At 40.0% G+C, this 103,446-nt stretch overlaps 5 protein-coding genes across 13 annotated transcripts; 3 read left to right on the forward strand and 2 right to left on the reverse strand.

The window, feature by feature from the left end:
- The first annotated feature begins 783 nt into the window (after positions 1–783).
- On the forward strand, positions 784–16,375 carry arvcfa (ARVCF delta catenin family member a). 2 transcript variants are annotated; one of them, XM_063888771.1, is made up of 16 exons: positions 784–984; positions 4,338–4,514; positions 5,406–5,980; positions 7,699–8,177; positions 8,267–8,450; positions 8,556–8,673; positions 8,981–9,149; positions 10,064–10,081; positions 10,206–10,277; positions 11,175–11,302; positions 12,507–12,657; positions 12,734–12,926; positions 13,938–14,049; positions 14,479–14,566; positions 15,271–15,347; positions 15,469–16,375. In XM_063888771.1, exons 1-16 carry the CDS (start codon positions 964–966, stop codon positions 15,559–15,561), a joined length of 2,655 nt encoding a protein of 884 aa, XP_063744841.1. In that variant the 5' UTR covers positions 784–963; the 3' UTR covers positions 15,562–16,375. The 2 variants fall into 2 exon arrangements, with proteins under 2 accessions (XP_063744841.1, XP_063744842.1); XM_063888772.1 differs by lacking the exon at positions 10,206–10,277.
- A 1,943-nt stretch (positions 16,376–18,318) lies between these two features.
- LOC134867952 (bone morphogenetic protein 10-like) lies at positions 18,319–20,772 on the forward strand. The gene is made up of 2 exons (XM_063888773.1): positions 18,319–18,768; positions 19,075–20,772. Exons 1-2 carry the CDS (start codon positions 18,435–18,437, stop codon positions 20,127–20,129), a joined length of 1,389 nt encoding a protein of 462 aa, XP_063744843.1. The 5' UTR covers positions 18,319–18,434; the 3' UTR covers positions 20,130–20,772.
- Positions 20,773–23,134: 2,362 nt separating this feature from the next.
- smad4a (SMAD family member 4a) lies at positions 23,135–29,751 on the forward strand. 3 transcript variants are annotated; one of them, XM_063890206.1, is made up of 11 exons: positions 23,135–23,236; positions 24,259–24,612; positions 24,708–24,882; positions 25,179–25,202; positions 25,294–25,473; positions 25,750–25,857; positions 26,094–26,144; positions 26,231–26,414; positions 26,539–26,707; positions 27,198–27,336; positions 27,790–29,751. In XM_063890206.1, exons 2-11 carry the CDS (start codon positions 24,373–24,375, stop codon positions 27,999–28,001), a joined length of 1,482 nt encoding a protein of 493 aa, XP_063746276.1. In that variant the 5' UTR covers positions 23,135–23,236; positions 24,259–24,372; the 3' UTR covers positions 28,002–29,751. The 3 variants fall into 3 exon arrangements, with proteins under 3 accessions (XP_063746276.1, XP_063746274.1, XP_063746275.1); XM_063890204.1 differs by having other exon boundaries at positions 23,140–23,443; XM_063890205.1 differs by having other exon boundaries at positions 23,140–23,433.
- A 70-nt stretch (positions 29,752–29,821) lies between these two features.
- On the reverse strand, positions 29,822–46,096 carry rfx3 (regulatory factor X, 3 (influences HLA class II expression)). Of its 3 annotated transcripts, none has more exons than XM_063890203.1 (17): positions 45,983–46,096; positions 41,240–41,352; positions 40,562–40,650; positions 39,520–39,775; positions 38,169–38,243; positions 37,731–37,912; positions 37,464–37,583; positions 37,254–37,378; positions 37,041–37,156; positions 36,277–36,392; positions 36,002–36,156; positions 35,810–35,907; positions 35,505–35,654; positions 35,184–35,392; positions 34,949–35,102; positions 34,689–34,731; positions 29,822–34,604 (listed from the first exon to the last, which is right to left on the reverse strand). In XM_063890203.1, exons 2-17 carry the CDS (start codon positions 41,345–41,347, stop codon positions 34,303–34,305), a joined length of 2,298 nt encoding a protein of 765 aa, XP_063746273.1. In that variant the 5' UTR covers positions 41,348–41,352; positions 45,983–46,096; the 3' UTR covers positions 29,822–34,302. The 3 variants fall into 3 exon arrangements, with proteins under 3 accessions (XP_063746273.1, XP_063746272.1, XP_063746271.1); XM_063890202.1 differs by having other exon boundaries at positions 36,002–36,153; positions 39,520–39,778; XM_063890201.1 differs by having other exon boundaries at positions 39,520–39,778.
- Positions 46,097–47,830: 1,734 nt separating this feature from the next.
- Positions 47,831–63,384, reverse strand: glis3 (GLIS family zinc finger 3). Of its 4 annotated transcripts, XM_063890198.1 has the most exons (12): positions 63,352–63,384; positions 63,170–63,256; positions 62,228–62,694; positions 61,457–61,631; positions 60,245–61,370; positions 54,768–54,929; positions 54,539–54,649; positions 53,276–53,405; positions 53,098–53,167; positions 49,887–50,044; positions 49,228–49,401; positions 47,831–49,103 (listed from the first exon to the last, which is right to left on the reverse strand). In XM_063890198.1, the coding sequence occupies exons 3-12, from the start codon at positions 62,598–62,600 to the stop codon at positions 48,982–48,984; spliced, it is 2,601 nt and encodes an 866-aa protein (XP_063746268.1). In that variant the 5' UTR covers positions 62,601–62,694; positions 63,170–63,256; positions 63,352–63,384; the 3' UTR covers positions 47,831–48,981. The 4 variants fall into 4 exon arrangements, 2 of the variants coding, with proteins under 2 accessions (XP_063746268.1, XP_063746269.1); XR_010166327.1 differs by lacking the exons at positions 47,831–49,103; positions 63,352–63,384 and having other exon boundaries at positions 49,262–49,401; positions 49,887–50,019; positions 63,170–63,339; XR_010166328.1 differs by lacking the exons at positions 47,831–49,103; positions 63,352–63,384 and having other exon boundaries at positions 49,342–49,422; positions 49,887–50,019; positions 63,170–63,339.
- Positions 63,385–103,446: the final 40,062 nt, after the last annotated feature.

Here is a 103,446-nt window from a genome sequence, read left to right on the forward strand (position 1 = left end):
CCTGATTATCTCAGACCATTTTAGCCAATCTTAGACTCCCATTTTTTAGAAATGATGTTATGAGAAAAAAAGAGAAGGGAGCTCCCAAAAAAAAAAACACCACTACAAATGATTCAGATTTTTCAATGACGACATCTAAAAAACATGTGGAGCATTTATCTATGAATCCCTATTATATAGTTTTCTTTTCAAGCCTATATCAAATAACAATGCAATAAGAAGGAGTTTCATTGGCAGACAGGAATAGGTCATTAAAAGGTTTTGATTTGTTTGTTGCAGTTTGCAGAACAAAACAGGTTCAGTGTGGACTGTGTCTCTGCCTGGTGCAGCCTGCAGCGTTTATGCACCTTCCCATCCCTCGCCCTTTATTATGCTGCACATGGGTGACACAGGACCAAACTAGTGCGGGCTGCTCCAGCTGCATCTGCTTGTGAGCCCACAGGGAGCGGTATGTGTGTATGTGCGTCCATGTGTGTGTGCTCTGCCTGCGCACCAAGGCTGCCAGAAAATATGGGTAGCGCACAGGGATTGCAGGGCTCTGCACTTACCTAAGCCATTCACAGGCTCAGCATCACATAGTTGATTCAGCACCTTGCTAATAGCGCACACATTAACTGCAGCACAGATCAGAGGAAGAGTGCAGTAATGAGAGGGAGCCCGCCGTTTATTACTTCTGAGTGTGTGTGTGTGTGTGTGTGGATGTCTGTGTTGAGCAAATGTGTGCATGGTGCGTCGAGTGTGCGTTTTTGAGAGAAAGAGAGAACAGAGGCAGAGGGAGGGAGAGAAAAAGGGGAGAGTGAGGACGTGTGTTGGTGAAAGCTGGGAGGAAGGATGGCTGCTCATGTTTGAACTGCCTCATATGCTCAAAGGAAGAGTCAAGGCAAAAATTCAGCAGAGAAACACACGTCTCACTGGGGGACGCATCTTGCTCATCATTCGTGGGGAAGCAGAGAAGATTTGGCAATGCCCGCTGAAGTAAAAGAGGTAAGTGTGTGGTGGAATGGCTCTATTTGTTCTGTACCCTCCCTCTTTTTTTGCCTGTCAGTTTTTTCTCTCCTTCCTGCAGAGAACTGTAGCCGTCCACAGCTTTGCATTCTGCCTCTGTCATGATGAATGAAGGAGGCATCAATCGCTTTACCTCCTTTCCTCTCACTGCTGTTCGGTGCAGTCTCCTTGTGTGCATGGGGACATGATGCTAACACCTTCATCAAGTGTGTGTGTGTGTTTGAGTGCACGCGCATGGCCGTAAATGTGTGCAAATGCATAGGCAAGCTTATAAGGGGGGATAATGTTTGATTGCATTATAAGGGCAGGTTATCCCTCAAGGGGGGGAATGCTGCACACACTGGTAAGTGAATTGCCATGATGTACCACAGACACATCAAATTTGACCATGCCGCATTTAACTATTTGAGGCTGAGAGGGAGGAAAAGAGGCTTCGAATAGAAACTTTGAGAATGAATATCCTTCCTTTTGTTTTTCGGGACTGTCATTTTCCATCAATGTTATTCTCCAAACAGACCCACTTGATTTATTGCATAACGGACACTGGGGTCTCTGCAGGAAACAAGTCCTAAATAATAAGGATTCTTTTAGTGAATGGGTCATTTCAGTGCCATTTTCATTCAGAATGTACAGCAACACAAAATCTACATGAGCATCACTGATTCAACAGATAGTGGAGGGCATGAGTTGTGACAAACTTGTGACTAATGTCTTCTGACATCAGTGGGCTGATGTCATGTTTTATTATCCACTGGAAGCATTACTCTTTCAATCCCACAGTTTGAAAAAGACAAACTGCCTGCTAAAGCTGATTTATTCTAAGTTTGATCACTGCAAAATGACTGCCCTTACTGATTCAATTACATCATTTTTAAAATGATGTATTCTTTCTGAAATAGATGTGGGACTAATTTGAATCATGGCTCGTCTGTTGTGCCCTTGAGCTGGTCACCTAAAAACTCACTCAGTATTAGATCAGACTCCATGTCCCCCCCAAAAATAAATCCCTGGCTGCAGCTGGCCCCAAAACTGAGTTGATGGGGACAAGATGCTAATCATGCCCTTCTGTCTCCTGAGTTCCTTCACCTGACATCTACATAGCAGACTTCCCCCCACCCCCTTTTTTGAAGTCAAATTCAGATTTGTCATCTCGACCTATTTGGCTCTGCGAGCACGCTTAGTTAGTGATGGTGCAGTGAGTTATTTAAATGAGATTTGACTCACAGCGGCCTGGCCTTCCCTGGAGCTCGAATCAGACAGGGACAGCACATGGGCCCCCGTCCAGCCTATTATCATCCTCCAAATATGCCATCAAGCCTGTGGAGAACAGTAGTACCCTGTCCATCTCTTGGCCTGGCGTTCACTTAGTGTAGCCGAACAATATCCAATCAAACCCCCTTCAGAGGTGTTTTAGCCAAAAGCATTTCCCTGCTGCCAATTTCTCCTGTGTGACCCTTTCATCTCCTCGCCCCTCTGACACATTTTGCTCATGGAGATGAGGGGGCTCTTGTATTTGGTGTTTGAAAAGCGAATCAAGCCCTCTCCCTCCACATGCAGTCAGCTGATCTCTGCAGCCTCATTTAATGCAGTGAGTTGAGTTCTCAGCCCTTGTTCGGTTTAATGCCGCAGCCTCAGAAAAGAGAGAGTTTGGTGTTTTTAAAAAGTTGTTTGAGTGCATTATTCAGCGTATAATGTCTGGGCTGCTGAGTGATGCATTTCAGGTGAGATCATAAGCATTTGTCTCATATTTAATCAAATGAAAATAGATTTAGAGGGTAAAGCAACACATGGTGTAATGGGTTATCAATGATATAGTGGAATTGATTTCCTGTGTTAAAAAATAAACAATTTAAAATCAATTATATTCCAATATGTTGATTGGTTTTTATTGTTTGTCCAAGTTTTAAGAGGATTGCAGCTGCTGCAATCAAAAGGCTTTCGGGACTGAAAAAGGTGTATCAGATAATCGAATATTGATTGAGATCATTAGAGCAACGAGGTACATTTTTTTAGAAGCGCCTAAATGAATGTGAAGCTGTATTAAAATCAGCATAAAATGTGTTTACAGTCAATTACTGCCTCCAGTTCTTTCTCAGACCAAGATACTGAATAATTTATCCACTCCGGTTGATGAAAACCATTCTGTTGAGAACAAAAAGAGAATTTAGAGTTTTCCTTGAAATAAGCAAGTGGAAATTAGAGAAGCACAAATATGTTGTGCCAGAGCAGCAGCTGGGTTATTGATTCAAGAGTCAGTGTTGGTAAATTTGGTCTTATAACAACCAACTTAATGCTCCCATCCTGTTCTATCACAATCCTGCTGTACATAGCTGAGTGGCACTTGAACAAGCTTACATAACACAAAGGGCAATGTCAACATCTGTTAAGAGAGATTTAAGCATGAAAATATGTCTATGAAATAGCCTGTTGTGTTTTTTTTTGATAGGTATGATGGATATTGGCCAAACAAATAACAATGCAGATATGGAGTGTTTTGTTATATCTCATGTACGATGTTCTCATCAGTTGGGTTGACCTACTAAACTGTAACTCAGACGCCTGGTGCAGATGCGCACTTCACAAATACATGGCTTTATCCCCTCCTGATTTATTGCCAACCACTCCACTGTTTGAGTTTTTTTACCTCTTCTCTCTTTTTGTTACACAGTGAAAGCCTCCCTGTCTGTCAGTATTTGTAGACTTCATATCAAAGGAAATGAACTGCTCCGTGATATCATTATAAAGCTATACAACTCTATCCATTTAAAATTGTGACTTGATATAACAATTGGGGAACAAATCACTCATGAGTATACCAATGGGCTGCATAAATCTGAATATGAGGATTTTTGTACTTTTTGTACTGTTATTCTAAAATCCTTCAGAAAAACGAAAATTACCCAATAGAGATAGCCTGCACAAAAGTGTATGACATTTGAAAAATCCTATAACCACTTAATTCTCTCATCTTTTATTATATCAGTATTTCTTACTTGCTGTCTACACATGATCCCTGGCTCTGCTGCAGCTTGAGTGTTATTGTCCAGTAGATAGATTGCTCAATTAAATCACAGCTCACAGAGAGAATGCCTCAAATTTTACAGCGTCATTTAAAAATAAGTGGCATTCTTCAGCAGGATTTTAACATATTTTTTCAAATTACACAAATGATATGGTTACGGAGGGGGAGTGCTGACTGAGCTCACAATGTTTCATTACTGTGTGCGAGAGATTTAATGACACGGTGTGCTGTCATAGCGTTGTCTACTCCATAATAATTTCCCCGTAGTGTATAATATATTAACACACAAATGTATATCTTTATGCATTAGGAGCAGAGTTCAGAGGGGCCTCCTCCACTATCTTTGTCCCAGGAGGCGAAAGAGGCGACTGTGGATAACCCGTCAGCCAATGAGGAGCTGGACACGCCCACTTCCATTGCCTCCGTGGTGACATCGACCAATGAGAGCTCGACGGAGACCGACACCCCGCAGCAAACAGACACTGAGGTGCAAGGCTTTATGTTTAGCTACTTTTTTTCCCAGTCACCTACTGTAGTTTGTTATAAAAGAGTTTTGATTGATTGTTGAGTTAAGTCTTTTAAGGCAATGATAAAAAACTTTTGTTAAGTAATAATTCTCAGCTTATTAGAGCCATTTATAACTACTGCGACTACATTTATATTCTTGAAGCTTTTAACTATTATCTTTTAACTTATTACCAAAGTTTCTTTTAAGAAATATGAAAATATATGCGTCATAAAGAAATGTATTTAAAAAAAATCAATAGACACTTATTTTCACCCAAGCCATGTGTCAGGTCTTAGACTGTTCTGCTGTACTGAGTTTCAGGTAAAAACACCAAAACTTGTACTGCAATTAGTTTATATTTAAGTGAGTTGCTAGACATTTATATGTTTGTGGTTAACACAAGAGGCTTTGCACATGCTCTGCCAGAAAACAACTAAATGCAGTTTTATAACCTTACACAATATCATTTACTTTATTTACCCTGCTGCTAAACAGTGGCTGGACCTCAAATTGTTTCATCAGAGTCAAATCCCGACTCATTTCCAAGTGAGGATTTCAGTATTGTTTGGCAGGAAAGAAGATTTCATTGTTTACCGGTGGCTCAAAAAGCCAGGGTAGTGTTGAATTGATGTTGATTGACTGCTGTGAGAAATGCGCTGAGGTGGGTTGTACAGTAAAAACACTCACAGTAGGTGAGACATGTTCCAAGTAAATTTAGACCAGATAATTCCTGCTCTGACTGTAAACAAGAGAGAGAGAGAGAGAGAGAGAAAAACACTGAAAAGACCTTTCAGACTAATGGGATTTTAAAGACTAACCTGTCATTATATTTTCGTAGAGATAATGGTTGTGGTGCATCAATCCTTGCAGGAGTCCAAAGCTGTGGAACAAGAGGGCGAACAGGCTCCAAATGAGACCCAACAATCCCCAGAGACACAGCAGGAGGACCTCCAGACACCAGACACACCTGATCTTATTTTGACTCCAGATGTTCCGGATGACTCTCCTGCTGAGCAACCACCTCCTGAAGCACCCGCCGAGTCTGTTATATCACAGCCGCCGGTGGTGGTGCAGCAGCCTGAGGAGCCTCAGCCGGTGATCCCTGACAGGCAGAGCAGAGTGTACACCCTACCTGACACCTACAGAGGCATCGGGGGGGAATTATGTCCAGGGTATGGGAGCCTGTCCCGTGCCACCCTCCACGGCTACTGGCCCGCCAAGAACTTTCAGCCCGGGGCTCACTGCACGCTGCCCTTCCTCCGGGAGAGCTACTCTCCGGCAGGTCTCAGCAGCCAGGTGGAGGAGGAGGGCCTCAGCGAACGGGGAGAAAACCCTCTGGACATGAAGGCTGAGCACCCGGCTTCCAGTTACCCAACACTGGCGGGGATCCACCAGTTCAGGCCGATCACCACCATGGAGCTCCTCAGGGAGCCCTCCAGAACCAGGTAAGAGGACAGTACATTAGATCAAACTGGACTGATCCCAGAGGGCACACTATGTGAATGAGTTAAAGTGTACTTCTTGTTTCCATGGTACCCAGATGTAAGGTCAAATATAGATCAGTCTCTAGGCTATGTGTATTTAGCCGTTATGAAAGGGCCATGGGAAAAATAAATCTGAAAAATGTGTGTGTTGCTTTCTCACTACACTAAAAAGGCTGTCAGGTTATTTAAGGTCATTCTTTGATTCCTTTAAACACATATTGTGCAGAAAGCAGACCGGGAAGGGAAATACATTTCAGTCTGTCTCTGAAATATCAATAAGGTCCCTTTTCTAATGAGATCACCTTTAACACTGGCTACTATACAGCCAATAGAAAGTCAATTTACCATTGATATAAATAGCATCAATAACTTTACAGCGGTAGAAAAAGGATCGTTTTTTAAATGCCTTGACACCCATTTAACTCTGTGATGCGCTTCTGTACCTGCAGTTTGACAGGACACCTTACATTATAGATAGATTTCAAACAAAATAACTTTTTAATGTCAGTGATTTTATATTCTGTTTAAGAGTTGAAGAAGAATATGCATAATCTATAAAAAAAAATATAATGATGTAAGAATGTTTTTCCATGTGTGGTTGCCAAATAATACGCTTGAATAACCATTGTTTTCCATAAACTGCATTTTAGAGGTTGGGATAACCACAAATGAAACAACATTTTTAAGATAGCCAAAGAGAGTATGGAAGTAGTGTGTATATATATATATATATATATATATATATATATATATATATATATATATATATATATATATATACTGCCACAGTACAGCAGCAACAAGTAACAATGTACAAATCGACACTCCGGAAATGTTATCAAAGATGACCTGCTGTGAAAATTACATATCACACTTGTAGCTACAGAGACACCTGGTAGTCACCTCTAGCCTGTGAATCAGTCCGGACAATAGAAAGACATATGGACAGCAGTTAAGCAGCTGCCGGTATCAATCAGGAATGGCAGCCTCCTGCAAAGTCAATAAATAAGGAGGTTTCACCTGCTATTGCCCGCCAGAAGCTTTTCCTTATCCCATATAAAGTGACAGAGCTGTTCACAAAAGATACAAGCAACTCAATTATGCTGTGAAAGTCCCTGAAGCCGAGTCTATTACCAGACACCATTAAACCTGTTTTACTCTACCTGGTAATTATGTACGTTGAAATAAATAGTTTGACATTTTGGGAAATATGCTTATTCACTTTCTTGCTGATAATTAGACGATCCATACCACTCTCATATTTTTCTGTGAAATACAAGGCTACATCCAGGAGAGGCGGAGGGAACATCCAGCATGGCTCAATCGAAAGGTCACAACAGACACCCTAACTCTTAAACACCTTAGCCTTATTCTTTTACACAAACAAGACATACAAAAAGAATGTTTGTTTTTTTTAACAATTAGTGACCTTTAGAGGTACATCTTTGATTTTTAAATGCCTTTTTTTAAACCCAAGTCTGGCTGCCCCCTCCTATGTTTTTCAGTTGCAAACTCAAGTGTTCAGATGGTAGTATCATTCTTCTTTTCTCAGTCTGATCAAGAATAGAAATGTGTATTTTCTAAAATGTTGATTATTACTCATGAAATCCTAAAATTTCAAGATTGTTGTGTATTTTTTATCCTGATTCTGACATGCATGGCTTTCTGGGTCTCCTCAGAGGCGGTTATGATGATGCCTTCATGGCCCAGCTGGAGGGGAACCTGAATCCTTTCTTCCAGGCCATGTGCCGGGCTCAGACCCTGCAGTTCCCCCACAAACGCAGCAGCATGGTGAGCCTGGACAGCCTCCGCAGAGACCCGCGCTGGAGAGACCCCAATCTGCATGAGGTGATCTCCATGCTCGGCCACCCGATGGACCCGGTCAAATCCAATGCTGCCGCCTATTTGCAGCACCTGTGTTACGAGAACGACCGCATCAAGCAGGAGGTGCGCCAGCTTAACGGGGTGCCATGCTTGGTGGAATTACTGGACCACCCCAAGCCTGAAGTCCACCGCAAGGCCTGTGGAGCTTTGCGCAACATATCCTACGGAAAAGACCACAATAACAAAGTGGCCATAAAGAACTGCGATGGCATCCAAGCTTTAGTCAGGCTAATGAGGAGGACGAGCAGCATGGAGGTCAAAGAGTTGGTCACAGGTACAGATCAATACCTTGCTTTCCCTCAAGTTATATCCTGCTATCCTTCATTTTTATCTCTACACTGTTTGTTGTCTTTCCTTCTACAGGTACACTGTGGAACCTCTCCTCTCATGAGCCGCTGAAGATGATGGTAATCAACAACGGGCTTCAAACACTGACGGATGAGATCATCATCCCGCACTCAGGCTGGAGGAGAGACGCAACCGACCCCTCCAAACTGCTGAGTGCTGAGTGGACCACCGTCTTCAAGAACACCTCTGGATGTCTAAGGTAACCTGTGCTTCTGTCATGGAACAAATCACAATGGCTGCCCCAAAAGCTGACTTGTGATTGACTGAGTTGTCGCAGCTTTGCTGACACGGTTGTTTTCCACAGGAACGTCAGCTCTGACGGGGCGGAGGCTCGACAGAGGTTGAGGGAGTGTGAGGGGCTTGTGGAGGCGCTCCTTCATGCCCTTCAGTCGGCTGTTGTCAACAAGGACACTGACAATAAGGTGAAGTTATTACACTGACTTACATTTACACACTGAATAAAACAGTTCAACCTTACAATATATTTTAAGCAGAATTACTTGTTTTTGAGCCCATTAAAGATTTTGTAACTAAATTGTATGTTATAATAGTGAGTTTAGGTTAAACCTAAGGTATCTCTGACATTTCTACAGAATTTCAAATCTGATAATAATATATAATCCATATATTTTAATGTGGAAGGGGAAATAAAGAATACGTCAGTGTAAACACCAGTGCAACTTTCCCTGCAGTATAACTTTCTGATTGAAATCTTCTGCCTCCTTTCAGTCGGTGGAGAACTGTGTGTGCATCCTACGAAACCTGTCCTATCATGTTCACAAAGAGATACCCGGAGCCGAGCGTCTTCAGGAGCCCCACGGCAATCATCTGATGAAATCAGTGGGGCACCAGAAGAAGAAGAATGAGCCCGACTGTTTTGGAGGGAAAAAACCCAAAGGTTATAGGCCTAAAGACTGTCCATACGTGATGAACTCACAAAAATCATCCTCACTTTTTAGTTAAACCTGTGTGTGGGGACATTAACTGTTTAACGGTGTTTCTGTAGATAAGATAACAATTAATACCCCACATTAAGGTTAATATGCTCTATTTGAGATTTGAGTCTGATAAGGGCTTAATATAGCAGTCGCAGTGCAGACTACTGAAACAGATGCACTGATGTCTCAAGCACAGAAACACTTTATTATTTTATTCTTTGTTTTTCCCTTCTTCATCTCCTTCCACAAGAATCTACATACATTTTTTAGTTTGAAACATTTTTTTTGTCTCTGTTTGAAAATGTTTACTTTCAGTGTGTCTTTGCTCCGAGCATCAGTTTAACCTTTTGTACCCTTTTTTTTATGCCAAAGAGAGCTTGAATATTTCATAACCCCGCACATACAGGAGGAGCTGGTGATATATTTTGCCCTGCAGGAGAAGTGCCAGGTTCCAAAATTGAAAAAGCCTGTTTATACTGGGTTACATCAGTTATTTGATTTTTACACCATGCAACCAATATAAAGAGCATGAAGGTTACAAAACTGTGGACATGCTTTAGTATTGATGCATAACCTGTGCAAGTGACACTTTCAGTCACAGCTGGGATACAGTAATAGGCTGCAGCAGTCTGTGCTGTAGGACACAGTTTAATGGAGAAACAATAGTGATTGAGTTAATGTGATTTAAAGTTTTACGGCCTTTTCCCACTGCTAACCTTTCAGCTAATTGCAAAAATCGTCAAATGCCTCTCGGATCAACCTGATACTGTCAGGCCCCTCAGTGTCTCACCGCATATAGGAGCTCCGTTATCTGCTGCTGCATAATCTAATCTTTGACATTGTTCTTCTTTTCTCTCCAAACCTGATCCATCAGAGGAATGGTTCAACCAAGGTCAGTGTGCTCGTTACTGCTCAATATTTCCATGGAATTTATATTGTGACTGTGTATATAATGATATAATGTAAACCAGTGTTTTTGTTGTAATTGTGTGCATGATTATGTCTGTGATGTACAGGTTGGAAAAATGGATTAATGGACAGAAAGTACGGTACATTGGATTTACCAAAACGTACAGAACAAATGAAAGGTACACAAAATGTAATATCAACTTCATATAAAACTTTGCACTTTAAATCTAACACACATTCTTGTTGTGGCATGACTCACACGGTGATATTTGGGAATAAGTAAGCTATACATTAGGCTTATTACTAATAGATTAAAGGTAGATGCATTATGCAGAGCTTCCATCGTATATCATCGTCCCATAGCACTATAATCAAGCTTCAGCACCTGCTTTCTGTGTTATGCTATTTGCTTTATATGCTGGACGCTGGCATGGCCTGGAAGAGAATTCATTTAAATGCAAAGCCACACTCCAGCACCTGCACCACTTGAGGAGAGTTTCATTACTAAAACAGAATGACCCTCCGACTGAAAGACATTTTTATCTGGCAACATCTAAAAGGAGGAACATTTCCTCTGGCAGGCACAGGAATTTGCTCAAGATACTGCAGGACATCTTTATTTGCTGCTGCTAAACTATCTTTATCTTTTGTTTAGCTGGGCCATTTATAGCCCTGATTGCGTTCTGTGAATAGAAACTATTGGGAAAATATTTTTACAATAGTACTGTACTGCTGAATACTGCATGCGGATCTGACTGCTGTTTGAACAGAGATCAAAGCTGAGCTCATGTCTCCCACACTCCAGCCAGTGAATGCAAATCAGTATGATAAGCATGTTACGCTCCAGGGTCAGCTCTATACTACTTGTCAGACATCCAGCATCCACTGGTTCAGGACAAAGAAAAGACCCTCTGCAGGGGTAGTAATGTTCTTACCTAGAGATTCATTACATTTATTAACACGTTTTCTATTGGCTTGCCTACCTATTGACCTTAACTAAGCTAGATTGAGGGGATTGTAGAATAAAGTGGATAATAACACGTTGTTCCTGACTTTCTGTTCTTTTCTCTTTAAAGGACTGGAGCTGCTGTATCAGCCTGAGGTGGTGAGGCTCTACCTCTCTCTTCTTACCTGCAGTCACAACCACAACACCCTGGAGGCAGCCGCAGGGGCCCTGCAGAACCTCGCTGCAGGACAATGGGCTGTGAGTAGATGGAATAGTTACCTGTTATTTGTAGCATTCCTTACACAGAGGTTGTTGCATTTATCCCAAACATAAAAATGGTCTCTTTAAGGCTTGAAATTGGAACATTAACACTTTAACCAATGTAGATCAGAAGTGACAGTGGGTATGCAAGTAAGATTACCATGGCTGCTTTAATAGTGTCCTATATACATGTATGAGCAGATCTAGGATTTGTATCTAGATAAAAAAATGGGTGAGTTGACGTCTTTTTTGGTTTGTGTATTTGCAACAAACCAACCGTGTTAAAACCCCGCCCACCCTCTTACCTGAATCCCCTCCTGCATGATGTTTAAGGAGACTAGGATCATAAATGAACCCTTGCACCGCTGAATTTCGGCCGGTGGAAATTGTGAAACAAGAGCCAGAAACACTTCCGCAAAGGGCGTGGCCAACAGCAGCTCATTTGCATTTAGAGCTACAGACACAGAATCAGCACTTTTGGAAAATGGCTGAAACAGAGGGGTTTATGGCAAGCTATAATTCATGATCTGTTTGGCATTTTGAGTCAAAAAACTCAAAGAGACTTGTTTTTCATATATCTGAGACCTATAATATATTGTTGAAATACAGTATAATACGTGACCTTTAAATAAGTAAGAAATAGCAATTCCATTTGAGGGTGAATTTTCCTCTTTACGTCAGTCTGCAATGTACGGTTCATACAAGACTAGACAAGACTGAATGTTTTTTTCTTGACTGGTTGGGTTTTGTGTCTGAGGCTGCACCAGCGTTCAAGTGTGCAGAAGGAGGGGGGGGTGCAGGATTGATCATCTGAATCCAACTAGACTTTCTATATTGACTTTTTCATCAGACTGTATGTTCAAAAACGGCTTTTACTGCTACAGTATGTAACCTAAGTGGATCCATAGGCCTGTCAAGTAATGTGCTTTGCCAAGATATACTGTGCAATAAATGTCACTAAAATTTAAGATCAACCTATAGGCTGCGCTCAAATTAAAGGAGGTGTAAAATGCCTTATATTTTTAGATTAAATTGCATCATACACGACAGCAATTTAGAGAGTGGAACTCATTTGTTGCTGATGATATTTTTATAGTTTACTTTTAGTGGTTTTGTGAAATTGGAGAAATAAGTGAGTAGTTAAGATGGTTTACTTTTTCTTAAGCTTTACTCTAGCTTTATTTTGTATTTGATTTTGTAGTGGTCCAGCTTCATCCGGGCCACAGTGAGGAAAGAGAAGGGGCTTCCTATTCTGGTGGAGCTGCTGCGCTCAGACGCTGACAAAGTGGTGCGGGCGGTCGCTATTGCTCTCCGCAACCTGGCGATGGACCGAAGGAATAAAGACCTCATCGGTACGACTTGTAACTCTTATCTTCACACACCTCAACACATTCACTCTGACTTTATGTTGTGTTTCTGTCATTACAGGGAGCTATGCTTTGAGGGACCTTGTGGGCAATCTGCCTTGTGGGCAGCAGCACCCGGCCAAGAACCTTGAGGGAGATACGGTGGTGTCTATTTTGAACACCATACACGAGATCATCACAGATAGCCCCGAGAACGCCCGAGCGCTCATACAGGGTCACGCAGTACAGAAACTGGTGGCCATCAACAAGTCAAGGTACTCCACTTAATATGGTCAGCTTCACACCTTTTTATATTTCTAAATATGTACTGCATTTCAAATTTCAAAGATAAGATAAAGGTAAGATATAGTTAATTGATCCCAAATTGGGATTTTCTTCCATTACAGCAGCAAGAAAAACAAGGCATTGTACATAATTAAAAAAGAAAAACAGTAGAAAAATATAAACATCTCGAAATAAAACAGAACTAAAAAGTAAAAAATATACAACTTGACCGTAAAGATAAAAATCTATAAACTATTTGACAAATAAAACACTATTGAAAAGCTGATTTACAGCCAACATAACATAAAGTATGTTATTATTTGCATATTATTTTACAACTAATCTAGGCAATCAAAAAGTTGAGCTTGCAACTGTCTGTAAATCTCTCAGATATTGTCCTTTTTTTAATAATAAGTGGGAAAAAATATATAAAAACTGTGTTGGTATTATAGTATTCGTTGCTGCGACTGCTAAATATCTGTTTATACTTCAGACACAGCCTCATTAACTCGTGAAATTATAAGCACCATATCCCAGGGCAATCAGGAATAGATTTTATTCATGGGGACAGTTTTGTCTTAGAGCTGTCCTTGTGTTGTCTAATACATTGTCAAGGTGCTCAACTGAATGGTTAATGTCATACGTTTAAGACATATTTAATATGTAAAGCTTTCCAAAGGAGCTGCACAATTAAAATCAAGTTTGATCAAAAAATAATGATACATCTTGCTAAACTGTCAGGCTGTAATTTAAAATCCAAAGTAAAATGATCAGATATTGTCCTTTGTTCAATATAAGATGGAAAATAATAGTGTTGGTATTATAATATTCGTTGCTGCGACTGCTTATATCTGTTTATACTTCAGACACAGCCTCATTAACTCGTGATATTATAAGCACCATATCCCAGGGCAATCAGGAATAGATTTTATTCATGGGGACAGTGTTGTCTTGGAGCTGTCCTCTGCTGTTTAACACATTGTCTTATTATTTGTTGTCAGCCAATCAGCACGGGAGACCAAGGCTGCTTCCCATGTGCTCCAGACAATATGGGCCTACAAAGACCTGCGACACACGCTGATCAAGGCTGGTTGGAACAAGACCCACTTTAAGGTATTTGTTACATGTTTCTGGATCTAGCACGACAAAACACTTTATACCTGCCAGTAGTAATGTGGGTTGAGAAATATCACTATTATCCACCATGGATGTGTAAAAAATAAACAAGATACATTCAGGTAAGAAATCAATGTTTTGTCAGACATAAGAGTGCTGATTTTTGTGTTTAATCTAAACCCAGAACATGTTTTGCACAGTCGGCTGTTTGCCACTGAGGACATAAGAAACCCTTTATGTGTGGTGTAAAAACAGATCATTACATTAAAGCTTATTGTCTCCTGAAAAATTAAAGTTGTGTGGCTGTCCAACACAGCACAAGTCGTTCAAATCGGAACCATTTTAATACCCCTCTAAAAATGATAACAGTAAAGCATAAAATTCTGGTATTCATCCAGTAACATAATCGTTTTCTATCCTACAAAGCCAACAGCTACCGGAGTGACGAAAAAATCCAAGAGTGGAAAGCAAGGCGCCGATGACATCACCTTGCCTCTCATGGACAAAAACCAAGGTCAGCAAAACATTGCATGCCTTCGCTCAGCAAAGTATTATTAAACATCTGCATGAGAAAAGTGTCCTCTAGCTCAGGGAATAAAAGCGGCTTTTAGACATACTGTGGTTCTTGTCATCTCAGGGACAAAGAAATGGGGTTTTTTAGTACCACATATTCTTCTGAAACACAGCCTTAAACCAATGATGTGCTGCCAGGGTTATCAGTACAGGGACTCGGCTTATTAGCCTGAACATGCCCTCCCACAGGCAGAGCAGGCACACGCCTCAGCAGTCACATTTCATTTAAACGTTGTTCCAAAAGGGCACCATCTTCCTTACGTCAAGAGCGACCTCTAGCTTCCAAGCAAAACACAGATTTTCTATTAAAGCTTCATTATAAATTATGAGCAGAACTTAAATAGCCTTTGGAATGGTAACGTGGGGTTGAATAGGTCTACTTTTAATGAATTATTTCATTAAAAGTGCATGCTTCTCTCACTGGTGTTTTTAATCTTGTAATCGTTTCTCCAATATGAGGCTTTGCTGCTTTTTAATGACCGGCCTGTTGTGAAAATGAATGTTGGTGTAGGTTTTATAGGCTTCTGCAGACACCAGAACAAGAAATAGCATATTATATTTATTTAGCATGGAATTAAATGGTCAAATAAAATTCCACATTTGCTCTATTGTCTCCTGCTAATGTGACTATAACTTCCTTTGCAGATGTATACTCCAGTTTAGAGCCAAACGATAGAGTTGGGGATGCTAAAGGGCCTGTTGTGGAAAGAGACAACCTCCAGGTATGTTAAAAAATCAGTTTTAAACGATTATTGTCTTGTGATTTTAATTGTCAGTGTAATTTTTTTATTCTCGCTGATTCAAATTGACCAACCCCTTCTGTTTGCATATTTCTTTACCTAGGCGCTAAGTGAGAGAAAACACTTCATCAGAGCTGGCAGGCCTGCAGTGGGCCTCATGGATAACAAACCTCCACCGCTGGACTCCTGGGTGTAAACACGACAACACGGCCAGATAAATCCTGCAGAGACACTCTCCATTGGTGAAATACAGATTTGTGCTGTTTGCTCATTCTTGTACAGACAATTAAAATAATTTCCTTAGTTTACAGGAAATAACGTGCCAAACATTTACATGTATATATTATGGAGGTTATCTGGCAAAACATTTAATAGATTTTGTCTTAGGATAATATAGCCTACTGTATTTCTGAAAAGCTCCTGAAGGATTATGTATGACATGAAATAGCCTGAATATGCAAACTGTGGTGAATCATGACTCCAAAGATTATATGACATGTACAATTTGAATTTTATTGCTACACAAAAAGGAAGTAATTTATAAAAAGTCTAGTTTGCTGAGGCCTAAATTAGCATCTGTTGTTGTCCATCCCCATGGGTTATGGGCTGAAAGAGATTCTGATATACAATTATTTAAATATAATTTGGTCAGTGTTTGAGATAATTACTATTAGGGCCATCGTCGGCCTCAAAACATCCAAATCATTTTAAATTAAGTTTATTCTTGACAGATCTGCCATCAGACTCGACTATGCTGTTATTAGCGAATCCTCTCTATTCCATTTGTTTCATGATGGGCAAAAGGGAATTGTAAATGTGTAACAAAAGACTGTTAATATTCCAAATGAAGGTATTTATATTGTAATATTTATTGTAATACCCATGTTATTAATTAAAGGTTATTGATGTGCATTAGCTAATCCCGGTAAGTGATCCTACATTCTATACAACTCTGCTTTGCAGTGGTCCTTTTTGCATCGCTATGTTGAATGAAAAACGAAAATAAATGATGTGCATTATTTCACATTTTTTATTGAAGTCTATTTTTGTTTTGCAGACTGGATTTAATGGCCTCTTCCATTTTATCAGTAGGTACCAAGAGCACCCTCTGGCTGGTTTAACAACCCTGTATTTATGTCCTCTGAACAGGTTTCAATTAATAGATAAAGTCTCTTTATACGTTTCCCTATTCCTTTTCTTTATAAGTAGTAGGTTGTGACTATTCCTCTTGTGGTCAAATAAAAAAACCTGGGCTAAGTTTTTGCTAGCAGTCACTGCACAATGCTGCTGGTACAACATAATAAACACCAAAGTTTAACACAGCTAAACAACAATTGCACACACAACTACAAATGTGTGTCATATTTGGTTGAATGCCAGTTTGCAGAATTTGACAGCTGTAGATGATTTCTGGCACTCATAAAAATGATATGCAAGTTTTCAAACCACTTACCTACCCCAAGAGATCCAGAGAGGACAAATCTGTGCCAGAGTGGAGGTGCGTTGGCCAACAAACAAATGAATTAAATTATTCCAAGGGAACAGTCTGGAAAGCACACTCAACTCCCAGCAGTGACATGTTGAAACAAACAGCATTATGTTGGACATTCTTTAAACATACTGTATTTTGGTGCAACCTACTGCAATACCAGACTGCCTGATTAAATAGAGATTAAAACATGACCTACTGTACAGCATCTATTCCAATATTGTTCAGATTGCTTTGTCTACTCACTAAATGTCCAGTTCTGCAAAACTCACAACATTGCAATATATTAGCATAAACTCAGTATTCAGAATACCTTCCTACAAACTTACTCAGAGTTGACAAATACTTACCCTACAATATATGGATTAAATATGGATTATGCTTCTCAAGCCCTATACATAATGCATGTATTGATTAAGCAGTGACTCAGCAAAGGGTTATCACAAAAACACTTCCTAAGAATAGCAATGCAACATTTGTCTTTGTATTCGGATTTCCTCCCCAAAATTGATTTGTGGCATATGTAAAACCAAATAAACAACATGTTTTGGTCTTCAATAGCCACTTGAATAAATATTTCCTACCTCATGTACACCCATTCAGGCTGTCAAAACATTTATATAACCTCATATCGGCAGTCGCTATGAGGACTGATAACAAACTTTCATCTTGTCGGTTGCACAATGCCACTGAGAGCGCTGAAATGTGTTGTCATGTTTCATTCGGCAGGCTGCAGCAGTAATGTGCACAAGTCTTGGCATTTACTTGTGTACTGTGTTCATATATCTATAGCTTCATGTCAAGTCATGATGTGGATGTCGTGTCGTGTCTTTTTTTAAATATGTTTTTTATTGTGGGTGTAATTTGATGTCAATGATTGCATATGTGAGCTGTCAGATCAACCCTTTTTACAACCCCATGAAAATGTGTAATTCAATTTAAGATGAGCAGGCAGAAGTACAGATACTGAGTCTACACTGGCCTCTTGTGGAGAATGCATAGCATAAATGAACAAATATTGTTAATTGTTAATTGATTTCCTGCGTTAGAATTAAAAGTAGTACCCACAACATAATTTCCATGATTCAGCTGTCCTATTTTGTGAACTTAAAAACGTTATCTTAAATCCATTAATTATCTTTTAAAATATATCATCATGGTTCAAAATTAAACCTGTCAGCATTGTGCAACATTAATCAGTACATAGGTCAACATATCATAAACATATCTAAAATACTTTAAGGTAAGTTTTGTCATTGGTTAATAAGGAAGAAAAAAAATGCATGCATCCAGATATCAGTGGAAATGGATGATAAGGTCCTGGCGGCTGGAGAGAGAGGTGGGCAGAGCAAGGCCAAACATCTCCAAACATGTCAGCACATCACATTGGACAGCACAGCCCTGCCCTCAGAACCAAACCTCAAGATCAACAAGGGCAAAGCTGTTTTGTCTTTGCCCCCAACAGCAACCTGTTGTCATTTACCGAAGGACAGTCTTTCCCAGTTGCAGGTATCCTTTCCAAAGGATCTCTCCTGTCTTCTCATCTGAAACTGGATTTTCAACCTTTCCAACACTCTATCATGACTGTTTTGGTCCTCTCCAACTTTGGATTTATCCACTCTTCGAATGTCTTTCTCCTGATGTTGACTGGTTTGAGCATGAGCAGTCCTATCAGGTCTCCTGAGAACAATCACAGGATATCAGTCAGGATGGGTGATAATCCGCTACTTGATGCACAGGTCCTTCTGAGTCAGTTTCTTTCCACGATGAACCTGACCGAGCTGAGGCCCCAACCAAGGCCTCTGCCTGCCCGCAGGGAGCCTCCGGAGTACATGCTGGATCTGTACAACCGCTTTGCCAACGACCGCACGGCTGTTCCCTCAGCCAACATTGTGCGCAGTTTCAAGAATGAAGGTACAAACTTATTTTTGTTTAACAAAACTTTTGGAACATTTATATTCTGTATGGCACAATTTCTTTTTTTTAATTAATTCATTATTTGTGATCTTTGACATGCTTAAGATTTTATGATTTAAAAATGCTGATTGCTTTGATCAAAATACTATAAATCTAGAAGTGTTTATTTTTTTCATTTCCTTGAAAAGTAATATGATTTAAAAACTAAAAAACTAGAATTTTGTGTATTTACATTTGAATATAAAACAGTTTAACTTGAGTTTTGACGTCAAAAAAACACTTTTTTTGATATTTTCATTTCAGATTCCTCCCCCTACAGTATAACAACAAGGGGGGTACGAATACATCCCCTGCTGTTCAACATCTCAATGCACCACCATGAGCACATAACCATAGCTGAGCTCCGCCTTTTCACTCTGTTCCAGAATGCCCAAAGACCAAATGCTGGCATTGACTGCAAGGTGACCATTTACAAAATACACGAGGGCATTGTTTGGACAAAAGAGGTGGGGAGAGAAGGGAGAAGGAGTGAAAAAGAAGAGGTGGTGGAGATGAACGATTTTGAGGAACTGGTGACAAAGCATATTCATGCCAAAGATAAGAGCTGGGTGTCGTTTGACCTGACTCATACAGTGTCACTCTGGAGGAAGTCGGGGTCTGCTACTCACAGACTGGAGGTACATACTGCTTGTCTTGGGACAGAAGAGGAAGGGGTCACTCAAGAGGTAACGGAGCAGGACGAGAGATTGGTTGAGGTGGATATCGACAGGAGTTTGGAGGGGAAACACAATGCAGTAATGATTGTGTTCTCAGATGATCAAGATGGAGATCGCAAGCAGGATAAACAAGAGCTCAAACAGATGATCGAACATGAGAATGACCTTCCTGATAATGCAGACCGAAGCCAACCAGCTTTCTGGGGGCACGGTAACCACAATGCCGGCCACGCTATTCAGGATGATATGGACAGACAGTCTCTCGTACAGCTGCAGTCCAACCTTATCTTTGACACACCTCCCCGAATCCGTCGCAATGTTAAGAGCGAGCCATGCAAGAGGACCCCACTCTTTGTGGATTTTAAAGACATTGGCTGGGATACGTGGATCATCCAGCCTGTGGGCTATGAGGCGTATGAGTGCAACGGTGTGTGCAACCCCCCTATGACCTCTGAGGTCTCGCCTACCAAACATGCCATAGTGCAGACACTGCTGAGTGTTAAGAGTCCAGAGAGGGTATCGCGTGCCTGCTGTGTACCCACTAGGTTGGAGCCAATTTCACTCCTTTATCACGATAACGGAGTGATCACGTTCAACCACAAGTATGAGGGAATGGTGGTGGCAGAGTGTGGCTGTAGATAGTCTTGGAAACTTTTACACAGAGAGAGAGACTGCACCAATGTTTCAACCATCATCTCGGAAACACATCTATTCATCTATTTATATTCCTTATCATGTGCTTGTTTCCACAGTATGTAAGAACTCATACAGTGGTGTGCTAAAACGCAAGTCTAGACTTATAGTTGTATATTAGGGATGGAAATCTGTGCTACATGATGTACATTTGTAATTGTATAAAGGTTGTTATTATATTAATGTAGAATATAAAGCGTTTTGTCAATGCTGTTTTTTGTATTTTAGAATGCTTTTGGATAATACCACATTACAGTGTAAATCACAGGCCATATTCCTAAAAAATACTACTGTAGGTTATCGGCCCCATCTAACACTGCAAGAGACTAAAGAAGATAAGAAAAGAAAGAAGGCTCTGATAGTGGTTGTCTGAATAGTCTGATAAAAGCTGTTTTGAAGTGAACTTCATGTCATTAGGGGCACGCTATTCAAAAGGTTTAATACTACAGCACTGTTATCAGTTTCAATAACAACCTTCTGAATTGTTTGGAGATATGTGTGTGAGATCCAAGATCCAAAGATTGTTTTTCGAGGTACTGAATCTGACAAAAGTGAAGTTCACGCCCCGGGTTATTAAAGAGTTGGAACAGAATATACTTTCACACGCCATCTTATTGCAATATGTAAATGTGGTATCTTATTATCTGACCTCTTTTCATCAAAGCCCTTTCTCAAAATCTTCTTTTCAATATCTACATTTCGTTCTGGAAGAGATTGCACCCTAATGCACAAGTTGCTCCAGCATATTCAGAATAATTGAAAAATCTACAATTCAGGATAGCCAACGGATAACACTGATTTGCACTACTTATAGGATGCTGTATGTTTTTGTTTTTGTATGAAAAGTCTCTTAAAATCATTGCATTGAATCATAGGGGTTGGCTAAATGCTCAATAAGAACATGGACTATGGTACGTTGTAGCTGCTGAAATTATTTAATGTATGTGACATTTTTCCCTTTACTTGCTTGCCATTATATCTAGCTTTTGACCAGGAGATGACTTTCACAGTGTCTTGGAGTTCTTCTGGGATTCCATTCTGAAAAATGAACAATTTATCTTACCTAACATTGCTATAAACTGCTGTGAAATCTTTCCTCACACTGCAGCCATTCATATTCTGCTTTTGGTTACCACACCAATATTATTGTTATCATAGTTGTAAAGAATAAAATTCTCATTAAGCAAGTTTTGATCTCTTGTAAACCCTGTTTCATTGTCATGTAATCACAGCAGTGTCTACCTAACAACCTTAATCCCCATAACTCTAGCGTCACATGCCTGGCGGGCCTCTCTCTGCCCGCTCCATGCCACAGCGATAAGGAGGTGTCAGAGCCTGGAGTCTTGTAGACCGTCACTCAGGATGAGACGCCACTCCAAGTGGCAGCATTTGTGAGAAGGTGGTGTCAGATTCCTGGTCTCCAACGCCAACATGCTCTATTGACAATCTGGCCATCAGGTTGCTCAGTGCCCTCTGAACCCTCCCAGTTCCTCTTTCTGACAGGGGCATGCTCACTCCCTTATCGAGCCCCAGCAACAGTACAAATGGAAAGAAACACATGTCACATCATCACCTTGCTTCTGCTGTTAACAGTCGGAAGCAGATAACAATGACAGAATAACACAGTTGAACTTTCTGACTTAATGGGATCCTCATTCAGATCACAGATTTACATCGGCCAAGTTTGCAGGGCAGAGATATCGACTGACAGTGACAGATAATACATTTATTTCACAGTGTGGAACTTACAAAACCAGAAAAAGTAGATGCTGAAAAATATTCCTCAAAACATCCAATATTCCAACTTCTCTGTTCACAATGGCTTGTTTTTATTTAGGTCGGGGACCATAGAAAAAGGATTTGGGTGAGGAGAAAAATCTTAATTTAAATTTCTTTTTGAACCAAGACCCTGCCGCACTATTCACTGTGGTTTCATCATATTCTGTGTTCTGTTGTGCTGGCTTCATGTTATTGAAACATCAGCCTGCAATGTTTAAACATTAACAAGCGTCAATATAAAAACTAAAAAGAAGAATGTTACATCACTCCACCTCTAGAATAATTTATAATTAAGCTTTGCAAACTTCATTGTTTATTTTTTTCACCACACAAACATGAAATGGGTTTGTTTTATGAAATACATAAACAGCATTAGGTTTGTTGTTCATTGTTAAACACCTTTCACAGCTCACTCTGCCTTTTTAACCATGCTTGATATATGTAACCTTATTTTATATTATATTTTTTCAGCTGTTAAAGAATAAATAGAAGCTGCTTTTCCAGAATCCTCTCTTTTACTTATGTGTACATGGTCTGGAAATGTATCAACAACAGAGTTGAGCAGGTTTATTTTATAGCAGTTTAATACATCAATCTTATGTGACAAAGCTGTTAAGGTTCATGGGAGGCGAACTTATAAACACTTAGTAAATCTCATAGGGTAATATGGAAAGTGAGAGACACAGGAAGGGAGAATGGTTTTATTACTGTAATGCAACATTCTTTTTTAACCACAAGGGGGAGACTTGAAAGTACAGTAAAATCATCACACCACATCAAGATACACCTTAAGGATGTTTTGAGAACATCGTACACTGGCCATGCATTCATTAATTATGTTTTGCACACAGCAAATATGCACACAGCAAATAATAAATAATAGTATACCCAACCAATGCTTTTTATGGTGACAAGCATCTGGTGAAGATGAAGAAGAGATCTATTTGAATATGTATGAAAAATGACATGTTTGAATGGTAGGCCTTATTTTGTGGGCGATTCATAAAGCTTACAAATTGGAATTAAGTTTAAGTTGGTGTTTTTTCTGACAATATAATAGGCCTCTTTCTTGGTTTTTGGATTATGTTTTCTTATTAGAAATACGAGAGAAAAACAAACAGCAGCGCCACGCCTATCACTGTGCAGGCGTGCATGCGCAGTTTGAGTGTGGTGGGTGGAGGGGGAATTTCTGTTTATTTTCGTGGCCACTAGTTAAACGTGTAGTAATGATATTATAGGTTCACATATTAGTATATTTAAAAACAACGGGTACAGGGGTAAGTGCTTTTCTTTTATGCTGTTGTGACATTTGTTACGACGTATTGGAGCTCGTCCGTCAGAGGAGAAGGGTAGCTAACAGAAGACTTGCCAAACATCATTAATGCAGGCTAGTTATCTTTAGCATATCGTTATTTAAGAGGCTTAAGCCACTCACTTATCATCTTATACCACTGGGACGAACGCTGCATCGCAGGTAAATCTCTGTAAGTCCAGAAATAGGTGTGTTTTGATAAAGTTTATGAGACGAGAGATTTCTGAATAAGCGTTAGCTTGCTGTAGCTAACGGTATTCTACCGCATGACCAGTAATTGCCAGCAGAGACACCCACTATAAGCTAGGCAATGTTAGTTATACTAAGGCTCCCTAACAATGTATATTCATCACATATGTGTATATATTTAAAGATAAAATAGTTGTAATAATAACTGAGCATTATAATTTAAGTGAGGATGGGTTGAAATACAATTGAGGCTTATATTAGGAATGATTCACACCCTGTTTATTAGCTTCCCATCTGGGCTAATGTTAGCTATGTTTGCTTTGAAATGCCCTGTACATATTAATTTGATAAACCCACGAGAAAACGCAGTTTCTGGTGCCCTAAATAGCTAATATCTTTTGTGCATTTTAGACTAAATGTAATGACCATATTTGCAGAGGGCGACCAGGTGGACTTTCTGTGAGCTGTAAAGCAGTGGTTGTCAATTTGTAATGTATGCTTAAAGCAGTTTAGAGTAGTTGTATCAATTGAAGGCATTCAGAAAACCTTATGAATTGATTCGTTGAGGCTTGGAAAGTTGCCATAAATCACTGAAAAAAACATGGCTTAAGTTAGACTGGTGTTATTTGTCATTTTAAAATGAACATTAGATTGAAGGTTGAACATGACAATCCTTTCTCTTCTCACACCTGAAATGACGGCAGGGTGATGCTCAGATTGTACATTGACTTCATGTAATGCAATGTAAAATTCAATTGGCATACCTATCTCCACTAAGACACCGCTTTTCTGTTTTAGGTTGCTAACTCTGGGCAGAATTGGATCACCAGTACATTCACCTTGACAAGTCTACTGTGAAAGACTTAAAGGGCACAACTTAAAGTCTCCCAGAGGTTGCAACTAAGGAGCAAGATGTCAATCACAAACACTCCCACAAGCAATGATGCCTGTCTGAGTATTGTGCATAGCCTGATGTGCCACCGACAAGGAGGGGAGAGTGAGAGCTTTGCTAAGCGAGCTATTGAGAGTCTTGTCAAGAAGCTAAAGGAAAAGAAAGATGAGCTGGATTCCCTCATCACAGCCATCACCACCAATGGAGCTCATCCTAGCAAGTGTGTGACCATTCAGAGAACTTTGGATGGACGCTTACAGGTAAAGTGTCAGATAAACAGATCCAAGATGGGCTAATAAATGCTACTTGAAATTATAAAAAACAACCCATCACTTTCTTTCTTTCTGTGCTTTAGGTGGCAGGGCGCAAAGGTTTTCCCCATGTTGTCTATGCCCGACTCTGGCGATGGCCTGATCTACACAAGAATGAACTAAAACATGTCAAATATTGCCAGTATGCCTTTGACTTGAAATGTGACAATGTTTGTGTCAACCCGTACCACTACGAGAGGGTCGTATCTCCAGGCATCGGTAAGTAAGATTTATAACAGGTTTACTGCATTGAAGGTTTAAGCATATTTGTTAAAAAAAGAATTAGAAACACTGATGGATTGTGAGGGTTGACACAAGTTGGTTTAGTTATAATGTGATCCACTTCAAACCAATGGGAGCTTTAATCCAGTCAAAATACAACCATGACTTGGAATTTTAATGATATCATTTTTTTTTTTCAAACAATTGAAAAGATTACAGTCATGTTCTTATTCTTACTCAGGTCATTGACCTACATAAAATTATACATTTGTTCCTTCTCATGTGTTTTGCAGATTTATCAGGGCTGACCCTTTCAGGTAAGGAGGGGCCAACGTTTTCCTGTGTTGCTTGTTGACGGTGTTTGGAGATGTCCATCAGTCTTACCTCTGCATGTTCGTCTTAACGTAGGTTCACTGACGGTAAAGGATGAGTATGACTTTGAGCAATCAAGCTCTGAAAGCCACCTCCAGCCCCTTTCGAGACCCTGTCCACAGGAGATCTTCAGCAGCCCCTCTCTGCTCCCCCCATCGGAGGGCGGCAGCTCAGCTTCAATCTCTGCTTTCTCCACGCTCAGTGCAGGACCCTCAAGTGAGACACTGCACACTGAGACCTATAGGCTTATTAAACATGTAAAAAATGCACATTGCTGTAAAATGCTGTAAAAGTATTAATTTTGTTTCGTCTACGTTAGGTATTTTTGAAATCACCTTTTATAACAGTTTGCCTTTTGATTAGTTAGAAATGTAATGAAGCAAAGTCACTTTTAATGCAATATAAATTGATTAAAAATCAGATCTACCACACACACTTTAAGTTGGCACGAGTTTGGCGCTACAGCTATTTAATGACGATTTATTTTTACAGATTCCACCCCCAATTGGAACAGAAACAGCAGCTTCGCCCCAGCAGGGCCTCCGCATCAGAACGGGCATCTACAGCATCACCCACCCATGCCTCACACAGGGCATTACTGTGAGTGGCTGGAAAACAAACATTTGAGAAACCTTAAACATACTATCTTTAATGTGATAGAACATCCTAAAATTATTTCCGTATTAAGAGAGTTAGCAGAATTTTTTTTTTTAAATCACGTGGTGTAAATCAAAACTTTCTTCCACAGCAGACACTTTTTTTTTTGATCGAATGACCTGTGCTGCATGATTAGAACAGGTGTGGTTTCAGAATTGCTTGTTTACATGTTTCTGCAGGGCCTGTGTCCAATGAAATTGCATTCCAGCCCCCAATATCCAATCACCCCTGTGAGTATCTAGCTGCAGATGAAGACATTCACATATTTAACATCAATGCAACCGATCTGATCTGTTTGTTTGTTTTGTTGTTCCAGCTCCAGAATACTGGTGCTCCATTGCGTACTTTGAGATGGATGTCCAAGTTGGAGAGACATTCAAGGTGCAATCCACATGTCCGATAGTGACTGTGGACGGCTACGTTGATCCGTCAGGGGGGGACCGCTTCTGCCTGGGCCAGCTGAGCAATGTCCACAGGACGGAGAACATAGAGAGAGCCAGGTATTCCCCAAATAAGAGACATATCATCCTATGGTTCATTCAAGCAAGACATGTTCACTATGTTTCTCTATGTTTGATAAATGATTGACAGCTGACATTGGTTGAATGTCTCTTCTGTCCTCAGGCTCCACATCGGTAAAGGCATGCAGCTGGAGTGCAAAGGTGAAGGAGACGTGTGGGTGCGCTGTCTGAGTGACCACGCGGTGTTTGTGCAGAGCTATTACCTGGATCGAGAGGCGGGAAGGGCCCCCGGGGACGCAGTTCACAAGATCTACCCCAGCGCCCACATCAAGGTGAGGCTGCAGTACGACGGTCATCCAATGAGAAGCAAAGACATTAGAACTAGATGTTATTTAAATGTATCAAATCCCTGGTTGCTTTTGGGACTGACTTCCTGAAAATGTGTTTTTGTCACTTTGGTGTGTATATATTCTGTGCGTTCATGGATGAATGAATGTAAAAATATAGGACGGGCATTAAGATGTACTTGGGTTGTATGTCCTGAGAGAAGAACTAATTATCAAAGTTGAGTTTTGGGTTAAATCAATGCAGAGGTGTGTGCAAGAATTAACATGTTTAATATGAATGACTTTAGATACACACGAATGATCCAGTCATAATGCCACTAAGGGTCTAATGTGACAGAAATGTGACCATTTGAAATATCTAATCAACTTATCTTAAATATTTATCCTAAAAGTCGCTATAATGAGAGCAAAATATGTGTCTATTCAACATCTTCTCATCAGATTGTACCGTTGTTCCCCCCCCCCCCCCCGCCAGGTGTTTGATCTGCGTCAGTGCCACAGGCAGATGCAGCAGCAGGCGGCGACGGCTCAGGCAGCGGCTGCAGCGCAGGCTGCCGCCGTGACCGGGAACATCCCCGGCCCGGGCTCTGTGGGAGGCATCGCCCCCGCCATCAGTGAGTGGATCGGATCATTGTTCATAACAATAATAGTCTGATTAAACACATTTATTCACATTTGAGAGCCATTTTAGTATCTAAAATAGAACAGAAGTGGAAGGATTGTCGCTATGTACTTCTCCCCTTTTCACATTTTCTCAGTTTTTCAAAAAGTTATTAAGCAGTGTGCATTGCTTTATCGGCCCTTGCACTTTAAACCACTTACCGACTGAAATTACACTTTAAGTGGTAGATTATGAACTATAGTTTGAAAGCTAACATCATTGCAGGCTAGCATTTACACAATGGATTTGATATGCAGTAAAACGTGGCCTGATCAGAGCGAAGTATAACTATGTAAAACTTTTACCGGAGGAGTAACTCGGCTACTGGTTTTCTACAAGCGTTGGCTTATGGTGCCACATTGATCTGAAAGTTCCCGCCCTGTGTCCCCCCCCCCCCCCCCCGCAGGTCTGTCTGCTGCAGCTGGTATCGGGGTGGACGACCTGCGCAGGCTGTGCATTCTGCGCATGAGCTTCGTGAAGGGCTGGGGGCCCGACTACCCACGACAAAGCATCAAAGAGACTCCCTGCTGGATTGAGATCCATTTGCATCGAGCTCTGCAGCTGCTGGACGAAGTTCTGCACACCATGCCCATAGCTGACCCCCAGCCCCTTGACTGAGTTAAAAGACATGAACTGTACTGAAAAAAGATAAACAATCAGACCGTACTTATTGCTACGAGCGGTGACCAAAATACTGAGTGAGACTCCAGGTCTGAGAGTCAGTGACTTCTATCAGCTGAAGGAGATGCAGTACTCTGGAAACTGCCAACAGGAGGGGAAAGGAAGCCAGGATTCTGACATGAGTCACCAATTGGAACTGCATTACAGCATGAAGTCAAAGTGGATTCAAGAAATCTCACTCGATGATATGAATGAAAAAACGTAAGGGATTAAAACAGGCAAAAATCAATTAGCCTAGGTGGGAGAGAAAATACATACACAACGAGAGAGTCTACGGCGTCAAACACAAGCATTCATACTTGGCTGTCATCTGTTTTTAAGTGTGAACAATCCCACAGTTGTGAACTGAAGAGCCCCCGACTGAAGAAAACTAGGCGAAGCTGAGCACAATTTGATGTAATGGATGAAAACGTGTTCTTCACCTGTCTGAATATCCTAAATGTCATTTCAGGAGTAAACTGCTGATCCAGTCCCCCCGCTCTGCGCTGCTTACAGGGCTTAAGTGGAGTTTCTCACATCACAGATCAGGACATTCATGACAAATCATGTTATTCATCACTTATGTTCTTCTAAGATGTGCTCTTAAATATTCATCAATCATGGCGGTCCTTGTTTGATGTTTTTTAGATTTATACTATCCTTTTGAATAGTTGTTTTTTACTGAGATAAAGAGCATTTGAAGAGCCGAGGTTAGCTAACCACAGCTTCTCTTTGAACACCATAAAACCTTTATTCAAAGGTTATTGTCAGACCACCAGCCATGGTTGTTGTGACATTGAGAATGGATCTTCTACTGTTTTTCAGATACCAAAATCACATTGGAATTAATCAAGAAAAGGTTATAATAACGCATACAAATATTACCCATAACTTTCATTTCTTTTTAATTAGATGCCCCCATTAGCACTTTATTAATTTTGTAAGTATTTTGTCTTCTTTCATGGTCTCATGCATGGTTACTTTATATCCAAATTATTACTTAAAGAGTTTTCTTGATGATTTCCTTGGTATGATCCATGGAAAATGTGTTTTAAATTGTCTTGCCAACATCTGTGTCAAAAACTCATTCACAACAATGTGTATTTAGCTCCATTCTCGCCAAAATAATGACTGAACATATTTGGGTTGTGGAGTAAGATTGGTTTATAAAATGTTATATCTTTTCTGTTTGAGGTAAAACTACCTTACACAACCACCTTTCAAACGTACGGGCTGTGAATCTCTGGGACTGAAGTGATGCATTTTGGGTGGAACAAAAGGCCCATTTTAATTGCGTATTACTTGGATGACACTTACTGTGTCATATTCTGGACATCAGCTGACTAAAGTAGGCAAAGGAAGAACTGTGAGAGGAAGTGTAAGCCATATTAATGCCAAATAAACCCTATGTGAAGTGAAAAGTGTATCAGTTTTAAGGCTGTGCCACTTGTAATGACCAACTGAAAGAGTTCAGTTTTAGCTCTGCATAATTAATCAACAATATTTTGGTACTTGGAGCTTTGTTTACCTACAGCTGTTAGTGTTTTATACTCTTTTGCTACCTTTACAGTGATAAAACCATATAATGCTGTACATTTTTCAGGATATGCTTGCTCATCTTTGTCTTTACGATTGTGTCAAACATTTTCTGAATAAGCGTTGGAATGCTAACATGGTTGAATAAAATTCAATGGGCTAAAACTGTGAAGTCGAGAAATCTCCTTTATTTAGAATTTGAGTTAAGTGAGTAGGTTTAAAATTGTGAGAGGACACATGGCTTTGAACAAGAAAACGTTTATTACTGCAAAGACGAGTCACAAATCTTTAAGAAAACAACACTAAGAAGCTAGCCTGAGCTGAGATCTGAAATATTCAGAAAACCAAACTACATGTGTCTTTTATAGTTTCTATATTCATCAATACGACACACTAAATGATAATGTCTTTATAAATATAAAAGTCCCCCAATTGTCCTTCTTTTTTATGTAAAATACACAATACAAATCACCCTACACGCATTGGTTCGCTCGCCAATTTGAGAAGAAAAATGGCACACAAAAAGAAGGTCACATGAAATGTGTGTGTATATATTATATCAGATACTATACATTATCCAAAAAAAAAGAGGAAAAAGAAATCACAAAAGCACTTTAGCCAACATATCTGATCAAATGTTCACCAAGAGAACAAATCAAATAATTAAGACACAAATAAATATACCTTTTTTCAGTTTTTGATATATACATATGTTTGTCTAGGGTGAATCAAAAATAAAAACCTTCCCCAAATGCCACTGCCAAATGCTTGTGCTTGCATTAGAGCGTGCTACAGATGGCCACGACTCACTAGACTGTCAAATGGCACTTGAAAACATCCAAATACAAATCTCAAACAGGTCACAGCATTCAGAAAATATCATTTGACAAAAGAAATCACCATCATGAGAAAACGAGTCACAGGAGAGCATTTTACTTACAGTGGCTCCCCTTGTTCAGTTCTGTACAATAAAAAGCTGTTTGCAGGTATTCTACCGTGTGTAAACTACTTAGAGCGCGCGTGTGTGTGTGTGTGTGTGTGTGTGGCGTCACATCCAGTAAATAAATAGTCTTGAGGACAGGTCTTTATGCTTCCCTGGGGTCTTCTCAGTGGGAGCACCTGTGTAATGAAATGTCTGCGCTGATAGCCTCTATCTGTAGCCCACCAGAGACCCAATAGTCGCCCGGGCCATCTGCTGTGGCCGGGGCGAAATGAAAGGCACTGGAGTCTGCTCTGGGTCAGTGAAGCTGCCGTTATGTCCAGGTGAAGAGGCATCCCTCAGCTTCCGCTCTCATGACAAAGTAAGGAATAGCTTTTTTTTTTTTTTTTTCCCCTCAGGTTCAAAACAGGCTCCTTTGCAAACAGCTGTTACAAAAACAATCATCTCGATTTCAAAACACACTGAGAAATAAAGTACAATTGTGTTGGCAGCATTAGCGTCAGTCCAGTGTTCACCAGGCAGGCTTTGAGATGCAGAAAGCAAAAAATATCAGTCTGGCACATAAAGTCTAAAGTAGGGGAAACAAAAACAAATCCAGTTTCTAGCAGCACATGGTAGGCGTGCAAGACCAGAAAGCACTTATGATCCTAAAGCACACAATTCAGATTTAAAGAAAAACATTTTTATAAGCCGTTTCCACTTCAGGCACAAAATAATACACATCTACAATGTATATGACAAAGGAGCTGAGATTCATATCTGAACATCTTTCAGGGGGAGAAAGGTAAAAACGTGAAGCAAGAATAAAAGTATCCTGCTAAACCTTCCGCCTACCTAACGGGCACGCATTATCCAGATTTACAACATCATTTCAGATTTAAAGTCGCAGACTGAACATCATTCTAAAAAAATTCAGTGCATGTTGGAGTGGAATGAGCTCTCGGGTATGGAGTTGCAGTTATTTATGATTTACGAGCAGCTCGAGCCGATCTAAGTCTTAAGTTTTCATTTTTATATCGGACACTTTTCTCTGCAACTTGCGTTTGGCAGTTTAATACCAAAAGTCAGGAGGCAAGTTCATTACGATCATGAACCGATGTAAAACTAAACTGCCTCGGGCTTTCAACTTCCAGCTACTTAAAGTTCATTGCCCTTTTCTTGCAGACTTTTCAAACTGCTCCGAGGAAAGCCTGAATTGTTTGCGCTCAATTCTTAGATCTGCCTGACATTTCAGAATTAACAGACTGGGTGTTAGTTTACAAGATGTGTACCGTAGGTCTAATCAATGAGATTCAGATCCCAGTGTCATTATTCAACAGAATACCTGCGAGAGTCCGCTGACCCAAAAACCTCTATTACGTGCAGTATTTTCTCTCCCACCCACACTTACTGTTCAGCATGTTTCTTTACACAGGAACAGAACAATTTTTTTTGGCAAAGATCCTCTAATATCTAAAGAAAACAAGTGATGGAGCCTTCAGAATGTGATTACAGAACATACAGTGCCAACCCTTTTTCTTTTTTTAACCTTAAAACGTAAGAAAAAACAAACAAAAATAAAACATCTGGTCTCCTGTACAGTAGGTCTGCTGTTTGCAGTGGTATAACTCATGATTCATCATCAGTAGTACCCTTTATAATATGTTCTAACGGGTAAGCATCTAAACCAAAACACAATAAATATTAATAAATAAACAGTTCTGCAGAGAAAGTGTGCAGAGCAAAACAAACAAATCCTTTTTAGTAACAAAACGTCCCTATTCAGAGGATTAATCTCAATAATCTCCACAACATACAGTAGAATGCTAGAACAGTTCAAGTATAGATGTAGTCTAATGAATCACAAGTGAGCCCCCCTCATGCCGTCCCCGTTTCACAGTCTATGAGCTAATTACAGAGGAGCTACCAAAAGAAACAATCACGTATAAAGCAACAAATATATGTAGTGTATCATCATTATATATACTATACATATATATATATCTATATATCTCTTTGAATATCACAAAATATCTACTTTTGGTCCACTGTACAAAGATGATCTTCAAACAGGGAACAAAGGGATGAAAGCATTTTTTTTGACGGGCTAATAACGGAGAATGGAAATGTATCAGAGGTGAGAGAAAAGCAATGCAGTGTTTTCTCTGTCGCGTTGAGAGTTGTGCAGTACAGTGGTGTGTGTGCAATAAGGTTTGGTGACTGTGCTGCACGCGTCAAAGGGCTGGCACCACTGGTTTGAGGTAGGGTGACTGATGGATGTGTTCCAACACACACACACACACACACACACACACACACACACACACACTCACACACACATACAAGCACGCAGACACACAGGCATATATACACATGTACATTTAAAAAACACAGTGCAGACCTAAGCATCCCACAGAAACAAACACACCCGATAACGAAAGGCTAATGCAAGAATAGGCCTCAGGAGGGCAGAGTGAGGGCAGGAGCAAGGCTAAACACCGTGACAAGTTCCGTAGAGTTGACCAAGAGGAAACGACAGGTTGTGTCTGCATCCCTCAGTCTCAGCACAGATGAGCCGGCCCAAATCCAGCCACCAGTCACCAGAAAGCCAAATGTGTGGCTGGGACAATGCAGAGGGGGTGCTGTGGGCTCTCTGCAGCCAGGACTACAAGGACAGCTGCATTTTTAAGGATAAGGCACTATGATAAAGCCGAGGTACATTTAATCCCTGACATTCCTTCTGCTCTGCAACATGGCACTGTGGGACAGGAAACAGCTCTCAGCTTCCTTCGTGTTCGGGTTTGTTTTTTTGGTCCTTTGTGAATTTAAGAAACTTCCTTAAAGACCAACTGTAAAGTAACACGGGAACATGTCCAGTGGGTTGTTTTTGAAGATTACTGCTGGCTATGTAAACCACACTGCAGAGCGTCTAAAATGAAGAAAGGCAAGCGTTATGCACGGGGTGCATAGAAAAGCTAGCGTTGAGAAAGTGGTTTTGTACAGCTGGTCTCCTCAATCTCATTTCTATACACACACAAGAAGCAGCACAGGTATTTCTTTCAGGTTTTCCTTTTGCGTAACTAAAATCTACCAGTGGGTGGCTACCATATCATTTTCCAACAGAACAGACCAAACTGCCCCATGATACTTTTTCTTTGACCGTCGTACAGTACATACAAAAAAAGAAGTCCTCCCTTGGTTTTTTAGCTACATACAATACTCAAAATATTCTAACGGTTTTGCAGCAGTTGGAATGCATGTGGACATAAATCATGCTAGCATTATGAGGGATTAATGGAAATCCAAAGAAAAGAAAAAACAATGATAGCACCATGAGTTTTGGGTAATACCAATTGAAGTACAGCAGAACTATTTACAGACGGTGAAGGTCTGGAGTCAACCGAGGACTCTGCTCCACTGGGACTAGTGACATGGATTTGAGCTCTGAGACATCAGTAGCAAGAAAGAGATGAAATTTCCCTTAACCTTAAGAGGCATGAAGTCATATCTAGAGAGGAGACATTTACTGGGTCGAATTAGTCCTCCGCCAGCTGCCGCATTGCGATAGAGCACAGACTTATGGGATGACACCACATCCACAAGACAGCACATCTTCATCATTTCAGCATCCCCCCCCCCCCCGCTGACCGGGCTAGATAGAGGGCGAGGAGAGCGTGTCCACACAAGTGCAGACAGAGACAATGCATGAGAGAGACGGAAACATCTAGACTTACAGAGGGAGAGATATGTGGAGAGTGAGATAGCAAAAACAGGCCAGACAAAGATGGCCGTGCCCTTAGACCCTCAGACGGAGGCGTAGGTGTTGCCCGTGGTGCTGCAGTGGCGGATGGTGGGAGTAGCGGCAGAGGGGGTGAGGATGTGCTCGCTGTGGTCCTGCGGGGGCTGGGGCAGCGAGTGGAGGACGCCCGGCTGGACCACCCCCACCACAGGGTGGGACCCGTCCTCCAGCGCCCCCACCTGGATCACCTGGATCACCTCGTGCTCCGACTTCTCTCGCTTGGCCAGAGGTTCCCCACTCTCCTCCGGGTCGTCTTCCAAGTCACTGTCCATCCCACTCATTTCATCAGGACAGGAGAAGGCATCACCTGTAGTAAAGAGCCAGGAGGTTAAGGGCAGTTTCCGAGACAACTGTTTCTCAGACGATGTGCTTTATCGATTTTGTCACATACCTTTATCAAGGTTAGCCAGGGACAGGGAGTTGAGGCTGTCAAACTGAAAAGAAACAGACAATAATCGTTGTTATTGGGCGCCATCAGGGGTTCACATGTACTGTATTTTTAATCTAGAAGTGAAGCTGTTTTTAATTTAGGTAAACATCTCCTCTGAGTTGATTCTTTATGAAACTATTTCACATCTATGTTTCTATCATACACTGTAGTGCATCAATGTGGCACTGTAACTCTGCAAAGACAGGATGCCGCAGTTATACCTCCCCCATGACACCCATGAATGTCTCTCCAGTAGCTTGAGCCACGCGATGCTCCACCAGGTAAAACATGTACTCGTCGTACAGCAGGCGAATCAGGTGGAAGGAACCGAAGCTGGCAGCACTGCGCAGGGTCAAGTCCCGGATCACCATAGAACTACAGAGACGTAAAAAAACAAACATTGTGAGCATTTTGTGACTTCAAAACGAGATTCAGTATGTTTTTTTTTTAACAGACCTGTAGAAGGACCACTTGAGCAGGAACTGCCGAGCCGCCCTGGGGAAGCTGGTCCGGTGCTCGTAAGGCTTGAGCACCTGAGTGACCACATTTTCCAGCCAGGCCGCCCATTGCTCCAGAGAGCTCTGCTGCTGCAGGGTGGCCTTGAAGTCCTGCTCCAAGTGCTGAACAACCCCCTCCTCACACTGGCACACCCATGATGCCTGCTCCTGTACAGCAACACAGAGGAAGAACCAAAGGTAAACAAAAATCTGAAAGAATGGTATTGGATAAAACAAAAAGCTCCGGCGTTGAATAGTCACCACAAAGATCTGTTCTGACCTGTACGTTGGCAAAGTCAACACGGTTGAGATCACTCAGCATCTGGTTAATCTGGGATGTGTTTTGCAATACAGCACGTGCCGCCTGAGCCAGGTGGTTCAGAGATGTGTATCTGCGCAGTGTTTGCGCAAAGGCACTAACAGCGGCAATCTGTGAAGAGCACACACAAGCCCAGATGTTAACGCCTGCAAGTATACTGATACTTAATCAGTCCACAGACACACACTGGATCAGCACAAAATCCTGAAGGATCTGGAGCTTCCTTTATTCAGCACATATAGATGTGAATGAAATTGAAAGTGTACCTTGGTCTGGATCATTCTCTGTGGAATGGCATTCATGGCATTATTGAGCCAACCTTCCAGGCTTTTGGCAAAGTTGCGAATGGCTTGAGTCAAGGCACCTGGAAATAAACAGAAAACGTTGTTATTTATGATTTTGATTTGATAAGTATTAACATAACAAACAACTAAACATGAGAGGTGTGTGTGACTCACTGGGAATGGGTCTCAGGACATCAGGAATGAGGATCTCCACAAGGGCCTGGTACATCAGATGGTCACAGGTGCTCATCCATTTGAGTACAGCCTCATTTCTGCACAGTTCCAACAGCTGAGAATGGGGCAGCCGGGCTTCAATCTCACTTAAGCTGCTGAAGAATGAACCAACCAGACTTAGAAAACACTTTCAGATTATCCTTGTATAGATTAGATTTGTTAATATTTCACTTTAGCAAAACCATAAGAGACATTATATGTTGGCACAAGCTCACCTGTTTTCTGTTATAGTGGCCCCCTCTACAGAGTCAGGGGGAGAATAACGCCAAAATGTCTGCCACAGCTTCTCAATTAGACTGAACTGGAGGTTGACGACCACATCCAGGATAGCCTGAAACGAAAGCAGAAAGACAGTGAATGGTTTTTACATACTTTATATACTTGTCAAATGTCTTTTTAGTGATGTACGAATCAAAACCTCTCCACATTATCCTCAAGCTATCCGAATGGCTAGTCACGTCAATCAGCCTTTGTGAGGACATATGGTATGTTTTGGGTAATTTGAGACCCCTGTGGGTGTCCTGATCCCTAGTTTTCCAGACATTATGACCAGTGTGATTGAAAACCTCACAAGACAAAGAGAAAATCCTGTTCCAAAATGCCAGCAGCTGGCATTTATGATTCTCTCACTAAGAAAACTCATGAACAGTTTCCAGGCTCAGAATCCAGCCAGAGTAAATGTACGGTTATAATCCATATTGGCAAATTACAGCATGTATATAGAGGGGAACAGTGGAAGTGCTATAGATTTAGAGGGAGGTGCAGGTAGTCCAGGCTGATCGATAAATGTATAGGCACAGCAAGCATAGTCACTTTGATGATGCAGCATCAACCAATGCTGCAATATCGAAAGGGATTACTTAGCTTTCTTTGAGCTCTGAAGAGGGACCGACCCCCTGTCCCCCCCTGTGAATTACACTCATGCGCCAAAGTGAGCTGTGGTGACATATCAGTGATTATTAAAAGCCCCTTCTCTCACCTCACAGTGCTCTCTGTAAAGGGACTGGAGAGCTTTCACATCCTCTGGGCTGATGTCCTCTGTATTGCTCTGTCCAACGTCCAGCTCTACAAAGTCAGGGAGCGCCCGCGATGCATCTGTGGGAGTGACGACAAAGTTAATTCACATAACGTTTAACATAGTGTTTTTCAGTGTATCCCATGTGTTTTTCAGATAAAGAGAGAAGCGGCGGACCTAAGAACTGCTGGTGGTGTTGACTCTGTGCGATGACTGTTTGCTCCTCTACACCGGGCTGCGGCTGGCCTCCAGCGGGGTAGTTCTCCCCGGAGCAGCCATCAAACTTCTGTACCGGCTTGAACCTGAAATCACATGGCTCCAACATCAGTATCTATAAGTAAATACTGCGTGTGGGTTCTGCATATGTGTGTGTAGCTGCCAGTGTACCTCTGTTTCTGCTGAACTGGCTGCTGTCTGAGGGCCATATACTGCATGTCTTCTTGGAGTCTATTGAGTGGCGAATCTGGTTTCACGCGTATACCATAGTAATGATATTTGGAGTTCCCTCTGCAAGACAAACTCAAGCGTGAACACACGATGACACATGGACCGAGGAGAATATCCAGGGTCGGGTGAATCACAATAGTAAGAGGGTGAAAATCTCGCACTTTTCTTAACTTTAAAGTATAAATCTGAAAAAATTAGAGCGCTAACCTTGTCCCAAGGCGCCTTGTACGGAGTCCCATGAAGATGGAGCGTATGAGTTTGCCAAAAGAGGCTGCATTTACAGGGTCCAGTTTCTGCTCCTGGCAGTGGCGCAGGTAATGATTGTAGAGGGTGGAGCGTGGTAGACTTACGCCCTCTGCTGTCTCGTAGTTGTCCAACAGCCACTGGAGCTACAAGGGGAGAGATGTTTTTGGAGTCTGGTCTATACAAACTGTGTTGAAAGACCTCAGACTAATGTTGGTTCATCACACTTCTGCAAAAGCATTTCTACAGCAGCGTTTAAAACCAAAGTCACAATTAAAATCTCAGCAAAAACAGCAAGAACCACATCAAACTGAAATGTATACAGAGTTAAGAGAGAAGGAAAGTCTTGGAAAAACAAAAACAAAAAAATTGCGAGGGCAGGGATTCGTAAAAGCAACTTACATGGCTGTTGAGCAGCGAGCTTCTTTGACTGGATAAACCCTCAGATTTTTGGAGCGTCTCAATCGCCATTTCAATCTGATAAACCACGAAGCACAGGACAACAAAATGTAAGAGGGGGGAAATAAAAACAAAAGCAAGGAAAAAAAAAAAAAGAAAAGAGTAGACACATTTGTATCCACTAAGCAAAAATAAAGAGGATCTAGAAAGGATCACAAAGCAAGCACCACTAAACCCAAGCAGAGCAGGACTACCTGTCATGTGAGGACAATCAGACAGAGGCTCAAATGGTTCAAATAAGTACATGAATTATTGAAGTATTTCAGTTTCCTCTAGCACATCCACTTCAAAACGATCATCAGAACAAATTATTAAAGGCAGGGTGCCAAGTTCAGAATTTGGTATTCACATTTGAACAAACAGCCCAGCATTGTGTTTCAGTTTGAAGATTTCATTGTTACAGTACTTGTCCCCTTTTACTGCTTTTGATGAACCTCAGATTGCAGAAATTGCGTTTTTGATTTCATAATAAAGTGAAAATATTTGATGACAACTGGGGTTGAACACCATAATCATCCCTTAGCAGCCCATTTATCTTGTCAAGAACATCACTGAGGCAAGACGACAACGAGCGTAAAAAGCACCCAAGCACACATGTTGATAGCTTAAAAAAACACATTTTCTTTATAGCCATTATCGGATCTTCTAAACTCTCTGCTGTGACTGGTACCCACATAAAGTAACGTCATCAATGCTAGACAGCATCATTATGGTGGACTATACTAAAGAAAGCCTGGAGCAGCTCTTGTGCCGCATGCACCACGTGGGCGGGTCTTCCACTCATCAATACACCTGACTCAGGTTTTAATCCCTACTTACTGTCCCATTATAAAGAGATACAATCAGGAATAGAAACAAAGCCCCGCATAACTTGAATATTAAATCATAATGGTTCAAATGTGAACATTGTTGGCAGTAGTTGACGCAGCCTACGCTGCACATCGCATACATCAGCAATGGATAAACCACGGTAACGAGATAAAACACGACAGACCCAATCATAGAGGGGGTGAACAGAATCGTTGCTTCTTTTTAAATTGATATATCATGTGGACACACTAATGTACACAAATATGGAACTCAGGTAGAGACTGCTGTCCTACATTTGGATTAAACTAGTGCAAAGATCAATGAAGTATGAAGGACAGCATCATGTTGATAGTGAGAGTCTGGGCAAAAAGCTGTGTGGGTCGAAACAGGGGAGAGTTAGAAATTACTAACGCCCAGTGTCTATCAACAAAGCAGCCAGGTAGAGACAGCTGAGCAGCTTACTTGTTGAGTGAGTTGCACTTACTGTGGCGGGTGAAGCTCGCGCTGTCTGGGTGGGGGGGTGGGGTCCAGCGTTGTCCATGATGTAAGAGCCGGGACTGGTGCTGATTACCTGACCCCCCGCCAGATTCATGCTCATTCCTCCATTGCCCCCTCCTCCGTTGTTGGTCATGCCATGAGATGTCACCACAGTGGACACTTGTGATGAGCTTCCCTGTGTGTCGAAGTAGCTTCCTCCACTGTTCTGGCTGTACAGCTGTGGCTCCGAGTACGAGTAGGTTCTTCTGTTCGGAAAGAGGGGTTAGCGGTCAGTCAATGTACCCAAAATCAAACTGAGGGATAAGAATAATTATTATTAAGTAAGTAAGTACCATTTTTACTATGGCAACTCTCAAATTAAGTTACTTTTTCTTGAATTAAATATTTCTTTTAATCAGCGTTTCTTAGTCACGGAAAAACACCTATCACACCTAGAGAGCTACAGTCAAAATGTTTACCAAAACTTGGACAATTTAAAATATATTATAATTTGAATGGATGTTTTTCAAAAATAACATTAGATATTTTATTTAAATACTTAAATTAGGTTGTCTTTTTTGATTTGTGTGTCCCTTACAGGCCTGGTTTTCAGGAGGCTAGTTTGTCTGGTTGTTTGGTGTACATATTATTTAGTATTTTAAACATTTAGCCTGGTGGTGCCCCTTACACGACTGTTTCTACCAGCAGCTGGGGTCACCTAGAGTATCCGTGTTCGTGTCTGTACATGCACCGCTGTGTGAGACTGCGTGTGTGTCACAGTAGGACAAACACACAGGGGATCCTGGTGTAGCATCAGCACTTTAAACACAGGCCTACTTCTGGTCATGTTCAGGTGGCTGAGCACAATAAAACACGCGACTGCAGACCCCCTCATAAAAAGAAAACCAACACAGAACACAAATGCACTCCAAACGACATCATGTGCTTGTGACATGAATGATTGGTTTGAAGAGACTTGAGAGCAGGCTGTGGAGACGTAGCGCTAATATTTGTGGAGTGGTGTAAGAGCAGAGCTGAGGCTGACTCACATGTTGCCATTGGTGTAGACACCACTGTTTTCCTCCACATACTGCACCTGTGCTGGGTAAACATGCTGAACCTGTTGAACAGTCTGGGCCTGGCAAGACAAATTGCAAGAGGGGCAAAGTCGTTAGTAAAGGCACATAAAGCACAGGTTACGATAAAAATGCACACACATATTCAGTGGTGTAAAGCGACTGAGCACATTTACTCAAGTACTGTACTCATTTTGATGTACTTTACATGAGTATTTCCATTTTCTGCTAATTCTACTTCTACTCCACTACAATATATAGGTAAATATTGTAATTTACTCCACTACATTTAATATAAAATCACTCAAGTCAGACCTTAGTTACACATGGAATAAATTCACAAGCTTCCCTGCTGTAAAAAGTAACCAAAAATAGCTGCACCTTTGGAAGTTGTGTTAAACACATAGAGGTATCAATAATTATAATCAAAATATATAATATTCTTAAATGGGCTGCATAATAAGTACTTTTGGTATTTTAAGTATATTTGAATACTAATATTTCTGTTATTTTACTCAAGTAAAACTTTGATTGCAGGTCTTTTACTTGTAACAGAGTATTCCTACACTCCGGAACTTCAACTTTTACTCAAGTACTGGATCTGAGTACTTCTTCCATCCAAACAGCACAAACACAGCCGGCTGGTTGTACCTGTTGCTGGACAGGCACCTGCTGGGTGGAGCCTGTAGGCTGGACAGGCACGGTGGTCTGAAGAGGGACGGTGGAGGTGGAGTCAGCGCCTGCTTCAGGGGTCTGCATGGCGCCTAAATTGGACAGAGAAAAAACAGTGACACTGTAGATAGATAATGGCCACAGTTACAGAGAACCAAGAACACTCAACATACTGGTCCAACTGGCATAGCGACTTTAGAGCCACTGACAAAATAGTCTTAATGCATCACCAAGCCAACGGAGCATCATCCATAACTCACTTAAACAGAGTAAACTCACAAATATGGGTTGTATTCTTCTGGTTGTTGTTGAATTTTTAATCTACAAAAAGGACCACACAATACTTTGTTTTACACCCTCTGATTAAATTGTGTAATAGTCATGCAATCAGATACATCAAACTGTCATACCTTAAGTGTAAACCCTATCCTAGAACATATTGCTTTAATAACCAACAGGTAGTGGTGCATCTACAATACTACATGGCAAATGCTTTGTACAGAGGACAATTATTCTGTAATCATCATCATGATTTGGCTAGCCTAGCACATAAAATGTCCCCAAAGATAAGAGTAAGCAGAATGTTTTACAAGGAATCAATTAATTTTTACTCTCTGCTGAAGACCGATTCTACCCAGGCACCCGTTTCTGCTCTGTGGTTCTTAATGTACTAAGAGCCTCATGCATCAGTGACACATGGTCTTGTCTCCATGTTCACAGCCATAAAACAAGTTAATATTTAACAAAATCCAAATAGATGCTGCTTCCATGAGTTCCCACTGCTGCTGCAGGTTTAGTTGAGATAAGAAGGCCTGGATGTTAGAAGTTATCTAATTTACCAGATAGGAGCATTACTAGTAAGAAATATCATGGCGAAAGTACTTACTAAAGCTTAAGTGAATTGTTTTGAAGGACAAGAGTGTGACGAGACACTGATGGTGGACCTGTGTTTGTGAGTTAATAATAGCATGGCTACCATCACCCATTCCTTCCAGGGAAAGGCCGCCTCCTCCACATCACAGTTTCCACAAACAAGCCTCTCTTGGTTAATTAAGCTGGGTCTCCTAACAGCCTCAAATTTCTCCAGGGACAGCCTGCCCCTTCCCCTTATCTTCAAATTCATACCGGCCGTTTTTCTCTGGAAGAAGGTGATCACTCTATTCTTGTTCAGGTGATTAACCTAAAAGTTTGACTTGCTGAGTCAATCTTTTCCACCGCACTGAGCACGTGAGACACAGCAGGGCAGCAGACAGCATCTGCATTTTTTCTTTTCCATACAGAGGCTCTGAGATCCATCAACACAAAGCCACTCGCATCCAGCATGACTTTCTTTAACACCTTGGGAGGGGGATATGAGGATATACTATCACTGTCAGACAAATCCACAGGCTGTTGCTAGAAACACTGCTGTGTTGTTGTGGAGAAAAAAATACTACTAATCAGTTCCAATGTTCATATTGTGCGACAAGACACTGTAAATTATGACATAAATGTACTAAAAATGACATACCTGTGGTTAAAATGTCAAACAACACATTAACACTTTCTATGCTTACTATAGTCCAATGCTATAAAAAATGTACTTTTAAAAAGGGGGGAAACTGTAAATGTATATTCCACAGGGTTAAGCTAAAGTCCATGGCCTCGACTGAGCCCACCTTAACGAAGCAAAGAGCCCCTGCATCACAACACACTCTTTTTGCCTTACCCCAACCCCCTCCACAAACACACAAATACACACACACTGAAACACCTCCTGCCTCACCATTCAGGCACTCCCTTGTGGCCCACTTAAATGCTGTGCTCCACTGAGCAAGTGCAAGCCCTACAAAGACACAGAGGAACAAAAGCCACCAAGGAGGGCAACATTTTGCCCTGCGCCCCCCCCACCCCCACCCCCCTTAATTCGTCTTGCAAACATTACAAGCAACATAAAAAAGGTGCAAGGTTCACAGCCACAGATAAAAACACACAACCATAATTTGCTTTTCTATTGATCACGTATGATAAAAGGTGTAGAGTGATGGACCAAGTTCAGAAATAGGAGAACCAGATGGAAAAGTACAGCTTACACAAAATCTCTCCCTCTCATACGCGCTGTACATGCAACCCCAGGCAAGACAGGAGCATGATCAGGTGCTAGTGCAGCAGGAAAATAGGTGGGGGAGATGTAATTGGGAACTGAAGTGGGGGGAGGTATGCAAAGTGCTGTGTTTGTTTAGGAGTTAGGCATTGAGATTGTAAAACTGTGAGTGATTCATAAGGACAGCGGATGTTGATTTTGATGTCAAAGACATTGCAGCAATATAAGAGACCTTTTATTGAGATCCCAATGAGAAAAGTGAACGTTTTTAATGTTTAATCTGATTTTTTTTTTATTACAGTACTAGAGGAAACAGAAAAGTCAAACGTGCCAACCTTTCTGGAAGTTTCCTGACATTACAAAGTACAAAGTACGTCCAACCTGATATAGCCAGATGTGGGGTTTGGGAAGAACAAACAAGGACATCTCCTCTTTCAACAACAATATACATTATTGCTGGCAGGCAGGCAGGGGAAAACAACAAACCAAACATGCTGAATTCTGCTAAGCCATGAAAATGGATGAGTGAATAATTGAATTAATCAGCCCCTCTTTAAGTGATTGGAAATGTAACAGGATCCAGGCAGCAGGTGGCATGGTACTATTTCTGCGCTGCTGGACTACAGGTAAGTGGTAACATGATCTGATAACTAGCAGTTCCCCACATCCTGTTATCTGTGTGTGTGTGTTGTGAGGGGTGTCTGTACATGACCTATTTTGGGTTGCATGTGTACAAATTGGTTAAAATGTTGACAATATTTAAGGGGTGACCTACAGTATGTGTTAAAAATGATATAGTTGATATTTTTATCTAACTTGATTAAATTGTTTGACTATACTGAAACTCAAAGATGCTACAATTTAAGAGAAAACCATATAGCCCAGGAAAAAATTAAGAGACCACTTCAGCATTATCATTTTCTCGTGTTTTATTATTTATAGGTATGTCTTTGAGTAAAAAACAAACAAGATTTTATTTTATAAACTACTGACTAGGATCAGGAGTCCCACCACCACTATAGATGCACCTGTCTCTACTAACACCCCCCCCCCAACACACACACACACACACACACACACACACACACACACACACACACACACACACACACACACACACACACACACACACACACACACACACACACACACACACACACACACACACACACACACACACACACACACACACACACACACACACACCCTCTTCCATAACGGGAGTCAGAGGTTGCAGCTACACAGGACACCCAATGGACCCACAAATAATTGTGATGCAACATTAAGAAACCAACTCCCTGTACTTATACGAACCACCCAAGGGATTGAGAAATCCTAAAATGTTTTTATACTTCTTGTTTTATGTTTTGGTCCCGTTTCTTACAATTAATAATATTTAACTGTTTATGTGTGCACCACATACACCAAGGCACATTCCTTGTGTGTGTTAACCTACTAGGCATAGACACGTTTTTGATTCGGATTTCTGATTTGATTCAGTTTACTATTTTATTGTGAGTAACAGGAAAACAGCCATTTTTGTTTGAAGTCGAGTGGGATTGTTTCTTTTACCCCAATTTAAAAAGCCTGGCAATATTAATATCTCTACACTAAACATGTTCTCCCTCCGGACAGTGTCATGCTGGATTGAGTACAATCCTTTCCTTTCTCGGCCAGAAATAAACATGGATACATACTGACAATACAACATGTAATAATGTAATTGTTTGTCAATAATAATAAATGCATTGCAGATACAGCTTCTCGTTACCAGCCCAGATACAGAAGGTGCACTGCAGAGTAACGAAATGATTCGGTGAAACGGGTAGTAACATTGAGGTATTTAATGTTTTTTATAAAGGCAGGCATTCTTCCTCAAACCTGACCAGTGCGAAAAATTAGCCTTGTGTTATCAGGTTAGCTTATCGTAGCCATCTGATGCCACAAAGAGGGCAGACGGAGAGCTAGCGAAGCTTTCTTGCTCCCTAAGACAAAAGGGAAAGTAATGGCTTAGCTATTGTCAATAGCAGTTAGTGTTTGGAAAGCTAGCTTACAGCACTTTCACTTGCTTATCGACGTTATTAATGTTGTAACACCAACAACATTTGAATCACCCGCAACATACACATGCAATATCACCGTAACATTAGCCAAAAATGGGATACCAACAGGCATTGTAAGAGGGCAACGCTGGCGTTAGCAACCTAGCAACAACAGACACCTGCTCCTGCTCCAGCTCCAGCTGACCAGCTAGCATCAGTGACTAGCCTAGACCTACGCTACCACACAGCATGGTAAGTTTAAGCAAATTAGTTACATGGAAAGCCCTTTTCTACCACACAGACTACCGTTTAGGTCAGTTTGAGCCAACATGAACAATTGATAGATCATAGCTAGCTCCTGCTAGCGAGCAAGACCTCTTACAGCTGTGGGTATCTACAGGCAACGTTAGCAAGCAGGCTACCACGTCACAAAGAAACACCCTCGCTAGCAAACTACCCAAGCTATCCACCGAGCCTTCATTCAGCAGCAGCAGACAAAACATAAACTACAGCATTACAATCTCCTCCATGCAATTATCCCATGAAGCGAGAAAGGACTTGATTTCGAGCTAATACTAGTATAAAATGTATACAAACCTGAGCTGAGGACTGGTTGATGAAGATGAGGATGGTGGAGGAGGTGGTAATGATGGAGCGAGAGGTTGTTGTTGGTGGGTTACAGTCGCCAGGACTACGGTGACTATGGCGCTGCCTCACTGGGCAACAGTTGCTATAAAACTCACCGGGAGCGCGCACCCTAACCAGGCAGGTGGGAGGAGATTAAAGCTCACTTAATACAGTTTTACGGATATTAAATCACAAGCAAATAAATATGTTTTAGTATAATGGGAATATGTTATGAGGATGTCTTGTCTACCCGAGCCTATGCGCTTGCTCTAATTTTTTTATTTATTCAGTTATTCTGATTTATTTAGAGATTTTAAATAAACCAATAATTCATCATATTGTGTTGGAAGTTAAAACAAATTCAGAAATGTTTTTCAGTTATGGTCCTTTTTGACAATTGCTGGAGTCATATTATCCAAACAACTTAATGAACAAGTATTATAAGCATGATCCATGACCGTAATAATGTGGTTTTAGTTTATAAACTACTTTAGTTTAATGCTATCATATTTAACTACATTTGCAGATGATAATTTATATTATTGCTGTGCTTCACTTTAATTATCTAATGAAATTGTTTGCTTGTATTGTGATCTTCCGAATTTTTCAAATTTACTTTCATGTTGGCCAAAGTGCTCCTTAAGAAATTGTAACAAAGAATTCAGTTTGCCAGATCACTTAGCATTCACTATTAATTTAACCAACTACCAAATGATTAAATACAGAAATAATACATAATCATAAGACTAGATATTCAAATGTTTGATAGTGCCCTAAAAAGAAACAGTCTCAGCATATATTGTTTCTCTGATTTGAGAGCTTCAAAACATAACATTTTGCCTAAATAAAAAACAGACCTATTTTTATGACTTTCCATATTATCTAGAAGAATAAAGTAAACAGCCTTATCCCATCAGTTTCTGTGTGAATTTGTAACCACAAAGTACGCAGTGCCTAGTATTCACTATGCCAGATGGCTGGATAGGCTAAGGGTGAATACCATTCTGCGTCATGCTGCATTTTGCTATAATTCTTTCTGTCCTACTTTGTTATTGGAAAGTCAAGCCCTCCTAAATGTTATTGTTAGTGTCACTTAAGTGTGTTAACAAATGCCTTGAGGCTTTTGACTCAAGATGAATTCTTCCCAGTTTGATTTCCAATCTGGAAAACAAATGTTTTTTCTTTTGTTAAAACCTGTTCATTGTTCAAGTAAAAAGGGTTGATATGTATAAACAATGACTTTCTCTGACTTCTTCATATAAAGCAAACTAAAACATTTCACCCCTACAACTAGAGACATGAACAACTTCTAATTTGGGAACTGTGACCAAAGAAAGCCAGCATTATTAAGAAGCTTACTTCTGCATACAGAGCTTTACCAACCACCTGTGTCCACTCTGCAGCATTTTTTTGGTTAGCAGTACTAAACAGATGCTTTGGAAAAGCTGTTGTTGTTGCTAGGCAACTAGCAGCTGACACTCTTTTGCTAAAATAATTATTTTTCAACTAAAAGAGTTTGTCCTTTCAATTTCCTACAAGGATAAAAAAAACACTGATGAGATTATTGGAAGCTTTCCTGCTGAACATATATTTAATATATAGCAATGGTTGCTATTTATTTCAGTTATTTACATAAGCTTATTGCCTACAGAATTTAGATTGCTACCACAAAGAAGTTGCTCTGTTTTGTGTATTGGTTTGTTTAAAGCAAACAGAGATAGAGATACTACATCTATAAAAAGATACAAAAAGGAATTGTTCAATGGGTTTATTTTTTGTCTCATAATAGAAGAAGAGAAACATTTTTAGGAACCCACACGATTTTGTAGCATTCTTTTCGACAGCCGCAGATATATCAAATTTCATTGGCTTTGCTTTTGACAGAACAACACTCTTTTTAAAGGCAGGAACTAAGCTCTTGAGTATTTCTTCGTTTGAATTGTGACATCAATGATCTGTGTGCTGAGCTTGAACACATTTAATTAGCTTAGATGTAGTGATCCACAACAAGGTACCAATCATTTAATTTATTGATCCATTTCAAATATACCCAAGAGCTAAATTGTCGGTCTGTAGGTGGGAATGTCCTTTGCATGTCTAAAGAACAGTTTTTCCAATCTACTTCATATTTGCAGATTGCTGGTGACCAAAGCAGATGTCTAATGGTTGAAATTGAATTTACTTTAAATAAACATGTATACAGAAGTGGGCATAGTCACGCTGAACCCACAGTCACCGATTGGTTTGTTGGGTATCAGATTTAAGTCTTGTGTTTTGCATTTTGGTCGTAACCTAATTGGTTTTTGGCCTTGGCAATGTCATGTTTTTTGGACAGCACTTCAGCTAGGGTTAACTACAATGTGACCTAAGAGTAATTTGCTGTAAATAACTTACTGGAGTGGACCAATCATTGCATATAACACTATTATCCTCAAACAACAGGTTATGTCTATGAACATTACATTGAAATGGTAAGGCTGTCTTGTTACTATAGTTACAAAGCAATGGTTCTCAGAAAAAGCTTAATAAAAGATCCTTGCATACTTTGCTTCAAACGCAGTGTTACATTTTTGAAGATGTAGATGTGTTTGACTCTAGACGTACAATTGAAACTATACTTACTAAATGAACATAGTTGAACACAAGTTCTATGAAAACTGAGAAAGCAAACTAAGTAAGCTTAGTCATTAGAATACATTGATTGTGAGTGTTGAGTCCGATAGTACATTTATAGTGATTTATGAAGAGAGGAGAAGAGAAAAAGGAATCAATTCCTAGAGAGACACAGGGAGCAGCATCTTAGATTGCTTTCAATCAATCCATCAATCAAAGATCCCTTTTATTAAACTAAATAAAGCTACCGCCAGTTTGGCATCATCTAAAGTGTTGTTACTATTGACCATTTGACTTAAATGGAACAGGGACACAAAATAGTGCAAAAGTAACAAATATAAATACATTGATCAACATCATGCCTCTGTGTAGATGCAGGAGAGCTGGCTTGTGCATTGGTCTGCCACACTGAAGAAATCCCCTCCATGCAATTCTTGATTAGGAACCACATCCTGTGCTGGACTGTGGACATCAAAACCTGTAGATACACACAGACAGACACAAAAACACACAGATGCATGTTGGCACAGCAGGTGTTGTGAAATCCGATGGCAATAAAGTGCTCTGCTTTGAGTCATTTTATTTGGCTGTATTTTCATTACCTGTAATGCAGGAAAGAGCTGTTTGTAAGGTGGCCATCCCACTGGGATTATTGACTGCTGGAGCGATGCTGTCACCAAAGGCATCAACTTGCATCAGGTGACTTGAGCTGGTCTGTGCTGTGATCCCAACGTATTGTGGTGGACAATATAGCATCTTAATCTGCCCTGAGAGCTCTGCAGTTTAAATGAGAAAAGCTGCACTTCTTTATCCACATTTTAAAGAAAAGGTCCATAGCATTTTGTCCTTAATGAACATTGCAGTAGAAAAGGATTTGTGAAGCCACCCTTTATTTTTGAACCTGTCTTTATCTCAGAAGTGTAAAGTATATTGTTTGTTGCTGAGCACCTTGTTAACATCACGGTAACTGTCAAGTCCGTCAAGTAAAGAGGTGATATCTATTTAAAGGTACATAGAGTAGGGCTGCCTTATTCTGTCTAACAACAAAAATCACCAGCCACCTGCTACATAAAATGATTAACTGCATGGTTAATGTTCATGTGAGAAAAACTGTTCAGACTCTCACACTTCTCAGATAATTGCTAATAGGCGATTCAGATTGGAGACTTGCACCACTTTTTAGAATTACCTCCCTTTTTCACAATTGTTTTTAAAATGATTTGAAAAAATTAGGAATATTCTGATGTTAAACTTTGAGTACCTGGATTGTGATCTGCCAGATCATGAGGCTGGCTAGGCTGCTTCAGATCTCGGTTGTTCTTCAGGGATGTCCCAGTGGGAGGATGCGGAAGACAGGTAGGAGAACACGGCCCACACTGGTCTCTGGGGAGGAGCTGGTGGGGGGAGGGATCAACAAACCTGAAATATTTCACACTGAATTAAATACTCTGCAGGTTGAATTAGGGAAAAGGCCAACATATGTTCTCATTATTAAAAATAAAACAAATAATTATTAATTACGTGCATTCTGCAGCCCATACAGAATCATCATTGTTTAAGGACTTCCAAGAGTGTCTTAAATTGTATGAAATGTATGTAGAAACTGTAATGTATTGTACACATGAGGCCTGATTTAATAACCTGTAAGACATATGTTCTATTTAGAATTTAAAAAAGGATTTCTAAATAATTCTCACATATAAAAAAAGGATTAGCAGTGATAATTAAAATGCTGTAAGCTTAAAGAGGTAAGTGAGTACTTTTGCACTAATTGTGTACAAAATTAGAATACATTGCTTTTGCTGTGCCTATTTCTAATACTTTAAACGATTAAGGAAATGTTTTCCTTAAAGAATATTAAGACAATATTATGCAGTTTGTATAAAGATGTAAGAACATGAACTTATTTGAAACCATTAACAGGAAAGGCTATCATTTTATTTTATATATATCATTCTTATCTTATTTAAAACCACTTCTTGTAGAAATCAAAGACTCAAACTGCTTATTTTCATTCTTAAATTAAATTTGAAGGCTAACATTGCTCATTAACAAACAGTTCTCTTCATCCACACATCCATATTTTCCACAGTTTCAAACAAAGGCCAATTAGCCAGCGAATATACCATTAATGAATCCATCGTGCGGTAAGAGCGACAAGGTCACGGTTTCACACAGTCTGTGTTAATTTGACATAGACTTCAGCATTCACTCACACTAGATACACCTGTCATCTTCTGTGAAGTCCTCAGACAATCCTTTACCCGTCTTGAATAATGACAATGAGATGCCCAACAGGACATGGATGAGCAGAAAGCATTTTCACATACATACTCTATAATAAGAATGGAATAACGGTTTTCATGGATTCTTTGACATCATTTCCATGGCAGGGTGGCTTCCTGCGCAGCTCATTTTTTCTGCTTTGAGTTTCAATTAGAATGCATATGTTTGGTATTGCTTCTAAAAATAATATATATAGTTCCTGCAAAGTACTGAAAAACATGCACCATCTAAGGTCTTTAGCTTATCGAGTTCATGACCATGATATTGATTCTCTGTACTTGGCAATTGAAATAAGTAACACAGGCACTCTAGAGGCACTTTATGATGTATAATAGTCTGCTGTGCAACCCAGCTAATTCGTAGCATTACTCAATCCAAGGAACTACTATGCCTGCGATTGCTCCATTTCAGTGTATTTGTCTGTAATACGAAGACTTTTTTAATTTCACAGATTTAGTCTTTGTTGTAAAGCAGGGTTCAAAATACGACCCGGGGGCCAAATGGTGCCCGCAGGCCTTTTGAACCGGCCCTCAGAAAAAAAAATATATATAATGGAATATGCCCCACAAATCGAAGTTGTGCTTCTTAAATATATATGTACACATATATTACACAGTATTCATGTCTTAATAAGACCACTTATTCAAATAAATTCAGTCAATTAAAGTTGAAAATATTTTCTAACAAATCTAAGTTGATAAGAAAAAAGCCTAATAACTTATTTGCATAACAACCTTGGAATATATCCTCCATTTCCCCTTATTATGAGCAATCTGAGGCTTCTGTTGTAAGGGATGAGCTGCCAACAAATTCAATGAAACCCTATGGAGATCTTGATGAAGGCTGTTTTTGTGTTAAAGCATTTTCAAGAATCAAGAATAATTATTCTTACCTTACCTATATTTGATTGATTTTGATAACTTATGTGGCACTATACCTCACCTCTAGTGAGTGGCCCAGCCCTTTGTTTGTTTTTCTGTATGTGGCCCTCAGTGAAAAACGTTTGGAGACCCCTGTTGTAAAGCATGGTATAGGAGCTCAACCCTATAATACATTTATTTACCTTTGTTAATAAAAAAGGGAACATAAGTAAATCAAAGACATTACTTTCACATTCAGGTAACTCATTGTTAAATCCAGAAGATTAAACTAGTACATTTAATATTGTTCTGTGGCCATGCAAGCTGACACCCCTGCTGTTAGGTTTGGCCAAGTAAATGTGTCTACTTGCCAATAACAAGGACACAAAAGGAACAAGAGTTTTCTGACAATATGCAAGGACTGAATGGGGATCGAAAAGAATCCCAGAGAAGTACTGGAAATGGCAACAAGGATTTTACAATCAATTTAACTCCTTAAAAAAGTAATTACAGGATTTCTCTTCTCCCACCAGACCATAAATGGTATTTTTTAGATTTGATGTTTCACTTATTGAATTCCTTAGCCGCTCTTGTCGGTGGCTATAGCATCCATTAATACTGGCGGTCAAGACCAATGAGCCAAGTCATGGTCTGCTTTCGCTTCCCAATTGTCTCCTCAGAGTCCTGCAGTGAATGCTTCGACCTACTGCTGATATGAGAACAATCACAAGCAGTGAGGAGTCGTGAGCATCTGACTGCTCAGAGAGACAGAAATACTTTATCATGTGCTTTGAAGTATAGATGAAGGGATATTTTACTATGGATTGACCATAGAAATGTGTTGCTGGCCATCTCCGATCTGTAAAGCTTCTTCCTAGCCACCCACACACACAAATGAAAAAACCCCAACTCTTTAGACTATTTGCTCAGAGTACAAAATAGAGCTTTCTTTAAACTGATTATTCTAATTATGAGCTTAAAGTCTTGAAGCCATGACAACCAATGTTTAAGTCGATTGTTTCAGATCACGTAAAGGGAGGAAAAAGATTTCATTTAAATCAGTCATGGTTAAAGTTCTTACTGTGCCAATTGGAATAGAAACATGAAAAGAAAACACCGGTTGGCTTGCTGAGTTAAGCTGATGTTCTTATTCCACAGTATTTCTAAAAGATTGATGCCAAAAACGTTACGTCTTGTTGCTTAGACGAATGGGTATGTGGAAACTTTTAGTGACTTTTTTTCTTCGTACGCACAAATTGAGGAACCAATTTTGTATTTAAAATGATCTAATGCGATTTTTAAAAATGAAACCCGACACAAAATTACCTGTATTTATGTTGTAAGGAGCACAGCAAAGCCAGGTGGGGATTGCTGGAGTCTTGGCCCTGTGCAGCAGCTGAGGAACAGAGATGAGTTACACAGCCTAAATCTAATGGTTGCAGTGGGATATATTAAATATCTAGTTTTTCTATCAAACATATTTATACAAAGTGCCAGGACATACCAGAATATGATTCACATGGTACACCAGGGGAGGAGTCTATCCCTGCCAGAGGAGAAAGGCTTGGCTGCAGAGGGTGAATGGTTAAACAGTCTACCAGCGAGTCCTGAGCCCCATCAGTAGTGGACTTCATCTAGAGACATGAAGCATAAACATAAAAGTGTGAATAATAAATAGTAACACTTAGAAAATCATACTCATAGAGCCAAATCCTGTACACTATTTACAGACAAGATGAGATATAGCTAATTCAACTTTTGAGGGTTGTTACACAGTAAGCTATACAATGGTGTTACATTGGTTTTGGTAAGCAAATATATCAAGCATGAATTAACTCACAATTACTATAAACCTTTATTTGAGTTTTAGATGAAAGAAGTTTTGCATGTGGGAGGGTTTGTGAAATGTTCTCTTTTTTTTAGTAACCACCCTCCTTCTTTTTCTACAGTGACATCACTCTCAGTAAGGACATAAATCTCTCACACATGCAAAAATCTTAACTGCAACAGCATAATGGGAACACTTTGTTATTGGGTTACTCTGTAAACTAAAGGGTTGGAAAACAGGAGAAGAAATGAAAAACAACATAATTACAGTGAAGGAAATAAGTATTTGATCCCCTTCCGATTTTGTTAGTTTGCCCACAATTAAACGCAAATCAATTTATACCTTTTTTTTTTAAATGTACATTTCTGGATTTTCTTTTTGATAATCTGTCTCTCACTGTTAAAATAAACCTACCATTAAAAGTATAGACTTTTAATTTAGTTGTAATTAGGCAAACCTACGAAATCAGCAGGGGATCAAATACTTTTCTTTACTGTATGTGTGTTTTCATAAGACCTGGCACAGTCAGTGTCAGCTTAAATGGATGTATATTTTGCATGTACACCTAGATGTCAATGAAAGTTTAAATAAATTACATTTTCTGAGTTTGACAGATTGGTTAGGAGATCATGAGGGTTTAATGCTCGATACTGACAGCCAATTAAGAGAAATTACAGCACAAGGATAAAACAGATGTGACATGTTAGTGTAGCTTTTCTTTTGTTTGTGTTTGTAATGTTGCAAAGATGCAGTGTACTTGCAATTATCGCTAATGAGATTTTGCCACATATGTCTTTTCCAAATCCAGTTTATATACAGACGAAAGTTTACACATTATTCAAGTTAACTGCTGTATTCAGAGCAATGTTTCTCAATAAAATATACTTGCAACAACAGTAGTATTTTGAGAGAAAATGTAATTGTTTTACAGCACTGTACCTTCTTCCGTGACTGCCGTTCTTTCGTAGAGTGGGACTTCACGTGTTTCCTCAGGGAGCTGGGATCAGTGTAACGCTTTGCACAGCCAGGCACCTGGCACGTGTATGGCTTCTGTAAAACCGCAGACATTTTGGTAACTTGTAGGACTCCACAAAGAGGCAAATAGACATTCACAAGCTTTGGAATACCATCCTGATTTGTATGTGTTTGTGGGTAGGCTGCCACTCACTGTGTCCAGGTGTGTACGCTGGTGCTTGGCTCTGTCACTGGAGTTGCTAAAGGCCTTGTGACATCCTGGGTGCTGACACAGGTAGGGTTTCTCCCCTGTGTGGCTACGCAGGTGGATCTTCAGATTTTCTAGCCGAGAGAAAGCCTTCTTACACCCCTCAAACTGTAACGGCATACAAACACAGAAAAGTTGTCCAAGCAGTACATTTCATTAAGGTTGCCACATTATCTCTACTACATTCAAAACATGGGTTGTTTTTTTGCTGTCCATTGCAATATCACATATCAGATGAGCATCTTCAATGTGACATCACCCACATCCCTGAAGCTATGAGCTTATTAGCTGGAAATTGTTGCAGACTAAAGCCTGCTGACCTCACTGTGTGGGTGAGAGTATAAGAGGAAATATAGAAAAACCCTTTGAATCTAAAATAGCTTTCATTTAACCTGAGCTGACACTTAAGCAAGCCCTGACTGCTTGCTGCTATAGTAGTTTCATGGTTGGAAGGCGAGCAGCTATGAGCAGCAAAGTCTGAGAGGGGTAAACATTTGGAAGGGACAGGTGCAATTTAGTTTTATTGCAGCATTATGTTATCTTGTCACATATGCAACTCCTGGCTATTTTTAGCATTGAGCACACTCTCTTGTATCGCCTGTCTCTATATGTTTGATGGTTTTCATTGGTCAATTCCTATCATGCTGCAATAATTCTGAGTATTTATACTTGTAGTTAGACTGTGCCTTTATTTATTTATTTACAATTTTGGATGTTGATGTTAAGAATAAGTTTAATGGAGAATATTTTGTGCATGTAGGGCACCAGGATACAGAGCACATCACAATATGAAGAAAATATGTTAACTAGACATACGTAGCATTATGAGTTTAACATTTTTTAACAAATCAGTTACATGTGATGCTTAAATCACTCAACAAGCATTTTGTTCTGTACCAAAGCCCAAAAATAACATATCCAAAATGAAATGGATACAGTTCTTGTACCTTTTCATTACAGTCATGACTCTGCCCAATTTTGAGAGGTTATTCTTAGTTTCCTATCAGTACGGCAGAATTATTCCATGATACACAAAACAAACATGGTAGAAATACATAGGTTTGTTCACACCTTGTGTCTTTCTCTTTGTTGTTTGTATGCACTCCTGCTAAAAATAAGGAACTGTTATCAGAATTATATTCAGACTTTAAATGTGTTATAATCATGCGGCTGCGAAAGGTTAAATACTTTATATACATTTTGTTTTAATTGCACCTTTTTGCAGATTCTGTTAACATCTTTTAAATCGTTTTATTAAAACGCTATTAATTCCTCTCACACCTTAACATTTTAATTCATGCTTGAACCAATCCTAACATTTTAAATATCACTTTTCTGATGTTTATATGTGTTACCAGCAGGGGTCAGTGTGTATACACACATCACTGTATTGTCTTTTGTGTTTTGAATCCTTCATCTGTCATCAGCTTGACAGCGGATGGCTATCGATTACGAAACAAGTCACTTGAGGTTGACTTTTTGTTATACATTTGCACCAAAACTCAGAACGAAGAATGACTGTATAACAACATAATAAAGGCCACTTCAGGAACAATACAAATAGCAGAGTAATCCAAACAAATAGCTCTCAATATCAAAATAAGAGTGACTTCACTGCTAAAATATGTTTCTCTCCTTGTGTAAGGTCAGGACTTTACTCTCTCTCAGGGGGCCCGGAATGTCCTGACTAAGCTTAATGGAGAAAACGTGTAGACCATGTCCAATGTTGTTATTTTTTTCCTGTAAAACCAGATTCCTGACATACCGATACCTCTCAGTCATCACAGACAAAGCCAATCAAAATGTCTCTGATGACTTATAGGTAACTAATGACATTGCTCTGCATTCCACACAGAAATACTTGCCCTTCTTTCTTATGAAAAAGCTAGTTGCTCACATTTTTTCTCAAAAAACATCCTGCTCCATGGTTTAACTTCCTTCTATTACTGTTTACAAAACCTGACTTTTTGTTAATATGTAAGGTTGTAACAATTATTTTTTGAATGATAAATGATTGGTTGTGTAATTCTTATCTTTTTATAAAAGCATACGCTCTAGGTTAAGCAGGGCTGAAAATGAAAAATACCTTTTTATATTCAGTCAAAGCTAATAAATTAGAAACGAAACGATACAGTCATGTAGCAAAAACACTGGCACTCTTTCTAATTCTGATTGATTACAATAAATGCCCCCAAGGAGGTGGTCTTACAAAGAGGACCAGTCCTAAATATAGTTTAAAGAACAGAATTAACAATAAACCCCTCAGCTAGAATACCATAAAAAAAAAAAGAAAAAACCCAGACAGAGATAAATGGTCTCTCAGAACCAAAGTGGTCAGTCAAACGAGAACCAGCATAAAACAAAAAAACAAAAAACTGCCAAGACTCAAGACTAGCCAGGGGTGAGTAACTGTGTAACTCCCTCTCTCTCTGTCTCATAAAGCTCTCATAAAGCGCAAAGGGCTTTTGAGTTTCTCGCGAGGGACGTTTGTGCTGAAAAGAAAGCAGCATGGCTCCTCTGTGTATATCAGTGTTACCGCCAGCTTCTGACAGGTCCTGGCAGGTACTCGTGCCCTGGCTGAACAGTGACAGCTGCAGTGTGTGCCAGCAGACTTTCTCCAATGCCCAGTCCTAGCCTTAGGGTCAACTCACTCTGCGCTCCACTCTTCCCTGTTTCAAAGGAGATATTTCTACCCTCTTTGCACTTTTTGTTTCACCTAGTTCCCTATATTGTAGCTTGTCAGTCCGTGTGTCAGTGGACTTTTCAAATAATTAAACTAACGTAGCACACTGTCCATAATCGGTACTTAAATTAAACAACTTAAATCAAAATGCTTCTATACTCTACTCCATAAATGTAAGAAAACATAACGTGGAACTTTTCATATAACTGATGAGAGACTTACAAGTTCTGGTTCAATAAACATCATTGTTTACTAATGCTAAAGAATGAAAGAAGCTGTAAAAAACATTACAGCTATTTTCCTCCAAACAATCGTAAGGAAGGCGTTTAAGATGTAGTCAAACCTGAAATATGAACAGGCCTGCGTTCAGTGGCATTACTGTACCAAGGCTTGAATTGCAAGATGTTCATGTAGGGACATTTAGTGGATTAGCAGGAACTAAGGTTTCATTTGGACTCTTTTTAATTACACTGATTTATTACAGCTGGAAAAATGCAAAGTAATATAGAGAAGATAAGAAATACATGTTGGCTAACTTTGCCTATACTCAGTAGTGACAATTGTTTTTTTTAAATATATGTTTTTGTCTTTACTACACGCAAGCGCAATGGGCTGAATGGTCATAATTAACAGGCTGACTCACAATGATGGTAGAAATCTATTTTTTGTTTTTAAAGTTCACACCGTGCTTTGAAACCTCATATATTTGAATCACAGTGACAGATGCAAACAGACTGGTGAGTCAAGGACATGTTAACAAACATTATTAAGCATATTGTGAGATGACAGATACAAGCCTGGGCCTGCCCTGCACGTTAACTGTGTAACAAGAGCAACCTCATTGTTCTGCTGCTGGCTCGCACTTCATTTGCGATGCATCAGTTTATTCAGCTGTCAATCATTTCCCAAGAAAAAAACTGTTGCTTCTTGGATGATTGTCACTTAAAAGGTGGGCGCCATCAAGAGTAGTTACCGTTCTCTAAATATCAAAGTGCTTTTAGCTTCTCTAACTGCTCTGTGAAATTCACAGTTCTCATATTAACTTGTCCATCGTTAAAGCACAACTTTTCAATCTCAGAGGGAGTGGATGTAACCACATTCACATACTTGTTCAAAGATATATTAAGAGGCTCATGTAAAGAATTATCCTTTCCTAAAATCACTCACAAGTACCATTATTAATCAATTCTGGTTTTGGAATCGGGTTGTGAACATAAATACTTTCTTCTTCACTGAATCTATACATGCAACACAAACCCATCAAACGTTTGCAGTTCCATGGCAACAGAGCAGACTTAAACTAATAAGTGAGTATTTTGGTACAAAAGGTCGACTGCAGGTATGCCTTTTGGTTAATAATTGACTTCAAAGCAGCAACATGAAGCATGTTTGGCGAGTTAATTATTTTAAATTATTCATCAAAGTTGAAATATTTTTGCAATGGAAGTGAGACAAAAACAAAGGATCAGTGTGATGCACAAGTATTTTTTTTTAGACATGCTTGCTGCACAACAAAATGAATTACTGTTCTGGTGGTTTGTTCGTTGGTTGGTCCACAACTTTCGTCTAGACTGAAATATCTCAACAAGTAATCTACTAAATGAATTTTATATTCCTCATTCCTGATTGTGTTGATCCTCTGACTTTCCTTTTAGTGCCACTCAGATATTTTTTTGTCTTTAAGGCAAATGGTTCGTCATTTACTAGATTGATTGCCGTGAAATTTGAGACATTCATAGCTACTTCTGAATAAATGGTAATGACTCTGTTGTTGCCCTTCATATAAAGCCATCATTAATTTTAAATATGAATTTCCAATACTTTGGCTTATAACTAGCCAAGATAATGACATTTTAATCAGCCTGAGTTGTATTTGTTCATTAGAAGCTAACATTTGCTTGCACGCTAAGCTGAACCTGCATATTAGCATTGTCTTTATCAGTGTGTTTGACTGATGACTTTATGCTTTACCTTGCAGTACTGCCTCAGTATAGCTGTAGACTCTCAGGCATCTTTTTTTAAATATCACATTACATTTAATACAAAACTAAAGAGGTGTCATTATATTGCAATCTGAAATAACTAGATCCTCTATTTTAGACAAACCAAGCTCATCAATAATCCGGCTCATGGATTAACTCCAGCTCTATGGTCAGAGATGCAGACCTGTGAAGAGCCAGACATTGGGGCATAACCTTCCCAAAACGAGGGCCAAGTTAGTCAGACGGTGGCCTGGCAAGCCCCCTGCTGCTGACAGGCCCAGTAGCTAGCCATTTTGCCATGCCAGATCTACAGTTGTAGACCTCCTTTGTGCTGATTTAATAACTACATAATTGAGTTAAACCCCCTTGTCAATTATCACAGAGCTCTGCTAATTACCCCATGGCTAAAGTTAAGAGGAGAACGAAGCCATATTTTTAGTCTAAACCCTGGCCTTGAACACATGAAGGCATTTGCCCTATTAAAAAGCTTTATTTTCGACAGCCAGAGGCTTGAATGGCCTCAGCTAGATACTGTGGCTTTGAATGAAGCATTGAACTCAATAAGTCTACTGACATTCATCCTGTTCCAGCTTTGACTGCATTCACTCATTCTCCTCATAAATAGGTAAAAGGAATCTGACAATGAGAGAGTTGTGCTATAAGTGTATTTTTGTGTGTGGAGATAGCGAAAGACATTTTTTAAAGAGGCAAATGAAATAAAGGATAACAAAATGTAGAGACACTTCTTTAAGGTATACCGTGCACTTGTTGGGTTTCTCTCCCGAATGGACCCTCATGTGGATGAGAAGCTTGTATCGGGCATTGAAGGGCTTGAAGTTGCGTGGACAGCCCACCCAGTGGCATGTAAAATCCTCGGGCTTCCGCTGGTCCACATGCAGTTTTTCTATGTGCCTTACCAGCTCCTCCCTTTGGTCATAGACTGCACTACAGTCCAACCACCTGCAGCAGTGGGCCCCATATTCCTCCAGTTCTCCCTCTTCCTCCTCCAGCATAGGGACCTGGGGTAGAAAGCTCACCCCATGCCTGGGATGAACCATGGGAGTGTGCGTGAGAGGGTCCTGCAAACGGGGCTTTATTTTGCATTGAAGTCTATTGAGGTGGAAGTGCTGGTGTGAGTGGTAGGGTGGTGGAGGCCCCTGTGGAGTAGCAGCTTCTTGGATAGTAGTCAGCAGGGCTGGCTGTATCTGTGAAGGCAGCAGCAGGTTGTTGGTGGTTTGGCTGCAGCTCCCTTTAGTCTTTTCCAGTGCCCCTCCTTCCTCTGGGAGGCACTGCTGGTCCACCACCATGTTAGCCATCTGGCTCTCCAGACCCCCTCCCTCTTCAAGCATCTGCATACGACCATAATCTGTATGTGGGGCCAGAGCCTGTGAAGAGCCTGGCATGCCATAGGGATGGCCGTTGGGGATGCAGCAGCCTCTCACACCCAGGAAGTGACCGTAACCTTCGTATTGGACAGGTGAGAGTGTGGGTTGGGAACCATTGATATAAGCCACGAGTGAAGTAGGTGAGGTGCGTATGATGGAGTTGAAATCAATACCCATGACATCTGACAATGGCGACATGGATAGAGCTCTCTTCTTAGCATGAGACTGTCGGGGGCTTCCGGCATCAGCTGAAAAGAGGTACAAGGGCAGAGAGGCAGAGTTGCTGGTCCCTCCTGATATGGTCGTGCCTGACATGGCCGTGCCAGGGGTCAGGCTGAGCTGCTCTCCTCCCTCGCTGGCCTCGGTCGGGAACTGAGGTAGACCCAGTGGAGGAAGCACACGGAAACCATATGAGTAGTCGTGTCTGCCACTAAACATTGACTGTGTGTCAAACAGACTAAGGGTAGTGGATGCCAGGGATTCTCTGGATTGTACGGATCTGAAACAGAATGTTGTTAACCACTTTAGTGTCACTCTTAAGGTTTAATGAGCTCATCATTGCATACTGTAATAGATATAGCCCACCTGGCATCAGTGTGGGGAATCTGCACACTGTGTGGAAGGGATGGCGGGTGTTGTGCTGCTGGCCCGGCTGTATAGCGGTGGCCTGTTAGGGTCATGGGGCTACTGGTCACTGTCAGGTTAGCAGCGGCTGGCTGACCAAATACTTCCATGGTAGGCCCAGACACAGAGCAACCTGCTGTTTTAAACGAGCAGAAAACTCATTAAACAGAATATCCATATGCGAGAAACCTTATTAAAGTATAGGTTAAAACAGATCAAGAACTTTTATCCACTCCATTAAATAAATTGATCAACTAAATGTGTAGACATAATATTAACTAACTATCTGTAAATGACCTTAACACCTGCACATAACACTCAAATGCATCACATTAAATTCGCTATAACTAAGGTTTATACAGCAGATTAGCGGAGTTTCCCTTGCCAACCTGCACATTCTGCTCTGTTAATCACTAATGAGCCTTTCACCCCCTTCCAAAGAAGGGACAAACTTCATGCTTGGTTAATTATCCATAAATAAGTACAAGACATATAGCAAGAAGACTGAGCTTGTGAAGATCACAGTGAAAATACAAACAGTAAATCCCTATCGGTAATTTAACCAACATCACTCTGTAAGACATATTCTCTTATGGGATGTTTTTCTTGATGTCTCAATTAAAATGTAGACCGAGTTTGTAGTAGATTCTGAATATTGTGATATTAAAACACTGTTCTGAAAGAGGTTCATTTGGTTTTCACACCTTTGGTTAGATTTAACCATTGTTTTACCTTTAAAGCTGTGGTTAGAGGAGCAGCGTCCTGTCTGCATTGGGTTTGCCCCTGTTTTGGTTGAAGGATGATGAGTAGGTACTTGTTGGTGTGGGGATGAAGTCGAAATGTTTATATGTTTCCCGTTGGTCAAAACCTGTCTGCGGAGGCTCAGCGATGGCAGGACAACATGACTTTCACTCTGTTTTCCAGGATTAAAGGAGTGAAAGTCGCCTCTTTTCACTCTGTCCATTTTCGAGGAGGGACTAAGATTGTCCCGGTGTGGGGAAGACATGGGTATCTTGATGGATTTGGACTGGTGTCCTCGGATCATGCTCATTGATGGGGACACACTGCAAGGAGACACCAGGAGCTGACAGCCCTTTCCACTCATGGCTGAACCAAAGTTTCAGAAACTCACAAGGAAGTTGATTCAAGTATAGCCACAGCTTGTCCTTGCATAGGAAATGATTATGCACTGCTCATACCTATCAAATGATACAAAAACAGCAAAACCTATTAAATATCCCTAAATAGAAGAACATTTCAATATAAAATGAAACAGCAAATGTAATATTAAGAAACAATTCCGGTCTTTGTACTTTGAACCTGAAACCTGTACAAAACCACTCAACCACACACAACTTGACCAAGCAGGGCCCCATGTATTTTTTTTAATTGTTCTTGAAAATATACAAAACATAAAAAAAGATTATGCAACATTAGTCTTGTTGCCATAAGAAATGACTATTTACCAGCATAGTGACTGCGTTAACGTGTTCTGTCATCATCCTACAATATAAAACCAGTTTTAAGTTCAAGTAACTTTCACTATAATCAATGCAAACAGCAGTTACTTAATCGAGCATTTATATAAAAGAAGACGTGTTTATAAAAGTGAAAAATATGAACTTTGTAGTTAAATCCTTTCACACCTCTGATGTCGATGGCACGTTCACTCACCTGTTGTTGATGTTGTCGTAAAAGTTTTCCCCGGAGTGACGGGACGGGTTAAGTGTATCCTTCAGTCCGCCGATCTGTGAATGTAATCTGGAAGAGACAGGAGATCAGCTGTCGTGTTTCTCTCAGAGTTTGTGATGTCTGTGCACTGAGCAGAGAAGTAAAGCCACTGAGGAATCTCTCACTTTGAACCGCGGTGTCCCACCTCTCTCCTCTGCTGCTTCCAGGAACTTTTTTTTTTTACTTTCACCGGTTACCCACTCTGCCCTTGACTCCACTTAATGAAAGCGACGTCATTTCAAACAGAGCGGACGTTACCCGTAAATAATTAAAGATGTTTATTTTGCAAGCGTGTTGTCCACGATGCCACATCTAAATGATGTATGTATTTCCTCCTCAGTTCCATATTTACATAGGAATATTATTTAAAAATAATAATAATTGAAATTGTTGGCAAAAATTAACCAACAAATCCAGCCCGTTTCAAATGCTTTTCTACATTTATGTAAAACAAGTTGTGTATTGTGGCCATGTGTCATAAAATGTACATTTATTTTTATAAAATAACGTTTATCTCAACGTCTTAGTTAATTGATAATTAATAGTCCCAACTTTAACATGAATTCATGCTGTCCTTTGTATGTGAATCATTAAGAAAACAGCAAATGTGTGGTGGTGAGGTAAAAGAGTTTTATGTTTACATTGACAGATTCAGCACGTTGCCAAGGACGCAAGCTCAAGACCAAAAAGGGAATGAATGAGAAGGAAGCTCCCATTTTACAAGAGTAGTTTATTGTGATCCCATCTTTTATATATTATATGTTATTGTACTTTTCTCAGTTCTTCACCTGCGATTTTAAACATTTTTTAAATGCTGCTCTGAAAAATGCAATTAGCCTATTCAAGCTAAACAAATGGACAACATTCTTTCGCGTCTTTGTTTTAACATTTCTGTTGGTTTGATAAAGATTTGAACAAATTCCTCCCATTCTTCATGCCATTGAGTATTCCCACTAATTCACTTGTTGAACCTTGTGACTTTGTGTCGCATCAATCTGCTACCTGCACTGCCCCCCCCCCCCCCCCCCCCAATCCTATCCTCCCTAACCCTCCACTTCAGCACAGACCTCATTGTTAGGGCACTTTTCTCCTGGCTGCTGGAGTGTTTGCTCTGTAGATCCTGCTCCAGGTTGCTATGGAAACCAGCGTGTTTATTATAGGACGAGGAACGTTAGCTGTACTTTAAGAACCGTCATTTAAGAGGGGCTCTGCTCCACAATCTATACAAGTGAGAAATTAAACGAAAATACATATGTTAAAAGGCTATACTGACCACTGTGTCTTCGGTCTGCAATCAATCATAATGACTGCTGAGAATGTGCATTGATCAGGATCGTGAATAGCTGCATATTATAGGATGTATTACTGCTTTGTCAATTTGAATGTTTTAGATGTCATTTTAAAAAGATATTTGCTGAATTAAAAAAAAAGAAGATATTTTTATAAGCATTTCCTTGCGCATTAGTTGCATTGGATTCCTTTTATTGAAATTTCAGATCAAATATATTATGGTTCTGAATATAAAGTAGTAGTGACCTCTGGTGGAGTAATGTTCAGTAACTACACTCTCAGTGAAAGCAAAACAGTGGGCCTTTTTTCCTGCAAGCTCCACTGTATAATTATATCACCTTTAACACTTATATTCTTAATCGGACATCTTTGAGAAAAGCATCTGAGTTTCAATAAACTGTTATGTGCTGCAGAGCATAATATATTTCTATTACTATCTTTTTTTTGGAAGTGTTCCTTCTTTTGCCAGCAGGGGATACTATTAGTTCACCAATGGGGTTGCTGCTATCTGCTTAATAGCACCTCAAATTTTCAGATGCAGTAAAAAAAATAAAGAAAAAAGGGCATAAGAAGATGAAAGTAATGACATAGTGTGATGCTTGTTGAGGTGACGCCTTGTTTACATGATAATAGGAAATACATTTCCCATAGATGTCGGTTGCTTCTAGCAATGATCATCTGTGATTTGGCCTTTTTCTTCCCTAAAATAAGCGAGTCACGGTTTATTTTTGAAATGTCAGAGTGTAACCGCATGGTTAAGTGTCCAAGCTCGAGGCAGAATAATAACACAAATGTAGCCACTTGCTCTTATTCTCAATGACAAACAATGACACTTGGAGCAATGCTTTCTTATATGTGCTCACACCGAAAACATTTTTAGTTTACAACCATTTTCGGTCATTTGGGTCACCCTAAACACAGCTTCAGGCTGTGTCAATAGAAGGGTTTGAGGGGAAAAATGTATGGAAGAGAGAGTAATACGTGAAGTAGAGTGAAAAAAACCCTTGAAGAAGACAAGATGAGATATAAGTGTTTGACCATTTGAGAAGAGCTCCATTTGTAGCTGAATTAATGCTCTAATAGACTCTCCACCACTTACAGAATCCATTTCCCCCCTCTTGATGACAGCATCAGCACTCCTGGAAGTAGCAAAGCATTCATTCTGTTGTCAAGATGAGAAATCATGGGCGATTTCTCTTTAAGTTATATTACAATAGTCACTTAGGTAATGCACACCCCACTGGACCTGTGATTAATTAATCTGCTTTTGATTTGCTAATGACAGTTCAAGTCAAACACAAGGTTAGTAAAGGCTGAGTCAATCCTTTTAACTGCAGCTGCAGAGAGGACTGTGGTGAGTGTAGGAGATATCAATTTATTGGTATCATCCCTCATTATAACTGCTCCTATTAGCCCGCCACACTCTGCGTACTCGCTCACCGCATAATACATGCAGGTATCCTTGATTGCATTAAAAAAATCCCATTATCATTAAAATCACTCATGTTGTTTTTTTAGCCATAAGTGTGAAATTAATGTTTGGTAAGACATCTAAACTAAAGAGACTTTAAGTGTGCGGCACTATCCTCTGCAGATGGAGTACAGTAGGGAGAGCGGGCGCATCCATCCATCTCCTCCTCTGCTCCTCCACTGTCAGTAGCAACACCCAAGATGAAGATGAGTGTGAGAGAGATGGGCTTCTGAGCGTCTTTCATCTTCATCCATCAATCTTAGACTTCTTTAATAACCTTTACAAAGGAGTGATGTCTGATGAAAAAAAAGAAAAGGACGGCAGGCGATCATGTCTCCTCTAGAAGACTTCCCTCCCTGCTGTGTTTTTGGAACAGGATGACTCTAATAAAAGATTGCTGACACAACAGCCCCCCTGTTAGAACCGCAGTTAGGCCACAGGCTGGTTTTTAATTTGAGCGTACATTTGAGGTGAAGCCTAAGGCTGCGGGGGCTGTAAGCTCCTCTCTTTTTCTTTTTGGGATGTTATTAACACTGCAACTCTGAAAAAGCATCTAGGATGATGAGGCCTGAGCGCTGGAGCATAATCACAGGACTCTGAGTCTGCCAAATCAACAGAAACATATCCCAAGACTTCAATATAAACACAAAGAGTGAAAGGAAGCTCGGACAACAAAAGATGCGGATCAAGTTTGAATGGGGATTTAATTTAAGTAACTGAAATCCAATTAGATCTTGGTCACTCAACCATACCACACAGTGTCTCCATGAAAAAGCGTGGGCAAGGCAATAAAAATGACCCTTCATTTAATTATTGTCTAGCTTTTATATCCATTTATAACATTTATGCAAAACACCTAGAATGCTTTTAATTAGCCACGTAAGAAATGACTAGTGATGATCTCAAAATGTGAAATTACAGATGTCACACAAGATTTTTAATCTGCAGCTACTACTTTTAGACCAAAAGAAGGTTTTCAGGATGCATGACACACACAAAATATGGATAAAGTTTTCCATTGTAAAGCGTTTTACTTTGGAATGCACCTCATGCTATAGCAGACTTTTATTGTTTTTTCAAATAGTGTGTGTGGTCTTAGTTTACTAGACCCATATACTTCTTCCACAACTGCAGTTATCCTGATTATGTGCTACAGCACATGCTTGTGGGTGTGTGTGAGTACTTTAATAGCTGTGTTACAGTTTCAGAAGGCCTGTTTGAGTTTCTTGGTGCCAGTGTGGTGTTAGTGAGGGCTGACAGGGCATGTAAGACAACCAAGAAGGTCCAGACATATGAGGGGGTGTCATTAGACCCCTGCCTTGAGCCCCCCTGGTCAGATCCTCTCAACATCCGTCTTCATTAAAAAGGTTGCTCTCTGAGCAGATGGTCATTAAGAGCACCCCCCCCTTTATTCCCGGCACCCTCTATGCACTAGGACACTACCTAGAGGACACCCATCGTCCCTCAGGAATCCCAGAAAACTCACTGAAGAAGAAGTGGTGCCTGACAAGGCCACCTGGTAATGATCACTCTGGGGTGTTAATAAATCTCTTTTTGAAATCTTTCAGAATAACAGCATGAAGTATGGAGATGGCCGACACAGCAGTATACTTCAAAACCTGTGGCACAAGATAGAGGTGGTCGGATTGAAAAAACAGATCCAAAATCACCCCAAAAAGTGAATAATATCCTCGGCACTTTCCTGATCTCCCCATCTTTGATCAGTTTTGTGTTGATGTGACTGGCATATCAATGAAGTGTGTGACTGTCATTCAGACAGGTGATACATGAGTTTATGGTCAGGTTTTTTAGGGAGGGCATGGATTGATAAACATGGGAGCAAAGTGAGTTAGGGATTGTTAATTTTCTGAGGTTGCTTCCTTTGTGAACCTGAATCAAACACACCAATTCTTTGTCTCATATTCACTTTTGCAAAAACAAATCTTACACCATTTCAAATATACTGTGAATGTCCAGTAAAACAGATAAACAGGTCACAGATTGTCAGCCGTAACTAGTGAAGTTGTAATTCTTGAATCCAATATGAGCAATGTCAATGTTATCTACATTTTCATGGAGACGGCGTCATCAGTATCTCCAGCGGCAGCCACCGTGGATGCCAATTATAGCAGTAATCACTCTCTAGCTGAGAGCACGAATTCAGACAGTGTAAAGTATTATCCATCTTCATCATATTCGTTATCAGGCAGCAGACGCAGGTGTCCTGGCCTCCCACTGCTCCACACCATTAGAGACTGATAGACAGTGGGAGCTTTTACACCACGGAGCACACCAACATACCGCTGGAAAAAATATAAAAAAGTGGTTGAAATATGCATAGCATTTTCTGATTGAAGCCTGTATACTTTTAATCAATACAGTAGTTGTCACAAATATCATGCAGACAGGCTCCAGTACAGGCTAGGTCAAAGGTCACACAGCAGGGGGTTCGCAGCACATCATTTATTCTGTCTTTATTATCCTCTTCTGTCTCTCTAACAAGGAGGGTCAGTGAAACAGACACACAGTATCTCTGGTTCAGGGTGCAGCAGGGTAAAAAAGTGACATGAGACTGCAGCAGATAGAGCTGTGGCATGCTGGTCACCAATCGATCAACCTCATTCTGATATGGGTGGAAAGGGCAACTTGCTTCATGCTGGAGGCTCCTGTATGTATGGGCACCCTGTGCAGACTCAGCTACAAATGTATATACTGTACTTCTGTGCAAATCTCTCTGCTTAACTCAAATAAATCTCCTCATTAGCTTGTTCTCTAATGGCTTATTGTAGCACCAGGCTACCCTCCTTCCTGTTAAAGCTCATGAGATTTCAAAATTCAAAAAATGCTTTTGGGAGGGATCGTTTTCCTATCCTCTGGCACATGGTCGAGGTCATTCTATTTGGTGGATTGATTTACATATAAATTGAACATGGAGTATTACGCACCTCCTTAAACGCATCTGTTTCGCTACTGTATCCCATTATCTGCCTTGCATACTTCAACAAGCATTTAATTTCGTCTTTCATATTGTCTTATGTTTCATTATGTTTCAGTGTTATTTATTAAAATTCATTTAGCTAATAACGCCCACACGCACTGCCCCTTTTCCTGCAATGCACCTATTCTAATGGGTTCTGAGCAACTGTGTGTCCTGAGGTAAAATGGGAAAATGTTGAAAATTCACTGGGATATGAAAAGCAATCATATTTTCTGTATCAGTAAGCAGGTCTTTGGTAGCTGGGGGTCATTCTTGCTCTATGCTGTTGCTTGGGGAGACATTTCGTAAGAGCCCCCAAGGCTCACCTAGTTAATTAAGTTTTACGCTATTAGAACGATGTAACTTGTGATTTTAATGCTCTAAAAAAGCAAATTATCTGCTATAACTGCGACTTTATATCTCTTGAATGATTACATAGTTATAGAAAAATACATCAGCATCAAAAATATGCAATGTTTTGACATGACACGTCTATAATACTTGATTGAAATTATTTCTAGATGCCTGCAATAATTATAAATTGGCCTTTCTACGAGAAATTACTAACATTTTCAGTGAATGTTTCTAATTTCTTAAAGTGTATAAAGAAAGTGAAAGAAACTTTGCTGATCACGTGAACTGTGCAGTGTAGTTGTCTTGGTGATACCAATTTGAATGTTATGAAGAGGAGCAAGGGAAGATCTAGATATAGACAAGTGTGGGTGTGTGTGTGTGTGTGTTGTGACTTTTTTCCACTGCAAAGAAATAAATTAAGCAGTAAGATTTGCTAGGTGAGGCATTTATGAAGAGTGAGACGACAAATTGATTCGAACCTAGATGGAAAATTGTAGCTGATGTTTTTTCTGCTGCAACAGTGCAACTCCTGCACTATTTCTGCACTGCCAGAGCAGAATCATTTGGGATGTTTTTTCTTCACATTGCTCAATAATATACTGCACAAGGTGAAAAGCACGGTCTCACAAACCAATTGTTTCAAAGGTACTTAGAACAGAATACACTCATAGACTGTGGAGAAACCAGCAGTGTATTTAACATCATGAAAGAGGCTCATTTACAGTTTTCTTGGCTATATGTTATGGTTTTCTATACCACACAGACATCAACAGTGTGCCTGCTTGGTTGAAATATTTCAAAATACATGAGTACATTTACATACAGAATTATTGTTAACCTCTGCAGCTCTATGAAGCCTTTCACCTCTTGTTTTCCCTTATTATGAAATGGTTTTAATACTCCCATCAACCTCTTCTGGCAGCGGCTGCTCTCAGGAAATATATTAATGATCTGTTTGCTATCTTAGTAGCATTTTACTGCATCTATGTCTAAAGAGCCTGATATTATCTCCACACAACTCTTTAAAAGATGATTATATGTTGGGAATAGATGACAGCCCTATAAAGAGCAAATACTGAAACTCACTGGCCGACATGATGGGCATTCGGGTGGACCAAAGGTTTTGTTGAAATTAAATTCTGTCCATGAAAATAAACAGAAAGCTGATGAGGCATAACATTGGGAGAGTTCAATATCCACTTAAAAGTATATTTTCTTTATACAAACGTAGCTCTCTCCTGATGCATTCTCCTGAAGGACATTGTATAAGGTCATTGGCTTCTTTTTTAACCTTTAATTGAACATGTATTTATTGATTCTGATTTTTTTCTTTAATCTCATCCTCAAAGAACTAATCAAAATAGCAAATGAATGTACAGGAGTAAAAAAATGTGCCTTTGAATAGTTGAGAAGAAGTATAAATTAAACTGGAGAGAACAAAGATGGATACCATGAACATATATTTTCTATCAGCTCAAAAGTAGTTTACATTCTTGACACATTTCATAAATTAGACTGCTTTACAAATATTGTAGAAAGACGTGATTGACTTTTCTCCAAACCACAAGCAACAATGCATTTCACACCAATCACATTCTATTTTCAAAGTGGTTTGATGTGGATATGGCTTCAGGCTTCTGTTGAGTGTGAAAGTGTGGCAACTGCAATTTCAGATGTAAGTATGCAATCAAAACATTATGTGACTGGCATGCTGTAATTAAGCAATAATACATGAGACCATGTAAATGAGTGAACATGGTCTGAGTTTGAATGTGGGCTGTGTTTACCATGAATATTTCCTGCAATGCGTCTCTACACACTTAAATATTCTCATGACCATCTCTCCATATTTATATTGACTTATAATTACATAAGCATGAGATACATCATCATTCTTATTCACATAGCTATGCGTTTAAGTGGCGTACAAAGGGTATGATGGGATGTGATCTTTTATGTACTTCCTGGCTTATTTCAATGGTTCACCCACATGGGCACCCTCCTTTTTATAGATTTGTGTCTTCTTTTGAAAGTCACAAATAACCCCAGCTCTTCTGTAGAAGGCAGACGCTTGTCAAGGAGAGTTAGATCAGAGTCTCTTGACCTCCACAAATTACACCCATCCCTTGCCATTGTGCATGTACAGTTTAGTGTTGAATTACAAGAAGGCGACGTAGGGTGGAGGGTGTCTTGGTGGGAGCAATTGAATGTTGAATATCAGAATTTTTTTCTTTCATTATGAAACCTTTGTAATCTCCCCAGACCTAGAGAAATAATAGTGTAGCCCATTTAGCCTTGACATTAGCAAATCCCTCACTGATGTTTCCCCTTTTTTGTTTGGTCCAACTCTTCATTTGGCATAACCGACAACTGAATGACTATATATATATACTATATATATATATACTGTATATTTTGAAGCACTGAAATATTTGGCATTACACCATTAGTTCACTGAGGAATCTGCAATCTGTTTTGTAAATGAGGCTCTATACAAGATAACTTACAAAAATAACCAAGGGCTAGAAAGGACACACTACATGTTAACAATTGAAACATGTCCAAGTTCTTTTTGTCTCATTATGAACCAATCTTCTCAAATTCAAGCCATTGTTCTTTACATTTTGAGAAGCATGATACAGGTTTTCCTTCTAGGATGAATAAAAACTACTCATCAGTGCATGAATTGTGGAAATGAGATGTGCAACACACTGTATTTATTAGAAAATGAACAAAGGAACAGTTATTATGACTTTAAAAAGATTAGTAAATTACAGACAACTTTCGGCAGCAAAAAGCTTGGCAAGTTATTAACAAGTCACACATGGCCAATAATGAATACTGTACAGATCACAGAGAGCAACTCCATACCTCAAGTTTCAAAGGAAACTACACATTATACACACACACACACACACACACACACACACACACACACACACACACACACACACACACACACACACACACACACACACACACACACACACACACACACACACACACACACACACACACACACAATACAGTCTGTTACATAATAGTGGCTCTTTCATCTATGTGGTGCACATCAGATCCTGTGAACTGTGAATGTTAATGTAGTCTGGGTTATATGTCGAAGGTGTTGACATACTCCTCCAGAGGACATCTCTCATCCTCCCATCTACTGTTTCTCCCCTCAGCAGAGGAAAGATCCACAAAGCTTTGTCAGCAGAATAAGGAGGAGCCACAGCTACTAGGTAGTTTCCTTCCCCTGCAGCAAAGCACATTTTAACACCTCTGCAACCCATCTCTAATCTTCCGCTCAAACAGAAGATGCAAGCTGAAGCTTTTGACACGTAACTGAAAACAAATATGATGATAGACGGTCTACCCTTCCCCCTTTCATGATTTTTTTCCCGCTAAAGCCAATAATGTAGAGCGCTATCAGGTCTCAGCTAGGCTTTCTCAAGGAGAAAACTCCCCTTTGCTTTATGAAACTCATATATCAGGGGTAATAGATTGCAAAACTTGCCTGGGTTAGCGTGTCCTCAGTTTACACAATGACATAAAGGAAGCAAAACAGAAGGGAAGGCCAGATCCTACCTGGATGTCCTTGAATATAACACACAAAATGCTGGATCTATTTTAGAAAATGAGTCAGTTTTGTTAATCCATAACCCACTTAAAAGGTGGACTCATTTGCATGCTTGCATATAGGTGCAACTACACACACATTTATAGTGTTAGAGAAGTGGCAGGTAGAGCTGTTGATCAGTACCTTGGTTGAGAGTAATAGATCCGTTTAGCGTTAATCAATGTCGCTCACAGGCTCATTGAGCAGTGCACTCAGCATCCTGCTTTTGTGTCAGAGATCCTTTTAATCTAATTGGACATTAAACTCCTGTCATTATTCCTCATGCTCTGAGACTTATTTATGGCTCTCCTGCTTGCTTGTCTTTCCTTTTCATTACAGCATGCCAGTCTACATCAGCAAACTCATTAAAGGAAATGAATCAAATGAGAAAGCTGATGTGTGCCTGAAAAGTGTAATTTAATAAATGTGTGTTGGGCTGCAGTGCTCAGCACATCATTCATGTTGTTTACGGGCTGTAATGTTAGCAGGTGAGGGCACTTTAATAATAAAGGCCTTTCACAAAGGCAAACATCAGTGCTGCATTTGAACACAGGCACCTATAGGGAGTGACAGGATTATCAATGCTCAAAGCAGTCAGCAGGAATGTTGTCGTGTTGCTTTAGAAACAGGAACATTTCATATTTCTCAGTCTAACTTATTTTCAGTCTAACTTTTGAGAGACATAATGTAATACTCCCTTTACACATAATAAGTTGAATTCATAGACAACAGAAGCCACCCTTGCTGATAGAATAAGAGGTTTTGCTGCTATAGACTTACTTGGCCTAGTTAGTATGACCATTAGCTTATGGTGGCTAATGTTAGCTTAGTGACATTGCTGAGTTAGTTCCATGTCTTGATGACTCCTCACTGTTGTACCATTATTATTATAATATATATAAAAAATATGTATTATATTACCATCATCTTGTAATTGGTCTTATTGGCTGCTGTTCAGCTATTCCACTACAGTATGTCTTACACTGATACATCTTTTTATATAAACTTGGTAACTTGAACATACAAATCCACAACAATCTAATTTCGATTTTGCCTTTACCCTCCACTCTACAGGTATTTCCGTGTCTTTCAGCTGATTGTTTTGGTTTCATGGGTCATAACTTAACTAACTGTTCTTACATGGAAAAAATATTAAAACCCAACTTCAGAACACCTCAAGGCATATACTAAAAAGTTAGAATCTAGCTGGTGAAGTTAGCTACATTTTGGACAGCTTAAGAGCCAGATTCTTTTATCCTGAGGAGCTGTTGGAGACCCAAGCAGAGATAGAAGGAGAGGGAATATTGGATTTAGTGTGCACGGTAGATAGAAACATGACTTGAATTTAATGCTCCATGTCTGCTGGATGTAACGTATTGGCCATGTTAACTTTATTAGGTGATTATAAGTCAATGTTAGGTTTTAACTAGTTCTGTTGCGCACACTCAAGTGTATTAAGTCTCGTCCACTTTATATGTGATTATATAATCTCACAAATGATTCTGCTATGAAAAGTTCTTATAAAGCACTGGTGTTCTGTGAGCAAAGTTGTTTAAATTGTTCAGTAACTTTGTAGGGGGACACAATATATAGTTTTAAAGTTGAGGCAGATGAGGCAACGCGCTGAGGAAGAAAGCGACAATTGCAAAGCTTTAGGGTCTTAAGAGACTCCCCAGTCATTACTGTGTGCATAGCAGCCGGAGAATACCTCTTCATGGGTGTTTAAGCAAGCACTTTAAATGGAAATATACTTGACACGTTAAGAGATGTAATCATTGCGTATTTGAATTTGACTCAGTTCTCCGCTAAATGTCTCTGCGCAACTCCCTATCTCTCTTGTCATTCTCTGACGCTTCCTCATCTTTTCTGTGTTCCTCTCCTGTTCACTTTATTTCTCTCTCACTCCAACCACCCACCCATTCCTCCGTTTAGAATGACTTGTGTTTTTCACCGCATCCTTGCATTTTATGATCTGTTAGTGTTGTTCTTGATCTGTGTTCATTCTTCTGAACATGTGAATGTGGTTTCTTTCATACGATGGATTGAAGTTATTTATTCGAAAATTAGTGGTCTTACAGTTGCCTCTGCTCATAGTTATTTTCTATTTTATGAATATAAATATGTGTTTTTGTGCTCAAAGCCAGGTTCTTTCATGAGATATATTGAACATGCTCAGAAGTGTGCATGAATAGAAAAAATAAACAAGTGGAACATTTGAAAATCCATTCATTTGGTTCTTTTTTTTTGCCTCACTAAAAAAGCCAATGATTTGTAGAATTACTTTACCCTATCATCAGTTGTGCTCTTAATGAATTGCTATCTAAATTGGGTGTGGTTGATGTATGAACTTCAGTTTACTGTAGGTAAAAAACAAAAAGGTCCTCCACATATTCTTAATAGATTTTTCTTGAAATGTTCGCATTAGATCATAGTTATGGTATACGGTGTTCGTTTACTTTTCTCTACAGCTTTTTATTGCTGCCGCATCTCCGTCGTCCTTCATCACAATCTGTTCACTCATTACAACAATTACAGCCTGTGAACATTTCATTAACCTAATATGTCTTGGCTGGGGCATACACCATTATTGTGCTGAGGCTACTGTTTTCCTCACACTCTCATAGCAATAACCCCCTCCCCTCCTGCTAGCCTCACCCGGTGCTGTCAGCTGAAAAGCAGCACAATTAATTGTGTGTTTGTCCTGTGCCTTCTTCACAAATTAACTTATGAGAGCTACCTTGTACAGCCACTAAAGATGGCATTGATTTAAATTTGTTCTGCATAGTATTAGTGTTCAGTTTTTTGGTTCATTTTGTGCTTGAACTGTTTTCTGGTGCATTAAGATATTTCAAATCTACTTTTTGGTTGCTCCTATATTTTGAGCATGCTGTACTGAATGGGCAGCTATGCTCAGTTAAATTTGCAAGGCAAAATTTCTCTTTTATTCCCTGGCATTATAAAACACAGCCATGCAGCGATGAGTGGTGTTCTTGTGAGAGCTACTCCTTTGTTCTTTTCCTGTGATGGCCTGTCATTTGGACTTGGCTTTGCCTGGAACAGTCTGTTCTGCATTAACTGCTTGAGAGGTCAAACTAACTTGATCATTAGGCTTCACAAGCAGCTCAGTCTCCTGCCCACACCTTTCACATTTATTTTAAAGTGGTTGTTATATTTATGTGCCTTTCCCCTCATTGTCGTCCTCCTTTTTTATAGTTTCATTTTCATATTCCTGCTCCTAAAATGTATTGCAAAGAACAAAAATGCATGATTGTCTCATGATTTATATTTTATCTATGAGAAAAATAATTGTATTCAAATTAGAGAAAAATAATCTTCATTGCACTATTAAAGAAATGAAATGTAACATATATTAAAGTGATTAATCATTTTAAATAATGCTATTATATTTTCTTTCTGTCAGAAATGTATTAATCTAACAATATGGCTTACAGGTTGCTATTTTCTCCTCTTCTCGGAAAATGGTGCCTATTGCCTCTTCTCCCTGTGCATGGTCACACTCTGCATGGGAAATTAATTCCATTATTAAACATGACGCACTTCAGAAATTTCAATTACTGATGGCAGCATGAGGAGGAGAAACAAAGTAATGCATGCCTCCTCTAATGCATGAATATTGTATTAGGCCAAGAGAGTAATCATGGCCGATAGCTACAGAAGTCAAGTGTCTACAGGTCCATTTATATACATGACTTCTGGCCAGATGGCCACCGCAGACAACAGGTCCATAATGAAGTCTACTTATGCAGCCATCAAGAAGTGAAATGCATTAAAGTGGTCAACAGTGTGACACCTAAGAGCTCAGAAACAAAATGGCCACTCTAGTTAATAGGGTTAAGAGGTATATTGGTTAATGCTACGTGAGTGGGCAGCTCTTTCACACCTGAATTAAACTGCTGACCTTTCTGCTGTTATTGCGCAAATTTGTGAGCAACAGAGCAACATTTCACACGGCCTGTTATCATGAGGTAAATTCGATTCTCTTTCAGAACACAAAGTGTCGCAATAAATGCTCAAGGTTTCAAAGATGTCTTTGGGGAAATTGGCAAAGCATAAACACAAGGGAACAAAGTGGTGCATTTTGACCCCTTAGAGGACAAACACTTACCACTGTTAATTTCCTCGCTTGCCATTTCCTCATGTTTTGCGGACTTGAGCACTCTTTCCAGTTGGGTAAAATGTCCCTTGTTGCCATCGAGCCATGAGTCTGAGGGGAAAAAAGGTCAAAGCAATTTATATGTGACACATAGAGTTTGATCGCTTTGTCATCGCCTCGGGGGCCAAACCTGCCGCTCTCATAAGTACGCCCCATACACACACACATGCACACACAGATGTGTGCACACTTGAATGCACTACACACACATCCATAGAAACTGCCATCTGCATGAGAATGTGAGGAAACGATTTTGGTTTAGCCTGGCTGCATGCCTTTGATGTGTCTTTGTGTTACGTGGGAAACAAGGCGAGCATCACGGCACAGAGGTCAAATATAGGACAGATATAAGATTATTCAGTACATACATTTCTGCCAATGATCATTTACTAGTTTAACAGGTATAACATGTTTTGCCATTTACCTACAACGTTCATTTCCATCTCAGCATGGATCTTATGAGCCACCGGAGTGCGAAACTGAGAAATATTTAATTAAAAGCGAAAGCGATAGCAACTACAATCATATATACAGTATCTATCAAGAGTCTGGCATCAGTTGTTGAAGGGATAATTTTAATCCTTAATTTAAAAAAACGTAATGGCATTTTAGTGGAGACAGTTAAACGCAAACATCACATCGTACATGCTTTACATTTGAAATAAAATACATCAGATTAAAACACTGAAAACATAAATAATAAGCAAATGTTTAAATGTATTTTATGATGCATCAACTGATCTTTAAAATCATTGCATTTGGCCAGAGGCAAATTTATGATCTTCAGCTGAAGAATGGTGTAATTTTTTGTCTCTGTTAATAAACCTAAAACACTCGTTCATCTTCTATCACTTGCATTTAGATTGTTGTTTATTCCTCCTCAAACCATCTCTGCTCTACAAGAACTGTAGAGGTAGACTCCTATAGTGCAATACACCAAAACGTCCAGATACTGGAGGGCAGAACAAAAAATGAAGACCTCAGGTAACATGGTGGCCAAGGCATGTCTGCTGCAAGTGTACTGTAATAGATGAAATTGTCCAGATGTGTCATTATTTATTGTACACATCTGCTTGGGTTACAGGCAACAAGGAATAGATGGTGCAGTAGGAAGACCGGGAGGCAGTACCTGCCTCCATGAATACCCATCATTCCAGTTTCATAGTGATTTATGGAGAGCCTTGCCAAAGCAGGGGACAAATGACCTTCACACATAGTTATCAGAGGAAGATATCAGTGGACAGAGATTTCCGTATCACATCACTCTTCACCCTCAGGACCCCCAGTCCAGCCTGTGTGTGTTTGTCTGTGTGCAGGTGTGTATGTGTTTGTTGTTTACTAAAACTGACATTGAGCATGTCCTCGGGGCAGAGGAGCACTTCTGGTTGCATTCCATGTGTGTGAGTCTGTTTTTGCCAGACCAAGTGTTTATTCTGCGACCCTACAGATAAAAGCCTTCGCACAGCCAGCATGACGTGGAAGTCCGACTGTCCGACTTTGCAAAGTAGACTTGATGTCCTCTGCAATGAAAAATAATGACCAATAGTGTCATTATAAGACAGTCTCTCTCTATCGGGGTGTTACAATAAACACACAGCTAAGCTTTGACTTTGTTTGCAATATCACTAGAACACCCAAATTGCCATTATCATGTTGAGCAAAATCCCCTTTATTAAAGGATCAGCTCACTCAAAAATGCATTTTCTTACTTTAGCCTGTGGTGTCTTGCTTTACAGATAGTTTTCTCTGCTAACATTTGGAGTTATCTAAAGATTTGTTTTGTCTCAGCCCCTGTATAACACAATTGGAATGTGGTGCTCAAAGCATAATCAAATACATCAAACAACTTTGAACAGGGCTTCTTTTATCCAGCAAAATGCAAAAACCTCAAAGCACATTTATTGTTTATCAAAGGGCCATATATAAAGTATCAATTTGTTTTAATCTTACATTGCTAATGAAAGTATCATAGTTCCTGTCAATACTTCTTTTTCTACATCTGACCTCTTTTTTTTGTGCAGACAGTTATGTGTACCTGGTGACATGTTTGGTTTTCTGGTGTCTTCTTGGACAGAAACTTGGTTTGTGTGTGAGTCTGACGCTCGGTGATCCCGCTGGTTTTTGGCGTAGGAGTGCCTGCTGTGTCCCTGATGACTCCAGATGTTGTGTGTCATCCTGACTATGATTGTTGCTTTCCCTATTGCCAGTACAGTCACTCAGACTCTTTCAAAAACATTTTTTTTCTGAGAATGTCAAAGCACTTTTTATACAAGCCAACGTAACATAATCACTTTATTTTTCAAAGGCAGACTCCGGTCAAGGCTGGTTATATTTTAAAGTATAATCTGTATTCCAGCCAAATGGAAACCATCTTTAAAGTTTGTGAACATTTTATGTGACCGCAATACATGATATTTACTTCTCTTGTTGTAGACTTATTTGGCTTTTGGCCATTTAATCAAACATGTAATTTTACTGATCTTATTGCGTCAAATGTATACAAATGCCATTCCCCACTTTTACCTGCATAAAAAAAACATTGAAAGAAATGTATGCTGATGACAGTACTTTACCTACCATTAAGTCTTTAAAATGCTGTATCACCTTTAAGAGACTCATCGTAAGTAAAAATGATGATCATGACTTAACATCAGCCTCTTTTTTGTTTCACCTGCTAGGTAAAAATACATTTACCCTGCAGAATCTTGATTTACACTATTAAAATGTATATCCACTGAATGCAATGAATTTATCCTTAAGGCCAACAGAGTGTGTCGGATGCATGTCTTCCCTATACATTTGTAGCACTCTTCTTTTACTCCACCTTTTATAATAGAGATACAGTAAGTAATAAGGCTTTTAAACTAATTACATGGTCTATTTCCTGGTTCACACATCTTTATTAAAACCACAGTCGTCCCCTAAAGGACTGCCTAGTCTTCCCCATCTAGGTGAAGCAAAACCTGGCACTTACTCCACTTCTGTCTCTAGACATCTCCGACATTTTTTTCAATCTTTATAACTGCATTAAACGGTGCTGCAAAATTGTGTGTCCCATTTGTCAGGCCTTTTTACTGGAGGCTCCTGGCGCTCCAGTCCACAGATCATGAACCCAATTAAAGGAGGTAATTTGTGCTAAATTTATTATACTCAGGCTGGGCTGCCATTGGCTCAGAGCTCGTCAGGCCTCACCTTTATCACCCCTAATAGTGCAGCATGGTCCCTGAGAGGTCTCTGGCCATTTTTGTTATTGTTCCTTTGATTTATTTCTCTCATAGCACAGAAACTAGCCAGAGACTGCCCCCACTGCCCACTGAGAGTAAAATAAACTGCTTCTCCATTATGAGCTCTCTCATCCTCTGATGACAGTATTATGAAGGAGCAAGATGTACTGACTTATTCAACTGTAAAAACTTGGTCTCTGCTCGTCTGATAGCAGAATTTGATGGTAAAAAAAAAACAGTGGAATAGCGCACATGATATGCGATGGCTTTTTACCTCTGTTACTATAAAACATAATATACTGCCATTAATATCTCAGCCATTAAATATTCATCCCATTATACCTTTATCGTGTATTTCCACAAAGTGTATATTAATCACATTGCATGTGTTTGCATGAATTTGACTTGTAACGTTAAATGTAATGGGCCAGTGATTTTGTCTGACACATTATCCGTAATGTTAACTTTCCTTTGATTGCCCCAGGATAGCTGTGTAGAGGGACTCCTCGGAAGCAATCTCATGAATACAAGAGTTATTTAACAAATACCAAAACAGTCTGCAGCCCAGGAGGGGCGGAGACTAAAGTATTGTTCCATTTCAAGCCTGTCAGTCTGACTGATGACTTCTGGGCCTCACATCATCCCTCTCTTTCTTTTCATTGCATTTATGATTTGAAGTAGAGGAATTACAACACAGAGTCTCCTGCATTTATTTTTAATCCTCCTTTAACTGTCAACTGCAGGTAACTACCTTTCCCTCTGAAGGACATAAGCATTTGAAAAAAAATGCATGAAAGGGCTATAAGAGAGCCTGTGCTTTTTAATCAATTCCTATATCTTTGTATGCTTTATACAACTTCCAAACATTTCCAAGCATACCACAGTGTTTTAGATGTGTTCCCTGCCCTTCAGGCAGCTACTTGAGCTTTTTAAGCTTTGCTGCAAAACGATTGCATAAAAATCAAAGACTTGAAACTAGCTTTAGAAAGCGAAATCCATCTCCATGAACTTAATTCCCGGTTTTGTTTCTGCTCAAAGCTCCATATTCTCAGTGTAACCATGAATTGATTTGAAAAGTTTGCAAGTGTTGTGGAATCACATTTCATAACTGCTGAATATTGTGTGTGGGGCCCTCAAAGTCCGGTCTCTTCAAAGAGGTTTTTAAAGTTATGATATAAAAAGTATGACTTTCATAGCGAATGGTGAGCTGTGTGGACACCTTTGCCAATAATCTTTTCATTAGCATTTCTAACTTTTCCGACAAAAAGCTCTCACAACAATAAAACTCAGCATTCCACTATGTCCATTATGATGGATTACAGAACTCAGACTAGTTTCTGCAAGTAAAATGTGTTACTGTAAAGATTTGAACTAATGCCAAGGGCTGCCTGGAATATTGGAACAATACTTTAATCTATCAAAAGCATTGTGGTTTGCCGTACAAGATTGGAAATTGCATATGTTATTTATTGTAAATGTGCCAAAAACACTGATATGGCTTTAATTCCTTTCTCTTTTAAACATTTATGCTCACTCAGATTTTACGTACCCTTCAAATAACATCCTGAAAATATTTTATGCGTTTAATCTTTGCCTTTTTTCATCACTTATCATCAGTCACAGCTACACTCTCCCCAAAGTCAGTCTCTCCCATGACAGAATCATAACACATTATATAGCCGTTTAATTTCTCCCCAGACAACATTAATGGGATGAAATGGTCCATCGAGTACTTGTCCTTCTAATTGTCACCTTTCTGGTCCCTCCGTGTTCAAACCATACTGTCTCTCAATGCATTCTTCTGAGGGGGGAAACCTGGAGGAATCTATTCATGGAGTGATTAATTGGTCTAAGTCTTGGTAGAGAACTTGGATAATAGACGAACATTAATTCACCATATTCAGTATTAAGAAAAACGTAAAGAATATTAAGGCAACATTGTCTATCATTTTGTACTTTTTTCTCTGGAGCAATAGTAGATAGAAGTTTGGAGAAATGTTATTCAAATCAGGGCAATCCCCAGAGTCACAGAAGAAGCATGCATTGTACACAGAGCTGTCAAATGAAGGATCACACATGAGCTCGCACATTTATTTCTTTATTGGTAAAACAAATAGAAGATGTTAACTCATTTTAACATACGTGCAATCACGCCAACATGTGTGTGCACCCAGCCGTTCACGCACATGCACACTGAGGCATTACATTAAGGGAGAGATCCATCTGGTAGCTTGTGCAAGTGTAGCACTCAGTGGACCCTGATTTCATTAACTCAGCGTGTTCTCCGTGACCCGGAGAAAAGTGACATCTGATTTACCTCAAGATCAATTTGTATGTAAATCAGTGAGAAAATGGAGGGCAATAGAGGGGTGGCATAACAAAAGCTGTTTTTGAATCTGTGAGCAGGTTTGTGAGTTTGGTCGCAGCATGGTCCCCACAGAGAAACTAATAGTGCTCATTTAAGTAATAGGACCCTTTGGTCCACAGGGCACCGTCTCCAAAGAGAACCCGGCACAAACTATACTGTCACATTTTATTCAATACCAGCATGTTGGTGTAAAATTCATGTTATTTGCCATATTACTGCTCACATAATAGACCAATTGCAAGGACTCTGCATGTCACTACATTACTAAACCGTGGTGCATCTCGAGAGTGCAGAATGTGAAAACATTTTGACCTTCCGATAAACATTGACGGCATCACAGAGAGGTCACATGCTAATCCCTGCGATGTCCTGCCAACTGCTTACTGCAGCCGCGTAGCCAGACTTCGGCGACACTAAAGCCCTTCTGTGTGGCCGTAAAATAAAACAGCCATATTGAGAGAACACATTATATCTTTGGATGATGAATGCGTCTGCCTCACAGATATTTTGGGCAATTTCCTCCTCTTTGATTTGAGACCAGAGCCGGCTCTCCTGAACTTTAATGGATCACATAAGAACTGTCAGCCGTAGCCCGCAGGCTTCTGCTCTTCTCCGCCACCTGCAGACCGAGCTGCATTAGCTTACATTATCATTCATGTGAGGCTGTTATGTGACAGTATAATTCTATGACATTTTAATTCTGTGGTGGATATACACTAACTCTCTCAGATTGACGTCTCAGCAGACATTGGAAGTTCCTGTAAGGTGCTGTTTTTAACGTGTTCTTCATTCCTGCTCATATGTTATTTATATTCTGGAATTCTGAAAACGGTTTCTTTAAGCCATGGTGTTTTACATTGTGATTAGGTAACACTACTGGTTAGATCTGTGTCTTATAAAAGGATAATTCTCTTAGGTGTTTGATGGTTAACTAAAGGACGGATCGAAAGATGTAACCCTCTTTATATGTCAAGCATTCACACAGCACCTTTGACTTTTGACCTCTGTATTTAATGGGCAGCCATTGTACAGCACCCACGGAGAAATGGAGGGTGAGCATGTCCGGTGCCTTGCTCAAGGGCACCACGGCAGGGCCCATGAGGTGACTGGGACCTTTCTAAGTACCAGTCCATACTCTATTTAATAGGTATTTTTGGGGGCTTGAACCGGCGTCCCTATGATTCCTGACTTACTGAGCCACTCCTGGACTGTTGACACAGGAGGAGAGCAAAAGTTGAGACTTACTGCAAACAACAGGACTTAGTTTATTGTTTATAAGTACTGCTTGTGTGACAATATTTTTTGTTGTCTGAGATTTAACTGAGTTTGAAGCAGTTTCTCTTGGATTGTGCGGACTTTTAAATATCATCATATAACATCTGCATTTCTTTCTTTCTTGTGGACTGGTGAACACACACACGCACGCACGCACGCACGCAGGCACGCACGCACGCACACACCTTCAAATTGTCATATCAAATATGAGCTCAGGTCTGAACCGCAAAATTGCATCTATAAATTACAGTGAAGGTAGTTTCATTTTATCTGCAAAGCGAAGTGTTCTTGCTAGCCAATCAAAGTCTGCCAATCCCAGGGACACAGTCATATAAATGCTCTTTCTATTATTAAATGGGTATATCATCTCTGGCCTACAATGACAGTTTAGATGACAATGGCTGCATCACTCACAAAACACAGTTAATTTCTTAGTGAAGATGACTTGCTTACTGTCAACAACAGCGATAGAGCGTGAGAGGAATAGAAGTTGGTTGGGTTTGGTCATCAAGCGCTCCATGGGTTTTTGTAATAACAGTGAATTAGTGTTGTTCTCTAGTTGAATTAAGTATCAATTATTATGCATCATGAGCCGCGGTGTGCAAACGTACAGCAGCTGTGAGTAAGAGGATAAGAGGATGTAAAAGAGTACCAAGAGGCTGTTAAGGGAGATACAGTTATGTTTGGAGGATTTCTTTCAACATCTCATTTTGTTCATCTCTAAGGTTTTCGATGCACATCTACTTCATTTACATATCTACTTTACCACGTATTACTGCAGTACACCTCAGTGTAAGATAGTAACCTCACTACCCCCTTTCAGGCCCTCAATGAGCCTTTTTCTCTACCTGTGTATTAGGTTGTTCTGTAGAGCTTTACAGAATGCAGGATGGTGGACCGTGTCCTCCTCAGGCCATTTAGCTCCTCAGGTACCACTCACTCTCCTCAGCCCAGGGGACGTACCGGTGCTCCATGGCTGCCCTCAGCTAAAAGCAGCATACTGCGGCACGCACACACACTAACAATGGAAGGGCTAAAAGTTGATGATGACCTATTTCACTTTATATCTTCCATAAATTACTCCATTAACACCTCTATAACAGCACCAGTAAAGGCAGAGGGTTCTACTTCCCAGCACTGACTGAGCGCATGGGTTATGGCCCATCACGCAGAGCGAGCGGGTCCACCTCTGCGTAGACCCTCGCTTCATTTTATTATCTGCTGGTTGAGAGAATGGATTCTATGCGGTAGCTGCGTGTGTGTGTGTGTGTGTGTGTGTGTGTGTGTGTGTGTGTGTGTGTGTGTGTGTGTGTGTATATGTGTGTGTGTGTGTGTGTGTGTGTGTGTGTGTGTGTGTGTGTGTGTGTGTGTGTGTGTGTGTGTGTGTGTGTGTGTGTGTGTGATGAACTGAGGTTGCTTTAGAGAGAAATGAAATGATTCTCAGCCTGAAATGGATGGACATTATTAACACAAACCAAATAGAACTGAGTTCAACAGAGGGGGATTTTGTCTGGTTTGCACCATAAAAGTCATACTGTACCTATGAAGGGAATTTACTGAGAGATGGGTTCATAGGGAGATTAAATAGGGTTTAATATCAGTATACAAGGCCAAAAGAGTTAGTGGTTAGTGCATAGGGTAATATTTGAAAATCTAATTATAGGATTGTTTGACTGACAAAGGTTAAGAAAACATGAAGGTACTTGTTTTATATGAAGAGAGACAATTAGATTTTCCAGACCCCTCCCCCCTCTCTGTCCCCTTCATCATGATAATGGAAATTCTTTACTATTCATTAATTCGTCAATCATCACTTTATTTAGTGTTCGTGCAATATATTAATTTTCTAAGAACATTTTGCTGTTAAAAAGAAAACTAAAGAACAAAGGACAAAGCTCAGAAACAAAAGAAATGCCTGCCTATACGTTTTTTCTCCTCGACACTCCAAAGAATTAATCTCTCAAACTGTTTTGACAAGTGACCCTGTGGGGGGCTGCTAATGTTATGGCAAGGGACCCTATTTAAGTAGCCCACGTCTTCGCTTTTTTTCCCCTCCAAACTGAGTGATCTAATTATTGCATGTTAAATGGGCATCTGGTAAATGGTGCATATAATGATGCGCTTCCACAGAATTAAGTGCCTGCCTGTTCTGCTGCTGGGGCTAACGCACAAATTGGCCCTCTTCTGTTCCTCTCCTCCCTTTTTTCCTCCTCCCATCCCTCATTTGGGTTCTGGGGGTAACCTCTCGCAGAGACATGCCTCAGGTTCTCTCCGGATTAATGATAGCAGACTGAGGTGAGGTTTGGTCTACGACCCCCGTCACTACCATTCTAGTCGAGGGGAAAAAGTGCAACCAAGTGCAAAAGCTGAGTAAATTTAACCCTGTTTTTATCATTCCCTTATTTTACAATATTAAGAATAAGGTTTAATTTGTTGAGGTAAATAAGCAGCATTGTATTTAACTGCATTGTTTAAACATCTCAGAAAAAGTCATTAGTGAATAATCTTTTTTCTATGTTACTGTGTTCAAATTCTATTGTTGGACAGACATTACTGTGAGAACCATTTTTTGTCAGCAGCCCCCCCCCTCCATCCCTCAGACTTGGATCATCTGTGTAAATATCAGCGGCGAGCATCATGTCTGCTCTGTTTCAGTAAAGCCTCGGCTACGTTGCTGACATTTATCTATATGTGCTGCCGGAGAATAACCTTTCTGAGTTATGAGAGGCTGTCCAGGCCTGCCTGTTTAAATGTCGTAACACACAAGTTCATTATCAGGCCTCTGGGGACCAGGCATAAGAGCTCAATCTGTGATCCAAATGTAAATAAAAGGCCAGCATTCAAAACACAGGATTGGAATCTACAGTCGCTACCAAATAGATTGACAACAACACTATTTATGCTTTGGAAGGATCTGTTCAGCGAAATCACAAAGAACATATTTTCGCAGTTACCCGTAGAGATGATTTTGGCACCAAATGAATGGGCACACAGCTGTTTGAGCCCATAATACTCAGTGAGTGGGTGTGCTGTTCTGTGGCTTTGTGTGGAGACAAGCTTTTTGTCTTTTTGATTCAGATTCATAATTCATCTTTGTGCCTTTAGGGGGTGCTATTTCAACAGTCACTATATCGTAGGGCTCTAAATTCAGCCCCCTCTTCCCAATATTAAAGGAGGCTGACAGACAAATAGCTCAGGATAGGTTTTACGAAACAGTTTATCATAATGGCAATGTTTATTCATTTACCCCTTCTGGATTATTGTTCAATATAATTCCAGAGTTTCCTCTAGCATGCCTTGTCTGGGTCTTTCAGTTCTTTAGAAATAAAACCAAATCACATGACCTTGGTCTTAGTGATTGATGACAGGCACTGAGGGATTTTGCGTATGCTTATTGTCTCATTAACGGACACGACCATTAGTCATAAGTCACATGCTCAAATTAGACATCATTAACCATGACAAGATTAGAGGATAAAGAGGCTTTAGTAATAGTGCATAAGAGCATTTATTAACATGCATAAAAATGATACAGTATGTGTTTTTTTCCAGCAGGAAAGGGAGAGAGATGATATGATAGATGACAGCTGCATGCCTAATTTTGCAAATAATTGTATTTGATTTTTATGACAATTAAATATAAAATATGAGCAAATAATTTAAGTAGATAGCCTAGACGGAGCAATTAATATATTAAAAGGAGAGTTTCATACATATCAATAAATTCAAACACTTACAGCGGTGCCCACAGCAGATGGGCAATAAAGCCTACCATAAAACACTAAGCGTACTATAAATGTTTCACAGTTGTGTTTCTTAACCCCCACTATGTGTAGTTCATAACTTGGTGGTTGCAATTCCACCGTACGTTCCAAACTGACCACTTTATGGAATAATTTGTGTTCTGAACTCACAGCATAAAACCAACTCCTCTTTTCATTTAATGCATTATGAAATATTGAGATATACCACTGAATATCAAATATATTTGTTAAACGAAAGGAGTAACATCGTCTGCAGTGAAAAGCCACATTTTTCAGAAAAAGCAATATCAGGGTTAGGTTTTTGAATAAAAGCAAGAACCTGGTGACCATGCCTCAGTCGTGTGGGGCTCCTCTTCTGTCTTGTGCCATGTCTGGCCTGGTTGGCGGGCCCGGGAGCGACTGGGAAACGACTGAGGCCGAGGATCAGCAGACTGGAGCTGTACACTCCAATGCCTCTGCATGCTGAGGGCAGCTGACACACGCTGGTATTAAGACAGACACATCAACGGTCCAAAGTTACAGAGAGGTGAGGCTGCTCCAAAAACCTGCCTGTCCTCTCTACATGTCTCACCTGTCTCCTGTGTGTGCAGCCAAGTCTCCTGGCAACATACTGCACAGGAACATGCATTAATGCACAAAGACAAAAAGGATATACAAACCTCAAACACAAGGACGTAAAGCTAGGGAGGTGGCGAACATGCACGCTTAAAGAAAAAAGAAAGGCGCACACCAAACGGCACAAAGTCTGTTAGTCACGGTCCAAGAGAACTGTTGTTCTGACCACATGTTCTGACCACATGTACTGACCGTATCTGTTGACCTGTAGTGCCGCTTGCATGGGGTTAGCCGACTGTGCCACCACACTGGAATGGATTAGCAGACAGCAGGCCTAACAGCTTGGTTTGGTGCTATCCTGCATGGCTGCCATCCTGCCTTGAGCACTGCAGATGCCACCTCACTAGTGGGTACTGAGAATATGTTGTGAAAGGTGATGATACTGCTTCCTTAGAATACACTTTAATGCTCACAATACCCCTTATCATTTTTGTGTGAAGTTCATATTACAAGAGACAATAACAAAGATTCTGTCATACAGTTTTATTATGTCATATTTCGTTTTGCCCCATGCAAAGAGCCAGTGAACTGTATTTTCAATGCTTTAATAGATATTACAGCGGCGTTATAGTCCACCAGGGAACGTCTTATGGAGGAATTTGCAGCTTCAAGGTCGTTCAGGTTTACAGCACACTCAACAATAACCCACAACAAACAAACAAGTCTGACACCGAAACCAATGCCCCGCTCCCGCCTTTGATACTTACTCATGGGAGTCTGCATGTTTGCACGCACGACCGGTAAAGATGCCTTAGCTGTGAAGGTCACCTTCAGTTGCTTCCCCAGGTTTTTACCTGCACTCCACCAGCGAACATGAAATCCATCACCTGGCACCACCATGGTAATAGACTCATTTTTTTCTGCCGGCTGGTTGTCGGGGAGATTCACGAGGGACACAGGTGTAGTTCCCGCGCAGTGAATAATTGACCCTATGCCAGGGGGGAATGTGGAGGTCATCGCTGCCAATGACAAAGCGGACGCCCCTCAGCCTGGACCCAAAATGTCTGCGTGAATGGGAGGTAGAGACAAGAGGGCATGGGGCAATGAGTCTGGAAGAGAAAGAGGGATCATTAAAGTTTGTCAGGAAGAAAGAAAAGTAGGGGAACTGGTAAAACATGGAAAGTGGTGGTTATTTGGAGGAAATGAGAATAACATAAAGCAAGCTGAGTAGAAAGGATGACAGGATATTATGATCACATTATTTCTTTATTTAATTGTTATCACAGTCAACTGATTGCAAAGTATGTGATCATTCTGCAAGTTAAATGTGTGGTGCCAGCGTGTATAAAGACAGAAGGCAGAATCACCTGCCAAAAACAAAAAGTCGCCACTACTAAAAATATCCTAAAACCTTTTGCCATTTCTTAAAGCAGATAATACACAATTGCAATTATTATAAATTATGCAATATTAAACCAATCTTAAGTTCAATTGTGTTTATAGTCCATCAGTGATGAACCATCAAGATCATGAATTTGGCATTCTGTGCTTATTGAACAAGCATGTAACAGTTAACAGTGTGCAGCACTTAACTTCATATTGTAAACAGTAAACACAGTTCCAAAGTAGAAAGTCTACATACTTTATTATCCCATTAGTGCTGGGATCGGATATTACTCGATGTGTTGTGGATATTAACGTGCAGTCTGGTCTTGCAGTGCATTTACCCACAGGGCACAGGGCACTTGCATCTACACATGTGACATTTGAGCTCCGGGGCCAGGCAGAAATCTGTGCATGGCAGCAGAGCTGGCACACCATCTGAAAAATTATGTCAAAGCCATGGTGCTGTCCTTCTGTTCTCATATCACACAGCCATACCTTCTTCTTTCACTCTTTCTTTTTTGCTCATATTTGATAGACTGTTTAAAGTTTACTCCTAAGACCTCCAGTGTCTTTGATAAATAAAACCTGTAATGCACTATCCTAAAAGCGCATGTCATTGGAGAGTGAAATGTAATGATAATAACGAAGCTGTAATTATTATTGGGAAGTACAGATTTGTCGTCTCTGAGGATATTTCTGATCTCCTTATCTAAGTCAGAGCAGGCCCCTTTTGCCCTTTCCCTAAACCCAAACACCTGAGGTGCTCCAATGTGCACTCCAGCTACTCTAAGTAGATAACTGCTCTCTATAAAAGGGCTTCTTGTGAAAAAAAGAAACTGTTCAAAAATAATGATAGCCATATTCTAAAAATTACTTGAGCCCAGATTGCCTCTCTTGATTTAGCACCCACTGTAAAACCTGTGATTAATTGCACTTCTAAATCCGTCTAGATTCTAAGTATTCTGTGACTATTAATCAGTGCAAGAGCCGAATAAAGAGCTTTTCTCTCTTGTTGAGCTTTACCTTCTGCTGCTGTTCCCACAGGTGTTATAAACTAATTTGTTGTCCTTTCCTCTCTGCATTTTGCAATATGCTGTTGCTGGAGGTTACTGAAGTTCTGTTTTGATTAAAACACCAGGTACATCCCTGCACAGGTTTATCCTCTCTCAGTCTTATATAACACGGTGCCCTCAGGTAACTGAAACATTGCCAGGTACATAATTGTCTTTGATAAGAACTTGTACTGTCTGAAAGTATAAAAATAAGTCAGGTGTTGGACATGATAATGAAGTGTGAGGGAATCACTGCTGTGTCTCAGGGGAAGGCATGTTAAACGATGTTATAAGGAAATGTCTTGTCTGCTTCGGGTTCCTGCGTTATGATGGTTTAAAGGACACAGAGTTTGGATTTTTTATTTCCAAAGCTTTTACAAACTTGACACCAAGGTCTTTCAATAGAGAGGATCAAATGTGCAAGTTGTGTGGCTAGGAAAGGTTGTTGCTGTCTAATTTAACTCATTGTGACGGTACATGATTTTTGCTGTAAGTCTTTGATGAGTTAGGTTTCACTGCTGCTCCTAGCCCCGATCAAGGACGATGCATTATGGTCCTGCATGGATTTCTACTAGAACTCCAACATTTCCCAGATTCAATCATAAAATGAGTTTTGAATATAATACTGAAAATACCAACGTGCAACGACTCAAGATGTCCTGCCATCCAGTGACTTTATGATCACAACATCCCTCCCATAACAGACTTTATGATCTGTGACTGAGCTCCAAGAGATTTCAATTCTTGACGGTTCCTGAGATTTTTACTTCCACAATAGTAAATTCTAATTGTCACTTGACTTCCCTGGTGCTTTTAAAATGGATTATCAACTGAAAAATAAGGATGCTGCTACAGCTTTATAGTAATCTTTACATCTTATCTCACCCTCAGCTGTCAGCACCAGCACCATCTGCACAGATGTGCTGCGGCACACACATTTGGCTCTTTTTCTGATAGAAGCTGTTGGAAAGACCCCACACTGAGCCAGCGTATGAAGCGCACCATCTTAGCGCCCCACTTCCACTGAGCCACCAGCTGTAGAAAAGAGTGAGGCAGGCTCTTCACAATAGGGTTGTTCCACATGATTCTGCCAATCCAGGCCTGATAGTAAGGAAATCTTTCTAGAGAGGAGGATACTGAGCTGCTGCTCTGTGGATATGCACCTCACACGGGATGGACAGAACTGGCACACTGTAAATTGGCCTGATCCTGGCACAAGCTTTATCATGTTTGCCCATTAAAGCCGATTAGTGGATTTCACCCCAGTTTGGTAGTGCAGGGACAGTGTGGCTGTCTTAGCTCTGATCCCAGAAGAACTTTCTGGAGGAATCCAAAGGCCGAACACTCTGTGAAGGAGCTGGGACATTTGTGTAGTATAAGGGAGAGGCGATGAATTAATTATTCCAAGCAAACATATGAAAGTGTTATTCCTTCAAAGACTTGGAATGCTATAATTAAAAGTAATACAATTAAAATAACGCCAGAGCACTAAAACTGATATTTTATTACTCTTATCCTTATAAACTATTCCTTTTAAGAATGGTTATTGTAATATTATAATTATATATAAAGTTCATATTTATATAAACACATTAATTGCAGCCACTTGTCTTTAATCATTCAAATCAATAGTCAGTTGAAAGTTATATGTGATAGGAATTCATCACAGTAAACATCACAACTCTCTTCAGCATTGTTGCATTTTTATAGTGAAATACTATACTTATAAATGTTCAAATAAATCTCCCTTTTAACTGCATTCCGAATGAATGTTATTGAAGTTAAATGATTTTAAACTTACAAAGGAAATGATGTATACCAATAGTTAATTAGAAAGATGAACCCTTATTTAGAATAAAACACTACATTATCTAAATGCAAAAATGCAATATGTCATGTACTTCATAGTGAATGGGCTATATCATATATGGTTGCTGAGTCATTCCTCATCATTAGCATGTAGACCACACACACACACACTTACTCCCAACTGGCGCCTCAGTATTTGCCTAAAACCTTACTTAATGGGGAATATAGGAAATTATGTAATTCATTAGTAGACTTTGTGAGGTAAAGGTCATCAAACAATGTCATAAAACCACTTTTGATTTGCACATTACTGGTTTGATCAGCTTGCTCCTGTTTTTAGTCTGTCTCCAAATATACAGGCCTGTTAATCAAACTATGCGATGCAGTTTCTGCCAATGCATTGTACTCCGCCTTGTAATGAAATTGTGCATTGTTTATTGCTGATTATGTATGTGCTTAAATGGTCTTTCCTTGTTCCAAATTTTAATGGGCCAAACTTCCAGGCTGAATAGTCTCTGAGCTGCTCTGCTGTAGCAGCAGTCTTATCTTGGGTGTGACTGAAGCACAAACACAGCGCGTCTCTTTGTGTGAACATAAAAGTCAAAACAACAGAAAAGACACTTGCCAGACTGCATATCCACAGAGAAAGTGATGTTATTTCAGAGAAAAGACTAATAGATACAGAGCTTTCTCATCCATATTGTGCAAATGTGTTTCAATAAAAAAGATGCTTTATAAAGTGTTCGTCTTTGTTTTTGGGTGGTCTTATATGATGTGTACATTACAAGACCTGTGTCTGCCCTGCATATTTCTATACTCATTAAAAAGATTATTTTCTGACTTTACACAGCTGTATTCCCATCTGCTTGTGCTCCCCAAAGAGTGGCTTTAATTGATAAATGCAACAAACGCATTAGCTACTCAGACAGCTACGAGCCAGCTCATCTGCATAAAAGGCAATAGAGTGTATTTACCATATTATGAATGTCCGGACTGATGCCAAATCCACATTAACATTACACTTTATAGAACCCAGTCAATCAAAGAGAGAAGATTGCTTTTATGATTGTATTGTGTTTTTACTTTTCTGTTATTGCTCCCATTTAATTAACTTTCTGGAGTATCCTGTAGAAAACAATGATTGATTAACACTCTGCCATTTGTATTCAAGGGTGATTCATAGGAAATAACTACATTATATTTACATTATTTAATATGTTCAATGTTTGGAGACAACATTCTGGCTGTGGGCACATCATTTTGGTCCACATTGAAATATCTGAACAACAATTGGATGGGTGATAATAATTATTTTGCCAATCATGGTGCCCAGAGGATGAATCCAATATCTATTCAAAGCCTTACATCTGTTCAGGGTGCTAAGTGAGTCTGTTTGGCTGTAAAATGGTCACATAATTTTTTACAACTGAAGAAATATAACAACAGTTTATTATCAATTAATCTTCCATAATGTTAAAAACAGGCCTGTAGCTTTTAATGCTTTTATATGTTGATTAATGGCGCTTTTTTTCAGAGAGATATGAACTCTGCATACAGGGTGTATACTGTATGTGTGTTTGGGAGGCACTCACTAATTTCTATTTGTTTTAGTATTGATTTTTCTTACTTTTTCATCTATTAAAAAGATTTACTGAGCAGTAAATGCTTTTACAAAGCCTAGCTGGGCTGCAATTACAATGCATCATATGATGGCTGTTCAGCATTTTGTCATTAACTGGAAATAAACAAAACACTTTTTCAAATTCATAAAGCAGAGGAGTGAATTATTTTGAGAGAGTCGAAGAGGAGATCCAGTTTGTCAGCATTCACACGTCCTTGAATTTGCACAAGACATCGTGTTTTGCTGTGTTGAATTATTTTTCCTATCAATTTTAAGAGCCAAAGTTTTCTATTGTCCTGAAAATAATTAATCGTTTCTGTAAAATATCTATTGACAGTGTACGCTAACCCAGGGCAAGGACTTTCACATCAATTCAGATCTTGCTGTGCTCTGCCGACTGGAGAAATTAAGGAGAGATTAAGGAGAAATCCCACCAAATAAGAGCTTAGACCCATCTTCTTTGTACACCATATCATACATACTCTACATTTGATATTGTACCATCTACAGTGGTTTCAAAAACATTCTCGATAAATAAATCTTTGACCTTTTCTTATTATGCTACAGTGTTTACAATTTCTGGCTGAATGTTTTCTTGTTTTAACATATTTCAACATCTTTTGTATTGGTACTGTAGCGTTTACTCATAGAGATAAGATTATGTTGTTTAACATAAAAAGGCTTCTTGATACAAAGTAAGTTACTGTGTTTTCCGCCCACATGTTCTTAATCTTTTGAATTTGAGCTTATTTTCCTTGTTATATCACACATAGCAGTAAAACAATAGCAAAATAAGTAATTAGAAAGTCAAAATGAAATAAGCAGCTGCAGATGAAAGCATCTTATTTTATTAGAAACATAATCACTCTATCTTTAATTCCTTTCTCGTCCAACGTCACATTGTTCCAGTTTCTGCCGTTTCTATTGCACCAAATCATTTCATCATCATCATCATCATCATCATCATCATCATCATCATCATCATCATCATCATCATCATCATCATCATCGCAGAATTAGCTTTTCACTCCGAGCGCACCTACTTGTTGAACCCAGAGAACGGCAACAGTGTGTGCACATGGTGAAGATCCTCGCAGCCGATTGGAATAGAGATTAAAATCAATCTGATAGCTTTAATATTTTCTTCAGTGACAATTTCCGGAGAATACTCCAATCCCTTTTTTCTCAAAATCTACGCCATCCCTGCTGCCATTCAAACGTATGAGCCACTAATTGATTTTCTCGTGATGCTGTTCCCCATATCAGGCTGACTGTCAGAATGGGAGATGGGATGCATTGAGAGGTTGGCTGCTGGTTCAGCAGATCTGTTGGATACCACAAACTGTATCATCTTCTCCCATGCAGACGTGCAGACCAGGAGACTGTCTCTATCAACAAACCTCTTCCTCACATGTGCGATATTGTGTTACTCATATAATGGCCTATTTGAGCCCATATTTCAATCTACATCATCTTGTGGTTATGTTGTCCATTCTGTACTTTAGCCGGTAATTTAAGTCATCTTGCTACGTTGACAAAGACCCACACAATGTTAACTGTGAAGAGAGAAGAGCATTGTTTTATCCACCACACAGCTCTATACATTTCTGTTAGATCATGTGGATGGCCGGGTGCGTGTATGTCGCTTACTTCGGGAAGACATGGCACCAGGAGGGTGGGAAAAAGGCAAACTTGTGGAGACAGTGTGATGCTGATACCTTCGGTCCGACCATTCTTGTGGATGTTACTTTGACATGTACCACCTTTGTTGCAGACCAAGTACACCCCTTCATGGAGACGGTATTCCCTAATTGCAGTGGCCTCATTCAGCAGCATAATGCACCCTGCCACACTGCAAAAATGGTTCAGGAATGGTTTGAGGAACACGACAAAGAGTTCAAAGTGTCGACTTGGCCTCCAAATTCCAAAGTTCTCAATCCAATCGAGCATCTTTGGATGAACAAGTCTGATCCATGGAGGCCCCAGCTCACAACTTACAGATCTTAAAGGATCTGCTGCTAACGTCCTGATGACAGACACCACAGCACACCTTCAGAGGACTAGTGGAGTCCATGCCTCGACGGGTCAAGGCTGTTTTGGCCACAAAAGGGGAACCTACACAATATTAGGCAGGTGGTCATAATGTTATGGTTGAGCGGTGTATTACTGTGTAGAACAAAGAAAACCAGCAGCATCAAAGCATTAATTCATTTGGATAATTTTGGAAATGTTATTTATCTCAACTTCCCTAATATAAGTTTATCTGGAGGTTTTCACAATATAAGTAAAAAAATAAGTAGGCTATTTATATAACTGAGGATTTTGATTACTTGAGTACCACTTACGTGCCTTCAAAAGGGCAATTGTGCATCACGTTTGTGTTCACAAAGCCTTTTAATGATTTATTTTTACATATGCCCTTTTCTTCTTTCACATGGGCTTTTGCGAGTACATTTTTGATTTTGCACCGTTTTTATTTATAGGTTCTTGCAGCTGTTTTAACTAATTGGTTTTTGCTTAAACATGTCCACATGGAAAGAAAAACAACTCATATAATATTTAAATTGCACACAGTTTCAGTCTTGGTAATAACATTAGAAATACAAGTGTTTAGGGACCAAAAGATTGAATGGCTGTGACAGTTAGTTCCCCCTTTAAAAAACACAATCCATTATCCAACATAGTTTGCTAAATGGTACTAAAATAAATGAGGAAGTAATCAGAAGCAAATAAAAACAGAAACAGTGATTAATGTGCAGGAAGGAAAGTTGCTGCAGAACAGAAGTATTATTCTGTGGCTCCGTCTCCATCCTGAAGTTATTGTGCATTCCAACTTCTTAAATTAGATTTTTATACCTCCCTACTTTTTTGTAGACAGGTGATTCACAACAACTCAGGACAATTGCAGCTCCACAATGTCCCACACTTAGTAGAGCCGTCACACTGTAGCTGATCCACTGCGGACTTCCTCAGAGTCTGGAGAATTAATACAGTAAAGTTTCTATGCAGTGAGCCAAAAGTATTCTCATTCAGTGAGCTATAGAGCAATAAGCATCTTCAAAAAGCTTTACTGTACAGCCCTGGTGGCAGTACATAAATTAGCAAGAGAACGCAGTGTTCACTTTAGGATATTATGCAGAGAAGGCGTCATGGGCTGTCTCTACTGCCTCTGCAGCAACATTACTGTGATTAATGCTGCGTTTCACCCATCTCAGAGAAGAAAAGTCCTGAAACTGCTGCTTGTCCTTCTGCTAATGCACCAGCCAGTTTGACCTAATTGTGGCTCATCTCAAGCTAGAAATCTGCTCACTGAGACAGTTATTAACTATCTCATTCCCCCCGTCATGAAATCGCAATTGCATCAGAGCCTTTAATGTTTAATACTTCCATAAATTTGCCAGCATGTGTCCTATTCGGTTGGAGGCTGAACCGTCGATGCCTTTCCACTGTCTCTAACTGTGACATACAACCAACCCTCTCCCATCAGCCCTCACTGTGTCTGTTACATAGGGGGGTGCAATGCATCTCTAGTGCATAATGCAGTGGGTGCTCTCTGTCTTCTTATGGCCAGAACCATAACGAGCAAAGTCACTGAGTTATTAAAGTTGGGAATATACGCCGACCCCCTTCCAAAGCTTTGGTATTTTAAAGTTTGACCTGTTTATATCCTTGTTTTCTATAAATCCCGCTCTAAATACTTGCAAATGTAACTTTGAATCCAAGTTGTATTCAAGTAAGCCTTTTGTTTTTTTTTCAGTAGCTCAACATTTTCACTTGATCAGATTATGACAAAATACATTTAAGTACATCTGTAAACCTCAAGGTGGCAGCCCAGCCACTGCCTGACTTCCCACTGAGAACATCTCATAAACAGTCAAATCTCTTTTTGCCAACACACACTGAGTCACTTCAACAACAAGATGGTTCGTAGAACATGTCTGTGTGCTGACCAAGTCTCTTTTGCTTTCCGTTTGAAAACAACAGCGTGTCCTTAAGCCTTGACTGGCTGTTGTAAAATGTAGTGTCCAATGTTCGACACTGGAAACCAGCGAAGTATTTTATTTTTGGACACTTTCTTCTCCGCCTCTGAGTTCCCTTCAGCACCAGACTCCCGGCCAAACACATGTCCCAATCTGTGCCCGAATGCAGTGCAGCTGCCTGTTGTCTCCTCCACTGTTTATTGAAAGCTTCCAGGGCCCAGGAAGAGAAGATACAACACAAAATAGTTAAAGAATCAGGACTTCAAGCTGCGAGGGCCTGCTGTGTATTGAAGAGTTGATACATCTGTTTTTATTTTTTTTAAAGAGAAATTTAAATATTTGAATTTAAGTTTTAATGTTTGATTAATGCTTGAGTTGAAATTGAACTTAAAAGGGACAGCCTCTTTGTGTTGGACTCCCTTTAGACCTGTGGCTCAGCAAGTCATATTTAAATTGATATAAAAAAACATCAGACCCTCAAATTGTCTCTTTGAGGCTCTGCCATAACAGTACGATGTCTGCCGTCAGTGGCGGCACATCAGGTCCAATACAGAGGGTGACAGCTAGGCAATACACTCACTCCAAGAAATTTCACACTTTTTTCCAGAAAATCCAAGCTGGCCTCTCATCTCAATATTCAGTAGGGTCAGACTGCCAAAAAAAAAGAACACACAATGAGCCATCTGGTAAATCATAGTCCTCTCATCAACTGTCCAATCTGGAGTCTCTAAGAAAAATGACATCAATAAGCTACTTTGACCAGAGGGTGAGATCTTGAAGCGATAGTGAACATATTGTGAAATTAAAAAATATTAGTTCCCTATCTTTTTGATGTTTTAATTTTTGTGAAGAAAATACACAATTTAGTTTTCTCTTGGGAAACAAAAAAAAATTAAATATTTGCAAAAAGCTGCTGAACATGGAGCCAGTACGCGTGCAGAAGGCGATCACATCTATGCTTGGCTTCCCTCCAATGCTCGGATATCCAAATGTTGTGTTAGTGTCTGTCTGTCTGTCTGTCTGTCTGTCTGTGTGTCTGTCTGTCTGTCTGTCTGTCTGTCTGTCTGTCTGTCTGTCTGTCTGTCTGTCTGTCTGTCTGTCTGTCTGTCTGTCTGTCTGTCTGTCTGTCTGCATTAGCTGGCCACCTTCCTGGAATCATCTGTTCCTGTTTCAGGGTTGGGAGATTTAAACATGACCCATAATTGAATGCAAAGGGTTCGGTAACACTGTTTTTTTTCTTCTCCAGCCTGTCCCTGGTGACTGAGCAGGAGGAGTGGACAAATGAGGGGATGGGGATCTCTTCAGTTCACCAGCATCCACACAGTGGAAAAAGTGGGAGTACTGCGGATGCAGCTGATTTACATTTAGAGCTTTTAATTGGCCAATTTTCAGTCATATTACTGAAGTTTTGTACCTGTTTATGAAGCCAGCCTGTATGTTCCACCAGGAATTGAAATTCATGTACCGTCTAAGTCGTCAATCATACTGACAGCGAGACAGAGGACTCCAGCTGCCATGCAGGCCAAATGCTTAATAGTTATATCTCTAAATGTTGTTTAAATTATAATCAATAGTATAACAAGGCGCTTATGTCCAAGTTGAATAACAGGAAATAAACAGAGTGTGATAACACACACATTTTTGAATAAATGCATATCTTGTTCTATTATTTAAAGTTTTATTCCCAGCATTAAACAGGATAGGGTTTCGTAAACAAGATTTAACACAAACAATACACACATACATCAAATACTGCATGCTCACCCAACCCAAACCTTTGTAGCTGTGCTACAGAGGGTTCGGTTTACCGTCTTCTCGCTCTTTGGTCCCTTTGATGTCCCCAGACTCACCTAAAATCACCCAAAGTCTCCTCATGCTGTTGCATGAAATATAGAGTAGTCAGGGCTCATTAGAAAACCCACAACATTATCCGCATGCTTTTTAACCTGGAACAGTCACTTTTTTACCTCTGTGTCCTCCTCTTCGGTGCAGGGCCCAGTCATCACAGGGCAGAAATCTGTGGCACTGAATCAAAGGACCTTCTCTCCACTGTGCTTCAGAAGCTTGTACCTGTAATGATCATTATCAAGATCTACAGAGAATCTACTGAAGCATGGTGTGCTGTGTTTCATTGGCTGATGTTCTGTCTTAGTCTTTACTTTATGCTAAGCACTTAATCTGGGATCAAAGCAAAGGCAAAATACAATAATTAAGTCAGTTGGGCACATAGCATAGTTTTAATTTAGTAAGTAACGCCTTGATTTAATTTTGATAATTTCAAATAATTTACCTTGTTTTTAATCATGATTCAAGGCCTAAATATATATAGTGACCTGCTGGTTCCTGTCCGGGTTTCTGGCTAAGCACCATGGGGTGCATCTATGGGAAGCTAAATCCTCCTTCTGACAGACTGTTTTTTTGGTTGATTGTGGATCAATGTGTTGAATCATTTGAAACAGCTTTTAAAGAGGAACTCTACTGACTCCACACATCACATTCTTTAAACAAGTTATTTCAAAGTGATACTGCACCTCTAAAAAAGGGTATATCATGACTTGCGGCTCCAAATAGCCTTAAGTGTCAAAACACTCATGCTCATCCCTGCTTGAGGTAGCAGCTCAAGGCTACATTAGCCGCTAACTGAATAACATACCAGAACCTTAAATCTAATGGACAGCGGTCCGGTTGCCTTGTGGGGATTGAATGTTCAAGGCTGTGACAAGGAAAGAAGGTTCTGCTGCATCAATTTTTATAAAGTGTGACAATATTATGCATGCAGTTCGAAATCGCTAGTACTTTGTTAAAGATGGATCAATCGTGTGAATGATCTGATGCTAGGCATAATTATATGGTAATTTTATTATATCATCATTTGGGTTTGTTACTGTTATGTAACTGTTGTTGAGAAGGACAGAAGTTGATTCAGCATTCTGTATGTCAGTGGTATAACCACAGTTTAGCTGCAACATGTCCAGGCTTGTACACAGACCAACAATCCCTGTGTTTCTTTTTTAGTAAAGCTCCTTGTGCTTCCTCAGCTAAAGCAAAACAGGAACAGAAAGCTTTCTTTCCCAAAGTTAAGGTCAAACTTAGTGGCTGCTCTCATAACATGACTGATGTCTCTAAACGCAGACAGCGCACAGCATGAAGGGCTTGGTGACTTTGGAGGTGGTTGTACACGTTGAATGACATGCAGCAGATGAAGGGAAATGTGACTGAGCAGTGTTTCCCCCAGGACTGAACATCAAAGCCTCACCAACAGGAAACATAGCTAATCTCCCTCGTATTCCTTCCCAGTGGGATACTCACAGCACAATGATGGAAAATGGGCCAAGTGCACGAGGACTATAGAGGGATAAACACATATGTACACAAACAAAAGTGTACACTTGTGAATCCAAAACGTTCACTTGCACAGACCAAACGTACAGTACAATACCAGGATGGTGTTTACCTGTGCGACTTCTGCTGCAGACCGAGCCTTTCATATCACTGACTACTTTTTCTTTTGAAATGTCTACTTCAAAATGCTTGTGTTGATCCTCTGGGATTGTAGATCTCAAACCCTTGTGGAGTGCTTACTGGCCCAGTGAGAAGAAGAAGAATACATTTCACCTCTCTGTATATCAGTGCAGTATCCAGCCGTGACACAGTGCAACACTGAGAGGAGAGAGAGTTAAGGACCCAACCCAGCTTAATGGCCTTCCTCCTGAAAGGAAGCTATAATTAAAGTTAAGTGAGCAGATGCTGAAAGAAAAGCTTTTTTTGTGATGATAAATGTGGTTTTGAATTTAACACCTCAGGGTAGAGGAACCCTATCTAAATGACCCCGAGGCCCCTGCCACTTCTACAGTACGCCATAATGCTGTAAAGTGCAGGTGACAACACCCTCCTCCACTTCCACTCAGTGCTGCTCCCCTCCCAGCCCGCCGGCTAAGGTTGAAACCCTTCTGTTTCAAAAGGGATTAAGTTACTGCACTTAAGTGTAGCAACAATGTCGATGAAATCGAGACCAGTGGTGTTTGCATTGTACCTACAAGATAGATAACTCCAACAGCAGAAAGGGGTGTGGGAAGAAAAAAAAGAGGGTACGAACTGCAACATATTTGCTGTTGCTTTATTACAATGTTTTTCTGTATGTAGTAAAATCTCCAAATACCAGAATGCAAATTATCTATTTGAAATACTTGGAAGAAAGCATGTATTTGCATTTTTAAAATGACTTGAAATGGCCCATTTTCAGAATTTGTGCTTTCAAAAGGAAATAACAATTGTGTGTGCAGTAAAAGTGGGTTGTGAGATTATCCCCACTGTTATTATGACAGTGTGATGACTGCCATTGAAGCACAGAAGAGACTTTTGATATGCTAGCAATTGCGCAATACAATGCAACAACTTTTGTGCTGTACAACTAAAACATTTAAGAATTCAGAATTCTATTTCCTACATCTTGTGTTCGATAGAAGACATCTTGTTGGATTCAGGCACAATTCAGATGAAATCCAACTAATTTCTATCAGTTAATCTTTGCTGTCCTTATTAGGGCTGGTTGAGGAGGTGAAGTGTTCAATGTTTGATTCCAACCTTATTTTAATTGAAGTTCTTCCAGAGGGTATAGAGACCCCTCAGGGGCTGGAAGGGGAGGACCCCCTGCTATAACGGGTGTAACCTGGAGCACAAACAGAGCAGGGGTCCTGGGATATCAGCCGCCCCCCTGCCCAGTAGGGACCCCCTCAGTTCCCGTCTATCCTGTTTCTGGGCCTGAAGAGAAGTCTGCCTGAAAGCAGGGCTCTCCCACCACAGCCCATCTCAGCAGGGGTCCAGTGTAAAGCTCTCCGGGCTCAAATCTGGTAGAGAAACAAAAAAAGCAATTAAAGCCCCCTTTTGTTTTTTTATCAACACCCCTTCAATGTCTGGTTTCTCATACTAGGCAGAATAGATCGATAATTTGATCATCTGTGGTTGCTGTTCTTCTAATGATTTTTATTTACACTTATTAACAACCCTATTCAGGTCAAATTTGTCTGCAGCAGTTTTAAATATTCTGCTTGGAACCATTCATCATAACTGTTTAATCAAATGGGATTTAAGAACGTTAGCTTTTTAATTTTAATGGCATTTTTTATTTTTGTACTATCCCATTGAGCACAGGCATAGTGTTTACTCGTTGCTGTGCACTAACTCTTGCTAATAAAACTGATTTGTGGAACAATATACTGCTTTTACAAGGTATACAAATAAATCCCTAATTCATGTACAAAATATTCCATTAACGGTTATTGACTTATACAAAAATGGAGCAGC

This window comes from Eleginops maclovinus, chromosome 8 (assembly GCF_036324505.1).
Source record: "Eleginops maclovinus isolate JMC-PN-2008 ecotype Puerto Natales chromosome 8, JC_Emac_rtc_rv5, whole genome shotgun sequence".
NCBI lineage: Eukaryota > Metazoa > Chordata > Actinopteri > Perciformes > Eleginopidae > Eleginops > Eleginops maclovinus.

What these genes read in the sequence shown, in the direction of transcription:
- rfx3 (XM_063890201.1), bottom strand. Translation starts at nt 41,347, where the DNA reads ATGCAGACCCCTGAAGCAGGCGCTGACTCCACCTCCACCGTCCCTCTT. An exon ending in ACAAGGCGCCTTGGGACAAG is followed by an intron (nt 37,584 to 37,730) that starts GTTAGCGCTCTA and finishes TTTGTCTTGCAG; the next exon opens with AGGGAACTCCAAATATCATT. An exon ending in GCCACTATAACAGAAAACAG is followed by an intron (nt 36,157 to 36,276) that starts GTGAGCTTGTGC and finishes TTCATTCTTCAG; the next exon opens with CAGCTTAAGTGAGATTGAAG.
- LOC134867952 (XM_063888773.1), top strand. Translation starts at nt 18,435, where the DNA reads ATGACTGTTTTGGTCCTCTCCAACTTTGGATTTATCCACTCTTCGAAT. An exon ending in GCGCAGTTTCAAGAATGAAG is followed by an intron (nt 18,769 to 19,074) that starts GTACAAACTTAT and finishes TTTTCATTTCAG; the next exon opens with ATTCCTCCCCCTACAGTATA.
- glis3 (XM_063890198.1), bottom strand. Translation starts at nt 62,600, where the DNA reads ATGAGTGGAAAGGGCTGTCAGCTCCTGGTGTCTCCTTGCAGTGTGTCC. An exon ending in TCTGGCAGATCACAATCCAG is followed by an intron (nt 49,402 to 49,886) that starts GTACTCAAAGTT and finishes TTTAAACTGCAG; the next exon opens with AGCTCTCAGGGCAGATTAAG. An exon ending in AGCTCTTTCCTGCATTACAG is followed by an intron (nt 49,104 to 49,227) that starts GTAATGAAAATA and finishes GTGTATCTACAG; the next exon opens with GTTTTGATGTCCACAGTCCA.
- arvcfa (XM_063888771.1), top strand. Translation starts at nt 964, where the DNA reads ATGCCCGCTGAAGTAAAAGAG. An exon ending in ACAAGGACACTGACAATAAG is followed by an intron (nt 8,674 to 8,980) that starts GTGAAGTTATTA and finishes GCCTCCTTTCAG; the next exon opens with TCGGTGGAGAACTGTGTGTG. An exon ending in TCTCATGGACAAAAACCAAG is followed by an intron (nt 14,567 to 15,270) that starts GTCAGCAAAACA and finishes CTTCCTTTGCAG; the next exon opens with ATGTATACTCCAGTTTAGAG.
- smad4a (XM_063890206.1), top strand. Translation starts at nt 24,373, where the DNA reads ATGTCAATCACAAACACTCCCACAAGCAATGATGCCTGTCTGAGTATT. An exon ending in ATCAGGGCTGACCCTTTCAG is followed by an intron (nt 25,203 to 25,293) that starts GTAAGGAGGGGC and finishes GTCTTAACGTAG; the next exon opens with GTTCACTGACGGTAAAGGAT. An exon ending in CCCAATATCCAATCACCCCT is followed by an intron (nt 26,145 to 26,230) that starts GTGAGTATCTAG and finishes TTGTTGTTCCAG; the next exon opens with CTCCAGAATACTGGTGCTCC.